Genomic DNA, 144,179 nt, shown 5'->3' with positions numbered 1-144,179 from the left:
TAGCGCAACAGATTATTTTATTTTATGCCGAAAAGGTTACCTTTACTTTGCTTATAAACGTCCAATAGATTAGCATTTAAAAGATAAATTATGAATACCCCAGTTAGTATAATAATTATGGTTTTGCTCGAAAAGGTAGAGATACACTTTAATTCCTTTCCATTCAGAATCTATTTCTGGAGTAGTTTATCTTACCTAACACGTGTTAATAGTTCCAGTAATCAGAATTTACACTGTTTGCAAACTACACCGATAATTCATCACCTCAGCTGCATATTGTTATGGCTTCCGCGTTAATTAAAGTAACCCAGATCTATGAAGTTAAGGAAATAAAGGAAAGCAGTTTAAGAATAAACACACCGCAAATCTCGGAAACCTCCGCTTATTTTCATCTTATCTTATTGTGGATTTTGGATTAAATACTGATTAATTTGTAAGCGGAGGCAATGAGTAATCAGCTCTGTACCATCTTGTATTCCAAGTGACATTCAAATTATAAAGTGTAGCTTGGATTATCTGTGTTCCTGCAAATTACCTCTTTATAAAAGTCAAAGTAAACATGATTTGCACACGAGAGGTATTATTATCTTCTTGTTAAGACGCTGCATGGCTTTTTGGATTACAGCTTGTCTGCCGGTCATGTCTCACAAAATGTAGACATCTAAAAAGAAAAAAAAAAAAACAGGACATTCGTCAATAGGCATGGTGGTTTATAATTATATTAAATTTAGGGACTCAGAGAGCTCTGTATATAAATATAACATTCAAACGACAAGCTAGCGGGTTTTTTTTGGTCCAGTTTCCCTTTTCTATTTCCACAATTTTCTATAATGGCTGTTGCTCGCAATACAATTCTAATTGAAATCCAGCCTTACCTACAATTCAATCTTAATTGTTCCACGGAAAATACCCAATCTAGTGACTTAAATATAAAAGTGCCCCAATGCGTTCCACAGATGTGGCCCATGTAGAATAGGTTAAGGCTGGGTTCACACCAGTGCTAATTGGATGCAGAGATTATGACCGGCTCTCTATGGAGCCAGTTCACACATCTTTGGAACGGCTCCAGTGGGAATTGCACAGGAGTCCTTCAAGCCACAGTTCCAACCCTGCACTGCCCTCTTACTTTTGGATAGGCCCTCACACAGCCTGGCAGCCAGATGCCCCAGGGATAGGCCCAATCTCTGGCCCAGTAGCCCTGGGGGCGTACGACAAACACGTCCACCCAGACAGCCGTCCAGGTGGCACAGAACCCAGATCATCTGACTCCACCCAAATATGTAGATGCTGCCAGCAGGCCTAGGGATTCAAGAAAACCCCTGACCATTGGCTGAGATACTGTCAGAAACCATGAATCAGACTGAGACAGAAGCACAAAAAAAAATCACACTTGTTTATTAATAAAAAGGTAAATAGAAAAAGCGTAGTCAAGCATAGCCAGAGTCCAGTAACCAGATCGGGTAGTCAGCCAGGCCAGAAGTCAGGGATCCAAGTAGAGCAACAGCAAGCAGGATAAGGAGCCAGAAGGGATGTCAGAAAGCCAGTCTTTAAACAAACCGCAGGAGATGGTTCCTAGTGATGTGACCAAGGCGAAGGCAGAGGTGAAGTGAACTGGAAGGCTTTAAGTAGGCAGGTCAGACTAGCATCATTAGGAACAGCTGGTAACTGTGGAGAGAGAAGAGAGCTGGCAATTAGCCGACAGCTCAGCAGCCAGCCCAGAGAAGGAAGGGCTAAGCCAGCCCTGACAGATACCCCATATACCCATAACCTGACCTTGGGTTGCCTTCTCATATCAAGTAGTACAACCAAGTACCCACCCACCTAGTGGTAGAAGAGAAACGTGAAACAAGGCCAAACAGGGAGAAATCAATGGATCTCTGCCAATCAACCTGGCAAGTAAATTTGTGAGGAGCTCCCTGCCTAAGCTGCAGGGTGCTACAATTAAATAAAAATAATATAATAAGGTATGTTACAAAGGAGTAATAAAGGTGAATGGATGAAACAGCAGTTCCATGTGACCATTTATGAGTGAATATCCCTCTTTCCTTCTCCAGGCTAACAGAGCGAAGGACCTACCTTCAATCTTATGGATCAGAAACCATTATTGTGAATTATTTATGAATGGTTATTGCTCTTTGCCTATAATGTGTCCAAAGCATCTTTTTCCACTATGACAGTCTAGCAGGGCCTGCTATATTGGAGCTGGGCATTGATACTGACATGAAAAAAGAGTTGTACAACACTAATATGTCTGTGTTGGTGTGGGCCTGGTGTATTGAATGCTTTGATTACTGAAAAATCCCAAACATTTTATTTGGGGGGGGTGGGGGGGGGATTGCGTTCCATCGGGGAGATTTTTACTTCCCTGGAGAAACCAGCCAATGGACTGCAGATGGAGCTCCTCTCCAGTGACTGCACATATGTGAAAGTGTCTTTCCTGACTCCCAAGGGTAGACCTGCAACTGAGCAGAACCTTGTGACTGCTGAGGTGTTTTCCATACCAGACACAATGGGAAGTTGGCCTTCACTTTGATTAGATGTTGAATATGCTCCGCGTCAGTTGGGATTCTCTCTTCAGTTATAAATTACCCACATACATGTGTTTCCCATCCAAATGCTTCTCTATGGTCTACTCTATAGCCATGTGATTGCACTTTTTCTGCTCCTCTTCAAACCATTGTAGGACTTAATGGGAGATTTAGACATTTCAAGGAAAGCACTGTATGAAAGTAAAAATTTTCCTATTTTATCACTCTGCCAAGGGATATAAACAACAGTGATAACAAACATCAGCAAAAAATGCATAAGAAGAAATATGGCATTTGATAAAAAAAGTTGAGGGAAGGGGGAAAGAGGTCTTGTAAACTCAACGTAGGTCACATGACACATTAAAACAGATTTTAACCTTCCAGAGCCACTTTAGTTCCCTGGACTTCCTCCACACTTTGTGATGTAAATTTATGCTTTTTATGGTTTGTTTACCTTTTTTTTTCATGTTTTATTTTTTTTACCTGTTTACCATTTTCTTAATTGTTTTTGTCACATTGTGTCAGCCTAGGTGAGATAGACATATCCCTGTAGTCCTCTGGCATTACCCCATCACATATCCCAGAAGGCTGCAGGAGCAGGGACACACATCGGCTGGTGGGTAAAACTGGTGTGCATTATCAGAGGATGGCTGCCTGAACTTGGAAGAGACAGCTGGCTTTTGATGACTAAGCCCTTGTACACACGGTCGGAGATTCCGACAACCAAATCCGTCGGATTTTGTCCGAAACTGTTGTATACACACGGTCGGACAAAGTTGTCAGAAAATCCGACGTGATGACGTTATTTCGTTACGACGGGGCTATGTTCACGCTAGTAGCCAATAGCTTTGGTGTAGGAATTTGATCTGAGCATGTGTGGCACTTTGTCCGATCGGAATTCTCTACACATGATCGGAGTATGTCCGATCGGAGCATTTTGTCAGAAAATATTTCCGGCAAGTTGGAAAAGTTTGTCTGACGGATATTCCGACGGAAACAGTCCGATGCAGACCACACACAGTCGGAAAATATCCGACAAAACGTTCCGATCAGACACATTCCGACGGAATCTCCGACCATGTGTACAAGGGCTAAGGAGGACCAGGGCCCAGGTTGTGGAACCTGAGCAGCAGATCACAGTAGGGACAACATGGGATCTACTGGACTGGTAAGTATCTGAATTGAAGTCATTGCTGCATAACAGGAAATGGTGAAGTTTGGGGGATATTTAGAAAAAAAAAAAAAAACAATGGGCAAGTAAAGTTTCCTTTTTAACTTATAATGTAAAGCATAGAAACAAAAAAATCACACACAAAGGGACTAAGCATGCGGTTTTGAAGTGCTAATCCTGCCACACTTTCGCAGTCAGGTAGTGACATCTATTATTTTCTTGAAAGGAGATCACTGCTGTGCTTTTTGTACAAAACTTTTGTATGAACCTCTAATACTAAAGTATTGCTGTAACACCTCATTAGATATTCACAAACTATACAGCAATTAGCAAAATCAATAAGGGGAAAAAAATAAATTGTGGAGAAGAAAAACTGAAAACTCAAAAAAAATCAATGAATATTTAGATGTTTACAGAAGATATTTAGAAGCCAAGGTTGCTATTCATTAGGGTTTCATTCTACTCTAAATATGGATTTCACATTATTTCCTGGAGATGTGCTAACAAGCTTTAGCTTATGTTACACTATGGATACTACAAACACTGCAACATGAGATTCTGGTGTCTGTGTTTAAGGGATGGTATGTGTAATGCTGTGTATACAAGACCGAACTTTCCAGCAGAATAGGTCCGAAGGATTCATTCCATCGAATAGTCCGATCGTGTGTGGGATAGTCCAAACGTTTTTCTTTAAAAAATTCAGACGGACATAGAAATAGAACATATTTCAAATCTGTCGGACGGACTCAATTACTATCAGGAAAACCGTTCGTCTGTATGCTGGTCCGACGGGTCCAACGGACCAAATACGACGCAAGGGCAGCTATTGGGTACTGGCTATTGAACTTCCCTTTTCTAGTCCCATCATACATCATCACATTCAAAATGAACAGACTTTCGAACGGACTTTAGTCCGTTAGTGTGTGGGCAAGTCTGTTCATTTGGAAGTCCGTCGTAACTCCATCGAAAGTCCGTCGGGAAGACCGTCAGACCTTTTCTGCTAGAAAGTCCATTTGTATGTTTAGGGAAACTAGAGAAGTAACAGTGATACAGTGAAAAGTAAGGCACAAATGTGCCCAGAGTAATTCCCAGTTTAGCCATGAGATGTACATTAGCCAAGAGCAGGGGTCTTCAAACTTTCTAAACATCGGGCCAGTTTACTGTCCTTTAGACTTAAGGGTGGCCGGATTGTGATCAGTGGGAGTAGAAAATGTCCCAGGGTCAGGGAGAGTAAGCAATGCCCCATCATTGGTTTTAGTGGGAGTAACAGTTTCCCATTGTTGGTATCAGTGAAAGGAATAGTGCTCTAGTTGGTGTCAGTGGGAATAATAGTGCCCCATTGTTAATATTAGTGTGAAGAATAGAGCCCCTTCATTGGTGTCTGTGGGAGGAATAGTGCCCCAGCATTGGTGTCGGTGGGAGGAATGATGCCCCATCATTGGAGGAGTCAGTGAGAGGAATGGGTTGGTTTTCTGTTAGAAAAATATATTGAGCATTTCAAATGTCAGTAGAGTATATTACACCTAATAGACAATTTGTATAAACATGAGGTATAGTTTCCAATGGAAGGTATAAATGAGAGATCTCCTGACCAGAATTCCTTTAAAATCAATTAGATGATCCCATGTATTCTTCCGCTCACACTCCGAGGAGGGATATTGTTCCACTCTGTATGGCTTACTATACTGCAGATACATATTGATAGTGAACATTGGAAATTACTTTGACCATCTAATAATACTTCAGAATAGAACTAGTATCCCCTAATACTTGATATAATGATATCTTTGGGGATTTGCTGCAGGTTCGGACCTCCCACCCATACATTTTTCTAACAGCAAACCGACCCCTTGGAGAAGACCTTGACCGTATGGGTCGAAACAAGTTGAGAGCTTTATACAACAGACATTCTGATATGTGATGCTGTGTATAATTTTGTGTTTGTATTTTGGAATAGTATTATATCCCCTTACCAAAGCTCATATTTGAACTGCTATGTGTCCATGTTATGTTAATTTTATAATAAAGAATTCATTTTAACTAACTAATTCTTCAAATACACAAACTTTGCTGCTAACCGCCCCCCCCCCCCCCCGGGGGAAATCTCCCATATTGTATGTTTTTTGGGGTGTGCAGCACTAATATCTCTCATACCGTGTGCCCACCCTATGCTAGGAAGGAAGTCATCTGACCACCAAATACTACAAAATAGCCAGGCTGGCTACCACCCAGCACAACTAAATTTACCTGTAGCCCTATTCTAGGATGAGGGTGCTACAATAAGGGTCAGCAGCTACAGTTTGTGTAACTGCTCATATTTTAACTGCTATGTGTCTATGTTGTGTTAATTTTCTAATAAAGAATTCATTTTAACTAACTAATTCTTCAAATTCACTAACTTTGCTGCAAAAAAAAAAACCCCTGGGGGAACTCTCCCATATTGAATGACTTCCTTCCTAATCCTGCTTAGCTGTGGTTTCTCCCTTTTGTCAGTAGGTGGTGCTGTTGCCTTTAACATTAGTGTGATGAGCTACCGTAGGTTCAGGTTATGCCCCGGAAGAAGCTATTGTAACGAAACCGGTCGGGTAAAAGGTTTATCTCCTGTCATCACATTTGGATTGAACCAACGTCCTTGTCTGTGTACCCATGTAATGACATGCTAATGCTACGGTTACTTAAATAAAGAAGATTTTTAAGGATTTTACACTATTGGGGTTTATCTTTATGACACATCCCACTGGATATCTTGCTTCGGGACCAGAGGAGTACCACTCAGAGATGACCGCTGGGAGATTCCTCTTGTTCTTTGATGTGGAACAGCAAGCGTGGATGGAACCTATAACATACACAAGCCTTATTTGACCCCCCATATCCATGGTGTAAACCACCCCTGGCCCAACCTTTTGAAGAGCGAGGGCCACTTAAACGACTTAGTAACCAGTCGTGGGCCACAATGAGCGGAGTGGGCGGATGACAGGTCCGTGTCCACTGTGCATATGCAGAGTGGACACAGACACAGTCCACGCTACTCTATGGGCCCTCTGATCCGATCAGATGGAATGGGACTGATCCACTTCTGTTTTTTTAGCAGATCGGATCTGAGGTAGGTGGGTGTAAAGGGACACAAGTCTGTTTTCATCTGCGCTCCATATAGGTGAATAGAGCGTCCGATTGGGTTGAACCAATTGTGTAAAAGGGGCCTAAGGCAGCTTTTACACTGATGGTTTGTGGTCTACCCATGCCGCAGGTGCAGCACAGTTCACCTGTGGTTTTCCTGTGGGTTAGCTGCACTTTGCCATACAATTCTTTTATATCCTGCGGGTTTGGTGCACTTTCTGGAAGCGCCCCAACCCGCACGTAGAACCAGAAGTCTATGGCTCAGTGCAGGTAACCCGCAGGTGCCCCTGCGGATCAGTTTGAAAGGAGACCAGTAACCACTGCAGAACAGATATGCCCATACATACACTGTGATTTTAGTGAGTTGCATTCAGTTATCGCCAACTGCTGCTGTCCCAGGCAGAGCGCATTTGATATCACTCTGCCTATGACATGACCTGGCACTATACAGGAAGCTTGGCGTATGCGGCTCTGCTCTGCAGGTGCTTGCTTCCTCTACCATCAGCTTCATTCCCAGCATTGTTGTTCTGGGATGGCGGGTCGGCAACCTGCAGTCTGGGCTTGCCAACCTGCCATCCCAGGGCAAGAGGTCGCGGGCCACATTAGAGGGCTCCGCGGGCCACTGGTTGGGCACCCCTGGTGTAAACCATAAATCATGAAAACCAATAATAAAAAATCAGTACAGTGCACAACAGCAATTGATTAAGCAAATGTCCAATATATTAGTAGTGCACAAAATACAAATATCCATATTATATTAAGGTTAATAAGTTACTTGAGTTCATAAACAAAATCCTGGTGCGCTGTGAAGTGAACTGTTCATAGATAGTGGGACATGAGATAGACTTGACCACGTGAGACCACCACCACAGAGACAGGATGCTTACCAGAAAGCCATTGACCGCCCTTATTCAGGGGGGTCATACAAGGCTTGTTGGATCTGAGATCCGGTTGGAGAAGTATCCTGATAACTGGAGCCTGAAGAGATGTCCCAGAGCTGATCAAATACCACGGGAAAAAAAAAACTGTATTTGTGAGAAAAAAATTACATCAATTTTCAGTTAAAGCAACGCAGTGCCATATTGTAAAAAAATGGCCTGGTCATTAAGGGGGTAAATCCTTCCGAGGCTGCTCAAGCAAGTACTGACTCTAGGTGTCACCAGGAGTTATTACTAGCTCTGGCCTGCCAGTCCAAGAGTACCATGGGTAACTGGCATAAATAGTCTTGGCGGGCAGCCCTTAAATTGTTACTTGAACACCAAGCTACAGAAATATGTTGTCAGCAAAGCCTTATTTGTTTAGCTTCCCCTTAGGGGGTAAAAGCAGGGGAGCAAGGTACAAGACTTTTTCAGACCACTCCCATATCCTTTGCATGGGGTGCCGGCATCTGGGCAACCCCTTTTATAGTTGAGGCTTTCTCCTCAACTCACCTCTGATTTGAATTTCACAACTGTTTGCAAATAAGTGAAATGTGCTGTCACTTGTATAATATGACCAAAGCTGTGCCGTGGATACCAGGGCAGTATACACTGCCGTAAGGCCTGAAGAAGGTATGTGGCGGACAGCTTGAGATATGGATTAGGCCAGGTGAGGAAATTCCCATGGTGTGTTCTTATGTTCTTAGAGGGGTGCAGGAACTATGCCCAGTGCAGTAGGTGCCTTGTGGAGACCATTTTCCATAGAATCCTGGTGGGTCTAGGGAGCCAACCTAACTCCAGACAGTAATAGGTTAAAGAAGCTAAGTGATCCTCCACTACACTGCATTTGCACACATGACCGTCATGTAGTTTAGTACATGGCTACTGTTACATTGCAAGTCGGCCCAGCAATAACTGCCTTTATTCATGATAAAATTGAATCAATGAAATTGCCAAAAGAATGTTTTGGGAGTTCAAAGCTTTTTTCAAAAGTAAACTGGTTATATTTTAAAAGAATGAATTGACCCAATACGTTTCGGGGGAAAAAACATCCTTCATCAGGTTAAGCACAGTGTACTGGAGAGTTTGGTGAACTCAAGAATGCTCTTGGGTGGACAGATCTGTAGCAAGGATTCAACACGAACGCGGTCAGGGCAGGACAGGACTTACCATTGGGCTTGACTGGGCTCAAGCCCATGGGCCCCGCCAAATAGGGGGGCCCCACCGAGATACATAGCCGAGTGTACTCTGCTCGGCTCCGCTCCTAGTCACGCCCAGTCCCGCCTTATGATGACATAACACAGGGACTGGGCGCGAACGTGAGCCAAGTCGAGTACACTCGGATACTCTCTGCTCCACTCAGGACTGCGACAGGACCCGAGAGCCACCAAGAGGACCCGAAAGCACATCTCGGTGGCGCCATTTTTAAAATTCAAGACTGCAATGACAAGGCAACAAATTACAAGGCTGCAAATGACACTGGGGCAAGGCTGCAAATGACAAGGGTAAACTGACAAGGCTGCAGATGGATGGGCAAGGCTGCAGATGGACACTGATAAGGGTGCATTGATGGGCATTTAAATGTAAGTTTTTTTCCTTAACCACTTTCAGACCGGACCAATTTGCTGGTCAAAGACCAGACCACTTTTTGCGATTCGGCACTGCGTCGATTTAACTGACAATTGCGTGGTCGTGCGACGTGGCTCCCAAACAAAATTGACGTCCTTTTTTTCCCACAAATAGAGCTTTCTTTTGGTGGTATTTGATCACCCCTGCGGTTTTTATTTTTTGCGCTATAAACAAAAATAGAGCAACAATTTTGAAAAAAACGCATTATTTTTTACTTTTTGTTATAATAAATATCCCCCAAAAATATATAAAAAAACATTTTTTTCCCTCAGTTTAGGCCGATACGCATTCTTCTACATATTTTTGGTTAAAAAAATCGCAATAAGCGATTATTGATTGGTTTGCGCAAAAGTTATAGCGTTTACAAAATAGGGATAGTTTTATAGCATTTTTATTAATAATGTTTTATTATTTTTTTTTTACTAGTAATGGCGGCGATCAGCGATTTTTATTGTGACTGCGACATTGTGGGGGACCCATCGGACATTTTTGACACATTTTTGACACATTTTTGGGACCATTGTCATTTATACAATAATCACTGCTATATAAATGCAGTGATTCCTGTGTAAATGACACTGGCAGTGAAGGGGTTAACCAGTGGGTGGCAGTGTAGGGGTTAAGTGTTCCTAGGGGTGTGTTACTAACTGTGGGGGGGTTGGGCTTTCATTTAGTGAACACTGATCTCTGCTCCAATCACATGGAGCAGAGATCAGCGTCACTAGTTGCTAGGCAGAATGGAGAAATGTTGTTTTTCTTCATTCGGCCGCTCCGTGAGACGATCGCGGGGATGCCCGCGGAGATCAAGTCTGCGGGTCCCACGACCGGACTCACGGAGGTCCCGACCAGCGCGGGAGCGCGCCACCGGTGGCGCGCTCTTGATGGCATGGCGGCAAATTTAAAGGGATGTACATGTACGCCCATTTGCCTGCCCGTGCCATTCTGTCGACGTACATCGTCGTGCGCTGGTCGGCAAGTGGTTAAACTTCCCTCCTAAACGTCGGGTGCATGTTATACACTGGTGCGTGTTATACGCCTATAAATCCAATAATGTATAGAAGGTAGGACCCGAAAGTGACTCAAGCCCAGGGGCCCCCACCAGCCAAAGTCCTGCCCTGAATGCTGTGAGTCAATGATGGTTCTAGTATCAGTGGCAGGATGATCTATTTATGATATGGCTCTGTGTTCAACAACCACCCCAATACATTTGTCTTTAGTGCTGATGTCTTTTGACATGCAAAGGGTTTGTCTTCAGTGTAAACAAGAGAGTTGACACCAAATAAACGCCAGTGAGCCCCTGTGCGTCAACGCATTTTGCTTTGTCGCCGCGTGTGTCCTGACGAAGCGAAACAGTGAAATGCTTTGATACACTGCCATTTATTTGGTGTCAACTTTCTTGTTTACCCTAGATACTCATTACTATCATATGCCCATCGTATTTTTTAAAATTATTTTTTACTTGACCTGTCTGATATGTCTTATTGTTAATAAAATATATTTTTGTACTATATCATTGTCCATCTTGCCTGTAAAGTCTGAATTAGGGCCCTGTGGCCCTTAACCCTTTCTCTCCTCCAATGCTGTGTACAATCACAGAGCAGCCAGATCACCGGTGGCACAGGTGCGTGCCCCCTACCCGGAAGTGCCAGATAACAAACCTAGGATGTGATCTGGCGCAGCAGAGCTGCCTTGCCATATATGTAAGTTATACAGTTGGCAGACGGTTAAAAAGTAAATGCATGTCCTGGATTTGAGCAAATGGTAATAAAATGTTCTAACAAAGATTTTGGTGTTCTCTGTCTAGTTTGGTGACATTCTGAAAAAATTCAGCACTGCTCTATTTTATTTTCACTCTTTGAGCCGGGAATAAACTTGCAAAACACAAGACACTAATAGCAAGACACTAATGAGCCAATCACCTATGAGTTGAGATTAATATTAGGAATATGTTCTCCATGTTTCGCACCTTTGCCTGGTCTAGTTAACACAGGCTAATTGTGTTCCTTTTGCTAACTCGGAATTGATTTTTCATGCACTCTTCTTTTGTCACATGAAAGATAGGTGACCTGGAGTCGATATGAAGAAAACCCTGTTTTGATTGTTCCAATCATCACATCAGCTTCATATCATGTGTCACCCATTGTGTGCCCTCTTTTCTTAAGGTCACAATGTTTTCTGACAAATCAACTGACCTTTAACAAGCGGCTGTTTATTTCCAAAGCTGCTTTGTTCAGTTTGACCATAAAAAAAAAAAAAAAAAGAAACATTCCCAGAGCTTACAAGAACAGCATAGTGAGAATGTGATATTCAAGAGAGAAAGACCATCTGTACATCAAAAAAAAAGTGTCAATTCTAAATATAGGTAGCAGCACCACTTAGCTGATTGGTGGAGATAGGTGATGTAGCATGTAACTATTACATTCATCTCAGTTTGCCATTTTTCTGACTAGCTATATTTAAAGTAAACCTGTAGTCTGGCTATAGACATTCATATTATAACAAGCAATAAAGGAGATTTAAAATAAGCCATCACTGATCTCTGTAGCTGCAGGTACTGTGGAGCAATCCGTCATTTAACGTCTCTCTGCGCAACAGCCAAATGAGAGCTACAATGCAATCGCACATTTCTGGGAGGGCATCTATTGACAACCTCCCAGAACCCTGCCTCCCTGCGCCCCCGGGGCATACATCGGGAGCACAGCTGACCACAGATTGCGATAAAGAGCCAATCACAGCAGCTCTTTACCATGGGATCAGCTGTGTCCAATCACAACTGACAGCGTGTGAGGAGAGGAGAGCCAATAAGCATCAATCCTTACAGGGGACATCTACACCAGGGATGGGCTTCGAGTTCAAGTCAAATGTAAGTTTGACTCGAAAATCGGGTGTTTGCCCATTCGCCGAACAGCAAATTTCTCTCGTTCAGCAGATCCCCAGCTTCTTAGTACTCTCATTCAGCAGATCCCCAGCTTCTTAGTACTCTCGTTCAGCAGATCCCTAGCTTATAGTACACACATTTAGCAGATCCCCAGCTTTTAAGTATCCCCACCTAGCAAATCCCCAGCTTATTAGTACCCCTGTTTAGAAGATCCCCAACTCATTAATACCCCATTCACAGACCCCATCTTATAGTTATAGTTTGACTCGAAAATCGGGTGTTTGCCCGTTCGCCGAACAGCAAATTTCTCTCGTTCAGCAAATCCCCAATTTATTAGTACCCTCTTTCAGTAGATCCCCTGCTCAGTAGTAACCCCCAGCCCTGCTGATCCCCTGCTCAGTAGCAACTCCCAGCGTTGCTAATCCTCTGGTTTGCCTGATTCTCCTGTCTCTCCAGTCTGCACACACCTCCCGCTATGTTGCTCCCATGCTGAGCACCACATATGACATCTGCTAGTTTCTCCTGCTCCCATCCACCAGCTCTGCTGATCCTCTGCTGCTCAGTCCTCACTTTCCAGTCCTGTTCACCTTCCTCTATAGCATTCCCATGTTGCACACCACGTGTGCCATCTGCTAGTTGCTCTACTCCAGTATAGAGCCTGCTCACCTTCCTGCTGCTCCACGCTGTACACCAGAAAAGTCTGCACTAAACAGCCCCAAAACATATACACGAGTCAGAAATTACTACTGATGACATCTTTCCTGGTTCACTTGTTGGTTTCCCAGTGCATCCTGGGATATCTCATATCTGCAATAACTCCAAAAACAAAGCAAAGCTAACTCTGAATAAAAACCTCTGAAAAGCTGCAAGTGCTGTTAGCAAGCATTGTCATAGACTTCTATGTAGGCTTTGGAGATGCTTTGAAGCACCACTAAAGTTATATGGAGTATAATTTTTGAAGCAAAGCAAACACAACAAATAAACATAACTGTAAAGTGACCGTTTTATTTATTGACAGGGGCTTTGATTGCCATTCAGAGTGCTTTAAAAAATTGTGTCCAATGTCACATTTTGCAAAAGGGGTTTTGGAACTTTAAATGAGGTGCATGATATAATGCACCTCCATCCCTAAGTCAGAAATAATGTTTTTTGGGGACTTTAAGTGAAGCACAAGACACGTGGTAGGAGAAATTATAAAAAAACGTTTAATTCGCATATAGACAAAGCATACCTCATAAACATATGATACATGGTTGAACATGAGTATTTATCTATATACAGGACAATGGCATACAAAAAAGATGACTATATATATATATATATATATATATATATATATATACACACACGCACGCATCTGAAATCGCATAGTATCCCATGGAAGTAATTGGTACAGTAGGTGACCGCGATATTGTGTCAATCTCGCCACTTTTATCGGCGAGATTGACACCCTGCGAGCCCCGTCGCAGTAGCCAGCACCGAGCTGGCTCTCATCGGGGAAAGGAAAAATGTTTCTACTCCGTTCCCAATGAGCGACAAGCATTGCTGACATTGAGGCCGGGTTCACACTGGGGCGGGTATCCGACTTGGATTCCCGCCAATACCAGGCACTGTGCTTGGTATGAATCTTGAGGGAGAACGCCACGCCAAATTTTAAATAAAAAACCAGCATGGGTTCTCATACCAGACCCTTCAGTCTGGTATGAATTTTAAGGGGAACCCCTTACCCTGAAACAACGGCATGGGGTCCCCCCAAAATCCATACCAGACCCCTATCCGAGCACGTAGCCCGGCCGGTCAGGAGAGGGGGTGGGGACGAGCAAGCGCCCCCCCTCCTGAACTGTACCAGGCCACATGCCCTCAACATAGAGGGGTGGGTGCTTTGGGGAAGGGGGTGCCCTGCGCCCCCCACCCCACAGCACCTTGTCCCCATGTTGGTAAAGACAAGGGCATTTCCCTGACAACCCTGACTGTTGGTTGTCGGGGTCTGCAGGCGGGGCACTTATCGGAATCTGGAAGCCCCCTTTAATAAGGGGGCCCTTAGATCCCGGCCCCCCACCCTATGTGAATGAGTATGGGGTACATCGTACCCCTACCCATTCACCTGGGGAAAAAAGTGTCAATAAAAAAACACACTATACAGGCTTTTAAAGTAATTTATTAGTCAGCTCTGGGGTCTTCTTCCAACTTTAGGGTTTTCTTCGGACTCCTGGCCCGCTCTCTGACCTCTTCTCTGCGCTCTCGGCCTCTTCTCCCGCTCTCCAGCGTCTTCTCCCACTCTCTGTTTTTTCTGTCGCCTCCTCCGCTATCTTCTTCCAGCTCTTTTGCTAGCAGTCTTCTGTGTGCTTCTTCCCTCTTCTCTTCTTCTGATGTTGACACAACACTCTCTCCCACTGTAATGCCATGTGAGCACTGCACGATCACTTATATAGGCATGGGGCGTGGTCACCAGGTGATGTCACACTGACCCCACCCCCTTATGACATCACAGTCCCAGTATGCCCTGGGTTTTGACCAGATAGTAAAAAAGAAGGTAGGGGCAAGGGGAAACAAGATGTGTATCTCCCTGAAATACTTGCGTATAAATTGTTCTAAATAAGCAGGTCACCAGGTAACCATCCCTGTGGTTTCCTCTCTATCACCAAGACTGCACACCTCACTATAAGGAATGGAATCGAGGCACAATACACCACTACCACTAGTAGCGCTATGTGCTCACAGCTTTTTATCCTCAAATCCCTTGAAGTTGGGAGAGTTATGAGAAAGCCTCAAAGGATTAATTTAAACAAGATACCATTGTCCCAATTTAGACATGAGGAAAGGGAGGAGCGTATAGCTCAGCAATAGGAAAAAAACCTGGGAGAAGATTTCCTAAAATCAATGGGAACAGTGGGGACTATTGCGGTATCTGATGATAATCAATAACAAAAATTTGTTTAAAAAATTTGTAGAATTTTATTATAAATAACCAAACAAAAAGGAAAAAAAAACAAATACAGACAATAATCAAACTAACAAAATAATAATCAATCCATGAAATGGACAATGTCATACAAAAGGTGGTTGAAAGCCCCAAGCAGGAGAGGTTTTTTACATAGATGTAGAGTGGACGTATGGCTCGACCGGTTTTGCGGCAAAAAAGCTGCTTCCTCAGGAGACGTCACCTACAATGTCTAACATACACAAGAAAATAGTAGTTCAAATATTACAAATAAATAATTGACAATTTTGGAAAAGAGTTTTGTATGACAATGTCCATTTCATGGATTGATTATTATTTTGTTAGTTTGATTATTGTCTATTTGTTTTTTTCCTTTTTGTTTGGTTATTTATAATAAAATTCTACTAATTTTTTAAACAAATTTTTGTTGTAATGTAACACAGCGACTTATGCAATTGTACTTACTCCGGTGGCCACAGTACACTCCGGACAAGTTACATAAAATGGGTATCCTGCCCCCCCCCCCCCATGTGACAAATACTTCAGAGACCACGGGGACTTGATTCACTTAATTGCGAACCTCCCCCAAGCTACATCATTACTGGGTGGGAGTGTTGTCCACCATTAATATGGTGTTTCAAGCCTCTGTACCGCTTGACCCTAAACCATGCCTTCTGGGCATTTTAGACCATTTTCAAATAGAGGCCCCTGCAGGAGAGGCGGTGGCTAGATCACTTTTTCAAGCCTGAAGAGTGATACTTAGAAAGTGGAAATCTACTGACCCCCAATTCGCATAAAGAATGGCTACAATGCATGGGAGACACTCTTAGGTTGGAGAAGATTTGACAATCTCTGGAGCCCGTGGTTAGATACTGCAGGCCTGAGTCCGGTGGAACTGGTGCTGGATAGACTTCTTATAGCAAGGTTAAAGCTCTATAGCTAATACATATACCTGTATGTTTGTCAACTAGTGCCAGGGGGTGAAGAACACACTTCTGAATGTTCCTATTTTTATTGAGGTAGTCATGACGCTGTTCTTTTTTTGACCGTTATTATTATTGTGTGGTGTATTGACTTCTACACTGCTTCTTGATAATGTCCACAAAATATATGGCCGTCTTGGTATTTCCTTGTATGCAGTGTTTTTTCTTTGTTTTTTGTTTTATTTCTCAATAAAACTTTTCCTTGAAAAAAAAATTGGCAGCAGTTGGGGGGCAGTATAATTTGGCTCCACTGCATGTTTTTACCACCTCCAATCACAAGTGCTAATGAACCCTTACGGTTTAATCACTGGGTGAGAGACTGAGCAAATGCTAACGACTGCCTGCAGCAGACTAACAACATATTTTTAATGACAAAAGATAGAGCTTTTATTAATATACTGTGGCTGTAAATCATGAAATGTCTGGAATTTATTCATGCAGACTTGTAAAGTTACAAAGGTACAGTACACTTTAAGGATTGGCGCACCCAAACGCAAGCCAGGTTGGAAGCCAGGTTGGGCAGTCTCACATTCAATAAAACCTACAGTAAAGGAAAAAAAGTATTTGATCCCCTGCTGATTTTGTACATTTGCGCACTGACAAAGAAATAATCAAAGACAAAGAAATAATCAGTCTATAATTTTAATGGTAGGTTTATTTTAACAATGAAAGGCAGAATAACAACAAAAATATCCAGAAAAATGGATTTCAAGAAAGTTATAAATGGATTTGCATTTTAATAAGTACAATAAGTATTTGATCCCCTATTTCTGGCTCCCAGGTGTCTTCTATACAGGTGACAAGGCTGGAATGAGCTACAAGACCATCACCAAGCAGCTTGGTGAGAGGGTGACAATTAATCGCAAATGGAATAAACACAAAATGTAACTGTCAATCTGCCTCGGTCTGAGGCTTCCTGCAAGATCTCACCTCGTGGAGTTTCAATGATCTTGAGAATGGTGAGGAATCAGCCCAGAACTACACAGGAGACTTGTCAATGATCTTAAGGCAGCTGGGACCATAGTCACCAAAAAAACTATTGGTAAAACATTCCGCCATGAAGGACTGAAATCCTGCTGCAACCTCAAGGTCCCCCTGCTCAAGAAAGCACATCGTCTGAAGTTTGCTAATGAACATCTGAATGATTCAGAGGAGAACTGGGTGAAAGTGTTATTGTCTGATAAGAACAACATCAAGTTCTTTGGCATCAACTCAACTTGCCGTTTTTGGAGGAGGAGAAATTCTGCCTATAACCCCAAGAACATCATCCCCACCATCAGACGTGGAGGTGGAAACATTATGCTGGTGGGGGGGTTCTGCTAAGGGGACAGGACAACTTCACCGCATCAAAGGGATGCTGAATGAGGCCATGTACCATCAAATCTTGGGAAAGAACCTCCTTCCCTCAGCCAGGGCATTGAAAATGGGTCCTAAATGGGTTACCAAAAATCAGCCCTGAAACCTTAATGACTTGGAGAGGATCTGCAAAGAGGAGTTGGACAGAATCCCTCCTGAGATGTGTGCAAATCTGGTGGCCAACTACAAGAAACGTCTGACCTCTGTGATTGCCAACAAGGGTTTTGCCACCAAGTCATGTTTTGCGAAGGGGTCAAATACTTATTTCCCTCATTAAAATACAAATCAATCAAACTTTTTTGAAATGCGTTTTTCTGGATATTTGTGTTGTTATTCTGTCTCTCACTGTTAAAATAAACCTACCATTAATATTATAGACTAATCATTTCTTTGTCAGTGGGCAATCGTATACAAAAATCAGCAGGGGATCAAATACTTTTTTCCCTCGCTGTACCTAAAATGTGTAGACACAGACGCATCAATTTGTCAACCGATATAAAATTACTCACAGCGACCGTTTATCATGGCTCTCATATTTTACAAGAAGAAGAACGGTGACATATCACTGTATATTTCCCCTTGGATTTATTCATCAAATTCTTTTCTCCTTCCAATATAAACCACTCACAGGTGTGGATTTACGAGAAACAAAACAAACATTTAATCAATTCCAACACGTCGTCTATCATTGGTTTAAATTCCAGCAGACAATATCTAATATCTTTTAATGCGCCTCTGCTCTTTTCTTTTTTTTTTTCCTAGTCAAACATAAATTAAATTTAAAAACGCTGTCATAGCCTTTAAATACATTTAACTGCAGGAAACATATTTATGCCAGAAGCCTCTAAACATGTTCAAGAACATAAGATGGATGACGGCAAAGAAAAGGCAAGATGTTGGTAATTTTATCTGTCTACTTACAATACTCTCTACATTAGCACTGTGTTGCATTGAGTTATTATGACATATTTCCTACAGTAGGATGCATAAAATGTGGTAAAATATTTCTGAGGCTTAAAGAGCACCTGTAGTGTAGAATATTCCTAGATAGGTTGCTAGGTAAATTTATTTCTGTAATCAGTGGAGCAGTTTGTGATTGCTTCGGGCTGTTCTAGATTCAGCTGGTTGCAGGTTTGATTGTTTCTCCCTGCCTTCTGGAGAGTTCCAGAATGTAGTGAACTTGAAAGGCAATAAATATTTATGTTGTCTCAGCCAATCCCTGGGGGAGGGTGCCCAGATCTGAGGCAGCCCTGTTATTAGACATGTGCAATTAGTTTTGTTCTGAATTCGTTTTTTTAACGAATTTGAACAAATTAGTAAATTCGGAAATATCCAAATTAACGAAAACCCATTTAACATATTTTTCCGAATAAATTGTAAATTCGGAAATTCAAAAATTCGTAAATGCATAAATTCATAAATTAGAAAATTCATAAATTCATAAATTAGAAAATTTGAAATTTGAAAATCAAGAAAACCCGAAAATTTGAAAATCTGAACTAATTACTAACTAATAATAACTTAACTATTACTAACTATTAAATTACAGGTATTGGAATTTCCTTTCAAATTTGGCTGTTAGTGAACATAACGAATATGTATCTGAAGTTACGCATTATCCGAAATAATGAATGCCGTATCTAAACTAATAGAACGTAGCAAATTAATAATAACAAATAACAATAATAATAATAAAAACTTTTTATTATTATTTATTAATTTGTTCCGTTCCATTTCTTTAGATGCTGCATTCGTTATTTTGGACAATTCGTAACTTTGGATAAATTTGCATGCGTTACGTTCACTAACAGCCAAATTTGAAAGGAAACTCCAATATCTATAATTTAATAGTTAGTTATTGTTAGTTAGTTAGTTAGTTATTCTTTTGAATTTTCTTTCTTATTTTTGGATTTTCTTTATTATTTTCGAATTTAAGAATTTTCAAATTTATGAATTTATGAATTGCAATCATAACAAATGACCTGAAAAACGAAAAAAGACAAAAAATGAATGAGACGAAAACAAACAAATTTTTCGGCAGTGCACATGTCTATCTATGATCAATTCCTGTTTTATGATAAGCCTACGCCATTAATTCCACAACTAGCTGCCAAGTTTAGAATTATGGACTCTAAATGGGTGAATTATCTTTGAATTGTTCATCTCTTCCAAAATCAATATTTTATTAGTATTGTTGTTGTGTGTGTGTTTTTTAATAGTAACTTTCCAATAGAAGCCAAGCCGATAGAATTTTCATTTTCCCTCTAGGCTAATGGATAAAGCTTAAAAACTCACAAGCTGTTTATGTGACCACATTAATTACCCTTTATGTATCTTTAACTAAATAAGTATATGCAAGGCTCTGCCGTTCTGCTTTAGCCCGAGGAAAGCCCCATTAAGGCCAATAAAAACAATACTTTTCATTATTCTTTCTTCGCATTCGTTCCAGACAAAAAATATTATCCCAGCATGATCTCAAGCCGGCAAGCCGCATCATATTAAAACAATAAAGTAGGACTGGGTATACCTTCTAATAACTTTACAGGGCCACTTAAGATTCGGGAAAAGTTGTCACGCTATGACCAATTAAGCGAGGCAATTTGGGATTCTTTATGAAATGCATAATCACTGTGATTTTATCCTGTACTGGTTTATTCATGGAAATCACGTAATCAGAAAACGAACCTCTGCTTGATGAAAATGAAGGTGCGCTTTGGCTCGTGTGCTTATCAAACGCGCCGTTTCACGTGCCAAGGTGGAGGTCGTTGTATTATGCTGCGTGCACACGATCGGTATTTCCAACAACAAATGTTCGATGAGCGCCTTGTTGTCGCAAAGTCCGACCGTGTGTAGTCTCCTTCTGAAATTTTTTGACAGAATTTCCGAAAACAAAAATTTGAGAGCTGGTTCTCAAATTTTCTGACAACAAAATTTGTTGTCGGAAATTTCGAGCATGCGTAAACAATTCCCGAAGCACAAAATTCCATGCTCTGAATCAAGTATGAGACGGAAGCACTTGGTCTGGTAAAACTAGCGTATGTAATCGAGATAGCACATTCGTCACGCTGCACATTTTTTTATCTTTTAATGCAGCGCATTCTCTTCTTCTTTATAATGCTAGAATTATGAAGTTGTTTTGCTTTATTCACACAGAGTTCTGACAAACTGATTTCTTTATCATTTCTTGGGATCTCATGAATAATCTTTTTTATTTTTTCGCCAGATCTCCAGAATAATGTTTATAATTTTTGTTTATAGTTATCGCCTTTATTTTTTAAATCAAGATCTCCTGTTTTTTTTTCTCTAGTGATCTCCATAATATTTTTTCTCGTTTTGTGTGTCAAGTTACCACAACACCATCATTATCTTGTATTTTTTAACCTCAAGGAGGTTGGTTGGTGTTGGTGTCCCTTGTTAATTTGACATGGTATTTTTGAAATGTACCTGCCTACTCACAAACTGTCCTTTTTTAATGATAACACATATCCAATGATTTAAGAAAAAAAATTGCCATTTATTAAAGGTTCATAACAAAATAAAGAAAGGCACGCTGGATAAACTGGTGAAATTAGCGAAGCCTTTGTACCCCAGGGTACACATCAACTATTTGACATGCATGCAAAATCTGGAGCCTGAGGAGTCCACTTAATAGGCAGCACAATCCGGTCCAGGATGCCGCGAGATCAGGAACAGCAGCAGATGACATATATGTCCCCAGGCTGTGGTCTTACCACAGCCTGCGTCTTTTTCCAGACCAGACAAAGCCCAGGCCATCACTCTCTTGTCTTCCTCCCACATTTCCTACCACGCTTACTTGCAGGCTGTGGCTCTGGTGTTGGAGTTGTGGCAGGAGGTGGAGGAGGAGGATGGTCCAACTCACACAGGTGGGTTTTGCTTGTGAGTTCGCCCCTCAACCCCTTATTTAGGGCCATATATATCACTTCTTCACAAAAGAGGCGTTGGCCCACCTCCATTTTATAAATTTTATTGGCAGCCATACAGGGATAGGCCTCAAGAAGACTGGGGGGGGGGTCCTGAGTGCCGCAGAAGCCTGCCGAATTAACCCAAGTGCTGACTCCATGCTCCTCCCCTTCCTGAACCTTTTTTGTTGAAGGCAGAGGGGATGGACCTCCTGGCTGCCACCTACCCCGCCACCTCCTGGCTGCCACTTTCCCCGCCACCTCCTAGCTGTCACTTTCCACAGCCTCCTCCTGGCTGAGGCTTTCCTGTGTATGAAAAAGGGACATAGTTTTAGTTTATTGTTCATCAATCACACACAATTTAGAGAAATATGTTGAACAATGCTATACCTGACGCAAGCTGGGCTCCTCCACATCTTCTTCCTGGGTGGAAGGCCCAGGCTGGAAGTTGGAAGCCTCAGCTGGGGTGGAAGGAAGAGTGGAAGGAAGGGTTGAGGGTGATGGCCTGATCTCAGTCTGGTCTAACAGAAATCAGTCTGTCATAGTACCAGAGCCTGGGAACATAAATGTAATTTGCTGTTGCTCCTGATCTCTGGGAATCCTGGACCTTCTTGTACTCCCTATTATACGTGCTTCTCTGGCCACAAATTTTGCACTTCAAATAGTTGATGTCTGCCATGGGGATCTGCGGCTTCACAAATTCTAGCAATTTATCCAGTGCTGCCTTCCTCTTTAGTCGATTTGTATAAAAGGGGTGTTTTGTCTGCCACAGACAGGGCAGCTCTCTGTACAAATCAATGAATTGGGGGAGGAGATCATGATCGTTGAATCGGTCCAGTTTATGTGCAAGACACAACACAAGACAAACCCTAATGTCACTCCAAACTCACATATTGTCCCAATATAGGCCTCAATCTATAAGCAGTATAGGCCACTGATGTCCCAAGTTAAAATTGTACCTTCATTAGAATGATCGGCGCTTCCACTACTTCTTCCTCTGCTCACAGATCGTATGTATGACACACACGTGTTCCTCTTTATATACACAGCGCATGCGTTAAACTCCACCCGGCCCTGACCTTCTTTCTAGTATATACCCCGCCCCTTCTTTTTCAGTGCAGTGGGAGAGCACATGGTGGAGAAAGAACAAGTGCATGAAGACAGCAGCAGCAATGAGGAAAGCCCAGAGCCACAAACGTCCCAATCCCGGAGGAGATTTAAGGCCTCAAATATGTCCTTTGTAGAGATGGCGGAGATGGTAGACATCTTGAAGAGGGCCGACTATGATCGGAAGCATAGATCTTACCCAAACCCAAATGGGAGACAGGCCAAGATCATGACTAAAGTTGTGAAAAGTCTGCACAGGAATTTTGGGGAACAGCGATCCAAGGATCAACTGAGGAAACAAAGGTCAGACCTCGAATTGAGGGCGCACGATAAGTACAGAAGGATCAAAAGAGTTCTGCAAAAAAGTAAATAGTTGCTGTGTGTTCCTATTATTATTATTACTTGCATGCTGCTCCATGTGCTTTTCTTTACTGTTGCACAGTTTAAGATGGCGGTTAAAATGGCAAGTTTCAGGTTCGTGGGCACAGTAATCATTCGTAGTAAACAACGTTCATTCGCCCACTAATACGATGTTTTTGGTAGATGCAGGTTAATGTGGTGTTCCGGCCGTGATTTATTTTTTCAAAAGTCAGCAACTACAAATGCTTGTCCAGAATTCAACGGGGCTGCTCGCCGAAGAGGAGGAAGTGCCGCGGAATAGGAAGAGGCAGATTAGGAAGACTGCCTAGCAACAGCGGTTTCAGGTAAGTAAAACATTTTTTTTTTTTAAGAATATTAATGCAATTTTTTATCTTAGGGTGGCCCCCACTTTAACTGCATTTTGTCATGCCTATTTGTATTCAAAGAAGTTTAGTACATTGTTGTCTGGATGGGTTTGTAACGAGAATGAAATGCAAATTTGATTCAGTTTAACCACTTGCCGACCGCCGCACGACGATGTACGTCGACAGAATGGCACGGGCAGGCATAAGGGCTTACATGTACGTCCTTGCCTGCCCGCGGGTCGGGGGCCCGATCGGGCCCCCGCCCGGTGCCTGCGGCGGTCGGTATTCGTTCGGGAGCGATCCCGGACGAGGGGACGGCCATTCATTCATGGCCACCCCCTCGCGATCGCTCCCGACGAATGAAAATGTCCGGTGACATCACTTCCTCTCCTGTAATGTAAACACAGGAGAGGAAGTGATGTATTCTCTCCTCCGTGTCGGTATTTTTCGTTCCGGCACCGAGGAGAGAGCATCGGTGAGTTGCACAAGCACTACACTACACAGTAGAACATGCCAGGCACACTCACACCCCCCCTTTACCCCCCGATCACCCCCCAATTACCCCTGCCCCCCCAGTCACAGTGACACCAATTGCTTTTTTTTTTGCATTGGTGTCATTTGTGACTGTAATAACTGTTAGGGCAGTTAGGGTTAGCCCCCTTAAGTTCTAATGTGCCCCCCTAACCCCCCCAATAAAGGTTTAACCCCGTAATCACCCCCGTCGCCAGTGTCACTAAGGCTGGGTTCACATTGCAGCGGTTTATGAGAACGAATGTGATTCGCACCGCACTGCAGTGCAAATCACATCCGATCTCTGTGCGATTCGAGTTCAGCCATACAGATAGTATGGCTGAATTCGTGTCGCACCCGCCGCACCCGCCGCAAATTCGCACGGGACCCTTTTTTTGGCCCGCAGCAGAATCGGATCGCATGGGTGTTCACACCATGCGATCCGAGTTTGCAGATCGCACTGCGATATGCGAACTGATCTGGGGGTGTCATTAACATTTCACTGACACTCCCAGCAGTTCGCATAGGGCAGTGTGAACTGCCGCCGGGAGGCATGCGATGCGGGAACCCGCCACGGATTCGTGGCGTTCCCGCATCGCTCCAGTGTGAACCCAGCCTAATAAGCGATCATTTTTCTGATCGCTGTATTAGTGTCACAGGTGACGCTAGTTAGGCAGGTAGGTATTTAGGTTCGCCGCAGCTTTTTATAGCGCCAGGGACCCCCATATACTACCGCATAAAGCCCCCTGATTTCCCCCTAGTTAACCCTTTCACCAGTGATCACCATATAACTGTTACAGGTGACGCTGGTTGGTTAGTTATTCTTTTATAGTTTCAGGGCACCCGCCATTTATTACCTAATAAAGGTTTAACCCCCTGATCACCCGGCGGGTGTCATTTGTGACTGTAATAACTGTTAGGGCAGTTAGGGTTAGCCCCCTTTAGTTCTAAGGTACCCCCCTAACCCCCCCAATAAAGGTTTAACCCCGTGATCACCCCCCGTCGCCAGTGTCACTAAGGCTGGGTTCACATTGCAGCGGTTTATGAGAACGGATGTGATTCGCACCGCACTGCAGTGCAAATCACATCCGATCTCTGTGCGATTCGAGTTCAGCCATACAGATAGTATGGCTGAATTCGTGCCGCACCCGCCGCAAACTCGCACAGGACCCTTTTTTTGGTCCGCAGCAGAATCGGATCGCATGGGTGTTCACACCATGCGATCCGAGTTTGCAGATCGCACTGCGATATGCGAACTGATCTGGGGGTGTCATTAACATTTCACTGACACTCCCAGAAGTTCGCATAGGGCAGTGTGAACTGCCGCCGGGAGGCATGTGATGCGGGAACCCGCCGCGCATTCGTGGCGTTCCCACATCGCTCCAGTGTGAACCCAGCCTAATAAGCGATCGTTTTTCTGATCGCTGTATTAGTGTCACAGGTGACGCTAGTTAGGCAGGTAGGTATTTAGGTTCGCCGCAGCTTTTTATAGCGCCAGGGACCCCCATATACTACCGCATAAAGCCCCCTGATTGCCCCCTAGTTAACCCTTTCACCAGTGATCACCATATAACTGTTACAGGTGACGCTGGTTGGTTAGTTATTTTTTTTATAGTTTCAGGGCACCCGCCATTTATTACCTAGTCTCACTAGTGTACCCCTAAATTTAGGGGTGTCTACTTTCCAGGGGTTTGTGCCATCTTGGCATTTTATGGCCTTCAAAACTGTAACGCCCTTAGAAATCCTGAAGGCAGTGCTTGGTTTTCGGGGCCCCGTACGCGGCTAGGCTCCCAAAAAGTCCCACATATGTGGTATCCCCGTACTCAGGAGAAGCAGCAGAATTTATTTTGGGGTGTCATTTCACATATGCCCATGGCATGCGTGAGCAATATATCATTTAGTGACAACTTTGTGAAAAAAAAAAAAAAAAAAAAAGTTTGTAATTTTCCCGCAACTTGTGGCAAAATATAAAATATTCCATGGACTCAACATGCCTCTCAGCAAATAGCTTGGGGTGTCTACTTTCTAAAATGGGGTCATTTGTGGGGGTTTTGTGCCATCTTGGCATTTTATGGCCTTCAAAACTGTAATAGGTAGTGAGGAGTGAAGTCAAATATTTACGCCCTTAGAAAACCTGAAGGCGGTTCTTGGTTTTCGGGGCCCCGTACGCGGCTAGGCTCCCAAAAAGTCCCACATATGTGGTATCCCCGTACTCAGGAGAAGCAGCAGAATTTATTTTGGGGTGTCATTTCACATATGCCCATAGCATGTGTGAGCAATATATCATTTAGTGACAACTTTGTGTAAAAAAAAAAAAAAAAAATTATTTTTTGTCATTATTCAATCGCTTGAGGCAAAAAAATAAAATATTCAATGGGCTCAACATGCCACTTATCAATTTCCTTAGGGTGTCTACTTTCCAAAATGGGGTCATTTGGGGGGGTTTTGTACTGCCCTGCCATTTTAGCACCTCAAGAAATGAGATAGGCAGTCGTAAACTAAAAGCTGCGTAAATTCCAGAAAACGTACCTTAGTTTGTAGATGTGACAACTTTTGCGCAAACCAATAAATATACAATTATTGACTTTTTTTTTACCAAAGACATGTGGATGAATACATTTTGGCCTAAATGTATGACTAAAATTGAGTTTATTGGATTTTTCTAATAACAAAAAGTAGAAAATATCATTTTTTTTCAAAATTTGCGGTCTTTTTACGTTTATATCGCAAAAAATAAAAATCGCAGAGGCAATCAAATACCATCAAAAGAAAGCTCTATTTGTGGGAAGAAAAGGACGCAAATTTTGTTTGGGTACAACATTGCATGACCGCGCAATTACCAGTTAAAGCAGCGCAGTGCCAAATTGTAAAAAGACCTCTGGTCATTTACCAGCAAAATGGTCCGGTCTGAAGGTGGTTAAGGAAAGGACACTCAGTAGCTGTTGTACAGGACGCCGTGGCTGGGTCCTGGAAGGACGCTATATTTCCCCTCTGTTTGGGTTGTGGTCTTTTTAAATGAATAAAATTGATTAACCCACCTGTTAAGGGAGTGACTTTAAAAAACAAGACAGGAAGTGGTAGGTGGGTGTGGAGGAGTGGAGAACACATGGTGGATGGTGTTTGTTTGGGTTGGAGCAGCTGAAGTGGACAGCAGTGTCCTGTTTGGAAGGCTCCTGGCAGGGGAAGCTACTTGCCATCAAGATCAAGCTCTGTTTCTGATAAAGACTGCTGTTCTGGACTTTGCAAGTCGGTGAGACTACAAACCTTTTTCCTTTTGTTTTTGGCTGCTGTAAAGCGATTTAAGTTTAATAAACCCTTTGTTGTGTGCAAAGCCTGTGTCCTGCGATCTACCTGGTCCCCCGAACATTACAAGTGGTGCTCGAATGCGGGCAGGACAAAGTAACAGGCGTTTTTTCTTGCTATTTTTTATTTTTTTTTGCATGGGATTTGAACTGACATTTAAAGGGACAGTACAGAGAATTTATGTCCTGGGTTAAAGCTGCACAGCTGTTGAAAGCTGAAACAATGGAGGAGCTAATTAAACAGCTGTCCTTAGCTAATATACAAGCGCAGACTCGCCATGAGGAAGCTAATCAGCGCTTAGCAACCCAGCTGGAGGTACAAAAAACGCACCACAACGAGTTGGTGGCCCAGTTAGCAGCCCAGCTAGAGACCCAACAGTGCAGCAGCTTTCTCAGGGCCGTGAACAAGTGGCCGTTGCCCCTGGCAACCAGGTGACCATAAGGGCAAGCCATTTTTTGCAGAAGTTGTCCCTGAGTGATGACGTAGAGGCGTTTCTGGCAACATTTGAGAGGACGGCAGAGAGAGAAGGGTGGCCCCAGGACCAGTGGGCCGCCTTAATTGCTCCTTTCCTCACCGGAGATTCTCAAAAGGCCTATTTTGACCTACCACCAGAAGATGCTAAAAATTATCAAAAAACTAAAGGCAGAAATACTGGCTCGGTTGGGGGTGACTACGGCCGTTCGGGCCCAACGAGTGCACCAATGGAAGTATCGTTCAAACCGGCCACCGCGATCTCAAATGCATGACCTGGTGCAACTAGTAAAAAAATGGCTGCAGCCCGAAGTGTTGTCTGGCCCCCAAATTGTGGAGCGGGTCGTGCTGGACCGATACTTAAGGTCACTGCCAGATGACCTTCAACGGTGGGTCAGCCATGGAGACCCCAAAACCGCCAACTGCCTTGTTGAGATGGTGGAACGATATACGGTGGTGGAGGATCTGCTTGGCCCCACCAAGCGTCAAGGGCCCAGTCTGCCACGGCCCTTCCGACCAACTGCCGCCCTTCGAAAGGATGTCCCCAGGAGCCCTCGAACCAACACCCCGGAAGGCCAAGAGTCACACCCGTTACCCCCTCAGCGACCTGTTCCTGATCGGAGAGGAGGGGATGTACAATGTTGGCGATGTCATGCCTGGGGCCATACCCGGGCCCACTGCCCATTGCAGGAAGAACCCATGGAATGCGGGGTTCTTCGGAGGGAGTCTTTTTATGCCCATAAAGCGTGTACAACACATCTTGACCTTGGAGAGGGGAAGTTTGAGTGTGAAGTCCAAGTGAACCACCACCCTGCACAGGCTTTGCTGGACTCTGGAAGCATGGTAACCCTGGTTCACCCTAGAGTAATTGGGAAGATTGGTCCGGTAAGCAAAATTTTGCGGGTTGTGTGCATTCATGGGGACACTAGAGAGTACCCTCTCATCTCGGTGTCCATCTCCACAGCATGTGGCACTAATACTCAAGAGGTGGGGGTGGTAAAAAACTTGGTACATGACGTTATAATAGGACGTGACTGTCCGTTATTTGCAAAACTTTGGAGACAAGGAGAACTATCTGAAAGGTCCAGAGACTGGGAAGAAACTAGTCCCTCTGTTCCTGTTGTTGAGGGTAATAACCCTGAGATGCCACATGTTCGTAATATGGACCCAGTTGATAAAAACGCCAAGACTTTGGTTAATAATGATGAAAATAGTGCTGATACTGTTAAGGATGTCAATATGTGGGGGTCTCAGACCTACCTGAACACTGAGGGGGGGGGAACCTTCCCCGCTCCAGGTAATGCTGGGGGAAGAGGATGAGGAAATGGCCTCTACCCCTGACTTGCCAGATTTGGGTGTTCCCCAGGGGGCATTTGGTACTGCCCAGATGCAGGACCCCACTTTGGCCAGGGCACGGGAACAGGTTGTAGTAATAAATGGGGAGCCCCAAGAGCCAGGTGCTAATGAGCGGTGGCCACATTTTTCAATATGTAATGAATTGCTTTATCGGGTTACTAAAGTGAGAGAAAATGTGGTAGAACAATTATTGGTACCCCAACAGTATAGACGCAAGGTCCTGGACCTGGCCCATGATGATGTGTTAGGGGGACACCTGGGAGTTGAAAAGACGGAGGCACGGATCGCAGACCGGTTTTACTGGCCAGGCTTGAAAGCAGAGGTAAGGAGATACTGTACCTCTTGTCCCACCTGTCAGTTGACCGCTCCAGCGACCCATTTCCGGAGCCCGTTGGTCCCTCTGCCCATAATTGAGGTCCCATTCGAGAGGATAGCCATGGATATAGTGGGTCCCTTGGTAAAGTCGGCTCGAGGTTATTCTTACATACTGGTGATCCCCGACTATGCCACTCGATATCCTGAGGCGCTACCCCTACGGAATACCTCCTCTAAGGCTATTGCACGGGAGTTATTCCAGTTGTTTACACGGACAGGTTTTCCCAAGGAAATTCTCACAGACCCGGGCACCCCGTTTATGTCCAAGGTTATGGCTGATGTATGCAAACTGTTCCGGATTAAACAGCTGCGCACATCGGTCTACCATCCCCAAACAGATGGATTGGTAGAACGTTTTAATAAGACCCTTAAGTCTATGCTCAAGAGAGTGGTACAAAGGGATGGGAAAGACTGGGACTGCCTGTTACCAGCTCTCCTATTTGCTATCCGAGAAGTGCCCCAGGCCTCCACTGGGTTTTCGCCCTTTGAATTGGTATATGGGCGGAGACCTCGTGGATTACTGGACTTTGTTAAAGAAGAATGGGAAAGTGAACCAATTCAGCATAAAAGTGTTCTTGAATATGTCTCTCAAATGCAGGAGAGGATCTGAACGGTGATGCCGCTAGTTAAGGAACACTTACAAAAAGCCCAGGAGGCTCAACGACGGGTCTATAATAGGGCAGCCAAAATTAGGAACTTCCAAGTGGGGGATCGAGTAGCAGTGTTGATTCCCACTGTGGAAAGTAAGTTCTTGGCCAGATGGCAAGGCCCTTTCGAGGTTGTAGAAAAAGTGGGAGAGGTAAATTTATAGAGTCCACCAGCCAGGCAAGAGGAAACCCTTCCAGATATATCATGTAAACTTGCTAAAGCCCTGGACAGACAGGGAACCAGTGACCTCCCTGGCTAGTACAAAACTTGAGCCTCGGGTTGGGGTGGAGAGTGTCCAAGTAGCAAATACCCTGTCTAAAACCCAAAGTCAGCAGGCAAAGGAGTTCTTGCAGAGAAATAAAGAAAAATTTTCAGACTTGCCAGGGCTCACTAGTGTCATAGAGCATGATATTGTCACAGAACCAGGAGTCAAAGTTTTTGTCCGGCCCTACCGCATCCCAGAGGCTCAAAGGAAGGCCGTTTCAGAGGAAGTAAAAAAGATGTTAGAGCTAGGGATTATTGAGGAATCGCAGAGTGAGTGGTCGAGCCCGATTGTGTTGGTACCGAAGCCCAACGGGACTCTGCGATTTTGCAATGATTTCCGGAAACTTAATGAAGTTTCCCGGTTTGATGCCTACCCCATGCCCCGGGTAGATGAGCTTATCGAGAGACTAGGTCCAGCCAGGTATATCACTACGTTAGACCTTACCAAGGGGTATTGGCAAATACCGTTGACTAAGGCCGCTAGAGAGAAAACAGCTTTTTCTACCCCAGAGGGGAGTTTTCAGTACAAAAGGATGCCTTTTGGATTGCAAACTGCTCCAGCCACGTTCCAGAGAGCAATGGATAGGATTTTACGACCTCACCGGAAGTATGCCTCAGTGTACTTGGACGATATAGTCATTTTTAGCAAAGACTGGGAATCACATTTGCCCAAAGTGCAGGCAGTGCTGGACTCTCTTTGGAAGGAGGGGTTTACAATAAACCCTGAAAAATGTGCTTTGGGAATGGAGGAGGTGAAATACCTGGGTTATATCGTGGATAGAGGGGTAGTGAAACCTCAACAAGATAGAGGCTATACAGAATTGGCCCCGCCCCCTCACAAAAAAGCAGGTACGTGCATTCCTGGGCATGGTGGGATACTACAGGAGGTTTGTACCCAACTTTGCCACGTTGGCGGCTCCGTTGACCGATCTAACTAAGGGTCGGAAATCGGTCATGGTGGAGTGGAATGCAGATGCTGAGAAGGCTTTTTTGGAGCTCAAGTCGGCGCTGTGCCAACACCCTGTCCTTGTAGCACCCAATTTTTCAAAAGAATTTATTGTCCAGACTGATGCTTCCGATGTAGGATTGGGAGCGGTGTTGTCACAGGTTATTCATGGCGAGGAACACCCGATAGTCTTCCTCAGCAGGAAGTTAACACCAGCGGAGAAAAACTATGCCATAATTGAACGAGAGTGTCTGGCCATTAAGTGGGCTCTGGAATCCCTCAGATATTACCTTTTGGGAAGGAAGTTTAGGTTGATTTCTGACCATGCCCCTTTAACATGGCTAAGACAGGGAAAAGGGACTAATGCCAGGGTTACCCTGTGGTTCCTGGCACTCCAGGAATTTAAATTTGTAGTGGAGCATAGGCCCGGAAGACTGCATCAAAATGCAGATGCCCTCTCCCGAGTCCATTGTTTGAGCTCCACTGTTGCCTCCACCTCCTTGGCGTTGGGGCACAGGGGGGGGATATGTACAGGACGCCGTGGCTGGGTCCTGGAAGGACGCTATATTTCCCCTCTGTTTGGGTTGTGGTCTTTTTAAATGAATAAAATTGATTAACCCACCTGTTAAGGGAGTGCCTTTAAAAAACAAGACAGGAAGTGGTAGGTGGGTGTGGAGGAGTGGAGAACACATGGTGGATGGTGTTTGTTTGGGTTGCAGCAGCTGAAGTGGACAGCAGTGTCCTGTTTGGAAGGCTCCTGGCAGGGGAAGCTACCTGCCATCAAGATCAAGCTCTGTTTCTGATAAAGGCTGCTGTTCTGGACTTTGCAAGTCGGTGAGACTACAAACCTTTTTCCTTTTGTTTTTGGCTGCTGTAAAGCGATTTAAGTTTAATAAACCCTTTGTTGTGTGCAAAGCCTGTGTCCTGCGATCTACCTGGTCCCCCGAACATTACACTGTTTACACATCTGGACGCAGGAGCACTAATGTGGGACACCAAAACAAAATTTTTAGCGTGTCCCACACAGGTGCTCCAGTGGATACTAGGAGTGTCTCCATGTGTGAAACTTTACCAAAACAGGTACGTTTTCCAGCTTGAAGAAAGGGAAAAAAATCATGTCTTCAACTTGGAACCCAAAATTTCACCCAATTTTCCTGCCAGTAACACATATCCTGTCCTGGGGCAACAACACTACCGTAGTGTATGAGGAGTTCATGGAGTGTGTTTAGGACCACAGAAGATCTCACCCTCTCATAGCCTCCATAACATGGGGGGTATTCTATAGTCCCCAGAAAGAATTTAGAAGAATGCCCAATGATGTGGGTGCAGAACAGGCAGAGAACGCAGGAGGTTATGAGCTCACAAGATTTCTTGAAGGATCTCTAGGTAGTTTTTTGTACTTATCAAACGAATAGAAAGAAACACTTTCAATATTATACTTAACAGACCCAAATCCTGGATATTCATGGCAAGGCGAGTGGACATTATTTTAATGAAACTGTGAGATGTAAGAATATTGAAAATGACTTTACAGATTACATTAACATGAGATTTTAGTGACATATTCTTAACTTCATACTTACACAATCGAAGCCAATCTTATCTGAGAAACTGTGTTCTTATAGTATAGACTACATCGCCCACTTAGTTTTGTAATGGAGTTCTTTCCAACACACCTCTATGCAGAGCCTAGGAGCGACCCAGACCAACCTAAAACTATGGATGTTACCATATACACATTTTTCATACAGGAAAATTACCCAAAAAGCATCTGATGTGATGAGAGTATAAAAATAATCAGGATACCCAGTGTTTAATTATTGCTATTTTGCAGTCTTATTTTAATAATTATTAAAGCGGGGTTCCACCCTAAAGTGGAACTTCTGCTCATCGGGGGAAGGGGGGTGCAGATACCTGTCTAAGACAGGTATTTGCACCCACTTCCGGGCAATAGACTCCCACGGGAGTCTATGCCTCTTCCTGTCCCGGGGCGCTGTCTGCTGGGACAGCGCCTGGGTCTGGGTCTGCACGGGTCCCAGAGACAGCGACTCGCGCATGCGCAGTAGGGAACTGGGAAGTGAAGCCGCAACGCTTCACTTCCTGATTCCCTCACCTAGAATGGCGGAGGCAGCAGCCGAGAGCCGAGCGATCGATCGGCCTCGGCTGCTGACATCGCTGGACCCCGGGACAGGTAAGTGTCCATTTATTAAAAGTCAGCAGCTGTAGTATTTATAGCTGCTGGCCTTTAATCACTTAAGGACCAGGCCTCTTTTTCAGATTCTGTGTTTACATGTCTAAATAATTTAATATATTGTTTTTTTTCTAACACCCTAGAGAATAAAATGTCGGTCATTGCAATACTTTTTTTCACACCGTATTTGCACAGCGGTCTTACAAGCACACTTTTTTGGGGAAAAATTCACTTTTTTGAATAAAAAAAATAAGACAACAATAAAATTAGCCCAATTTATTTTTAGATTGGGAAAGATAACGTTACGCCAACTAAATTGATGGCCAACATGTCATGCTTAAAAATTGTGCCCGCTTGTTGGAATGGCGTCAAACTTTTACCCTCAAAAATCTCCATAAGCGACATTTAAAAAATTTCTACAGGTTGCCTGTTTTGGGTTACAGAGGAGGTCTAGAGCTAGAATTATTGCTCTCGCTCTACCGATCGTGACGATACCTCACATGTGTGGTTTGACTACCGTTTTCATATGCGGGCGCTACTCACGTATGCATTCGCTTCTGTGCGCTAGCTCGTAGGGACGGGGTGTTTTAAAAAAAAATTCTTATTTATTTTACTTGATTTTATTTATTTTTACACTTTAAAAAAAAAAAAAATGGATCACTTTTATTCCTATTACAAGGAATGTAATAGAAAAAAACATGACAGGTCCTCTTAAATATGAGATCGGCGGTCAAAAAGTCCTCAGATCTCATATTTGGACTAAAATGCAATAATAAAAAAAAAAAAATGTCATTTGAAAAAATGACATTGAAAAAAAGTACCTTTAAGAGGTATGGGCGGAAGTGACGTTTTGACTATGGTATAGAGATGAGTGGGGGCCATCTTAACCTCACTCGTCTCCATGCCCAGCAGTGTACAGGACCCGATCGCCTCCGCCGCTACTGACGGCTCCGGTAAGCGGCGGAGGGCGCAGAAGAGCGACGGGAGGGGGGGTGGCACCTCTCCCGCCACCAATAACGGTGATCTCGTAGCGAACCCGCCAAGGAGACCACCGTTATCGCACACAGGACTGCCTCCTTTTAAAGATGGATATCTCGGTTGTGGCAGCAGCTGTTGCAGTTACCGAGATATCCCTCCTCAAAGTACCGACGTATATGTACATGAGGCGGTCCTTAAGTGGTTAAAAACGCCTCCCTAGGAAACAGTTAACCCCTTGATCACTCCCTAGTGTTAACCCCTTCCCTGCCAGTGTCATTTATACAGTAATCAGTGCATTTTTATAGCACTGATAGCTGTATAAGTGTCAGTGGTCCCAAAAAAGTGTTCGATCTGTCTGCTGCAATGTCGCAGTCTTGCAAAAAGAAAAAAGAAAAAAAAATCACAGATCACCATCATTACTAGTAAAATAAATAAAAATAAATAATAAAAATGCGATAAAACTATCCCCTATTTTGTAGACGCTATAACTTTTGCGGAAACCAATCAATATACGTTTATTGCATTTTTTTCTTTTTTTTACCAAAAAAGTAGAAGATTACATATTGGCCTAAACTGATAAAGAAATAGTTGTTTTGTGTTGTTTTTTTGTGGGATATTTACTATAGTAGTGGTCATCAACCCTGTCCTCAGGGCCCACTAACAGGCCAGGTTTTATGTATTACCTTGGGGAGAGGAAGACTAGAATACGGCAATCACCGAGCAGCAAATTATATCACCTGTCATGTATTTCAGTTATCTTGTAAACCTGGCCTGTCTAGAAGCTTTTATTGTTTTTTTCTGGCCAAACACTGCTGCTCCTGGATGCACTGGCAGTGTTTGTCCTTTCTTTCCTGTCTATAAAAACTTGTAGACGCGCCTTCCACTAAACTATGCTAAAAGAGTATGTGTGCTTGGACACATAGGCTAACACAGAGAGGCATTTAGAGGCAGAGGTGAAAAAAAAACACAATGGCGCCCCTAGAAGCAGTTGTAAAAATGTCCAATGTGCATGAGGCCTTCAACTCAGCCTTTCTCAACCAAGTTTCAGTGGAGTATCAATGGAGCAATAGTAAAACACATGTAAGGAAATGTTCTTTTGTACACTGCCTGTGAGGTGGTTTACATTCATACCTGGTAACTACCATAGACAGTGGTGTCACTAGGGGGTGGCTTTTGGGGCCAAAGCCCTGAATCTGGGGGGGAGGGGAGGCTCTCTGGGGACCCTGATGTAAGTGGGGGGTTCTCTGGGGACCCTGATTTTAAGGGGGAGGCTCTCTGGGGATCCTAATTTAAGGGGGGGGGGTGTCTGGGGACCCTGATGTAAGGAGAGGCTCTCTGGGAACCCTGATGTAAGGGGGGGGGCTCTCTGGGGATATGCACACACACACTTATATTACTGTATATACATGTGTATGCCCGCCCAAGCATAAGACTTTCTTTACTACGCTGCTATGGGCTCTAGCCCCAGATCTTTTGTAGACCTAGCAATTCCCCTGACCATAGAGTTCTTCTTACAAACAGATTCTTCCTGTTAATAGGTTGTTTCCTGCAAGGTCCATAAAGACATGGATGATTGAATTTGGGGTAGAGGAACTTGACTGGCCTGCACAGAGTCCTGAGCTCAACCCGATAGAACACCTTTGGGATGAATTCGAGTGGAGACTGTGAGCCAGGCTTTCTCGTTCAACATCAGTGCCTGCCCTCACAAATGCGCTTCTGGAAGAATGGTCAAACATTCCCATAGACACACTCCTAAACCTTGTGGACAGCCTTCCCAGAAGAGTTGAAGCTGTTAAAGCTGCAAAGGGTGGACCAACTCAAAATTGAACCCTATGGACTAAGATTGGGATGCCATTAAAATTCATGTGCGTGTAAAGGCAGGTGTCCTAATACTTTTGACAATATAGTGTACATTTAAACCGCACTCTTTTCCTTTAATTTATTAATATATCTACAATGTTTCTGGAGCACATGAATGTGCCCCAAGCTATAAATATAATATTGTTAGTAGGGGTTCCCTGAGACCTGAAAATTATTTCAAGGGTTTCCCTGGGGGGGGGGGGGGGAGTTTAGGAAAGGCTGTCGTAGCTGGATTGTCTAGGGCCCCTGTTATTGCCTGTCAACTGCCTGACCTCGCACATTACACGCTCAGAAAACCTGTAAGACCGTTCCCTTAGTAGAGCGCCGTTACTGACCTATGATGCTTTGATGGCCTCAGCAATGGCAGTTACCAATTAACTATCCTGATGGCTTATTATAGGGCCCATTCAAAGGCCATAAAACAGTGTACTGTGTTGCACTAATTTTTTGTGTATTGACATTCAATGCTATTAAGCAGCCTATTTATTTTGAATGGGCTGTCAATGCTCCGAGTCCTCGATGTATAAAAATGTAAGTCCTGTATGATTTTTTAAAGTGAAGGGCAATGTACTACACAGAGAATATGGTTCTGTGCAATGTGGTGCTCTATACCACAGGTGGGTTGCTGTGCAAGGCACATCACAGTCCATCACCATGTGACACAAAACACAAAGCAAATCATTACACAGGTTCTAACACAGTGGTGCTCAACTCCTGTCCTCAGGACCCACTAACAGGCCAGATTTTAACCACTTCAGCCCCCCTTCCTGACCAGAGCACTTTTTGCGAATACGGCACTGTGTCACTTTGATTGACAATTGCGTGGTCGTGCGACGTGGCTCTCAAACAAAACTGATGTCCTTTTTTCCCCACAAATAGAGCTTTATTTTGGTGATACTCGATCACTTCTGTGGTTTTTATTTTTTGCGCTATAAACAAAAAAAGAGCGACAATTTTGAAAAAAAAAAAGCAATATTTTTTACTTTTTGCTATGATAAATATCCCTGATGAGGCTTGAGCTGCAATTTGTTATAAATAATAATAATATTATAATAAGAATAAATAAAAATAATTTCTTATAAATAGATATGAAAACGTTGTTGTGCATGGTTGCCCTGTGGTGCACGCGTGTGCGCGCATGCATATGCATGGGTGTGTGAGCGCATATATTGCACATGCGCGTGTATATGTGCGCGCATGTGTTTAATGTACGTTCCTTCACCTTAAGTTGTAAAATAGTAACTAAATCTTTGGCGTGCATCATTAACTCAAGGCGCACGCCCATGTTTTTGTGTATGTATATATGGTATATGTGTATGTGTGTGTGTGTGTGTGTGTGTATATATGTATGTGTGTGTGTGTGTGTGTGTATATATATATATATATATATATATATATATATATATATATATATATATATATACATGTATATATGTGTGCACAGAGCTCTAGATGCATCCACCTCTGTGTAGCCATGCGCCTTGTACATACTTTATAGTTTCTATATGTTCATGTGCATATGTAGATATATGTTTATATGTGTACATTTTTTAACCTATAGACATATTTATATTTTTGCATCAGCAGTAACTTCTTAATACATCATGATTTTTATACAACTAGTTTTTATTCCTCATGCTAGTTCTTTTTACATTGTTCCTTTTTTCTCCCTCCCTTTTCTCCATATCATGTCGGTTTAACTTTAATTTATTTATGATATAGTGTGTATATCATTTATCTATTGCTGTCTCTGTATTTACCCATGAGTCTTGAATGTTTGCAGTATCATTGTTATATTTATTTGATTTCCAATTTTATTTTTACATTCATCATCTTTATTATTTTTATTTTATTTTTTATTATAATATTATTTTTATTATTCATCTTCCATTTCCAATTCATTTATATCTTATTTCCTGTTCTCGCTGACACGCTTTTTTTTTTTTTTTGCAACTAAGATTTGTAATCCTCTGCACCTGCATTTTAAGTGCCTCCTCCCCCTCCTCCCCTGTGCATGGCCTATATATATATCAGTCTTTGTTGTTGTCCGACTTGCTTGATGAAGGAGCGTGGCTGTCAAACGATGTGAGCCTGTAAGCTCACGAAACCGGTCGCACCCACCTCATGATGTCATCTCTCTCCGCCGGCGCTCCAGACTTCGTTCTGCTTTAAACTGCGCTCCACGCCCAGCGTCTGTGCCACTTCCTGGCCGCTAGTGGCTACAGCGCCTCAGCTTGATGGACTATCAGTTGACCACATCCATGCTCAGCTTTTAAAGTGACTAAATGCTCATACATCACATCCAAAATGAGAGTTGCCTGTATTAACTGCTTAAGGACCGCCTCCTGCACATATACGTCGGCAGAATGGCAGGGCTGGGCACAAGCACGTACCTGTACGTTGCTCTTTAACCACTTTCAGACCGGACCATTTTGCTGGTAAATGACCAGAGGTCTTTTTACAATTTGGCACTGCGCTGCTTTAACTGGTAATTGCGCGGTCATGCAATGTTGTACCCAAACAAAATTTGCGTCCTTTTCTTCCCACAAATAGAGCTTTCTTTTGATGGTATTTGATTGCCTCTGCGATTTTTATTTTTTGCGATATAAATGGAAAAAGACCGCAAATTTTGAAAAAAAATTATATTTTCAAATTTTTGTTATTAGAAAAATCCAATAAACTCAATTTTAGTCATACATTTAGGCCAAAATGTATTCAGCCACATGTCTTTGGTAAAAAAAAAAGTCAATAACTGTATATTTATTGGTTTGCGCAAAAGTTGTCACATCTACAAACTAAGGTACATTTTCTGGAATTTACGCAGCTTTTAGTTTACGACTGCCTATCTCATTTCTTGAGGTGCTAAAATGGCAGGGCAGTACAAAACCCCCCCAAATGACCCCATTTTGGAAAGTAGACCCCCTAAGGAAATTGATAAGAGGCATGTTGAAAAAAAAAATGTTTTTTTTTTTTTTTTTTTACACAAAGTTGTCACTAAATGATATATTGCTCACACATGCTATGGGCATATGTGAAATGACACCCCAAAATAAATTCTGCTGCTTCTCCTGAGTACGGGGATACCACATGTGTGGGATTTTTTGGGAGCCTAGCCGCGTACGGGGCCCCGAAAACCAAGCACCGCCTTCAGGTTTTCTAAGGGCGTAAATATTTGACTTCACTCCTCACTACCTATTACAGTTTTGAAGGCCATAAAATGCCAAGATGGCACAAAACCCCCACAAATTACCCCATTTTAGAAAGTAGACACCCCAAGCTATTTGCTGAGAGGCATGTTGAGTCCATGGAATATTTTATATTTTGCCACAAGTTGCGGGAAAATTACAAACTTTTTTTTTTTTTATTTATTTTTTTCACAAAGTTGTCACTTAATGATATATTGCTCACGCATGCCATGGGCATATGTGAAATGACACCCCAAAATAAATTCTGCTGCTTCTCCTGAGTACGGGGATACCACATATGTGGGACTTTTTGGGAGCCTAGCCGCGTACGGGGCCCCGAAAACCAAGCACCGCCTTCAGGCTTTCTAAGGGCGTTACAGTTTTGAAGGCCATAAAATGCCAAGATGGCACAAACGCCCCCCAAATGACCCCATTTTGGAAAGTAGACACTCCTAAATTTAGGGGTACACTAGTGAGACTAGGTAATAAATGGCGGGTGCCCTGAAACTATAAAAAAAATAACTAACCAACCAGCGTCACCTGTAACCGTTATATGGTGATCACTGGTGAAAGGGTTAACTAGGGGGCAATCAGGGGGCTTTATGCGGTAGTATATGGGGGTCCCTGGCGCTATAAAAAGCTGCGGCGAACCTAAATACCTACCTGCCTAACTAGCGTCACCTGTGACACTAATACAGCGATCAGAAAAACGATCGCTTATTAGGCTGGGTTCACACTGGAGCGATGCAGGAACGCCACGAATCTGCGGCGGGTTCCCGCATCGCATGCCTCCCGGCGGCAGTTCACACTGCCCTATGCGAACTGCTGGGAGTGCCAGTGAAATGTTAATGACACCCCCAGATCAGTTCGCATATCGCAGTGCGATCTGCAAACTCGGATCGCATGGTGTGAACACCCATGCGATCCGATTCTGCTGCGGGCCAAAAAAAGGGTCCCGTGCGAATTTGCGGTGGGTGCGATGCGAATTCAGCCATACTATCTGTATGGCTGAACTCGAATCGCACAGATATCGGATGTGATTTGCACTGCAGTGCGGTGCGAATCACATTCGTTCTCATAAACCGCTGCAATGTGAACCCAGCCTTAGTGACACTGGCGACGGGGGGTGATCACGGGGTTAAACCTTTATTGGGGGGGTTAGGGGGGGCACATTAGAACTAAAGGGGGCTAACCCTAACTGCCCTAACAGTTATTACAGTCACAAATGACACCAATGCAAAAAAAAAAAAAATGCAATTGGTGTCACTGTGACTGGGGGGGCAGGGGTAATTGGGGGGGTGATCGGGGGGTAAAGGGGGGTGTGAGTGTGCCTGGCATGTTCTACTGTACGTGTGGTGTGTTGGTGCAACTCACCGATCCTCTCTCCTCGGTGCCGGAACGAAAAATACCGACACGGAGGAGAGATTACATCACTTCCTCTCCTGTGTTTACATTACAGGAGAGGAAGTGATGTCACGGAGCATTTCTATTTGTCGGGAGCGATCGCGAGGGGGTGGCCATGAATGAATGGCCGCCCCCCTCATCCCGGATCGCTCCCGAACGAATACCGACCGCCGCAGGCACCGGGGGGGGCCCGATCGGGCCCCCCACCCGCGGGAAGGCAGGGACTTATATATACGCCCATATGTCTGCCCGTGCCATTCTGCCAACGTATATCGTCGTGCGGCGGTCGGCAAGTGGTTAAGCGCCCAGTCGTGGGTCGGGAGCGCGCCGCCAGTGGCGCGCTCCTGAGCTCCGTGGCAGCGGGACCAGCGGACCCGATTGCCGCTGGTGTCCTGCGATCGGGTCTCAGAGCTGAAGAACATGGAAAGGTCTGTGTAAACAAACCTCTCCCTGTGCTTCCTACTGAGCCTGTCACCGATCGTCTGTTCCCTGTTATAGGAAAAGACGATAAGTGACGTCACATGCCAGGCCACGCCCCCTACAATAGAAAAAAACACATAACGTCAAACATAACCCCTACACTGCCCCCTAGTGGTTAACTCTTTCACTGCCAGTGTCATTTACACAGGAATCAGTGCATTTGAATAGCACTGATTGCTGTATAAATGACAATGGTCCCAAAAATGTGTCAAAAATGTCCAATAGTCCACCATAATGTTGCAGTCACAATAAAAATCGCTGATCGCCGCATTTACTAGTAAAAAAATAAATTAAAAAATGCTATAAAACTATCCTCTATTTTGTAAATGCTATAACTTTTGCGCTAATTGCAATTTTTTTTTTTTTTTACCAAAAATATATAGAAGAATACGTATTGGCCTATTTTTGGGGATATTTATTATAACAAAAAATAATGTGTTTTTTTCAAAATTGGCGCTCTATTTTTGTTTATAGCGCAAAAAATAGAAAACGCAGAGGTGATCAAATACCACCAAAAGAAAGCTCTGTCTGTGGGAAAAAAAGGACGCCAATTTTGTTTGGGAGCCATGCCGCATGTCCGTGCAATTGTCAGTCAAAGCGACACTATGCAGAATCGCAAAAAGAGGTCTGGTCCTTTGGCTGCAAATTGGTCCGGGCTTAAGTGGTTGAATACATTTTTATAATTAAAGTGTATGTTATCTCTACACCCAGAGGTGCCTCTTCCTTTTCTTTGGATCTGGCAACCACCGGGTAGGCCTCTATCACTGACCTAGCAGCCGGCGAGATGCTCGAACAAAGTCTCTGCCAAAGACTTGTCAGTATAACGGAATCATTGTGCAATCCTCTGCCACCGGAAGGTACAACCCTCAACTTGTTGAGAAATTAAAGAACTGTCACACAGTACCAGTTTCTTTCAGCCAGTCCGGCGGTACTGTGTGGTAGGTGACCCGGGATGCGTCCTCCAACTGAGTCTCCAGGCTCTTCCAGAGATACCAGTCTTGTTGCTTGGTCCTCTCCTGAAAAAGCCCTCCAGTCGCTTGGCTTCTCCCCACAGGCATGACAGCACAGGACCACCCCTGGGTCGGTAGGCCCCGAGAATAAAGGAGCCCACCCTTTCAGTTACAAAGCCTCAGGCCAGCCGGCCCCGAGACATAGAGACAGGCAGCACACACCTCAGGCCAGGAGGGCCATGAGGTCGGGATAACAAACCCCAAAAATATGGCGCTTGTACCTTAAGTACCCTTACCCAGAATGCACAGTGGGTGAACCACTCCCACTGGGCTATTTCTGAGCAAAAGAGGTACCCAATGCATTCAACCTGTTGCATTTCCAACACTTACTGGTGGTGACAGCGACACCCACGGCCAAGTGGAAACTAGCACAACTCACCTGAACTGGTACAGAAACCAGAACTTTGACATAATTAGTCTTAGCCAAACTGCAGCTTCAGACCAACTTAAATTTACAAAAACAATAGTGTCTGCTCATTAGGAGCAGGGCGCTACATGTTCATTATTGGTACAAGGACCGCTGGCCGTGTACTGGATTGGGCAATTGTCATCCTTTCTTTATGGTCAACTTTAAATTGGTAAGGTTTTTGCCTGGTGCTTCCCCCCAGCTAATCCGGTTGAATAATGTCATTATTTCAGAATCCCCCCCATCCATATGCCCAATTTGGGAATTTGTTGAGAGTAATTAAATTAGCACTATGAAGATTGTAAATACTGTATTTAGCTTCTGATAAATAAACATTCAAAGGGTTTTCACAATCGCACTCGGGAGAGTTAGATAGTCTATTAAGAAACTTAAAAGAAAATCGGCAGTTGTTGAACACAAGGGGGAGAAAGCTATTCCAAGTAACACTAAACCTCTTAATAAAGATCTTATCATTCAGATACATAAATATTCATATCGCCCCCTTTGAGCACAAAACAACATGTTCAGCAAAGGCTGGCTGGCAGCCGTTCAGCGAGCATTTGAATAACGCTACAGCAAGGGGAACGCGATAATAAATATGAGCAATTTATGACTTTGTATTGTAAACTCTATAACGGTACAGATGGGTTTCGCTTTACACCCATCGTAAAGTCAAAGTGTTACTCGTGTAAAGTTTCAGGGCATACAATTTTTTGTATTTTTTATTATTTCCTTCTGCAATTCACAAAAATAAAACAAAGAACATTGTGTTTATTGGTCTTATTTTCCATTGCTGTGAACCATATCAGGAGAAACCATAGGATTTGTTTTAGAAGTTATAGAACCAAAGGGGGAAGCTGATAGATTCTGCTGTGATATTTGCTCACATGAAGAAAGTTAATGGGAAAAAAAATCAGAGAGGAGACGGGAAGAAAGGATAGAAGAGGGAAAAGAGCAGAGGTGAAGAGAGTAGAAGGCAATAAAGGGGACGAGAGCCGAGTAAGGTGACCAGATTTTCAAAAGGAAACCCAGGGACACCAAACTATGTCCATATTTTTTATTTGGGTTGGGGCAGGGTGGGGGATAACAGCAGCATCTGACGCAATGAAAATGAAGAGAAAACCAAACACCGATCCAGTGGCAGCTGCTGCTGCAAAAAATCTTTGAAAAAAAATCACCAATTGCAGTCACTGCGCCCGTCAAACGCTGCCACTGTGATGGGCACAGTGGCTGCAATTGATGGCAAACGCTGCCGCTGTGCCATCAATTGCAGCCACTATGCCCATTAAATGCTGCCACTGTGCACAAATGGTGGCACAGTGGACACAACTGATGGCACAGTGGCTGCATTTGTTGGGCACAGTGGCTGCATTTGTTGGGCACAGTGGCTGCATTTGTTGGGCACAGTGGCTGCATTTGTTGGGCACAGTGGCTGCATTTGTTGGGCACAGTGGCTGAATTTGATAGGCACATTGAGGCTGCAATTAAATGTTTTTTTTTTTTTAAAGTATTTTTCAGTTTGTTTGCGCCTCCCCCCCAAAAAAATGTTGAGCACCAGCCGCCACTGGACAGGAGACTGTCAGAGATCATGGCCATTACTACCCTTTCGATATCAATAGTCCTACCATTGGCACATGTGGCCCTAGGGTTGCAGGCTGAGAACCGGAGGTGTGCAACCACCCACAGGCTCAAAATCCACTGTGTGGTCTTATGCCGCGTACACACGATCAGACTATCCGGCAGACCAGAGTCAGCCGGACAATCTGCCTGTGTGTGGGCTCTGGCGAACTTTTTCTTTCCAAAAGTCCGGCAGACTTAGAAAGAAGTTTTGACTCAAAATTGTCAATCCGGCCGTCTGTGTGCTAGTCCGCCAGACTTTTGAAATGAACGGACTTGCCCACACACAGAGAAAAGTCCGTTCATTTTGAATGCGGCTCAAGGTAGACGGGACTAGCGAAGGAAATCAATGTCGCCGCCTCCATCGGCGAGATTGACACCTCGCTGGCCCTGTCACCTGGTATGGACTTAAAGGGAAGGCCCTACGCTGAAAAAACAACTCCATATCAGATCTTTATCCGAGCACGCAGCCCGGCCGGTCAGGAAAGGCGGTGGGGATAAGCGAGAACCCCCCCCCCCCTCCTGAGCCATACCAGGCTGCGTGCCCTCAACATGGGGGGTGCTTTGGGGAAGGGGGGCCCTGCGGCCCCCCCACCCCAAAGCACCTTGTCCCCATGTTGATGAGGACAAGGGCCTCTTCCCGACAACCCTGGCCGTTGGTTGTCAGGGTCTGCGGCGGGGGGGTTTATGGGAACTCGGGAGCCCCTTTAATAAGGGGGCCCCCAGATACCGGCCCCCCACCCTATGTGAGTATTGGGGTACCATGTACCCCTCCCCATTCACCTGGTGAAAAAAAGTGTAAAGAAAAAAAACACAACACATGTTTTTAAAATAATTTATTGGACAGCTCTGGTGGTCTTCCGTCTTGGGGGGTCTTCTCGCCGGACTCCGCTATCTTCTGCTCTTTTGCTAGCTCTTTTACTAGCGGATGAGCCCGGCTTTCTTCTTCGTCGTCACCGCCGCCACCATCCGGGGGTCTTCTTCTGACTTCGGGGGTCTTGTCCCCCTCTTCGGTTATTCTTGCTGGGCCTCCGCTATCTTCTTGTAGCTCTTTTACTAGCGGTGGCCCAGTCTTCTGTCACCTTCTTCTCTTCTTCCGACTTCGGGGGTCTTGTCCCCCTCTTCGGTTCTTCTTGCCCTCCGCTGCAAAGTCCGGCGGTTTGTCCCCGGACTAAGTCCGATCGTGTGTACGTGGCATTAGAAGACACAAAGATGTTGGGTGCCAATGTACAGTAATATGTACAGAATGGCAGTATGTTTATTTAAAACTAATGCTTTACCAACGCTCCTGTGTCTACAGTAAATGACTATTATTGATACAATGCTATCCAAATTTCTGTTTTGTGCCAGGATGTATCATTTACTGTTTACAAATGATGGACTAAATGGTTCATTCAATACCTAAGAAAAGAAAACTCTTACAAACACTCAGAGACATGCAGAGAACTTTGAATGTACTTTACTCCTTGACGTTGGAGATGGAAGGGTGATCAATGTTTTTGTACCTTTGCAGAAATTGATCACAACGGGCTCATGTGGTTTTTTGTTTTTTTCTTTACCACTTGTAAATCTTTCACTTAGTTTTGTACTTCCGCTGAGATATAATGTTTTTTTCCTTATCAAATCGCAAATTATTAGTAGCCCCCCCCAGTGTCTCCTAATTATGGGTAAACCTTTTAACACCCCATATGGGTCCTGCCCTGATGGGTCGATCTTGCCTTTGTGGTGCACCTTTTGGTAAAAATCACTCTATATGAAGCTTTATGTCTGTTTTAACAAATAGAAATTCTTTTAAGAATAAATAAAAGTTGAGCTTTGTCTTTTGTCATGGCACTTAGAGCTTAGGCAATTATGAGATTCATTGAGTTGCATTGTGGGTGTTTTAACTCATTAGAGCCTGAATAGAGCCTATTCCTTTAGTCAGACAGAAATGACTAGTGAGATAAGAGGACAACAGAAAGCACATATGTGTAACTATGCATACTGTATTTCATATGAAACAAAGGTTTTAATTTTATCATAGAGATGTTGCCCTGAAGAAGACTTATTGGGCACACTCTTGCAGCTGATTGCTGCTATATTTCATCTTTTCTACCTAGCTGTCCTGCTGCTAAAATACACTGTATTACCAAAAGTATTGGGACTCCTGCATCTACACCCACATGGCATCCCAGTCTTAGTCTGTAGGGTTCAATATTGAGTTGGCCCACCCTTTGCAGCTATAACCCCTTCAACTCCTCTGGGAAGACACTGGTCCAAATCATTTGGTGGTGGTGGGGCGGGGGGGTGGTGACTGGCTTGCATAGAGTCCTTATTGCCTTGCAGAACACCCTTGGGATGAACTAGAGTAAAGACTGTGGGCCAAGCCTTCTTGTCCACATCAGTACCTGACCTCACAAATGGGCTTCTGGAAGAATGATCAAACATTCCCATAGATACACTCCTAAACCTTGTGGACAGCCTTCCCAGAAGAGTTGAAGCTGTTATAGCTGCAAAGGGTGGGCCAACTCAATATTGATCCCTACGGACTAAGACTGGGATGCCATTAAAGTCCATGTGCATGTAAAGGCAGGTGTCCCAATACGTTTGGTAATGTAGTGTACCCCCAAGTTAAAATTATCCTCATCTTCTGAATAGCTGTCTATCTTAGACTGTGGAAACATAGGCCAGTATATTCCCTGGTTTCAGTACCACCTTTTGCAACTTCACTCAAATGTATTGGCCAATGAGAGTAAATCTTTAAATGAGAAGGGCCAGTGTCCCTCAACCCGCTTCCTGTGTGTCCAGGGTATCATTGTAGTACCCCATGAGTGCATCAATATGCCTCTTCAGTTCCCATTTCAGCTACCCATAATGGAACTCACATTAGGAGTAAAAGACTGCTCACTTCTAGGAGAGACTTAGGGTGAAAAAGTAATTATACTTGAAATTTAAAAAACAATTGGGGGTGAGGGGGCACCAGAAAACATTGTTTTCAACCAGTGGATGGGCTTTAAAAGTCTATGCTGTCAGGGAGCCACAGTAGATATTAAATGTAGCGCTACCCCTGAAGGAGCCACTTGAGAATGTAAGGTTCTATGCTCTGCCCTTCAACCCCAAGAACAGTCTAAGCCCCTCTGGCACACCCGGCCAATAAATGTTACAGTGAACACAACAGCATATAGACATGACTAGGGTAGCCAGATAACTTACTTCCCCACCAATACATGTAAATTTTAACTGTTAAACTTAAAATAAATACTCGGACACCTGCTTGGATGAAAATGGCCTCAACGGTAGTGATGGCCGAACGGTTCGCCCGGCGGTCGTTTCGCGGCGAATTTCCGACTTTCGCCGTCCGCGGGTTCGAACGCCTTTTTCCGTCGTTCGCCCCGGCGGACTTACGTGTTTAATGTATACAAGAACTTTAACCTTTCGTGACACGTTTATCATGTGTTACAGGACAACCAATTGAGACATGACAGCTCATGGACACTTGGACATTCCCCCTAACCTATAAATACACCCGATCCGGTGGCCATTTTACATTCTTTCTTCTGTCACTGTAGGGAAAGGATCCTGTGTGGAGTAGGGACAGAGAAAACGCTAGCTATTTGGTACACAAAAGTTCTTTTCAGGACTGGTATAGGTGTTAGGTCAGCAGCCTGAGTTTCTTTTGTCAGTTTAGATAAAGGGACAGAGCGCTGTATGCTGCTATTTTAGGGACAGCTCAGCCAGATTAGTCTTTCTTCATCATCATCATCATCATCATCATTAGCTGTTACTATCAGGTCCACAAAAGAGCTGTTCCAGCTAATCGTTCCAGCCTACTCTTTTTTGCCAATTTGTATAGGGACAGGCAGGAAGCAGTGTGTCAGGCAGTGAGGATAATTTTAAAGACTTGCTGTTACTATTAGTTCCACAAAGGTTCTTTTCAGGACTGGTATCAGTGGTACGGTAATAGGCTTGTACACGTATAATATTCTTTCTTCCAAATATAGAAAGAATATTATACTTGACTGCTGCCCTTCTGCTGCAGTCTGCTAATCATTCACAACTCACTTGTTCCACAAAGCTCTTTATCAGGACTGGTAACTTGGTCTGTCTAGGGTGCTACGGTACATAGGCTTGGGTGCGGTACAGTCTGCTGTTCTGTAAGGACCGCTATCGGTCCACAATACATAGGGTTGCCGTGCACTACTGCTGACCGCTGCCCTATACTGCAGCAGTCCTTCAGCGGTATAGGGACTGACGCACAGTCTGCTAAACACTAATACACAACCTGCTTGGTCCACAAAAGTTCTTATAAGGACTGGTAACTTGGTATAGGGTGCTACGGTACATAGGCCTGAGTGCAGTACAGTCTGCTGTTCTGTAAGGACCGCTATCGGTCCACAATACATAGGGTTGCCGTGCACTACTGCTGACCGCTGCCCTATACTGCAGCAGTCCTTCATTGGTATAGGGACTGACGTACAGTCTGCTAATCACTAACACACAACCTGCTTGGTCCACAAAAGTTCTTATAAGGACTGGTAACTTGGTATAGGGTGCTACGGTACATAGGCCTGAGTGCAGTACAGTCTGCTGTTCTGTAAGGACCGCTATCGGTCCACAATACATAGGGTTGCCGTGCACTACTGCTGACCGCTGCCCTATACTGCAGCAGTCCTTCATTGGTATAGGGACTGACGTACAGTCTGCTAATCACTAACACACAACCTGCTTGGTCCACAAAAGTTCTTATAAGGACTGGTAACTTGGTATAGGGTGCTACGGTACATAGGCCTGAGTGCGTTACAGTCTGCTGTTCTGTAAGGACCGCTATCGGTCCACAATACATAGGGTTGCCGTGCACTACTGCTGACCGCTGCCCTATACTGCAGCAGTCCTTCAGCGGTATAGGGACTGACGCACAGTCTGCTAAACACTAACACACAACCTGCTTGGTCCACAAAAGTTTTTATAAGGACTGGTAACTTGGTATAGGGTGCTACGGTACATAGGCCTGAGTGCAGTACAGTCTGCTGTTCTGTAAGGACCGCTATCGGTCCACAATACATAGGGTTGCCGTGCACTACTGCTGACCGCTGCCCTATACTGCAGCAGTCCTTCATTGGTATAGGGACTGACGTACAGTCTGCTAATCACTAACACACAACCTGCTTGGTCCACAAAAGTTCTTATAAGGACTGGTAACTTGGTATAGGGTGCTACGGTACATAGGCCTGAGTGCGTTACAGTCTGCTGTTCTGTAAGGACCGCTATCGGTCCACAATACATAGGGTTGCCGTGCACTACTGCTGACCGCTGCCCTATACTGCAGCAGTCCTTCATTGGTATAGGGACTGACGTACAGTCTGCTAATCACTAACACACAACCTGCTTGTTCCACAAAAGTTCTTATAAGGACTGGTAACTTGGTATAGGGTGCTACGGTACATAGGCTTGAGTGCGGTACAGTCTGCTGTTCTGTAAGGACCGCTATCGGTCCACAATAGATAGGGTTGACGTGCACCACTGCTGACCGCTGCCCTATACTGCAGCAGTCCTTCAGCGGTATAGGGACTGACGTACAGTCTGCTAAACACTAATACACAACCTGCTTGGTCCACAAAAGTTCTTATAAGGACTGGTAACTTGGTATAGGGTGCTACGGTACATAGGCTTGAGTGCGGTACAGTCTGCTGTTCTGTAAGGACCGCTATCGGTCCACAATAGATAGGGTTGACGTGCACCACTGCTGACCGCTGCCCTATACTGCAGCAGTCCTTCAGCGGTATAGGGACTGACGTACAGTCTGCTAAACACTAATACACAACCTGCTTGGTCCACAAAAGTTCTTATAAGGACTGGTAACTTGGTATAGGGTGCTACGGTACATAGGCTTGAGTGCGGTACAGTCTGCTGTTCTGTAAGGACCGCTATCGGTCCACAATAGATAGGGTTGACGTGCACCACTGCTGACCGCTGCCCTATACTGCAGCAGTCCTTCAGCGGTATAGGGACTGACGTACAGTCTGCTAAACACTAATACACAACCTGCTTGGTCCACAAAAGTTCTTATAAGGACTGGTAACTTGGTATAGGGTGCTACGGTACATAGGCTTGAGTGCGGTACAGTCTGCTGTTCTGTAAGGACCGCTATCGGTCCACAATAGATAGGGTTGACGTGCACCACTGCTGACCGCTCACCTATACTGCAGCAGTCCTTCAGCGGTATAGGGACTGACGTACAGTCTGCTAATCACTAACACACAACCTGCTTGTTCCACAAAAGTTCTTATAAGGACTGGTAACTTGGTATAGGGTGCTACGGTACATAGGCTTGAGTGCGGTACAGTCTGCTGTTCTGTAAGGACCGCTATCGGTCCACAATAGATAGGGTTGACGTGCACCACTGCTGACCGCTGCCCTATACTGCAGCAGTCCTTCAGCGGTATAGGGACTGACGTACAGTCTGCTAAACACTAATACACAACCTGCTTGGTCCACAAAAGTTCTTATAAGGACTGGTAACTTGGTATAGGGTGCTACGGTACATAGGCTTGAGTGCGGTACAGTCTGCTGTTCTGTAAGGACCGCTATCGGTCCACAATAGATAGGGTTGACGTGCACCACTGCTGACCGCTGCCCTATACTGCAGCAGTCCTTCAGCGGTATAGGGACTGACGTACAGTCTGCTAAACACTAATACACAACCTGCTTGGTCCACAAAAGTTCTTATAAGGACTGGTAACTTGGTATAGGGTGCTACGGTACATAGGCTTGAGTGCGGTACAGTCTGCTGTTCTGTAAGGACCGCTATCGGTCCACAATAGATAGGGTTGACGTGCACCACTGCTGACCGCTCACCTATACTGCAGCAGTCCTTCAGCGGTATAGGGACTAAGAGTTTTGTCACAGGGTCATTTAAAAAATGACATGCAGAGGAAGAGGCAGGCCCTTCCGCAGGGGTGGTAGGGGTAGGGCAGGAGCAACAGGCTTGAGCCAAAGTGGGAAGTTGCAGAAGGTGCGTTCAATTACTTTAAAGGATGCACCAGACTTGGTTGAGTGGCTCGCTCAGCCTTACTCTTCTGCACCCTCCTCATCCTCTCGATCTGCACCCTCTTCTTCACTCTCTGCTATGTGCACCCCCAAAGACACTACCACCAACAACACGACCACCACCACCACCACCACATACCTTCCGCTTGAGTCACTGGAATTATTTTCCGATCCATATCAAGAGGACATTTCTGATGCGCAGCCACTCTTGGTATTGGATCAGGAAGAGGAGGTAGCAACAAGCGCTACTCAGCAGTCTGACGCCAGTACCCAGATCAGCCCAAGGAGGAGGTTGGTCCCCGGTGTTGCTGCCTACTCTACTTATAGCGGTGGGGAAGGTGACGTTGATGATGACGTGTCTAGTGATGTCACGTGGGTGCCCACAAGAGAGGAAGAGGAGGGGAGTTCAGAGGGAGATATGGACCAGCAGATAGGGAGGAGAAGCAGCAATGACTTACATTGCACAGCAGGGACAAAGCAGACTGCAAATGTATCAGGAGCGAGTCATCGACCATGTACGGTCACATCTGGCGCTCCCAGGACACCGGCACATGGCTCCGCAGTGTGGGCTTTTTTTAACGTGTCCGCTGCTGACAATAGCGTTGCCATCTGCAATCTTTGCAGTCAACGCGTTAGTCGCGGTAAGCCCAATACTCACCTAGGGACGACCGCCTTAAGAAGGCACATGAGCAGCCATCACCGAGCCCAGTGGGAGCAACGGAACACACAAAGCCACACTGCAGGCTCTCACCGTCCAGCCTCGTCTTCTACTTCTCCTTCTCCTCTCTCCTCACAATTGTCCTCCACTCCACCTTCCATCACGCCAAGCTCACATTTTTCTGCAAAAAGGCAGGCTTCCGTGGGCCTAATGTTTGAGCGTAAAAAAATGATGACGCCGGATAACCCTCTTGCCCAACGGTTGGCGGCTGGCTTGTCAGAACTCATAGCCCGCCAACTACTGCCATATAAACTGGTGGACTCGGAGGCCTTTCGCAAATTTGTGGCCATTGGAACACCACAATGGAAGGTCCCAGGAAGGAAGTATTTCTCAGAGAAGGGCATCCCAGAGCTATATGGCCATGTTCAGCGGCAAGTGAATGTATCTCTGGCACACAGTGTCGGTGCCAAGATACATCTGACCACAGACACGTGGTCTAGCAAACACGGGCAGGGAAGGTATATCAGTTTTACTGCCCACTGGGTGAACCTTCTGACGGCCGTCAAGCATGTAACCCGTGGCACCCGTGTAGATTTGGTTTTACCGCCACGGATTGCATGCAGGCCTGACTCTTCTTCTCCTCCTCCTACTCCATCCTCCTCCCTCTCCTCCTCAGCTGCCTCCTCCTTTTCCGCTGCTAGCGTCTCTTCCACTGCACCGCCCAAGCTCCCCAGAACCTATTCCACATGCCAGGTGAGACGTTGCCATGCCGTGCTGCGTCTGTTGTGCCTGGAAGCAAAGAGCCACACTGGCCCGGCACTCCTTTCAGCTTTGCGTTCACAGGCAGATGAGTGGCTAACACCGCTCAATTTGACAGTTGGTAAAGTGGTGTGTGACAACGGTGCCAATCTGCTTAGCGCATTGAAACAGGGCAAAATCACGCACGTGCCGTGCATGGCACACGTCTTAAACTTGGTCGTGCAGCGATTCCTTGTCAAATACCCTGGGGTCCAGGACATCTTGCGGCAGGCAAGGAAAATCTCGGCCCATTTCAGAAGATCTTACACGGCCATGGCTCGCCTTGCTGACATTCAGCGGCGACACCATCTGCCGGTCAGACGTCTTATTTGCGATTGCCCGACGCGATGGAACTCAACCTTCTATATGCTTGATAGGCTGCTCCAGCAGAAACGTGCAGTTAACGTCTACCTGTATGAACTCTGCGAAAGAAACGGTTCTGGGGAGCTGGGTTTTTTTTCACCGCGCCAGTGGCTGCTCATGCGCGACACATGCAGACTTCTGCGGCCATTTGAGGAGATCACCAAACTGGTCAGTCGCAGCCATGGCGCCATCAGTGACATGGTACCTTATGCCTTCTTTCTGGAGCGTGCATTGCGTCGTGTCATTGATCAGGCTGTGGAGGAGCAGGAGCGGGAAGATGAGGAAGTCGCAATGCTGGATGAATTCCCAGGGGGGGCTACTCTATCTGAGACAAGTCAACAACAGGAGTCTGATGAGGAGTCAGAGGAGGATGGTGCCGGGGCGGATGAGCAGGAGCAAGAAGAGCATGCTTTAAACCTTTCTGGGATCCCTGTTGTGCGAGGATGGGGAGAGGAGAATGAAGAGGACGACATTATCCTGGATGATGAGCAGGAGCCAGGCCACCACACCGCTTCCACTTTAGTGCAAATGGGGGCCTTCATGCTCCAGTGTTTTAATAGGGACCCCCGTATAAAAAGCATGAGGGTCAAGGACCAGTACTGGGTGGCAACGTACTTAGACCCCCGGTACAAACACAAAATGGCGGAAATGTTACCGCCGTCGCAGAGGGCTGTCAGAATGCAGCACTTCCAGGCCTTGCTTCGAGAAATGCTGCATTCTGCTTTTGCGTGCGCTGGCAGAGGAGCAATTCCCACTCCCAGAGAAGGATTTGCGGGTACCAATCCAACAGCGCCTGCAAGAAGAGGCCGGTTTGAAGATGTGTTGGTGACTTCGGATATGAGGTCATTCTTTCAGCCGACCCATCGACAGGTGTCATCCGGATCCAGCATCAGGGAACGCCTAGACCGTCAGGTGTCCGACTACATTGGGTTAACGGCCGATGTGGACGCTCTGAGGAGTGATGAACCCCTAGACTACTGGGTGGGCAGGCTTGACCTCTGGCCAGAGCTTGCCCAATTTGCAATCGAACTGTTGGCTTGCCCCTCATCCAGTGTCCTGTCCGAAAGGACGTTCAGCGCAGCAGGGGGGATTGTGACCGATAAGCGTACTCGCCTAGCTCACCACAGTGTTAACTACCTCACATTTCTAAAAATGAATGAGGCATGGATCTCGGAGGAATTCAACACATGTGATCAGTAGACCATGTATATGTCTATAAACAATTTTTGGAATCAAGCACACAGACCTTCTTAATTCATTTGGCTCACTTCCCTGACCCAAAAAAGCACACCGTACTATATGCCCCTACCCTCCTCTTTGAAGAGGTTGAGCGGTGTCATATTTCTACTGGGGCTGCTTATTATGAGGGGTTCCCACCATCCCTGTGCTGTGCTGACTTCCTCCTGGGTGTTCTTATTATGAGGGGCTCCCACCATCCCTGTGCTGTGCTGACTTCCTCCTGGGGGTTCTTATTATGAGGGGATCACACCATCCCTGTGCTGTGCTGACTTCCTCCTGGGGCTGCTTACGGTGCTGCTGTCAGCGCTGTATGTCACGGAGCTGCTGTCAGCGCTGTATGTCACGGAGCTGCTGTCAGCGCTGTATGTCACGGAGCTGCTGTCAGCGCTGTATGTCACGGAGCTGCTGTCAGCGCTGTATGTCACGGAGCTGCTGTCAGCGCTGTATGTCACGGAGCTGCTGTCAGCGCTGTATGTCACGGAGCTGCTGTCAGCGCTGTATGTCACGGAGCTGCTGTCAGTGCTGTATGTCACGGTGCTGCTGTCAGCGCTGTATGTCACGGAGCTGCTGTCAGCGCTGTATGTCACGGAGCTGCTGTCAGCGCTGTATGTCACGGAGCTGCTGTCAGCGCTGTATGTCACGGAGCTGCTGTCAGCGCTGTATGTCACGGAGCTGCTGTCAGCGCTGTATGTCACGGAGCTGCTGTCAGCGCTGTATGTCACGGAGCTGCTGTCAGCGCTGTATGTCACGGAGCTGCTGTCAGCGCTGTATGTCACGGTGCTGCTGTCAGCGCTGTATGTCACGGAGCTGCTGTCAGCGCTGTATGTCACGGAGCTGCTGTCAGTGCTGTATGTCACGGAGCTGCTGTCAGCGCTGTATGTCACGGAGCTGCTGTCAGCGCTGTATGTCACGGAGCTGCTGTCAGCGCTGTATGTCACGGTGCTGCTGTCAGCGCTGTATGTCACGGAGCTGCTGTCAGCGCTGTATGTCACGGAGCTGCTGTCAGCGCTGTATGTCACGGAGCTGCTGTCAGCGCTGTATGTCACGGAGCTGCTGTCAGCGCTGTATGTCACGGAGCTGCTGTCAGCGCTGTATGTCACGGAGCTGCTGTCAGCGCTGTATGTCACGGTGCTGATGTCAGTGCTCTGTATTACGGTGCTGCTGTCAGTGCTCTGTATCTCCTGCACCCTCTTGTTTGCCTACCCTGGTCCCTGACCTTCCCTCTCCTCCATTGCCTTCATTAGCTCCATAGTCCTGAATTGTCAGAACAATTTCCCAAATAAAAAAAAAATGCTTGTAGTTATCGATCCCAAATTCACCTCATACATGTATTATGCTATTGTCCAGGTGGTGGGACTACGTGCTACCCCCTAATAATTACCCCGTGGCCGCAAATTCGACCTAAAGGTTTGCGAAATTCGCCTCCCATTGAAGTCAATGGAGCCCGCGGCGAACGGTCGTTTTCGCGAACGTTTGTGTCCGTTCGCGTTTCGCGTTCGCGAAACGTCCCGTCGGAAGTTCGTCCATCACTACTCAACGGCCTTTATTTAAATAACAATAAAAATTAAACTTTATTTTAAATATTTAACCATACAAAAACTTGTAACAACTTCCAGTTACCCAAAAGACCCTAAGTGCTTTTTGGCTGGTCCCTGACGACCCCTTATTATTTTGAGCCTGTGATCCCCACTTTGTCAGCATCTGTCCCCAGCCGCCAAACTTGCCTCGAGGACTCACTAACTGACCACAGACCCCCAACATATGTTAGCCATTAATCTGGACTGACACCAGCCCAAACACAATGACTCCATCTCTGGCATGGGTCCCAACCTTTTTCAATTGACCCATGCATTTCTACATATATCTTTTCCTATATATATATAGCAGTCGCCAAGGACCCCACGCCACCCCCAAAACGATAACCCTTCCAAACCCAAACCACCATCCATTATTAGGGAGGGCGGGCGGGAACGTCTCTCCTCGCTTGCTGACCCCAACTGCTGACCTGCCCCACCCTGGCACATGGACAGAGGACCCACACTCCTCCCCCTTGTGACCGTCCACCAATGGGGTAAGTACGCCTGCCTCTTAACCACCCCCACGCTGCTTTTCCTTTGCCCAGTAATTTCCTTGCACCCTGTCATGTATGTCCTGCGCTTCCTTTTCAATATAGCTCCGTACATGTCTTGACTAGGGTAGCCAGATAACTTACTTCCCCACCAATACATGTAAATTTTAACTGTTAAACTTAAAATAAATACTCGGACACCTGCTTGGATGAAAATGGCCTCAACGGCCTTTATTTAAATAACAATAAAAATTAAACTTTATTTTAAATATTTAACCATACAAAAACTTGTAACAACTTCCAGTTACCCAAAAGACCCTAAGTGCTTTTTGGCTGGTCCCTGACGACCCCTTATTATTTTGAGCCTGTGATCCCCACTTTGTCAGCATCTGTCCCCAGCCGCCAAACTTGCCTCGAGGACTCACTAACTGACCACAGACCCCCAACATATGTTAGCCATTAATCTGGACTGACACCAGCCCAAACACAATGACTCCATCTCTGGCATGGGTCCCAACCTTTTTCAATTGACCCATGCATTTCTACATATATCTTTTCCTATATATATATAGCAGTCGCCAAGGACCCCACGCCACCGCGGAACAAGTGTGAAACCTTACACTTGTGACCGCCGCCACGCCAGCAAAGCCCGGTGCACACCCTCCTCTAGCCCTAAGGCCCACAGATCAATGCCCACAGGGTTCAAATGAACCCCGTCGCCCCTCAAATACCTCCAGGTGTCCACTTCTAGCTCCCAATGACGGATGACAACCCCACCATTCCGGGCCACAAACCTACCCACCTCCTTGTTGACCTTAATCCTGGTTTTGTTTAGTTTTTCCCAGGATCGAGCCCCTCTCCACGACATGCGGGCCACAATATCCGACCACACCACCGTCATGTCCGGGAAAGCGGTACGTAGCCTCAAGAAATCCCACTGGATATCTTTAATCACTTGGCGCATAGGTCGGATCCCCAGATCATTGCCCCCAACATGGAGCACCAAAATATCCGGGGACCGATCCAGGGCAGCAAAGCGATGTACCTCGGGGACCACCTTATGCCACATCATACCTGGGATCCCGATCCACCTGACTGTACCTTCCTCCCTAGTCACCCTGAGTTGTCTACCTTCAGGCCTGACATCCGCCCTCCTGGCCCCCCAAAAAACATAAGAATGTCCCATTATCCAAACGAGACATCTTGGGGGATCTGAAAAGAAAAAGAAAAACCATGCAAACCCATCAACAGCAGTGATATACAGAAACAAACAATTAACACAACAGTTGTGGCCTAACATATAACCGGTACCTAGCCGATTCCCACCGACCAATCCTCTGAATGACTTCCGACGGAAGTCCCCATCTGGCCGCCTCAGTAGCCGCCCCTATCCGAAACGAGTGTGAAGCATACTCACCCGAGGGAAGACCCGCTGCCTCCAGACACCTCCGAAAAACCGCAGAAAATTGGAACCTGGACAGGCAGGATCCATCCTGATGCACCAGCAACGCCCCTTCCCCCGGCGGGCGGAGTGCCAAAAACCGCTGCAGAGCCATTACCGGACAAAGCTGCTCCTCCATCCCTGGAAACAACTCCACCCAGGCCCCCCTTCCTTCCTGATCCATCTTGGACTTCCTAATCCAGATCCTCACCTTGCCTCCCGAGCAGAGGACATCACTCCACCGTAGTCCTCCAGCCATCCTCCTGGACGGCGAGACCAGCTCCCCAATCCGAAAGGCCCCAAAGAACGCCAGCACAAACGCAGCCCTAAACAGTACCACCTCGTAATCCGTGGAACACACCTCCCCCAAAACTGACAGAACTGACCCCAGCACCGCAAAAGAAACAGGGCGCCTAGAGTCGCGTGTTTGGGAACCTCTTCTGTACCCCCGCAGAGCCCTGCGGACCAAAAATGCTTTCGTGACATCCACCCTACCTTCCATCTGAAACCAGAAGGCCAACGCAGCCATCTTCCGTCCGATGGCTGCCCCGGACACTCCCTTAGCATGATTAGCACACACAAAGATCAACACCAACATCTCCATCCCATCCGGGCCCCCCATACCTCCTACCTCATTCACAAAGACCAACCATTCCTGCCAAACTTTCCGATAAGCCGTCCACGTTCCTGCGCTGAGAGACTGCCTGATCAATCCTGCGGCGACTCCAATGCAACCGTCCACAGCTCCTGCGGGCACCGCTCCCCCTCCTGACGTGCCTCCGGTGCCAATTTGCGAAACGAGTCCCACTGGAAACGAGACAAAGCATCCGCTAAGCCATTGTCGACCCCAGGGATATGCACAGCATATATAAACGCATTAATGCGTAAACAGCAAAGCACCAAGTGGCGCAACAACCTTATCACCGGGGGGGAAGAGGCCGAGATGTTGTTAATGGCCATCACCACCCCCATGTTGTCGCAATTAAAGCGCACCTTCCTATTCTCAAATACCTCCCCCCACAACTCCACAGCTAAAACAATGGGGAACAACTCCAGCAACACTAAATTTTTGAGAAAACCCGCTTCCCTCCAACTCTCCGGCCACGGGCCCGCACTCCATCTTCCCTGACAGTAAGCGCCATAGCCACCCGAACCGGCCGCGTCCGTGAACAGGACCAAATCAGCATTGCCGACCGGCCCAACTTGCCAAATGGCCCGCCCATTGAATTCCGCCAGAAAGGAATCCCAAATCTGCATGTCATCCTGTAACTCCCTCGTCAACCGCACAAAATGATTCGGCATGCGCACCCCCGCCGTCGCCGCCGCCAAGCGTCTACAGAAAATACGCCCCATAGGGATAATCCTGCAAGCAAAATTCAATTTGCCAAGCAAGGACTGCACTTCCTTCAAGCGAAGCTTACGCTTGCCGCTGGCCAGACACACCTCCCGCCGCAATGCCACCAATTTGTCCTCCGGCAATCTACACTCCATGGCCATCGAATCAATTGTGATGCCCAGGAAAACCAAGGCCGATGTGGGGCCTTCGGTCTTATCCGCCGCCAGGGGGATCCCAAATCTGTGCGCTAAATGTTGGACCGTCCCGAGCAATATGCCGCAACAACGAGAATCCGGGGGGCCTATGCATAAGAAATCATCCAAATAGTGGATAATAGAACTCACCCCCGCAACCTCCCTCACCGCCCATTCAAAAAATGAGCTGAACCGCTCAAAAAACGCACAAGAAATAGAACACCCCATCGGGAGACACCTATCCACGAAGTACTCTCCCAGCCAGCAACAACCCAACAAACACATGCTCTCGGGGTGTACAGGCAACAAACGAAAGGCCGATTCCACATCGGTCTTCGCCATCAGAGATCCCCTACCATATCTCCTAACCCATGCTACCGCCGCATCAAATGATGTATAGGTAACCGCACAGGATTGTGGGTCAATACCATCATTAACAGAGCCGCCCTTAGGGTAGGACAGATGATGAATCATCCTGTACTGACCCGGTTCCTTTTTTGGAACAACTCCCAACGGGGAAACCACCAAACCCGGCAGCGGAGGCTCCACGAACGGGCCCGCCATACGCCCCAACGCCACCTCCTTGGCCAATTTGGCCGACACCACCTCCTGATGGAGACGGGCCGACCTCAAATTATCCGAGAGCGGTGGCACTTCACGCACCATGCTCGGAATCCTAAACCCCTCCCTAAAGCCAGCCTCCAAAAACAGCGCCGCCGCCCTGTCCGGATACCTACTTAGAAAGGGAAGCATCCTTACCAGACTCACCGGCGTCATCCCTTTTTCCAGCGTTGTCCCCTGGCCGACCTTTGCCCTGCTTAAAGCAACGCAGGAAGGGGTGGCTCCCGCTGCAGCCCGCGCACTCGTGCTTGTATCTGCACGCCGATCCGAAACGGCAAGTTCCTTCATTGAACTGCCAGCAGACCCCTTTCTTTTTTGGGGCCGGCGATCCCGCGGAGGAAGCGCCGCCGGCCCCCCCTGGAAAAAACTGCCCCGACCCCCTCGAAGATGTCATCAACTTCATCCAAAGACTAATGTCTTTGTGATCCCATCTAATGGAGGGGCGAACAGCCTTCCGCTGACGAAACTGTTCGTCATATCGAAGCCATGCCAGGCCCCCATAAACCCTATGCGCCTCACTGATCGCTTCCAAATAGCAAAACAGTGCGGAGCAATTTTCGGGGGCCTTTTCCCCGATCACACTTGCAAAAATCGCAAACGCCTGCAGCCAGTTTGCGAATGTGCGCGGGATTAACCTATACCTCCTCTTCTCCTCCTCATCCTTTTTACTCTCATCCGGCTTCACCCGATCTAAATTAAATTTTTCCAAGGGGAGCAGGGAAAAAATCTCCACAAACTCGTCCTTCCATATCTTTTCCCGCACCTCCTTCTTCAAGTGGGCCCCCAATGGGCCCTCAAAACACACATACACCTCACAGCGCGCTGCATCCGCCAAACGTACCTTGTCCAAATCCTTGTCCCCCGTCTCTGAGCTCGGCTTGGTACCCCCGGCGTCCTTCTCCGTCTGCGTCTCCGTCGTCACCGACACCTTCTGAGCCGCCCCCCCCCCGCCAGACTGTCCCCCCACTGCCGCCGGCGGCGAAACCCACGGCGTCACCGGAGTCGGGGGTCTCACCTCCCCCCCGTCCAAGCGCCGTAACAGCTCCCTAAGGGCCTCCAATAACCCCTGCGACCCCTCCCCCACCCCCTGCCCGGCCTGGGCACTGCCCTCCCCCAACCCCCTCCCCCCCACACTCCCCCCCCCAGAGGCCCCCCCGTCCCCACTCCCCCCCCCATCAACCCTCCCCCACCCCACAAGACAAGAAGAGTGTGAACACTCACCAGGCTGTCCCAGGCGATGAGAACCTCCAGCCGCCCCACTGGATACTCCTGCAGCCTCCTGGGGATCCTCAGTCAGCTCTCCCTCCTCACTGCTGCTGCCAGCCCGGTCCACCGCCATCGGATCACGCTGAAGGCCTTCAGTTCCTCCTCCTCCCCTGGGCACTGCAGCGCTGGGCAGATGAGAGAAGTTGAGCAGCTCCGGATTCAAATTTGGCGCCGCGCCGGTGACGTCATCCAGCCGCGCCGCCGTCCCGTCCACCGCGCAGGCATTCCTCTGGCCAGCCCTCCCAGGACCCACACTGAGCCTGGAGGCGGGGCCTCCCGACCGACGTGAGGCAAGAGCGCGATCCTGCTCCCTGCCAACAGCCAAGATGGCGCTTCCACGAGGTAGGCCCCCAGCTGCCTCGAATCCCGCACTGGTGCCCGGTGTTCTGTGACTCCCACGGCGGACTGCCCCCCCGACCGGAACCTCGCCGGAGGCAGCAGCCGAACGGATCTCGCAGGCGGCAGGAGGGGGTGGGGGCCCGCCGGCCCCCCGAACTTCCCCCCCCCTGGGACTTTGCCGTGGACGGGGATTCCTTCCAGGCCCACCGCTGGCTGGCCGGAGTGTCCGTTCGGCGGTGGTGGCTGAAGGGTCCCGGCTGGGGCTCCCATAACGGCGTCGAGTCCGGGGGGTATTGTCAGGGCTCAGGCGCTCCGGGGGTCTAGACCTCCGAGCACGCCGCTGGACAGGCCCGGTCGTGGAAGGACCCTGTCCTACCCCCTGCAGCGTGGCAGCAATCTGGCCCTGAAGCCACTCCTTGCCATGGACCTCCGCTGCTTCCTTAAGCTGTGCCCAAAGTTCTTGCAACCCACTCATCCTAACTGTCTCTATATCTCCTTCTGCTTGCAGGACACAACGTCTCTCCTCGCTTGCTGACCCCAACTGCTGACCTGCCCCACCCTGGCACATGGACAGAGGACCCACACTCCTCCCCCTTGTGACCGTCCACCAATGGGGTAAGTACGCCTGCCTCTTAACCACCCCCACGCTGCTTTTCCTTTGCCCAGTAATTTCCTTGCACCCTGTCATGTATGTCCTGCGCTTCCTTTTCAATATAGCTCCGTACATGTCTTAAGCAATAGTGAATTAAAAAAAAAATATGTAGTAGTTTAATTATAGCCAACTTTGTTATTGAGCAGTATAGCACAAAGACACATGCGAATTATAAGCAACGCAATCTCAAAGAACCTAAATGACTCAAATGTGACCTATGGACTCAGGCATGAAGGGAAACTTGCCTGACTGGCTACCTGGCGATCGAAGAACCCAGCAACACAGAGATCCCAGCGTTAATGGCTCTGTGTCCAGTTGTGGAGCTGCTGGTGGGTGAATCTGTCACGCCATCCTGGCCCTGATGTCCCCCTGTGGATAGCCGACAAACAAATTGACTCTTCTCCTGCTCATGGTCTCTCCCGGTCGCCTCCTGTTATCTCTCTCCTCCTCCTTCTTATTCCAGGTCTCCCCCTGGGCATGCTGAGGCTCTGTAGTCTTCCCCCAGGGGATTGTTATGGGTCTACTTGTCTTCAGGACTATATGTCCCAAGATGCTCTTCTCTTGTCTGATTGGTCCTCCCCCTTATCCAATAGGGAGATGAATAGAGCGAGCAGCTTGCTCGTTCGGTCCCCCTACCGTGTACAGTGTGAGAAAGAGAGGGAGGGGAAGCTGCAGTTCTGTAAAAAAAATGTTTTTTCATTGTAAAATATTGAAATTACATCCAAGCGCACACAATCCCCCCAAAACATATACAGTACGCATGTACAAATGTAAATTCGCATGTTAGGGCGTCTATGCCTGAAAACATTGATTTCGATACATATGTTACATACATGCCAGAATGAGAGCAATAATTCTAGCATAAGACCTCCTTCGTAACGCTACACCAATGGGTTTATTTAAAGCGTTGCCTATGGAAAATATAGGGTACTGACATGTTTAAGGTTTGACATGTTGGGTATCTATTTACTCGGCTTCTATAATTTACCAAAAAAAAATCGTAATTTATTGCTTTTATGTGCCCCCTAAAATGAACTTTTAATGTGTGTGTGTGTGTGTTACCGAAATTTTGTTTCCTAGACCTTTGCGGTAATATCACGTGACAAAAAAATTGGAACTGCTATTTTATTCTTTAGAATGTCTGCTTTCAGAAAAATACAATGTTTGGGGGTTTTATGTAACCTTCATTCCTAAACTAATTTTTTTAAATGTACAAACAAAAAAGCAAAAACGGCTCTGGATTTGAAAGGGTTAAGGGATAAGTTCTTCTCTGGGAACATATTAAATTTGGAAGATTTTTTAGTTAAAAAAAAACTGCCTCTGAACTTTTTTAGTTGGCTTCTAGAGTCAGATCAAATTTGCCAAGCCCTGTGCTTTGAACAGCACTACAGGTAAATGGGGGAAAAAAAAAAACATGGGAGTGGGAGGAGTTTAATCCTGCTTTAAATTAATTCATAGCTTTACCCTAAATGGAAAAAAACACAGGTTCACTTTAATCACTTCAGTCCCGGAAGGATTTGCCCCCTTCCTGATCAGGCCGTTTTTTGCGATTCGGCACTGTCACTTTAACTGACAAACGCGCGGTCGTGCGACATTGTACCTAAACAAAATTGACGTGCCTTTTTCCCCACAAACAGAGATTTCTTTTGATGGTATTTTATTACCTCTACGGTTTTTATTTTTTGTGCTATAAACAAACAAAGAGCAACAATTTTGAAAAAAAACACAATATTTTTTACGATAATAAATATCCCCCAAAAAAGTAAAAAAAAAATTCTTCCTCAGTTTAGGCCAATATATATTCTACATATTTTTGGTAGAAAAAAATCACAATAAGTTTATATCGATTGGTTAGCACAAAAGTTATAGCATCTACAAAATAGGGGATAGATTTATGATATTTTTATTATTTTTTTTTACTAGTAATGGCAGCGATCTGTGATTTTTAGCGGGACTGCGATATTGCGGCGGATAGATCGTACAATTTTGACACTTTTTCGGTGCTATAAAAATTCACTGATTTCTGTATATATGTCACTGGCAGGGAAGGGGTTAACACTAGGGAGCGATCAAGGGTTTAAATGTGTTCCCTGCAAGGTATTTCTAACTGTGCGGGGATGAGACTGACTGGAGGAGGAGACAGATTACTGTTCCTAATTACTAGGAACACACGATCTGTCTCTCCTCCCCTGAACGGAGATCTGTCTGTTTACATTGACAGATCTCCGTTCTGTCTTTATCAGGGGCGATCGCAGGTGCCTGGCGGACACGTGCATCGGCTCTTACGTCACCCGTTGGGCACGCTTGCGCCCCCATATACCCTTATACAGCGGCAGGTCAGCTCCCCTGCGCAAATCACTGCTTTAAACAGCAAGCACTTAAATATATCACTGTTAAAATGGATAAAAAATGTACGATAAAAAAACACAAACCAAAAACCCACCGGTGACTATATTTATTACTTTTGAGTTCCCAATCTGCAGATATCAACAAGAATTATCTCGCAAGCTAATTTTAGTGCTTGAGACGACCTCTTACAAATAATTCCTATAAGTACTCATTTGCATGCGTTTTCCCAGAATCCCCAGCCGCAACAAACGCTCGCTACGTTCTGTGGCTAGGCAAGTTAATTACCTTTCCGAGAGTTATGGATGTGCTTCTGAGGGCTTTCTACAAATGACGCACATCCTTATAAGTCTGTTCCACGTCGTGCTAGAAAGATGTTTGGAAGCAAATAAAACAAGAACTTGGAGCTCTACAACAATCATAGCGCCTTGTAGGTGGACTGATGGCAGCGTGAACAAAACAGCCTCTTTGGAACCCATCCTGCATGAAATAGCGGCTTCCAAAATCCATTTTCCACTTGCTCGTCTTGGGTGGTTGGATAGAACGAGGAGAGAGGCTTCTATGGTTTGGAAGAGGCAAAACGCAGGTGTCAGAGCTAAAGTCCTCCAGAAAAATGAAAGGAAAATTACATTTTGGGAGCCGTTACTGCAGGTGTGTTCCGCTAAATGTCTTTGCTGCTTTATTTTATAGTCCTATTAAACACGAGAGATCTGAGCCAACTGTAGCATGGAGAGCAGAGCAGAACTCATAAAGCTTCGACTGGAACCGGAATTTACATTTGTAGGTCAACAAATAGTGCTAAAAATCGTTAATCAACATGAAGCTAAAGGCCTCCTAAGCTGCTAAATTGAATGCAGAAAGCACTCTAGAAACAAGTTGTTTTTTATTATCAGTTCATTACTGCTGTCCAGACAGGCTCACATAAATTTGGATGCCCCTGAAGAGTTTCCCTTGGCACGAGGCTCCCTGCCAATTCTGCAATTCTTCAATTTATATCACAAAAGCCCTGTATTAAAAAAAAAAAAAGCGAAAGAATAAGCATTTTTAAGTTCTGCATTCTCTCCCATCTGCTCTTAGCCCCTGTACACACTGCCGGAGATTTCGACAACCAAATCCGTCGGATTTTGTCCGTCGGATCTTGTCCGAAACTGTTGCATACACACGGTCGGACTAAGTTGTCGAAAAATCCGATCTTTCAGAACGTGATGACGTAGATTAGTTACGATGGGACTACATTCAGACTAGTAGCCAATAGCTTTGATGTAGGAATTTGATCTGAGCATGCGTGGCACTTGGTTCGATCAAAATTCTCTACACATGATCGGAGTATGTCCGATCAAACCAGTTGGTCGGGAAATATTTCCAACAAGTTGGAAATTTGGGTTCGACGGATATTCCGATGGAAACATTCCGATGCATGCCACACACAGTCGGATTATCAGACAACACGGTCCGATAGGACACATTCCGACGGATTCTCCGATAGTGTGTACAAGGCTTTAGAGAAGTATAATAAAGATCACATGGGGAGCTGTCCTGATGGTTGAAAATGTAAGGTTTCCGAAAGACAAGGGCATATAGCAGTGGTGGTGCATCCATAAGGCCGCACCCTCTCTCCTGCCACCCCCTCTTGTACCAATAGATAGATTCAAGCATTGCATGAATCTATCTATGGCTGCCGCTGCCACCCCTTATTCAGGTGCCCGGACCCGTTTCAGGCGCCTGAATTGCAGCAGAGGGGGGTGTTTTTGAAGCACCTGATTAGAGCCATAGGCTCTAATATTTTGAAAATACTTTATTAGACAGCTTTGGGGGTCTTTTTCCATCTTCAGGGATCTTCTCGCCGGACTCCTCCGCTATCTTCTGCTCTTTTGCTAGCTCTTTTACTATTGGAGAAGCCTGGCTTTCTCCTTCGTCGCCGCCGTCCAGGGATCTTCTTCCGACTTCGGGGGTTTTGTCCCATTCTTCAGTTCTTCTTGCCGGGCCTCCGCTTTCTTCTTCCAGCTCTTTTACTAGCGTTTGCCTCCTCCTCCTCCTCTCACCGGGTGATGCCACATGGCCCCCCTTCCCCAAAGCACCCCCCATGTTGGGGGCACACAGCCTGGTACGGCTCAGGAGGGGGGGGCTCACTCATCTCCACCCCCTTTCCTGACCAGCCGGGCTGCGTGCTCGGATAAGGATCTGCTATGGACTTTGGGGGGACCCCATTCCGTTTTTTCAGCGTAGGGGTTCCCCTTTAAATTCATACCAGTTGACGGGACTAGTGAGGTGTCAATCTCGCCGATGGAGGCGGCAACATTGACTTCCTTTACTAGTTCTGTCTACCTGGAGCCACGTTCAAAATGAATGGACTTTTCTCCATGTATGGGCATGTGTGTAGTAGTTTAAACATTTTTTTTATTGATACAGCATAGTAAAGAAAGGTACTCACATAAAACAATGGTAACTGGGCAAAACAGAAAGGAGCAGCGTTTCCCCTGATGAAGTCACGTGACTGTGATGAACACGCATCGGGAAACGAGATACCTGGAAATGATGTACACAAGCTCGCTGCTCGTTTCTGTTTTGCCCAGTTACCATTGTTTTATGTGAGTACCTTTCTTTACTATGCTGTATCAATAAAAAATTGTTTAAACTACTACACTATCGAGCATCCCTCTTGCCCTGTTTATGAGGTCCACTTACCCCAGCAATGGTTAAAGAGAGACTACATACAGTACTTGCTCCAAGTAAACCTAAAAGGACATCATATGACCAAATACCAGTGAGACCGTCTTTGGGTGACGCCCCTCCTGGGGACACACAAGGGCCCTATAATAAAGTCTATTATTTTTTTTCACAATCAAAGATTTTATTGAAAATAAGATCAGGTTTACAGTCAATGTCTGAATACAAATATCATTGAAATCAATCTGTAAACAACATAACATAACATATAAGTACATCTCCACTGTGTTCAGATTCGGTTAGCGGCTAGGTTGGAGTAAGGACACAATTGAAGACGTAAAGTAGCGTATGATGTTTGGGGACAGTTGAGAACGATATGGAGGGTGTGGGGAGGGGGGGAGGTAGGGGGTAAGGAGAGGGGGGTGTGGGGTGTGATCATCCCATCGCTATCATTCATAACTCCGTTAGTTATAAAGGTTCTATGTCTGCTTAAGCTTTGCTCCCACCGTGATAAGGGTCAACAGATGCTGAAAAGTTTAATCTCTAAGCGTGAGGAATTCAGGGGAGAGTGTGAAGATCAGCCATGGCTGCCATGTTTTGATAAAGTTCGTGCTATTTTCATGTTTGGTAGCCACAATCTCCTCCATCTTGTAGATGTATTGCACTCTGTCTAACCAGTCTGTAATGCTCGGTGTTTTGGTTGTTTTCCAATGTATTGGTATCAGTGTTTTAGCGGCCGTGAGTAAGTGTCTGGACAATGATTTTTTTGTAGCGGCTTAAATTGGTGGGGACCAGATTGATCAAGCACATAGCCGCGTTCAATTCTAGGCGAGTTTCTGTTATGTGTTTTATCCAGGATTTGATTGCATCCCAATAGGCTTGTATTAGCGGGTAGTGATGGCCGAACGGTTCGCCCGGCGGTCGTTTCGCGGCGAATTTCCGACTTTCGCCGTCCGCGGGTTCGAACGCCTTTTTCCGTCGTTCGCCCCGGCGGACTTACGTGTTTAATGTATACAAGAACTTTAACCTTTCGTGACACGTTTATCATGTGTTACAGGACAACCAATTGAGACATGACAGCTCATGGACACTTGGACATTCCCCCTAACCTATAAATACACCCGATCCGGTGGCCATTTTACATTCTTTCTTCTGTCACTGTAGGGAAAGGATCCTGTGTGGAGTAGGGACAGAGAAAACGCTAGCTATTTGGTACACAAAAGTTCTTTTCAGGACTGGTATAGGTGTTAGGTCAGCAGCCTGAGTTTCTTTTGTCAGTTTAGATAAAGGGACAGAGCGCTGTATGCTGCTATTTTAGGGACAGCTCAGCCAGATTAGTCTTTCTTCATCATCATCATCATCATCATCATTAGCTGTTACTATCAGGTCCACAAAAGAGCTGTTCCAGCTAATCGTTCCAGCCTACTCTTTTTTGCCAATTTGTATAGGGACAGGCAGGAAGCAGTGTGTCAGGCAGTGAGGATAATTTTAAAGACTTGCTGTTACTATTAGTTCCACAAAGGTTCTTTTCAGGACTGGTATCAGTGGTACGGTAATAGGCTTGTACACGTATAATATTCTTTCTTCCAAATATAGAAAGAATATTATACTTGACTGCTGCCCTTCTGCTGCAGTCTGCTAATCATTCACAACTCACTTGTTCCACAAAGCTCTTTATCAGGACTGGTAACTTGGTCTGTCTAGGGTGCTACGGTACATAGGCTTGGGTGCGGTACAGTCTGCTGTTCTGTAAGGACCGCTATCGGTCCACAATACATAGGGTTGCCGTGCACTACTGCTGACCGCTGCCCTATACTGCAGCAGTCCTTCATTGGTATAGGGACTGACGTACAGTCTGCTAATCACTAACACACAACCTGCTTGGTCCACAAAAGTTCTTATAAGGACTGGTAACTTGGTATAGGGTGCTACGGTACATAGGCCTGAGTGCGTTACAGTCTGCTGTTCTGTAAGGACCGCTATCGGTCCACAATACATAGGGTTGCCGTGCACTACTGCTGACCGCTGCCCTATACTGCAGCAGTCCTTCAGCGGTATAGGGACTGACGCACAGTCTGCTAAACACTAACACACAACCTGCTTGGTCCACAAAAGTTTTTATAAGGACTGGTAACTTGGTATAGGGTGCTACGGTACATAGGCCTGAGTGCAGTACAGTCTGCTGTTCTGTAAGGACCGCTATCGGTCCACAATACATAGGGTTGCCGTGCACTACTGCTGACCGCTGCCCTATACTGCAGCAGTCCTTCATTGGTATAGGGACTGACGTACAGTCTGCTAATCACTAACACACAACCTGCTTGGTCCACAAAAGTTCTTATAAGGACTGGTAACTTGGTATAGGGTGCTACGGTACATAGGCCTGAGTGCGTTACAGTCTGCTGTTCTGTAAGGACCGCTATCGGTCCACAATACATAGGGTTGCCGTGCACTACTGCTGACCGCTGCCCTATACTGCAGCAGTCCTTCATTGGTATAGGGACTGACGTACAGTCTGCTAATCACTAACACACAACCTGCTTGTTCCACAAAAGTTCTTATAAGGACTGGTAACTTGGTATAGGGTGCTACGGTACATAGGCCTGAGTGCGTTACAGTCTGCTGTTCTGTAAGGACCGCTATCGGTCCACAATACATAGGGTTGCCGTGCACTACTGCTGACCGCTGCCCTATACTGCAGCAGTCCTTCATTGGTATAGGGACTGACGTACAGTCTGCTAATCACTAACACACAACCTGCTTGGTCCACAAAAGTTCTTATAAGGACTGGTAACTTGGTATAGGGTGCTACGGTACATAGGCCTGAGTGCGTTACAGTCTGCTGTTCTGTAAGGACCGCTATCGGTCCACAATACATAGGGTTGCCGTGCACTACTGCTGACCGCTGCCCTATACTGCAGCAGTCCTTCAGCGGTATAGGGACTGACGCACAGTCTGCTAAACACTAACACACAACCTGCTTGGTCCACAAAAGTTTTTATAAGGACTGGTAACTTGGTATAGGGTGCTACGGTACATAGGCCTGAGTGCGTTACAGTCTGCTGTTCTGTAAGGACCGCTATCGGTCCACAATACATAGGGTTGCCGTGCACTACTGCTGACCGCTGCCCTATACTGCAGCAGTCCTTCATTGGTATAGGGACTGACGTACAGTCTGCTAATCACTAACACACAACCTGCTTGGTCCACAAAAGTTCTTATAAGGACTGGTAACTTGGTATAGGGTGCTACGGTACATAGGCCTGAGTGCGTTACAGTCTGCTGTTCTGTAAGGACCGCTATCGGTCCACAATACATAGGGTTGCCGTGCACTACTGCTGACCGCTGCCCTATACTGCAGCAGTCCTTCAGCGGTATAGGGACTGACGCACAGTCTGCTAAACACTAACACACAACCTGCTTGGTCCACAAAAGTTTTTATAAGGACTGGTAACTTGGTATAGGGTGCTACGGTACATAGGCCTGAGTGCAGTACAGTCTGCTGTTCTGTAAGGACCGCTATCGGTCCACAATACATAGGGTTGCCGTGCACTACTGCTGACCGCTGCCCTATACTGCAGCAGTCCTTCATTGGTATAGGGACTGACGTACAGTCTGCTAATCACTAACACACAACCTGCTTGTTCCACAAAAGTTCTTATAAGGACTGGTAACTTGGTATAGGGTGCTACGGTACATAGGCTTGAGTGCGGTACAGTCTGCTGTTCTGTAAGGACCGCTATCGGTCCACAATAGATAGGGTTGACGTGCACCACTGCTGACCGCTGCCCTATACTGCAGCAGTCCTTCAGCGGTATAGGGACTGACGCACAGTCTGCTAAACACTAACACACAACCTGCTTGGTCCACAAAAGTTTTTATAAGGACTGGTAACTTGGTATAGGGTGCTACGGTACATAGGCCTGAGTGCGTTACAGTCTGCTGTTCTGTAAGGACCGCTATCGGTCCACAATACATAGGGTTGCCGTGCACTACTGCTGACCGCTGCCCTATACTGCAGCAGTCCTTCATTGGTATAGGGACTGACGTACAGTCTGCTAATCACTAACACACAACCTGCTTGGTCCACAAAAGTTCTTATAAGGACTGGTAACTTGGTATAGGGTGCTACGGTACATAGGCCTGAGTGCGTTACAGTCTGCTGTTCTGTAAGGACCGCTATCGGTCCACAATACATAGGGTTGCCGTGCACTACTGCTGACCGCTGCCCTATACTGCAGCAGTCCTTCAGCGGTATAGGGACTGACGCACAGTCTGCTAAACACTAACACACAACCTGCTTGGTCCACAAAAGTTCTTATAAGGACTGGTAACTTGGTATAGGGTGCTACGGTACATAGGCTTGAGTGCGGTACAGTCTGCTGTTCTGTAAGGACCGCTATCGGTCCACAATAGATAGGGTTGACGTGCACCACTGCTGACCGCTGCCCTATACTGCAGCAGTCCTTCAGCGGTATAGGGACTGACGTACAGTCTGCTAAACACTAATACACAACCTGCTTGGTCCACAAAAGTTCTTATAAGGACTGGTAACTTGGTATAGGGTGCTACGGTACATAGGCTTGAGTGCGGTACAGTCTGCTGTTCTGTAAGGACCGCTATAGGTCCACAATAGATAGGGTTGACGTGCACCACTGCTGACCGCTCACCTATACTGCAGCAGTCCTTCAGCGGTATAGGGACTAAGAGTTTTGTCACAGGGTCATTTAAAAAATGACATGCAGAGGAAGAGGCAGGCCCTTCCGCAGGGGTGGTAGGGGTAGGGCAGGAGCAACAGGCTTGAGCCAAAGTGGGAAGTTGCAGAAGGTGCGTTCAATTACTTTAAAGGATGCACCAGACTTGGTTGAGTGGCTCGCTCAGCCTTACTCTTCTGCACCCTCCTCATCCTCTCGATCTGCACCCTCTTCTTCACTCTCTGCTATGTGCACCCCCAAAGACACTACCACCAACAACACGACCACCACCACCACCACCACATACCTTCCGCTTGAGTCACTGGAATTATTTTCCGATCCATATCAAGAGGACATTTCTGATGCGCAGCCACTCTTGGTATTGGATCAGGAAGAGGAGGTAGCAACAAGCGCTACTCAGCAGTCTGACGCCAGTACCCAGATCAGCCCAAGGAGGAGGTTGGTCCCCGGTGTTGCTGCCTACTCTACTTATAGCGGTGGGGAAGGTGACGTTGATGATGACGTGTCTAGTGATGTCACGTGGGTGCCCACAAGAGAGGAAGAGGAGGGGAGTTCAGAGGGAGATATGGACCAGCAGATAGGGAGGAGAAGCAGCAATGACTTACATTGCACAGCAGGGACAAAGCAGACTGCAAATGTATCAGGAGCGAGTCATCGACCATGTACGGTCACATCTGGCGCTCCCAGGACACCGGCACATGGCTCCGCAGTGTGGGCTTTTTTTAACGTGTCCGCTGCTGACAATAGCGTTGCCATCTGCAATCTTTGCAGTCAACGCGTTAGTCGCGGTAAGCCCAATACTCACCTAGGGACGACCGCCTTAAGAAGGCACATGAGCAGCCATCACCGAGCCCAGTGGGAGCAACGGAACACACAAAGCCACACTGCAGGCTCTCACCGTCCAGCCTCGTCTTCTACTTCTCCTTCTCCTCTCTCCTCACAATTGTCCTCCACTCCACCTTCCATCACGCCAAGCTCACATTTTTCTGCAAAAAGGCAGGCTTCCGTGGGCCTAATGTTTGAGCGTAAAAAAATGATGACGCCGGATAACCCTCTTGCCCAACGGTTGGCGGCTGGCTTGTCAGAACTCATAGCCCGCCAACTACTGCCATATAAACTGGTGGACTCGGAGGCCTTTCGCAAATTTGTGGCCATTGGAACACCACAATGGAAGGTCCCAGGAAGGAAGTATTTCTCAGAGAAGGGCATCCCAGAGCTATATGGCCATGTTCAGCGGCAAGTGAATGTATCTCTGGCACACAGTGTCGGTGCCAAGATACATCTGACCACAGACACGTGGTCTAGCAAACACGGGCAGGGAAGGTATATCAGTTTTACTGCCCACTGGGTGAACCTTCTGACGGCCGTCAAGCATGTAACCCGTGGCACCCGTGTAGATTTGGTTTTACCGCCACGGATTGCATGCAGGCCTGACTCTTCTTCTCCTCCTCCTACTCCATCCTCCTCCCTCTCCTCCTCAGCTGCCTCCTCCTTTTCCGCTGCTAGCGTCTCTTCCACTGCACCGCCCAAGCTCCCCAGAACCTATTCCACATGCCAGGTGAGACGTTGCCATGCCGTGCTGCGTCTGTTGTGCCTGGAAGCAAAGAGCCACACTGGCCCGGCACTCCTTTCAGCTTTGCGTTCACAGGCAGATGAGTGGCTAACACCGCTCAATTTGACAGTTGGTAAAGTGGTGTGTGACAACGGTGCCAATCTGCTTAGCGCATTGAAACAGGGCAAAATCACGCACGTGCCGTGCATGGCACACGTCTTAAACTTGGTCGTGCAGCGATTCCTTGTCAAATACCCTGGGGTCCAGGACATCTTGCGGCAGGCAAGGAAAATCTCGGCCCATTTCAGAAGATCTTACACGGCCATGGCTCGCCTTGCTGACATTCAGCGGCGACACCATCTGCCGGTCAGACGTCTTATTTGCGATTGCCCGACGCGATGGAACTCAACCTTCTATATGCTTGATAGGCTGCTCCAGCAGAAACGTGCAGTTAACGTCTACCTGTATGAACTCTGCGAAAGAAACGGTTCTGGGGAGCTGGGTTTTTTTTCACCGCGCCAGTGGCTGCTCATGCGCGACACATGCAGACTTCTGCGGCCATTTGAGGAGATCACCAAACTGGTCAGTCGCAGCCATGGCGCCATCAGTGACATGGTACCTTATGCCTTCTTTCTGGAGCGTGCATTGCGTCGTGTCATTGATCAGGCTGTGGAGGAGCAGGAGCGGGAAGATGAGGAAGTCGCAATGCTGGATGAATTCCCAGGGGGGGCTACTCTATCTGAGACAAGTCAACAACAGGAGTCTGATGAGGAGTCAGAGGAGGATGGTGCCGGGGCGGATGAGCAGGAGCAAGAAGAGCATGCTTTAAACCTTTCTGGGATCCCTGTTGTGCGAGGATGGGGAGAGGAGAATGAAGAGGACGACATTATCCTGGATGATGAGCAGGAGCCAGGCCACCACACCGCTTCCACTTTAGTGCAAATGGGGGCCTTCATGCTCCAGTGTTTTAATAGGGACCCCCGTATAAAAAGCATGAGGGTCAAGGACCAGTACTGGGTGGCAACGTACTTAGACCCCCGGTACAAACACAAAATGGCGGAAATGTTACCGCCGTCGCAGAGGGCTGTCAGAATGCAGCACTTCCAGGCCTTGCTTCGAGAAATGCTGCATTCTGCTTTTGCGTGCGCTGGCAGAGGAGCAATTCCCACTCCCAGAGAAGGATTTGCGGGTACCAATCCAACAGCGCCTGCAAGAAGAGGCCGGTTTGAAGATGTGTTGGTGACTTCGGATATGAGGTCATTCTTTCAGCCGACCCATCGACAGGTGTCATCCGGATCCAGCATCAGGGAACGCCTAGACCGTCAGGTGTCCGACTACATTGGGTTAACGGCCGATGTGGACGCTCTGAGGAGTGATGAACCCCTAGACTACTGGGTGGGCAGGCTTGACCTCTGGCCAGAGCTTGCCCAATTTGCAATCGAACTGTTGGCTTGCCCCTCATCCAGTGTCCTGTCCGAAAGGACGTTCAGCGCAGCAGGGGGGATTGTGACCGATAAGCGTACTCGCCTAGCTCACCACAGTGTTAACTACCTCACATTTCTAAAAATGAATGAGGCATGGATCTCGGAGGAATTCAACACATGTGATCAGTAGACCATGTATATGTCTATAAACAATTTTTGGAATCAAGCACACAGACCTTCTTAATTCATTTGGCTCACTTCCCTGACCCAAAAAAGCACACCGTACTATATGCCCCTACCCTCCTCTTTGAAGAGGTTGAGCGGTGTCATATTTCTACTGGGGCTGCTTATTATGAGGGGTTCCCACCATCCCTGTGCTGTGCTGACTTCCTCCTGGGTGTTCTTATTATGAGGGGCTCCCACCATCCCTGTGCTGTGCTGACTTCCTCCTGGGGGTTCTTATTATGAGGGGATCACACCATCCCTGTGCTGTGCTGACTTCCTCCTGGGGCTGCTTACGGTGCTGCTGTCAGCGCTGTATGTCACGGAGCTGCTGTCAGCGCTGTATGTCACGGAGCTGCTGTCAGCGCTGTATGTCACGGAGCTGCTGTCAGCGCTGTATGTCACGGAGCTGCTGTCAGCGCTGTATGTCACGGAGCTGCTGTCAGCGCTGTATGTCACGGAGCTGCTGTCAGCGCTGTATGTCACGGAGCTGCTGTCAGCGCTGTATGTCACGGAGCTGCTGTCAGCGCTGTATGTCACGGAGCTGCTGTCAGCGCTGTATGTCACGGAGCTGCTGTCAGCGCTGTATGTCACGGTGCTGCTGTCAGCGCTGTATGTCACGGAGCTGCTGTCAGCGCTGTATGTCACGGAGCTGCTGTCAGTGCTGTATGTCACGGAGCTGCTGTCAGCGCTGTATGTCACGGAGCTGCTGTCAGCGCTGTATGTCACGGAGCTGCTGTCAGCGCTGTATGTCACGGTGCTGCTGTCAGCGCTGTATGTCACGGAGCTGCTGTCAGCGCTGTATGTCACGGAGCTGCTGTCAGCGCTGTATGTCACGGAGCTGCTGTCAGCGCTGTATGTCACGGAGCTGCTGTCAGCGCTGTATGTCACGGAGCTGCTGTCAGCGCTGTATGTCACGGTGCTGATGTCAGTGCTCTGTATTACGGTGCTGCTGTCAGTGCTCTGTATCTCCTGCACCCTCTTGTTTGCCTACCCTGGTCCCTGACCTTCCCTCTCCTCCATTGCCTTCATTAGCTCCATAGTCCTGAATTGTCAGAACAATTTCCCAAATAAAAAAAAAATGCTTGTAGTTATCGATCCCAAATTCACCTCATACATGTATTATGCTATTGTCCAGGTGGTGGGACTACGTGCTACCCCCTAATAATTACCCCGTGGCCGCAAATTCGACCTAAAGGTTTGCGAAATTCGCCTCCCATTGAAGTCAATGGAGCCCGCGGCGAACGGTCGTTTTCGCGAACGTTTGTGTCCGTTCGCGTTTCGCGTTCGCGAAACGTCCCGTCGGAAGTTCGTCCATCACTATTAGCGGGCACTCCCACCATATGTGCAGAAAGGTACCTTTGTGAGTCTTACATCTCCAGCACAAGTCTGAGGTGGAGGGAGACCATCTCCTGGTTTGTTGTGGCGTAATATAGCATTGAGCTAAAATTTTGTAGGATATTTCCTGGTATTTGGAGCTTAAGGAGCACTTGTGTGCCAGCACGCATGCCTTATTCCATTGCTCCTCAGATATGCTTGTCTGGAGATCACGTTCCCACTTTGTTTTGAATTTGTTTTTGTCAGCTTGTGATGCTTGAATTAGCAATGAGTATGCAAGAGATGTGGTGTTCATTATTGGTGATCTCTGTAAACATATATTCTCAATCCGAGTCAATGGGAGGCGAAATTGCTTTTTGTATTTGTTATTTACCAGGAAATCCTTTAATTGGATGTAGAACCAACTTCCAGGAAACAGCTCCCCCACCTCCTCGGTCAAAGTTTCGAATGGCTTAACTTGTGTACCTGATATACATGTGTGCACTAGGAAGTCTTGTGGTAGGTTGTGGTGCAGGCCTGGGATGAAGTCGGGGTTATTCGCGAGTGGCGTCAGGGGACCTGGGTTTGTTGCGATCTTTTGTGATTTTACCAGTGTTTGCCAGATCTTTATTGTTGTTTCAATTAGTGGGTGATCTATAAGTTTGGGCTGTCTGGCATGAAACGACCATGGGAGGTAGAGGATGCCGCGTCCCGCCAAGTTGTTTTCTATTTGAACCCAATCCTTATTCAGGCCATGGCAATGCCAGTCTATAACTCTTGTGACATGGGTAGCCTGGTGGTACTTTTTGAAGTCGGGCAATCCTATACCCCCATCTCCTTTAGCCAGTGTTAAATGTCGGAATTGGATTCTAGGTTTCTTATCAGCCCACACAAATCGCCTTTGAATTTGGTTTAATGTTTTAAAGAAGAGTTCCGGGATTTTAATTGGTAGGGCGTTAAATACATACAGAAGTTTAGGGAGTATCGTCATCTTTAATATGGCGGCCCTCCCAAACCAGGAAAACATTTTTGCATTCCACTTAAGGAGGTCTCTTTTGATCGTGGCAAGTAGGGGTTTATAGTTTGCATCATATAATTTTTCAATGTCGCTGGATAAATTTATACCCAAATACTTAAGGGCGCCCCGTTCCCATTTATAGGGGTGATTGGTTTGTAAATTTTCAAGGAGGTTCTGTGGTAGGGTGAGGTTTAGGGCTTCCGATTTAGACTGGTTTATTTTAAAGTTGGATATGTATCCAAAGGTTTGAAATACTTTGTGTAGGTTGGGTATCGAGATGTGAGGGTTGGTGAGAAAGAATAGGAGATCATCAGCATAAGCAGCAATTTTATATTCTCTATCCTTTAGTGTAAATCCCTGTATGTCCTTGTTTAGGTTAATAGTTCTAATTAAAGGTTCCAGGGTCAGAATAAAGAGAAGTGGTGACAGGGGGCAGCCTTGGCGTGTACCGTTATGAATGGATATGGGTTCTGAGAGAATATTGTTAATTTTGATTTTGGCCTGGGGGTTCCGATAGAGAGCTGAGATCCATGACAACATGTTTCCTCCAAGGCCAATGTGTGAGCATGTAGCCATCATGTACTCCCAGGAGACCCTATCAAAGGCCTTCTCGGCATCGGTAGAGAGCAGCATGCCCTTGGTGCCGGATTTGCGTGCAAAATGTATCAAGTTCAAGGCCTTAATGGTGTTGTCACAGGCCTCCCTCCCCGGCATGAACCCCACTTGTTCAGGGCCGATCATGTTCGCTAAAAGGGGTTTTAGTCTATTGGCTAGTATTTTGGCTAGGAGTTTTAGGTCTATGTTGAGGAGTGAGATGGGTCGAAAGTTTGCGCAGTCCGTGTGTTCTTTGTTGGGCTTAGGAATCACAGCTATGTGTGCCATGAGGAAGGATTGGGAGTCATGTTGGTTTTTTGCCAAGAAATTAAAGGCTGAACGGAGGGGCTTTATTAGGGCAGTAGTGTAAGCTTTATAATATTGTGATGTGAAGCCGTCGGGTCCGGGGCTCTTCCCTGCTTTCAGGTCTGCAATCGCGTTTGAGATTTCAGTGGCAGTTATGGGGTCCTCAAGTGCGTTTGTATCCTCTACTGTCAGTGATGGGAGTCCACTATTCCGTAGAAAATCATGTATATTATCCCGTTTCGTGTGTGTAAGGTGAGGCGGTTTGTGTTGGGCTGGAAGTTTATACAGTTCAGAATAATAGTTATGGAATATACGTGCTATTTCTTCCGGGTTGTTTCAAAGTGCCTTTCCTATCTTTCAATGCGTGGATATGGTTCGCCAGCGTGGCGTCTTTTAGAGCTTTGGCTAGTTGTTTACCACTCTTGTCTCCGTGTTCGTAAAAAATACTTTTCTTAAAAAACAGGGAGCGTTTAAGTTTCATTTCTAACAGGAGTCTTAGGGCGGTCCTGTGTTGAGTTAATTGACTTTCTACTTTGAGTGATTGGGATTGTTTGTGTTGCAATTCAAGGTTTGCTATTTGCTGGGAGAGCTTATTAATTTCATTTTCCCTTTCCCTCTTTTTCCTGGCACCCCATTTAATAAGTTTGCCTCTAATTACAGATTTGTGTGCTTCCCAATTATTCAGAGGGGTTGTGTCAGTGTCAATGTTGTGAACAAAATAGGTGTTGATGGCGTGTAGGATGTCCTCTTTTATAATTGGATCAGTGAGTAGGTTGGAGTTCAGTCTCCAGTTAAATACAGACTTGCATGGCGCTTTTAGCTGCAGTGTAACCGCCGTAGGTGCATGGTCGGAGAGGGCTATAATGCCTATTTCCGCTGAGAGTAGGTTACCAAGGTCCCTTTGCGAAATGAATATCATATCTATTCTCGAATATTTTTTGTGTGGTGCGGAGAAAAAGGAATAGTCCCTGCCTGTGGGGTGCATGGATCTCCAAGAATCCACTAGTGTTAGTGATTGCAGGAGGGCTTTTATTCTTTTGAATGTTCTATACGGCACTTGCGTGTGTCCTGTGGAGGTGTCTTTCAGGGGTGCAAGAGGGACATTAAAATCTCCTCCAAGGAGGATGCATCCTTCAGCAAACCATTTGAGTTCCCCTACGATTTTGTCGCAGAAAGATATATGGGAGGTATTAGGGAAGTAAACATTAGCGAAGGTTATAGGGGACCCTTCCCATGAGGCTTTGAGGAATAGGAAACGCCCCTCGGGATCGGCCAATTGTTGCTTCAGCACAAAGGGAGCGTCTTTGTGGAAGAGGGTGGATACTCCTTTAGTTTTGGCCAGGGAGTTGGTGGCGTGATATACTGTGGTAAAGGCGTTGTCAGTGAGCCTAGGAATATTACTGCTTTTAAAATGGGTTTCTTGTAGGAAGACAACTGAAGGTCGGGCTTTTTTAAGTTCCCTCAATAGTTTAGACCTCTTTTCGGGTACATTTAGACCGTTCACATTATGGGAGATAATGGTAGGAGCTTTTCCCAGGAAAGCGTATGCCATGGTGAAGGTGTGACTGCTAGCGTGATATGTTTTGAGGGGACACAGTAGTCAGTCAATATAATCCGGACCCACTGTTATCGTGAGGTGTAAACGGGTAGGGGTAGTGTAGAAGTAAGGGGGTGACTATGTAAATAGGGGGTAAGGGTAAGTAGGGGAGGGGGATGGAACAGGTAGGGTGGTTTGGTGGGGCAGATCGATCTGCCCACCTTGTGGAACGGGTCAGACCAGCGTCTGGCTCGTTCCAAAGTACGGTGGTACTTCCCCTGTTGGGGTAGTGGGAGGTGTAATAGCAGGTAGTGGTATGAGTTGCGCTGTGTAGCAGCGCAGTGTGATATTAGAAGTAGTTAACCCTATGGAAAGGTCCGATGGGACCTGAGGACCGAAGAGTTCAGGCTGGGGGGGGTTTCCCCCTTTGAGATTAGGGTGTCTGGGATCAGATGTAAGGCTAAGTTGGTAAAAAGTATTGGCCGCAGGTGGTATCGCTTGGGGTAATGACACTGCACATGGACATTGCCCAAATTAACCGTTAATGTTAAGAAAAAACCTCTATCAAAAGTACATAACCATGAAGAACGTATAAAATCGCCTAAGGTAATGGACCTAAAAAAAAAAAAAAAAAAAAAAAAAAAATTATTATAACAAGCTCAGGCAGGAGCAATTCAGGTCAAAGGTGGTTGAGACATGCACATCTGCCAGCCTAGAATGGTATCATAACATTCTGCAACCCGGTATGTAACAACAAACAGTAAATAGTTTAACCCTTTAACAAACCAACAAACCCATTGAACCAATTGACCAGGAGTGTAGGCCCGAGATATATACTTAATACGGTGCAGCTGCAGTCCCGAGTATACATCTTAAGTCTCCACTATGGCAGGATCAGAGTGGCCCGCATAAAGTTCAGGAAGCTGTAAGAGGAACCCGGTTGTCCGGGTCAGGTATATACCCTACCAGGCTGCACCGGGGAGACAGCAGCTGGCGTGGCATTTGGTACTTACAGTTCAATTGGAAGCAGAAGACCAGGTGCGGTCGTAGGTCACTCTGACTAGTGGTATACTGCGTGTAATTTACACATGAGTGCAGTGTTCACGTTGAAATTGTGCACGTCGTCCGTAGGCAATCGGGTGGCCACAATGTTCAATGGGTGGCAACAGAACACAGGTTGCAGGGACAGAACTTATGAGCAGCCCCATCAGGTCAGTAGTCCCTTGCGTCTCTCCCTCTTGGGCTTCTGGCATTTCTGGAGGGGTACGGGGGCTCGAAACTGTTCCTGTCCGGGTTCCTGCGGTGTCTACCAGGTTGGTAGGGCGACTGCGTATGTGACGGTCCCGGCGAGAATTGCGGATTGTTCACTTCTGGGGGTGGGCGGAACTCGGCATACCACTCTGGGAGCTCTACGGTGTCAATCTGAAGCTCATCACAAAATTTGTTGAGGTCCCCTGGTACTTTGAGTAAGTGTTGTTTCCCCAGGAAGTTTGCTTGAAGCGCGAACGGGAACTTCCATCTATAACTAATTCCTTTGTGCCGTAGTACTTCCAGGAGTGGCTTCAGGGCTCTCGTGTTTTTGAGTGTAATTGGCGACAGATCTTGGAAGAGTTGGATCACAGCGTCTTCATGTACTATCCGCTCTCTGGCCCTGGCCTTTTGAAGAATGTCTTCCTTCAGGCAGTAGTTGGGTAAACAGCAAATGATGTCCCTCGGGGGGTTTCCATCTTGTGCCCTAGGCCTGAGGGCCCTATGCGCCCTGTCAAAATCAATAGGGGATTGGCTGTGAGAGTCGGCTTAATTTGTTCTTGGGGGACAGTCTCAGGTACTCCTCTAATTCTGATGTTATTTCTGCATCCTTGATTGTCTAAATCTTCAATTTGTCGATTCATGTCAATCAGGTGTTGGGAATGTGTGGCTGCGATGTCATCCAGTCTTATCAGGGCTCTGTCTCTTCTCTTCCCTGCCCGGTCGGTTATCGCCAGTTCCGTTAGGCGCAGAATTTCGGTTTTAATGTCCGTTATTGCAGCTGTGAAGGAGCTTTTAATGTCGGCCGCAATGTCAGTCATGGCCGCATAGGTGAGCAGGTGGTCAGTCTTATTGGCCCCAGCAGTAGAGTCTTCAGAGGCAGGTAGAGAGACCTCGTCGTCCTCCATATCTTCTATGATACCGTTGTCCTGCGGGGGCGTCTTTTTGGAATGTTTACCGCTGCCCGAGTATTTAAATTTGCTCAGGTTTGCGGATGATGGTTTGCTCTGCGGGGTCCCCAGAGAGCGCAGGGTATGGGTATGTGTACTTCTCCGTGAGTGCGTTGACATAGTCAAGATGATCCGTTTTCACTTCTCAGGTCCCCAGGTCACCAGGGTTGTTTTACATCAATAGCATATAGGCTATACACCAGGCCGCTGCCCCTATTGCCAGTTCTGAAAATATGTGGCAGGCTAGCAATTGAGGGGAGTGTATCCTATGTACAATCCTTACAGGTGTACTTTTGTATCCCGGACAGCCAGGTCAGTCTATTGCAGGTGGGTTTAGGAGTGTGGTGAGCAGTCAGGGTGTAGCAATATGGCCGCTGGTATTCTGTCAATAGGCCTGCTGGCTCTTGTTGTCCCACTGGTGGCTCTTGTTCCCCAAATGACCCAGGGCTTGTAGGGAGGGATGACAGGGGGAACCGGGTGCTGGGCAACGTTGTCTGTGAGGGTGAGGGGGGTGAGATGGGCTCTGTATTACTCACTGTGTGCCCAGGTTGAAGGCCCAAGTCGTGGCTGGCGTTTCAGCGGGTCCTGGTTGCATCCTGGGGCTCCTCAACAGCGGTCGTCGGGTGCTCAGGGTCTGCTGATGTGGGATGCCTGTAGCTCAGGTGCCCGGCGGTGGAGGTCAGGTCGGAACGGCCGGTTCATAGGCCCCAAGATGGCGCCCGTGGAAGTCTACTGCGGCCTACTTCGTTTACGCCGCCCCGGGTGTAGAGAGGGGCCTGTCGGCTACGATCCACGCCTGTTCAGAGTCCCCTTTAGTTGGCGGGTCGCGGACCTGCGGGGATGGAATACGGAGGCTCCGGTATTCGTTGGTGGCGTGTGGCGCGATGCGGCCTGCCCGTAGGCCTCCAAAGTCTATTATTATGCTGTAACCTTACAGCAGTAAGGTAAGGGGACACCCATCCACTTTATTAACGGAGAAGGGGAGAAAGAAAAAATCACCCATCACCAGTATTGCACTACCTAGCAGCACCAGCACTTTATTTGTGACAATTCTGGTCACCTGAAGTTTGCACATCTTTTGCGGTTTTTGCACGGACATTATCAGTATTGCAATTATTGTGAAGTTTGCACATCTTATGCAGTGTCTGCACGGACATTTATTGGCACCTACACTTTATATGCGTTATTTTGGATCACTACAATTTTTCACTTTATATTTCCTGCAGTGTTTACATGGACATTTATGTTGAGTTTTTTTATGAACTTTTATGGATTATTTTTCATGATTTAATTTAATCAGATACTTTTATATTTGATATTAATGTATTTGAATATTCTCGCACTAGAAGGAGTTTTTATATAGACAGACTGTGATCTCTATTTCCTACAACACTTCATCCACGGCATATAATTGATATGTATTCCTTTTGCTTTGTATTTAATATAGCCTCATTTACCTCTACACCCCTCCCAGCCCCCCCCCCCCAACCTTACCACCTCCCCTCCCCCCCACTCCTCCTTTTTCATATAGCGCAGCACTATTCCATTCAACTATTTTTTTTCCTTTTTGGGTCTGAATAACCCCTTTCAGTGCATGCAGCAATATCCCTTTTTCCCCTATCTAATTGGTTGGCGTAGAGATACCTCATTTTACTTTAAGGGAATGTCTTGGTTCCCCAAGACTTGGAAGGTACTTTAAGGGTTCCTTAGGGGGGACCCACACAGCTGAGATCACCTGCTCTGGAGTGTGCTTGAGTGTGAGACGAAGAAGTATCACAGGAAGCCAATGAGTTCATGTGCTGACAAGAAGCATGCTGCTTGGAGGAGAGAGCATGGTGAAAGAGATGACCTCATAACCAAGGCCGGGAAAAGAGGTGGGCAGGAGGGGCGGCTGCCCTGGGCACGGTGGGGATTTTGGGGGTTGTGCTAGAGTGGTTGATTTGGAGGGTGGGATTTGTTCTAGTAGGGATTTGTGAGTAATTGTGCTAGGAAAGGGTAGATGGGGTAGGAGAAGATCTGAGCTGGCAGAGGGATTCGGAGGGGTTATTTGTGATAGTAGGGATTTGTTCTAGGTGATTTGGGGGGGGGGATGCTGGGAGACGTGGATTCAGAGGGGGCAGAGGATTTATGCTCACAGGGGAGATTTTAGGGGTAATTGTGCTAGGAGGGGGTAGTTGGGGAAGGAGAAGATTTGAGCTGGGAGAGGGATTTTTACTGGAAGAGGGGGAATTATTTTGGGGACATAATTTTGCAAAGGAAAATTACAAAGGAAATTATGCTTAGAGGATTAATGAGAAGATCAAGGCTCACATTTTTTGGGGAGAAGGGAGAGGATTTTGCTTGTTTACTTTGGGGGGTTCACCCTGGGCACTAGATGGCCTTGTCCCGGCACTGCCCATCACTGTGCTGCTTCACCTTTCCAGTAACAGGCTGGGGAGAAGGACCAGGACAACCTTGGAAGTGGTGGAAATGATGCTGCCCATCATACTTTGGACACTGAATTGCATAATAAAAGTACTGATGAAAAAAATCCTGCATTAAAGTTGATTATTGTAGCAAAAGCTGGTTTTGCTATTTTTACCCTTTACTGGGCTGATCATTTTTTATTTTGTTTATTTTTTTGGCGTGAGTTTGGCTTTAAATGTTTCATAGTATAAATTTTGTACGATACGGCGTGCTTTCAGGCTAAGTAATCAGCTTTATTCTGTAATATAGAGACTGTCTCATACAGTGTACACTATATTAAGTTTTTGTTTATGTTTTATCATATTTCCCTCGACTCGAATCACCGCATTCCAAAAATAAATCAATAGCTTCAAGGTTGAGATTTTCTATCCAGATCAATAGTTCGCAGTTAAGATAACACATAAATCACCTGACATTGACCACTCCAGCTGAGAGGTAACAAGAAGAGCAAAACCATAGGGACGCCATACAATCCACGTTAACCAGTATCACTTCATGGGAAATACAGTGGCTATTTATGTTTTTTTAATTACAATTTTCTCCCTTAGCGTATTGTTTACCAACAATGCAAAAGTGTCAGAACTATCATATTGTAAGGTATACACAGATATCTGAAGGTTAAATGAAAGATTAATTACATACTAGACATGTGCGATTCGTTTCGCACGAATCTCAAATTCGTAGTTCCCGTTCACACTGCCGCGACTTGTCAGGCAACTTAGTCACCTGACAAGTCGCCCTCCATTCTGTACTATGGAACCGTTCTAATACGAGCGACTCAAGTCGCTCCGACTGAACTTTTGTTTACGAATTCCGGATTTCGGACGACGACTCAGTGCCCGCTCACACTACTGCGACTTGTCAGGCGACTTAGTCACCTGACAAGTCGCGCTCCGTTCTGTACTATGGAACCGTTCTAATAGGAGCGACTCAAGTCGCTCCGACTGAACTTTTGTTTACGAATTCGGGATTTCGGACGACGACTCAGTGCCCGTTCACACTACCGCGACTTGTCAGATAGAGTGATCTGACACCAGCACCGTGACATAACACATGTATGAGGTGCCCCAGGAGGATGTAAGTTTTTACGAAACATGTCGGGCTGTTTGTGCTGATACCACCACGCTTAGAATATTCCCTAGCACGGGTGTATATTTGTTCTTAATTTTAACCGTTTTTTTATGCATACTTTTTATTTGTTAGAATCGGACCTATTCGGTCATACCTTTGGTCTGCTGTGTATTTATATTTTTTTATTAATAAAATTGTCGACTGCTTAACGGTACGTTCACGATCGGAGTCCTTCTTTGTTTTCCCCTTCCCCACGCTCGTGGCCGGGAGGCCCGAGTGTTTTGTGTTTCACCACAGGTTTGCGCACTGAAAAACCTTGACATCCGACGATGTCTTCAGGCAACTTACATTGACTTCTATCACAGAAGTCTTCTGCAAGTCATAATAAGCATAATGAGCAATGTTTTTGCCTTTAAACTCATCGTAAAGAACGAACAAACGACGATTCGTATTTTGTACGAAACAGAACGGAATTTCGGACACGAAATACGAAGTACGAATTAATTTTATTACGAATCGAAACAGAACAGAACGGAACTAATTTATTGACGGCGCCCATGTCTATTACATACTAGGTACCCATTCATTATTATCTGTGTCCTTAAACTTGGACCTGATTAGCTTTGCCCTCTTCATATTGTGAACTTCTCTCCCAGCGTCTAAAACATCGTGTCAGCCACCAGGGAGATTGTGCTATTCATAATGCCTAGTACACACCATCAGAAAATAGGGCAAAAAATACCGCTTTCGAAACGATCATACTGATAGAGAGGCCCGGAGTCAGCTCCAAAGACATAGCAGAGGGCCGGGCATGACAGGAGTTAACGGGAGTAGGAACCAAGGAGGAGGAGCGCGTGGGAGGACAGAAATGGGGCAGAGCCTTGGAAGGTGAAGTGACGTGGAACGAGGAGGGAGGCGGCTTCAGTCAGAGAGAGCAGAGCAGCTTCCCACCCTCTCGCCCTACATGTTCTGGTAATATTTCCTGTTGGGGTTGGGGGGACTGGAGCATCCCTGAGAAAAAAGTGGTGCACTTGGCGGGGTGCAAGGTCCTTTTAGGTCATGTGGGCACTTAAAAGGTATGGTGTAGGGATCCGTCTGAGGTCGGCTCCCAGTTGGTATGGTGGTTCGCGACTGGAGGCCTTAGAAGGGACTAGCAGGTATGGTTCTGGCTTATGCCATTGGGACCTTGGGCTCCATTATTGTCAATAAAGCTGATGTTATGTCTAAAAAGGTTATTGATATGTTAATTATTGGATATTTATATATTTGGTTAATAAAGCGGCTGCTAGCCAATTTACCCCAGTTATGCATGGCGTGGTCATTAGAGGTAAAGGGGGTGGGTCATTGGCATAGCAGGTAACAAGCCATGGTTAATACCATAGTCAGGTTAGTACACAGCTTTTGAGAGCTGATCACAACAGTTCATGCCAAATTATCCGAAGGGACAAATGCAAACATTTTTCCTCGTAGGATACCAGGTTGTACGAGTTTGGTTTAATCAATACAGTATTTGTTTGAAAAAAAATCGATCGCATTCTTTGAAACAAAAGAATACATTACAATACAAAACACATTATATCTCTTGTGAAGTTGTGTTCTGTTGTCCAAGAATTTTCTTAACATTAGTAATCTCTTCATTTTCGATGAGACTACCAAGCAAAAAAAAAAAAAGAACGATCTTTCGTGCAATATTCTCATTGTGTATACAAGTCTTAAGACTCATACTCGTGTTCATGCGCATAACGTGCGCACAATGGCATGCATGTGGATGCATGGTTATGTCCACCACAGACACTGGCACCTAGTGGCCTATTTAAACCTGGGCTCTGCATGGGATGATTGCAGGATGGTCTTTCAGCTTGAACTTATGTTATCCTTTTGCCTGTCAGTTCTGTACCTTGTTTCCCACACGTTACTAGACTTTTCCCCTTCTTTGACCTTGATCGTTATCATGATTTGGTGCTTTCCTGCCCATCTGTTACCAAACTTGGCTTATGACCTACCTTTTGTTCTCAATCTCTACTGATGTGGGTGAAGTTGGGGTGTCCTCATCGCTGTGCTTCTGCTTACCTGACACCAGCACTCCCAGGTTCAAGTCCGCAGTTTGAGAATCCTAGCACTTGCACCCTTACATTGCCCTAGCAGACCCTGTCTCAGCTTTCAGGGGTGCTCAGATGGCAATTGTGCAAGAAGCCACACTTATTATTTTAAGCTCCTCATACAAGTATGTGACACTCAGGCAGTAAGAGATGTTCTAAAAAAAAAGAATGTGCTTGGTTTCTTACTGGCTTCTTAGAGCTTATGCTGAATTTTAACATCAAATTTCTTTTTGTTTGATGAAGCTTTGCCCCCCAAAATGCGCTACATGCTTTTTGTCTTTGTGCCGTAATCGGTTAGAAAATTAAAAACACTGGACTCTTGGTTTGGCACCTTCTTTGGTTTAAATATACTGTATTTGGATTTTCCAGTATGGAGGACCCTGATATTTCCAGGGACTCCCAGTCTAGTGTCAGACATGAAGTCTGACCATTGTGAATTCTCTTTCAGGAAACAAAGTAAGATAGGTCTCTGCCCATAATATGTTGTCTAATGGCTCTAACCCCTCCCCCCCTCCACCAAATGCCCCCATAGCAAGCTGCTTGCTATGGGGGAACTTATGCCTGCTTGTTCCCAAGTCCTGCTCTGTGTGTCCATAAAACACAAACAGCACAGCTTGGTAACACCCCAGGACATTTCCCACGGATTGTGAATGACAGTATTAGCCAATGGCTCCTGATGCTGTCTGTGAGCCAGTGAGGATAGAGATGGCTGAGAGAGCCTATGCGCTCATGCACTTTGCCGTATTGAGATTGGGCTCAGGTGAGTATAAAGAGAGAGGGAAGGGGGCAGCACCCTGAAGGTTTTTCATCTTAATGTAGAGAATACATTAAAGTAAAAAAACCTTCAGGCTATAGAACAGTGATGGCGAACCTTGGCACCCCAGATGTTTTGGAACTACATTTCCCATGATGCTCATGCACTCTATAGTGTATAGTGTAGTGAAGCATCATGGGAAATGTAGTTCCAAAACATCTGGGGTGCCAAGGTTCGCCATCACTGCTATAGAACCACTTTATAGAGGAAGCAACTGCCTTTACAACCAGATATAGGCTAGACATGTCCACACTGAAATATTTTGTTTTGGAATTTCGTTTTCGTCCAAAAAATACATTTATTTAGTTACTCCTGAAATTTGTTTTTATTTATTTTGTTTCATTAAAAAATGCAATCATCCGTAAATCCGAAATGATTAAGGTCAAATCTGTCAAATGTTCTAAGAAGATTCGACTGAACAGCTAAATTGTACGACGCCGCAATCGTACATTTCCGGTCGAATGTTCCGCCTACAAGCTATAGTAGAATTCTAATGTTGTATGACACTAGTAATAATTATATATGTTAATTATTATTACTAGTCAACCAACATTAGAATTCTTCTATAGCCTATGGGAGGAACATTTGACCATGAATGTCCGCTCGCTGCGCATTCTTCGTCGAATCTTCATGTTGAATCTTTTCTCTCTATGTCAAATAATCTTGGACTAATAGAGTTAGGTTAGGCACATTCAACCTTTTTTGCTATTGTCTCTATAATGTCGAATCTTTTCTCTCTATTGGACTAATAGAGTTAGGTTAGGCACATTCGACCACAGGTTTGATGGACACAGATTGCTATTGTCAGAGTGGTAGCAGCCTTGTAAAGACAAAGCGATTATTTTGTGCACATGGACACAAGATCAATTTCTCTGTTACAGTGTCATACATGGCACAGACCATGCAATTTTAAATTCCACGTATATCTTAATAATACTCCCTGCCCCACAATTCAGTCAGATCAATGACATGCCAAAGACGGCAGTAAAGGTCCTTGGCATACAGTCGGTGTCTTGATGGAATTATAGTAGAGCCTCTTTTCTCTATGCCCCTTCACCAGAAGCCCTGCACCAAAATAATGCAGTGCTGAGGTCCCATCTTAGCATATTGTTTGCATTGATGTTATCACTCACGTGTGCCTAGTGAAGAACAGACCCTAGATACCACCTTGGCACGAACCCTAAATTTCCACCGCTGATTGCTTGGAAACATTAGCAGGAATTTAAGGGAAGAAAACTGTTTCTGAATTGCATGAGTCTACCCCGCAGCACAGTGATCGTGCTTTCTACCTAACAGAGCGGCTTTAGACATGAACAAAACATGAAAAGAACTATAGGCAGATTTAAAAGATGGTAATCACCGAAGGAAAACCGATGAAAAAGTGAATGGCGGTGCCTCCTCTGCAGGTGTGAATTGCTCCGGTGTCACATCTCAGTGAGCAGGAAGGCTGTGTGCCCGAGTGTGACTGACGCCTAATTAGAAACCCATTCTACTGTGGCAAACACCGGGTCATCTTTTATATACCCTTCTCCTGAAAAACAACAAAAGCCAAGATTAAAAGTGGATTTGTCAGGAAAAAAGAACTGAACAATCAGATTATATTACGGCGAGGGTGGCTAGAGGAAAACTCATCTTTCCATTTTATATTTTTAAAGACCAAAACTACTTAGAAGCACCAGATGTCAGATAGATATGAAAGCATCGTTTTTATGTTTCGTGAAACATTTTCCCTTAAAGTGGTTATAAACCTCAGACATGAAATATGAACAAAGGATATCCCTCTATAGTGTGTACGTGTCTCAATAAAAAGCACTAAGTGTCATTTCTGTCTGCTGCTTCATTCCTCTGCTATCAGTATGAATCAGTTGTGGCAAGTTTTTCTGACATCAAGAGAAAAAGGTGACAGGGGAGGGACCTCTATTTGATTGACAGCCTCAGCTCTGTTGCTGTGTGAGGGGGGGTCTCCCTTCCCTCCAATCAGCTGTCCTCCCCCGTTTTTCTGACATCAAAGACGAGGTTTATAAATTCTGGACTTTGACCAGATGTAGAGAAGACTGCAAATAAACCAGTACAACTTAGATAGGATTTGTTTAATCTCTGAGTATCACCCAAGGCCAGTCACTTCACTGGGTGTATGGAGGGTGTACAACCACTTTAAATATAAATGGTCATATAACCTGACCATGTAGGTTCATGCCAATGAAGGAGGACAAGTAGGATAGTTCCAATTAGAAAATTTGGACAGGGGGCATGCAAGCATTTCCTAAATGTTATATCTATCTCTAAGCTAAAGCCTAAATTAGTATCATTATAATCATTATGATACAGGATTTCTATGGCACAAACAGTTTGCACAAAGCTTTACAATATAAAGGGAGCCAAAAAGTTACAATACAATTCAATTAAATACAAGAAGGTTAAAAGGGCCCTGCTTATAGGAGTCTAATAAGGTGGGGCAAGTCGTAAAAGTTGTCCCCCGCAACTCTATGGTGGATGAGCTGATGGAAGAGTTAAAAATTCAGTTGTTAGTTCAAGGTGAGATCAGCTTCCCTGAAGTAATCAGGGAATCGCCTAATGGTGGCCAGAGTAGGAGATAGCTGGACAGAATGAGGTAGAGAGTTACAGAGGATGAGGGAGGCTCTGGAGAAGTCCTGAAGATGAGCATGGGAGGAGGAGACGAGAGCTAGAGAGAAGGATGTCCCAGGAGAAGCGGAGAGGACGGGTTTGGTGATATTCGAAGACAAAATTGGTGATGTAACTTGCTGCAGAGTTGTGAATGGCTTTGCATGTTGTTGAAATTTGGCCAAGCTACAAATGAATAGCCCATTAAATGATAAAATAACAAAATCATCTTTTGCTGCAATATTTAACTTCAATACAAAGATTCGCCTGAAGTACATTTGCTCTGCCACTAGATGCCCGCATTCTGATGGCCAGTATCACTCAACCCACTTCCTCCAAGCCCAGGTCCTCCTAGATCTGCCCAAGCTCTTGACTGGACAGTGAAAGTAGAAGAAAGCACAGTGATTATCTCATCTCTCTACCTCTCTCAAATGGCAGCAATGTCTAGCATCTCACACCTCAAGACAGAGGTTAGGGACACTGGGTCTTGTGCTGAAAGAATCTCCACTCTCTGTGACATTAGCAACCCAAAATGGAAGTGGTATACATTTTTTTTTACCTGCTACCCTAATAAGGATTATAGTACTAATTACTAGGGCAGTGATTAGAGCTTCCTGACTGGGGATATTGCTGAGCACTCTGCAAGCTTGAAGTGAATCAGGAAGCGATCCTTAGGATCAGTTCAGTTTATCAGTTTACATGAGTGTGAACTGGGTTAGCAGGTAAAGTGAATAGTTGAAGAAACCCTTGGAAGACATTATTTGGGACGAAATGCATTAAGGTGGAGCCCAGCAGTGACGTCATCATGCTGGCTCGGATGAGCGGCAGTATTGTGTGTGTGCTGTCCATTGTCTTTCCTCATTATGAGTATAAGTTTGCTTTTAATAAGCGCTGGATTAGTAAATACTACACTATGTGGTTCCTCTGTTCCTCTCTACATCTGAGATCTTGTTTTGTGGCCTGATATGAGCATTGCTGTGTATTGGAGAGGGAGCTATTCATCCTACTCGGGACCTACTTAAGGATGTTTGGTATGGGCTGTGGCCATTACCATTACAAGGGAGAGAGAGCTGGTCATCCTGCCTGGGATCAGATAAAGCTTTACAGGACACTCCTTGTAAAGAGGTCTTATTTTCTGATAAGGAGAGCCAATGCCTGAACCGTCTGGTGTGTAGAGAGGATGAAATATCCAGGCTGGAGATCTGCAGTTGGTCACGGTGACCATACAAGCCCAATCTGACTCCTCCTGTCGTAAGACAGAGAGGGTCAATAGTATCTGGTGAGTAGGGACCCAGATCCCAATTTTTTGCCTGTCTTTTGGAAGTCATGCACAATAAAATGTGTGAATAGTAAGGGTGTATGCCAGCCATTCTCAACCAGGGTTTTATGGAACCCTGGGGTTCCTCTAGATGTTGCTAGGGGTTCCTTGAGGTGTGACTGATGAACTACTTTTTTGATGGTGCCTACAGAGTTCGAGGTTCAGCATCACTTAGCAAAACCAGCAGCATGACACCAAATATCTTTTTTAGCTGTCTTTAAGGGTGGCATTCTGAGCACCACTTTAAGAGGGACATTCTTCCCATTGGCCACCAGTATAAGGGGCATTGTTCCTGTTGACCCCTGATAAATTGGTTTTAGTAACGGTTCCTCGAGACCTGAAAATTTATTTCTGGGGTTCCTCCAGGGTTAAAAGGTTGAGAAAGGCTGGTGTATGCAATCAAGATTCCTGTTAGCCCTTGTACACACGGTCGGACATTCTGACAACAAAATCCTTTGGATTTTGTCTGAAACTGATGTTGCATACACACGGTCAGACAAAGTTGTCAGAAAATCCGATCGTACGTAACGTGATGGCGTTATTTCGTTATGATGGGACTACGTTCAGGCTAGTAGCCAATAACTTTGGTCTAAGAATTTGATCTGAGCATGCGTGGCACTTTGTCCGATCGGAATTCTCTACACACAATCGGACAAAGTCCGATCGGATCATGTTGTCGGAAAGTTCTATAGCCCAGCTCTAAAACTTTGTCCGTCGGATATTCCGACGGATACAGTCCGATGGAGCCCACACATTGTCGGATTATCTGACAACATGGTCCGATCGGACATTTTCCATCGGAATGCCCGACCATGTGTACAAGGGCTTACACCTGTCAGCATCATCTACACGGGAACAAAGACAGCTTGATCGACCAACCCCCATCAAATATTGTTTCATTGATATTTTATTATAATAGATCCCATCAGTGTTGGTTATGGCTACAATATCCTTACACAGAGCTTGTTGGATACATGGACTAGAACACTTTATGTTGTATCACTTTACCATTCACAAGGTTTATTATTTATATTTATTTAAATTTTTTCATGTAATTTTCACATTGACACTTTTTCAATATTATTGTGGTTTTTCAAATTATCACGGCATTCTAGGACTGCATTTCAAAAAAGCAAGAGCTGTTTCGTTTTTGGAATATTTATCCTGTGTGTTTATCATAGATAATAATGATCTGGATTTTGCTGGCTAGAGTTCCCTTTTTTTTTTTTGCTTTATCACAATGATTCCCGTCAGGTATAACTCCAGGTCCCTCGAAAAACAACCATCTCTATATCTCCAGCACCAGAGGGTTGTCTACAAAATGACTTAGGAAAGTTTGATGATTAATACAATTTATACAGCCACACTTGAATGGATAAAAATACAGTCATCTGTTCCCCTATCATTTTATTTTTCATTAGATTGCTGGCAAAGTCATCCTTGTGGGGAAACCTAAGAGCGAAGAAACATCAAACATTTTGCAGGGCTACTGAGGTAGTACAGGGACAATTGTTTGCAGAAATTGCTATATAATTACATTATGGAGATATATTATGCTAACATACAAACAGAGAGAAAAAGACTAATAGCATAAGACAACATATAATATACAGTGTCAGTATATTACAGAGAGTTTTGTACTGATTCTGCAAGTGGTGATAAAATATGTTTTAGTGAAATGTTAACTGAAAGATATGTTATGTCAATAAAATGAAAATCTGGGTAAAATTAAAAATGTCAAATATGATGCAGTCTGTCCATAGCATTAAAGCAATATTAAACCCAAAAGCAAAAATGTACTAGATTACAGATTAACAATTCTTAAATGTGATGCAGAATTCGTTTTCTTTTTTAGACTGTCTTTCTTCTATCTTCATCTGGTGATCCAGCCACTAAATCTGTTATTTTTTTAAAAAGAACAAGCTCTCCAGTCAAATTTTATCAATTATAGAGATGAGACAAACCATTTAAAGCTAAATTTCAGAAATCCAGCTGCCTTGTAAATTAAACCCACAACAGTCAAATCAGCTTGTATATGCAGTGAAGCATGCATGCTATACTCCCTGTGGAACCTAAGGGGTTAATCCGCCACAAGGCTGTTTGATCATGTTTTCTCTGATCCACCCCTGCTTCCACTGTCCCCAATCCATCTCCTAATTAGACACAGCCTTTGGAGTCACCCTGAGAGTTTTTTTTTTTTTTTGGGAGGTTGCATGTGATCAGCACAGGGCCAATCATCACTGTCCAGAGGGTCAGGGGTCCTGCAGCCTCATAGGACAGTCGGAGTAGAATGAAAATGCCTCCTTCAAGCTTTACCAGACACTGATATAAGTCACAAGACTGCTTATATTGCTGATGAGAAAGGGTATTTAGCAGTTATATTTACTCATACAGGCCTGATTGGTGGAGTGCTGCAGAGATGGTTGTTCTTCTGGAAGGTTCTCTTCTCTCCACAGAGAAATGCTGGAGCTCTGTCAGAGTATTCATCGGGTTCTTGGTCACCTCCCTGACTAAGGCCCTTCTCCCCCGATCGCTCAGTTTGGCCAGGCGGCCCGCTCTAGGAAGAGTACTGGTGGTGCCAAACCTTTTCCACTTATGGATGATGGCAGCCACTGTGTTCATTGGGACCTTCAATGCTGCCAAAAATTTTCTGTACCCTTCTGCAGATCTGTGCCTCGATACAACCCTGTCCTGGCTTGGTTTGTGCCCTGACATGCCCTGTTAACTGTGGGACCTTACATAGACAGGTGTGTGCTAGGGATGAGCTTCGAGTTCGAGTCGAACATTGCCTGTTCGCCTGTTCAGCGAACAGTGAACAATTTGGGCTGTTCGCAGCAAATTCGAAAAGCCGGAACACCCTATACTAGTCTATGGGAGAAATCGAAAGTGCTCATTTTAAAGGGTAATATGCAGGTTACTGTGCTAAAAAGTGTTTGGGGACCCGGGTCCTGCGCCAGGGGACATGGATCAATGCAAAAAAAAGTTTTAAAAACGGCCGTTTTTTCAGGAGCAGTGATTTTAATAATGATTAAAGTGAAACAATAAAAGTGTAATATTCCTTTAAATTTCGTAGGGGGGGGGGGGGGGTGGCTATAGTATGCCTGTGAAGGGGCGCATGTTTCTGGTGCTTAGAACTGTCCCTGCACAAAGTGTCATTTGTGCAGGAAAAAAAGTCTTTTGAAATCACTTGCAGCTAAATTGTCGACTCCCCGTAATACAGAGAACACTCAATGAGTGTTCTCTGTATTAGCCGACAATTCATTCATTCATTGATTCAAAAAAAAAAGCGTGGGAGTTCCCCTAAATTCAATTACCAGGCCCTTCAGGTCTGACATAGATATTAAGGGGAACCCCGTGTCAAATTAAAAAAAAATTGACGTGGGGGTCCCCCTAAATATCCATACCAGACCCTTCAGGTCTGATATGGATATTAAGGGGAACCCCGCATCAAATTTTTAAAAAAATTGACGTGGGGGTCCCCCTAAAAATCCATACCAGAACCTTTATCCGAGCACGCAACCTGGCAGGCCGCAGGAAAAGAGGGGGGACGAGAGAGCGGCCCCCCCTCCCTCCTGAACCATACCAGGCCACATACCCTCAACATTGGGAGGATGCTTTGGGGGTCTGTGACCCCTCAAAGCACCTTGTCCCCATGTTGATGAGGACAAGGGCCTCACCCTCACAACCCTGGCCGGTGGTTGTGAGGGTCTGCGGGCGGGGGGCTTATCAGAATCTGGAAGCCCCCTTTAACAAGGGGACCCCCAGATCCCAGCCCCCCCTGTTTGAAATGGTAAGGGGGTACAAAAGTACCCCTACCATTTCACAAAGAAAGTGTAAAAATGGTTAAATAAGACAAACACACTTTTGAAAAATTCCTTTATTAACCACTTGGGATCCGCGCTATTGCCAAATGACGGCATTAGCGCGGATCTACTTTTTCGGGACTACGTCTATTGACGTCGTCCCGTGTACGAGCGGCCTGCGCGCCCCCTGATCGGCGAGTCCATGAGACTCGCCTGATCACCGATCCGTGCAAGGGGTCGATCCCGACCCCTTATCACGTGATCAGCTGTCAGCCAATGACAGCTGATCATGTGATGGAACGGAGCCGGTAATCGGCTATTATTCCTCCTCGCGCTGACAGCGTGAGTAGAAAAAAAAAAAGCCGATCACCGACGGCCGTGATCGGGACATCAGTCCCGATCACGGCCAGCAATACAAGCGACCACCTGCCCCCTGCCAGTGCCCACCTGCCCACCGCAGTGCCATCCTGAATAAAAGTAAGTGCCCCCCATCAGTGCCACCCAGCAGTGCCCATAGTGCCCACAGTGCCACCCACAGTGCCACCCACAGTGCCATCCAGCAGTGCCACCAACAGTGCCACCCACAGTGCCCACAATCTGCCTCAAAGGTGCTGCACCCCAGTGCCGCCCATCAGTGCCCAGCAGTGCCGCCCATCAGTGCCCAGCAGTGCCGCCCATCAGTGCCCAGCAGTGGCACCTATCAGAGCCACCTATCAGTGCCACCTATCAGTGCCCATCAGTTCCATCTATCAGTGCCCATCAGTTTCCATCTATCAGTGCCCACCCGTGCCACTTATCCGTGCCATCTTATCTGTGCCCATCTTTGCCCATCAGTGCCGCCTTATCTGTGCCCATCGGTGCCGCCTTATCTGTGCCTATTAGTGCCGCCTTAACTATGCCTATCAGTGCCCACCAGTGCAGCCCATCAGTGCCCACCAGTGCAGCCCATCAGTGCCCACCAATGCAGCCCATCAGTGCCCACCAATGCAGCCTATCAGTGCCGCCTAATCAGCGCACTTCAACAAACTATTAAAACATGATTTTTTTTTTTTTTGCATCTTTTTTTGTTTGTTTAGCAAAAAATAAAACTCCGAGCTGTAACTAAATACCACCAAAAGAAAGCTCTATTTGTGGGAAAAAAATGATAAAAATTTCATTTGGGTACAGTGTTGTATGACCGCGCAATTGTCATTCAAAGTGCATCAGCGCTGAAAGCTGAAAATTGGTCTGGGACTGAGGCAAGTGGTTAAAAATAAAAAAAATAAAAAAAGATTCCAGCGGTGCTAATCCACTCTTGCTATCCAGCGACGAATCTCCGGGGTCCAGCGATGGATGATCATATTCAGCGACAGGGGATCTCTCAGTCCAGCGCTGTCCATACATCCTTCTTCTGTCTCCACTGCGGAGACTGCAGAGATCCCAGCGCTGACGTTTCTTATATTAGGAGGGCGGGGCCACCCGTCACCTGACCCCGCCCCTCTGACGCTGGAGAGGGAAACCAGGGGTTCCCCAGTGACCTGTGGGTGACCCCGCCCCCTCTGATGTAACGCAGGTTTCCGTTACATCAGAGGGGGCGGGGTCACCCACACGTCACTGGGGAACCCCTGGCTCCCTTCACCCGCATCAGAGGGGGCGGGGTCAGGTGACGAGTGGCCCCGCCCTCCTAATATAAGAAACGTCAGCGCTGGGATCTCCGCAATGGAGACAGAAGAAGGATGTATGGACAGCGCTGGACTGAGAGATCCCCCGTCGCTGGATATGATCATCCATCGCTGGACCCCGGAGATCCGTCGCTGGATAGCAAGAATGGATTAGCACCGCTGGAATCTTTTTTTTATTTTTTTTATTTTTAATAAAGGAATTTTTCAAAAGTGTGTTTGTCTTATTTAACCATTTTGACACTTTCTTTGTGAAATGGTAGGGGTACTTTTGTACCCCCTTACCATTTCAAACAGGGGGGGGCAGGATCTGGGGGTCCCCTTGTTAAGCCCCCCGCCCGCAGACCCTCACAACCACTGGCCAGGGTTGTGAGGATGAGGCCCTTGTCCTCATCAACATGGGTACAAGGTGCTTTGAGGGGTCACAGACCCCCAAAGCATCTTCCTAATGTTGAGGGTATGTGGCCTGGTACGGTTCAGGAGGGAGGGGGGGCGCTCTCTCGTCCCCCCTCTTTTCCTGCGGCCTGCCAGGTTGCATGCTCGGATAAAGGGTCTGGTATGGATTTTTAGGGGGACCCCCACGTAAAAAAAATTTTTAATTTGATGCGGGGTTCCCCTTAATATCCATATCAGACCTGAAGGGTCTGGTATGGATATTTAGGGGGACCCCCACGTCAATTTTTTTTTTTTTTTTTTTTTTTTTTTTTTTTTTGACACGGGGTTCCCCTTAATATCCATGTCAGACCTGAAGGGCCTGGTAATTGAATTTAGGGGAGCCCCCACGCTTTTTTTTTTTATTTTTTTATTATGAATGAATGAATTGTCGGCTAATACAGAGAACACTCATTGAGTGTTCTCTGTATTACGGGGAGCCGACAATTTAGCCCCAAGTGATTTTAAAAGACTTTTTTTCCTGCACAAATGACACTTTGTGCAGGGACAGTTCTAAGCACCAGAAACATGCGCCCCTTCACAGGCATACAATAGATACCCCCCAGCTACGAAATTTAAAGGAATATTACACTTTTATTGTTTCACTTTAATCATTATTAAAATCACTGCTCCTGAAAAAACGGCAGTTTTTAAAACTTTTTTTTGCATTGATCCATGTCCCCTGGGGCAGGACCCGGGTCCCCAAACACTTTTTAGGATAGTAACTTGCATATTAGCCTTTAAAATTAGCACTTTAGATTGTGAACGTTCGAGTCCCATAGACTTTAATAGGGTTCTAAAGTTCACACGAAGTTTAGGTCTGTTCGCAGGTTCTGGTGCGAACCGAACAGGGGGGTGTTCGGCTCCATCCCTAGTGTGTGCCTTTCCAAAGCATGCCTTTCTCAATCAACTGAATTTACCACAGGTGGACTCCAGTAATGTTGTAGAAACATCTCAAGGATGACCATCTGTTTCTCTAACAGTTTATAGTGTTACCTAATCCTCTTAGAAAACATCCAGGGAATATGAATGAATAAGGCTGCTTTCACACTGGGGCGGGAGCGGCGTCGGCGGTAAAGTGCCGCTATTTTTAGCGGCGTTTTAGCGGCGGTGTGCGGGCGCTAGCGGGGTGGTTTTAACCCCCGCTAGCGGCCGAAAAGGGGTTAAACCCGCCCGCGGTATTGCCGCGGTGTCCCATTGATTTCAATGGTTAGGAGCGGTGAATACACCGCTCCTTCACCGCTGCAAAAATGCGGCTAGCAGGACTTTTTTCACCGTCCTGCCAGCGCATCACTCCAGTGTGAAAGCCCTCCGGCTTTCACACTGGAGTTAAAGGGGCCGGTTTTTTTCAGGCGTTACACAGGCGCTATTTTTAGCGCTGTAACGCCTGAATACCGCCCCAGTGTGAAAGCAGCCTAAGAGTCACCAAATAATCTACAGCATATAGATGGGGTGCAGGATCAGTGTGATAAAAGAACTTGTATTCAAATAATGCAAAGACAATTCACAAATAACCCAGTAGGAGGGCAACCATAGTTGCACAGGTTGCTAAGCCTTCTTTGAAAAATGGCCGATTGACTGTGCAGGCACCATCAAACGAGATCAATCAGACATTTGTCAAAGAAGCCTTAGCAACCTCCGCAACTGTGGTTGAGAATGTCTGCCTGTAGTTTCATGGTGCCTGCACACTTCTGGGGCCATTGCCACTTGGAGCTGCATGGTACCAATGATCTTTTTAGCTGTCTTTAAGGGTAGCATTCTGACCACCAATGTAAGGAAGCATTGTTGCCAATGACTACAAATTAATTGGTTTTAGCAGGAGTTCCCGGAGGTCTGTCAATTATTTCCTTTTGGGGTAAAAAGTTTGTGAAAGTTTGACCTAGAGTCTGAAAGTATTTTTTCCATCTTATGAATCCAAAATGAAAAGCCAACATGTTTCTGGGACTAGATTGTACCCTCTTCATCCGTCATTATAATGCTTTTTAAAGTGGAAGAAAAGGGCTCCATTGGAATTACAAATTCTAAAAGTAGATTTGTTAATTTCAGTCAATAAAACAGGTCCAGCATGTCTTGCTTACCCCAAACTCAGTTGGTCAGACACTATAGTTTGCTACTGTGTTCTTCATGAAAATATAAGAAGAGGGGATTGAAAAGGAGAGGATACCACATCCCAAAATTCTATAAGAGACAAAAGGAGAGGGGGGGGGGGCAAAGCGGGTTGGGGAATACCAACCCTGGGATTTTTAACGGTATCAGATCAGCAAAATATGCAATCAACTAATAATTGCTAAAAATTTATTTATTTAACCAACATCCATCAATGGTGTACAAAAACTACATTATACAGTCATACAACCAATAGTGAGGCCGGATCAGGTGTAGAACATTTCCAGAATTACCCCACTTTGATACATAAAAGCATAAATGCTGCGCTGCGATTATTCAACATGTTTCGCTCATAGCTCGAGCTTCATCAGGAATTGGCGCAGCAGCAGATCATAACTGATAAAGTAAGAAGAACAACATATATTAAATACATACACAATATATCCAAAGTTATAATGTACATTTTCAAAACAAATATTATTTGCAAAATAAGTACATAGGGAGAGATTATAAAAGTCATATACATAAATAAATATGAAATGTATCCGGTCACAGGTTCCATATTCCAAAAAATAATAATCAGATTATCCGAAATAACAACAAAGATTTGTAAATATATAATTTGATTTTATCTTACCAATTGTGTCAGAGTCCCACAGGTCTATGAATGTGTTTGCCGTTAGTGGAGAGTAAATAAGAAGTTGAAAAGAAAGTGCAATCAATGCACCTGCTGACCAATAAATGCACAGACTGGATAATGACGCATCAACCAGAAGTCTAGTCTGTAGAGAAAAACACTATATTTTGTATATTGAAGCATGGTAAATTAGTCCTAGCAATATTTATTTAAAGTGAGGGAACTCTCATAAGTATAAAGAAATCTCAACATCATATTACCTGGGTAATTGAATCAATCCTAGTGCAAACTGGTTTCAAATGGCCAGTATGGAAAAATGCCAACAGTGTTGCCAGATGAATTACTTAGGTAAACGCTGTAATAAACAGGTAAGGTAAATTCTATCAGCTAAGAGAAATGGACTCAACCAATTAAGTTAAATGAATCAGTAGAATGGTGGTAGTAAGAAATCCATCTTAAGTAATCAAAGATAGATATAGTGTGTAAGAAGAGCCTGCATACCTGTCAATATGTGTACAGAGACACCAGTTGCGGGATAGCCTATTCAGCAGTTCATCCTCCGTCAATTGCCATAATCGCAGCGTAGCATTTATGTTTTTATGTATCAAAGTGGGGTAACTCTGGAAATGTTCTACACCTGATCCGGCCTCACTATTGGTTGTATGACTGTATAATGTAGTTTTTGTAAACCATTGATGGATGTTGGTTAAATAAATATATTTTTTAGCAATTATTAGTTGATTACATATTTTTCTGATCTGATACCATTAAAAATCCCAGGGTTGGTATTCCCCAACCTGCTTTGCCCCCACCCCCCCTTTTTGTCTCTTACTGTGTTCTTCACTTATAGCAGCCCCCTCTCCCATAACGCAAGCAGGTCTACTGGTACTCAGTTGCCCCCAGAACTTATACACAATGCTATAGCGCCTGGCTACCACACCAGGGCAAGAGCAAACTGAGCAAAGCAAACAGGTACTTGCGGTTGGCTGACAAGCAGAGTGATTCAATGAGAGTCCAAGTAAAAGGCAGACAGAGTTCAGAGAATAGTCATTATCAGGTCCAAGGTCATGCACAGGTAAAGTGAATCTAGCAGAGCAGACAAGGCAGACAGGGAGTTTGATGAGATATTACACGTTGTCACACTCTATCACAAGCATGAGACTGAAGGTTTGGCTGGCTTAAATTAGGTCTGGTCTGCATCCAGAGACTGGCCACATTAGTCCTCATGCACGTGGAGAGACAGACAATGAGAATTCCATAGCCAAAACAAGGATGCTGGAATTAGGAACAGGAGAGCTAGAAGCTCCTCACACAGCAGTTTATGGTGTAGAGGGGCTTCTAATGCTCAGGAGTATATTTAGGCACAATTGAAATATGACATGTCCACTTTAAAATAGACCTGCACTCTCCAATGAACAAGAACCTTTTACTGCCAATCTAGATCAGCAATCATCCCTTTATAGCTGCCCGAGAGCAGGTCTTACTATTCCAATGGCAATGTATATTCACAGTAATTGTTAATAGAAGAGGCGTGTTCGAACATGTTTTAGCATTTCATCTATTTTTATAGATAACATGGAACCAGTTCGACTATATTGTCTTTGCTAAGCCATGCAGACATAATTCCATAACTCGCCATCTCTTATCCTGTTAAAGCACAAAACAGAAATAATGCAACAGATATCTACTCAAGCGACTTCAAACAGCCTTCACAGGAGCGATGTGCCAAGTAATTCTATATGAGCGGCATATACACTAATTAGTTTTATGTAAGGAAAATAAACACGCCTGACAGATGTGGTTTTGTCATTTTATGAACCTGGCGCGCACGCATTATCAGTCTGGTAACAACCATGTTATTTTTATATGCTTTAATGACTGTTAAGTGACAAGAATTTGACGGCAGGAGATAGCAAGACTAGTCATGGTCAATCAAGGGACAGGAAACAGAAAACTCATTAAAAAGAGAGCCCATAATAAGGTCCCTTAACCATTTACAGGATACTAAAAATGAAAACACAGCTGCTGAAAGGAATCAATCAGTCACAGATACAGTGAAGGCGACCATTTTGTCTCTTGGCCATTTACTTTGAAATGAAGCCAACACACGTAGTTCCCAAGCATCCTGCTTTCTGCAAGACAATCTACAAAGTTAGTAAAGTGTCCTGTTGACACAGTTTTTCCATTGGAATGCCCCACAAGCCACAAAGGAGAACACACAACACGACACAAAAATAATAGAAATGTTCAGTACCTAAAGTGGAGGCGTGACAACACAAAAAGGGCAGGAGCATTTACTGGGCTTGTTGGAGCCATGCTCTTGTTTTAGCCATTTGACTACTATGATTTATTCTACATGTCATTGAGCTAAAAACAACTGAATAAATAAAGCAGTCTGAGGAGCAGTAATGCAACAGGATCTCAGACCCGAGGCTGAGAAAGATATAAACCCCCTGAAACATATACCCAATGTCCAACAGGAAGTGGGCAAAGCTAAGAATAGGGGGCTTGGTTTTCTCCTTGACAGGTCCACATCATTGTTATGTACTAGTCTTCTTCAAACCCAACTTCTTACCAAGGTTAGGGGTTTCTTAAATTGGTCACCTTACTTGGGGTATGCATGCTCCTGCTGATTGGTTTGTAGGGCAGTGAACGTGGTGCAGCGACAGTAAACACTCAGAGTCCAGTTGCAGAAACAGAATCTGTATTGAAGTTAAAGTTTAGTTCTGTAATTTACAACAAGCCCGACAGGATGGTACCTGAGGGACACTCACAGGATACACAGCAATGTGTAGCAGAGCAGGTCTCAGGCATGTTGACAGCATCTGTCTGCAGGGGTAGAATGCGGCCTGGTCAGTCTTTGCCCAAATGGGGAGGTTTCCAGAAGGATGGCGTGTCTGTATTCTTTCCTTACTTGTCTGGAACCTTTCCCTGCCGCTAATCACTGTCTCAATCAGACAGGTGATCAGTCCCTACACTACCCACACGTGAAATACATCAAGCCTGGGAGCCAGGGTCTTAAATAGACTCTGCCTGACCCAAGATGGCTATCGGAGTCACATGCGATGGCAGCATCCAACTGGATAGCTTCCCAAATGACCCAGGAAACCATAGAAGAACCATGTTCCTCTTGAATTCCTTTCCCTCTGCAATGCCCCTACAGTTGAGCGCCAAATGCAGTGGAGAATGTAGACTGCACCTGCCTACAGGTTTGTAAATACTATGTTTTTGCTTTTATTGATAAATAATAAAAACAAAAGTGCTATTCTACATTGACGTTGTCTGTGCCATTTCCACGTGTCATTGGCTACCTAAAATATGGTACATTCATGGTGTATGCTTCATGTTCTTAAAAGCCAAAGGGTAAAAGTATACCTGTAGTGGTCAGACATTTACTATAGTTCCCTATATGCAGTCCCAAGGAAGGTACTCCTCAATTGAATGGCAGTAAACAGAGGATCTTAGCCATAAGGTTTAGCACTTTATAACAGTCCCACACAGTGTACTTGATTGGCTTCTCCTCCTTCACCATCAGTACTGAGGAGCCCTTGTGGGGGGCTGTGAAAAAACTTTTGCTGTACAGTTTCCTAAAGCCCCGTATACACGATTGGACTTTCCGATGGGAAATGTTCGGTGACAGGCTGTTGTCGGTAAATCCGACCGGGTGTATGCTTCATCGGACAATTTTTGTCGGACTCTCCACCAACAAATGTTGGCTAGCAGGTTTTCAAATTTTCCACAGACAAATGTGTGTTGTCGGATTTTCCGAGCATGTGTACACAAGTCCATTGAACAAAAGTCCAAATTACAAACACGCATGCTCAGAAGAAGGAAAGGAGGCAAACCTTTCATTCATCTGCCCATCCTCCATTCATAGAGTGCTTTTCATGTCACTTTACAAAATATGTAAACCCAGTCACTGTGCTCCTGCATTGTCACCATGTCACATGAGCTTTCAATGGATCAGTAAAATTAGATACATTCATGGCACAAACAATGCCAGTAGCCTCAAAAGTGTTAAGAGCTACACACAGTTCATAACAGCCTTTCTCAACCTTTGCAACATAGAGGAACCCTTGAAATAGTCCTGCAGTCTCGGGGAACCCTTGCTAAAAATTAGAAATCTACAACTCACAATACATTAGTGTGATGGTCAGTGGGAAGAATGGTCCTTATGTCAGGTCACCTTGAGGCGAGGTGACAGATGCACACCGTAGGGATCAGGAGTGCATCGCAAGGTTGTGGACCCTAAGGCTGACTGCTGAGGATGGCAGACAGGTCCCACCGGGGTTAGAGCGTAAGATTCCCTGGGGCGCGGAGTCTAAGAGCCAGCAGGTGTTCACCAGCGCCTCTAGTGGTGAGGATGGACTTGGCTGCAACTGGCTCCAGGTCGCGACCCCTAGGGTCCCCCAGCTCACACCCACAGTAGGCAACAGGACGATAGGGATGGTGAGGGACAAAGCCAAGGTCGGGGCCACAAGCAGACAGGAATAGTCAAGGACACGCCAAAAGGTCAGGATCACAGGCAAACAGGGATAGTCAAAGACATGCCAAAGTCGGTAACGGAACAACAGAAGAGCACACGGCAGTTAACAGGAAGCTAAACACACAAAGGAATACACAATGGTTGATCAGCAGGGTTGGCTTGCAGTGCACAGGTTAATATAGAGCTCCCTGATAGGAGCTAGGGTGGAGCCATGCCAGAAGATGGATTACAAAAGCAGACAGGTGAGGGTCGGCTGGTCTCTATATGAACACATGGGAACAGGTAAGCAGACAAACTATTGCATAACCATGACACCTTAAACCTGTGGTCATTGGGAAGAATTACCTCCTTACAAATAACTAGTGTTGGTGGGAACTTATCTGAGAGGCAGAAATGGTCCAATGCTGAAGGATCCCCTAGCAACCTTTTGGAGGAACCCTAGTTGAGAATAACTGGTTCGTAAGTTGATATAATGGCAGCTTACCTGGCCCCAGAGTACCGCCTCAGTAGATTGAAGGTTATCTGTATTAGAGTAAAATGGACACCAGAGGGTGCCTCTGTCTAGCAAGATAGTGTTTATTATTAAAAATAAAAAAAAGTCTCTGCTCCACAAGGCAGGCTACTGCAGAGCTGCTGATCAAATTTAACCCTCTCAAAATTTAAGCACTCGTCAAAAAATACAGCCCTGAAGAAGGGGGAGGTAATTCCCCCGAAACACATTGGCTCTACTTTTTTACTTTTATCTCCAATAAATAATTATAAAATTCATCAAGTGAGATCTCTCTCTTTTGGGACATCGGGCCTTCCTCTCCAATCACCCAGGGTGTTCACTGCGGTAACGCCTCCATTGTAGTTATCTGAAAGGTAGCAGCCCTAAACAACAACGGAGTCTATCACTTACCACCTACAATTGGGATACAATCCATTGGAAGCAAATCCCTCTACACCTGCCACACAGTAACTTGCCGATAGGCAGCCGCGAGCAGCACCATTCCAGCTCTATCTTGCACTCAGACTTGAAGTTCATATAAAGACAGCTTGCCTGGCCACAGAGTAGCTCCTCAGCAGATTGAAGGTGATCTGTAATCGAGTAATATGGACAACAGAGGGCACTTCTAAGTGTAACAAGATAGTTTTTATTATAAAAAAAAAAACTGTAGAAATGCACTCACATTTATTAAGCTAAAAGAAGACATATCTTAAAACCAAGGGAAGTCATCTTGGGGACCCAGGATGAACTGCAGCAATCCAGGGAAACGTAGAGAGAAGCTGTCTGCAGCATATAGAGTTACAACAACTCCAGAGCCAGTTGGACAGCATAAGAATATTCCCAGATGATGTCAGATGTCAGGGGCATGGATGGGAAGTGACTACACGTTTCAAGGTTGTAACGCCTCTTTCTCAAGCCTTGTCAACACACATTATACAGGCATGACCCACTGTTAACATCTTCAGGAATTATGACCTGAGAAATGCCATGTAGCCTTTGCTAAAGCGCATGTAGGCATGAAGAAGTGGGTACAAAGACACCAAAGGAAATCAGCAGCACTGAGATACAGCAAAAATTTGCAAACTAATATTTTATTTGAAAAAAAAAAAGAAGAAAGAAAACAAAAAGCAGAAATTTTAATGATCCAAAGGGATGTAACAAATTAAATTTCATCTGGTTAGGGTTTATATCTACATTAACATATACAGATATGCTGTAAAATATAGGCTCAGCATTTTCCATGGATGCTCAAAAAACAAAACAGATTTGTTAATCATCTGCTTTGTATCTGCTGTTAAATTTTTAAAATAGATGAACATCAGACACAGCACACTGAGGGCAGCAGTAGCCAAAACAAGCTTAGAGCCGTGTCAGATCCACCTCTGTATCCAATTAGATCCTGTTATTACCCTGCTGTGCGTAATAATAAATTGCTTTAAGAATTCAACATGTTGCTATTCTGGGACATATAGCATTGTACATGTGTGCCGCAGGCATCGGGTGCTGTTCTCCGTGTCCCTGACTTTCCCAGGATCTTCGCTTCGGTGATGAATCAAAGAAAAATGGACAGAAATTGTTCCTAATTGGTTGTTTCCATTCCTGTTTGGAGTGATCTGAGTTCTCCACAAAACTTAATAAATCCTGTGTAACTTGGATGTAGAATTTGTGAGTGCCACTGCTGCCGGTGTTTAGGCGCGGGAGGAAGAAACCCTCCAGACATTCAATGCAAGATAAATAGTGGGTTCAATTTACTGGTTTATGGTAGGTCTGTTATTAAAGTTCTCACATCCTGTGAATGAAAGGGCAAAAACAAATTACATAATGCTTAAAGTATAACTTAAAGTTTCTGTATGACAGTCTAAACAAGTACCGAATCCAGTTACTATGAGATGTACAAGCCTCATAAAGTAACCAAAAAAAACTTCCTTCACCTTCTCTAACTGAGCTGCTTCATTTGTGTAGCACCCTTGTGGGCAGGCTGAACATTAGGTGCTGTCTGGGTTGGGAGGGTAATCAGGACCGTTTTAAGGCAGGGCAAAAGGGGCAGCTGCCCTGGGCCCTGTCATTGTTGTGGGGCCCAAAGCAGCTGCCTCATACTTGCCAACTATCCTGGTTTAAATGCCCTCGTCCCTTGACGTTTTAGTACTGTGCTGTGTCCTGATATCTCAGTGTGAAGTGCTGCTACTAATGCTGCCCAGCTCTGCCCTATTGTTGTGTACAGATGACTCACCTGCAGACCCTGTGTTTACATGTAAATTACCAGCATTCATATGTAAATAGTGGCGGCTGGCAGCATTGATATGCATATCATGCCCCCCCCCCCCCCCCCCGAGATCATATCCACAGTAATCTCTAGCAACCAATCAACAATCTGGAATCATGTGCTGTAACCTCTAGCAACTAATCAGTGAGCCGTAATGTGTGCTGTAACCTCTATCAACCAGTCAGTGAGCGATAATGATACACTGTAACCTCTGGCAACCAATCACAATAGCCGCCCAATCGGATTCAGTAAACTGGATTTAAGGCTAGCTGCTATTTATTGTATGTCTCAGAGCAGGTGGAGCGCAAAACTGCATGGGGTGGGGGGAGGGCAAGAAAAGTTTGCCCAGGGTCCAATCAATATTAAAGATGGCCCTGAGGGTAATTGTTAAAGCCATGATCGGTTTCTTGGTCTTTTTGGCGGACCCCTGTCTGAGTGTGTGTGTAAAATGAGCCTGTAGTAAAATGCCCACTATAGCCCAGAAGGACCAATGCAGATTAGGCCTTCCATGTGAGCCAGCACTTGGAACCCAACAAGTTAATGGGAAAACATGGATGATGTGACAAACACCACACTACTTCTGCCTGCCCACAACTTCCTAGAGTATGATTCTGGGTAAATTTAGTTCCTGGCTCATTCTGCAATCAAGGGAGCAGTAATTGTTTGGTCTGGTCTTTTCAGGGTTTCACAGGCTGGGAGTTTGATTGTTTCCCCCTGCTTCTAATATACATTTTAGAGCTTAGAGTGGAAGATTTCAAATTGCCAGCCTGAAACTTGATTTGGGTCTTAGCAATTCCTGGAGAAGTGTTCCCATATGGTGGCTGGGAAGCTGATAAATAGGGATGAGCCGAACACCCCCCGGTTCGGTTCGCACCAGAACTTTCGAACGGACCCCAAATTCGTACGAATTTTAGAACCCCATTGAAGTCTATGGGACTCGAACGTTCGAAATTAAAAGTGCTAATTTTAACGGCTAATATGCAAGATACTGTCCTAAAAAGGGTTTGGGGACCTGGCTCCTGCCCCAGGGGACATGGGTCAATGCCTAAAATGTTTTTAAAAATGTCCGTTTTGGCGGGAGCACTGATTTTAATGAAGTGAAAAAAAAAGTGAAATATTCCTTTAAATATGGTGCCTGGGGGGTGTCTGTAGTATGCCTGTGAAGTGCCACATGTTTCCCGTGTTTAGAACAGTCCCTGCACAAAATGACATTAAACGGAAATAACATCATTTAAAACTGCTTGCGGTTTTAATGTTATATCTGGTTCCTGCAATATGGTTGAAAATCATTGAGAAAAATGGCATGGGTAGCCCTCCCTGCCCATTACCAGCCCCTTTGGGTCTTGTACAAATATTAAGGGGAACCCCGTACCCATATTAAAAAAAGGAAATGCGTGTGGCCCCCAGGCCCTATATACTCAGAACAGCAGTATACAGGCAGTGCAAACAAGACAGGGACTGTGTTGGTTTGTTGTGTTAAGTTGAATCTGTTTGTAATTTTCAACTGGTACATTTTTAAAGTGTAGCCCCAGTCAAAAAAACTATTTTTAAGCTTTTTGGAAAACATAGGGAAGGGTTATCACCCCTGTATTAATTTGTTTTGTCGTCCATCTTTTTTCATCTCACTTGCTGTTGTCTCCTTCCGTTTGCAAGTAGATGTTTGTAAGTTGGATGTTTGAAAGTAGGGGCCTGCCCTATATGCTCTGCAGAAATGGCGGAACAAGGTGTTGGTTTTGCCACAACATTGTAAGCCCTGAAAGTGACTCTTGGTGGGCGCTGGAGTGCCCTGCTGTGAACGATTATATCACCACACTGCAACCTCTCCCATATACTCTAGTTTTATTGCAGGAATTAGCCCTGCTGCAAAGCATTGCATCAAAAATTGTAATTAAACGCCCCTGTTAAACAGGGGCAGAAAAATTGGGCCTTAGGCACTGGTGCTGGTGCCACCACACTGCAACCTCTCCCATATACTCTAGTTTTATTGCAGGAATTAGCCCTGCTGCAAAGCATTGCATCAAAAATTGTACTTAAACGCCCCTGTTAAACAGGGGCAGAAAAATTGGGCTGATGGCATCACCCAGAACCAGAAATGTTCTTCCAACATATCAGTGGAGGAGTAAAGCCACGTATACACGGGCGGACTGTATGGCCTACTTAGTCCGCCGAAACACATTTCAGCGGACAGTCCGCTCGTGTGTGGGCTTCAGCGGACTTTTTCAGCGTGCAGTCTGGCGTACTAAGTATTTCGGAATTTCCGTAATACTGTCCGTCATACTTTGGTTTCAGCGGACAATCCGCTCGTCAGTAGGCTAGTTCGACGGACTAAGAATGGCGCATGCTCAGAAAGGATTTACACGGCGGAAGGTTGCATTGCTGTGTATTGGACTTCCTATTTCTAGTTCCATCGTACGTGCTGTACACATCATCGCGCAAGCTTTCGACGGACTGTTTGTGCATCCGTGTGTGGTCAAGTGTGTCTCATCCTCTGCTCCCTCTGCGATGGCAAGATAAGGTCGGCAACCTTACCCTTGTACCGTGGATCAAGGAGAGTGGCCAGCCAGTAATGGTCCCTCTCCTTGATCCGAAGAATACGAGGATCCTTCCGCAGGCTTTGCAGGATCAGGGAGGCCATGCAGCGTAGGTTAGCTGAGGCATTCGGTCCGGAGTCCTCTGGGTCACTAAGGGCAACATGATCCGCAGCTACCTCCTCCCAGCCATGTACAAGTCCACGTGTTTCTTGGGACTGTAAATCATCCCTACAAGACTGCTGCTGCTGATGCTGAGTGCCAGCCTCCACCTCCATGCTGACACAATCATCCTCCTCCTCCTCTTCCTCCTCCTCATCCTCTTCCTGTGTGATGGGTGGCACAGCAGGAACACTGTCTGGATAAAGGGGGCCTTGAGAGGCAAGGAAGTCCTCCTCTTCCTGCCTCTGTTCTGCCTCAAGTGCCCTGTCCATTATTCCACGCAGCGTATGCTCCAAGAGGTGGACAAGAGGTACAGTGTCACTGATGCATGCACTGTCACTGCTCACCATCCTTGTGGCCTCCTCAAACAGTGACAGGACAGTGCATGCATCCCTGATCATGCCCCACTGGTTAGAAAAAACCGAGCTCCCCTGACCCTGTCCTGGTGCCGTAGTCACACAGGTACTCATTGATGGCCCTCTGCTGCGTGTGCAGCCGCTGCAGCATGGCCAACGTTGAGTTCCACCTGGTGGGCATGTCACATATAAGGTGGTTCTTGGGCAGGTTCAACTCCTTTTGGAGCTCAGCCAGCCGAGCACAGGCATTAAATGATTGGCGGAAATGCACACAGACTTTCCTGGCCTGCTTCAGGACATCCTATAAGCCAGGGTACCTGCCCAAGAACCGCTGCACCACCAGGTTAAGGACGTGAGCTACACAGGGCACATGGGTCAGTTGTCCCTATCAGAGGGCGGAGAGGAGGTTGGTGCCATTGTCACAAACCACCATTCCTGGCTTAAGCTGGCGTGGCGTCAACCACCTCTCAGCCTGCCCCTGCAGAGCTGACAAAACATCCGCCCCAGTGTGGCTCCTGTCCCCCAAACAAACCAGCGCAAGCACGGCATGGCATCGTTTTGCCTGCGTACTTGCGTAGCCCCTGGAACCCCTACGGAGCACTGCTGGTTCTGAGGACAGAGCACTGGAAGAGGCCATGGAGGAAGAAGAAGAGGCGGGGGTGGAGGAGAGAGGTGTGTCACAACCAATAGTAGCATTTTGGAGGCGTGGTGGCGGAACAACCTCCAACACTACTGCACCTTGTCCTGCATCCTTCCCAGCTGCCAGAAGAGTGACCCAATGGGCCATGAAAGACAGGTAACGTCCCTGTCCATGCCTGCTGCACCATGAGTCAGCGGTAATATGCACCTTACCGATGACCACCCTGTCCAGCGAGGCAAGGACATTGCCTTCCACATGCCGATAGAGAGCCGGAATCGCCTTCCGTGAGAAAAAGTGGTGTTTGGGGACCTGCCACTGAGGAACCGCACATTGTACAAACTCACGGAAGGGGGCCGAATCTACCAACTGAAAAGGCAGCAGTTGAAGTGCTAGCAATTTAGCCAAGCTAGCATTCAACCGCTGGGTATGTGGATGACTGGGAGTGAACTTCTTTCGCTGGTCCAGCAGCTGGGGCAGGGACATTTGCCTGCTATAATCGGACGTGGGTGTACTGCTAGCAGAGTGCCCGGAAGCACTTGGCTGTGACACACCTAATTCTACACCTTCATTCCTCTCAGAGCAGGTTTCAGAGAGGACTGAAGGTCTAGTGGGGTTGGAGATGCCAGCTGATGAGGAGCAAGGAGAGGTCCGCTTTGTTCTTTGGTGTGGGTCTTTGAGGTACGCTTGCCAACGAGCTGCATGGCAGGTCAACATATGTCTGGTCAAGCATGTGGTGCCCAAGCGGCTGATGTTTTGGCCACGCGAGATATGCTTGAGACATATGTTGCAAATAGCAGCGGTGCGATCTGATGCACTCGTCTCAAAAAAGGCCCACACCAAAGAACTTTTAGAATAACGCGCAGAGGCAGCGCCCTGCACAGGCGGAGCTCTGCGGTGTGATTCAGTCGGTGTGCTGCCCCTAAGCTGGCCCCCGGAGGGCATCCTGCCTCGTTGGACATGTGCCTCCTCCTCCTTTCTCCTACCAGGCACCCACGTGGAGTCAGTTCCCTCATCATCCCCTCCCTCTTCATCGCTGTAGCAAACCTGGCAATATGCTGCAGCTTGTGGAACATGACTGCCAGATTGCTGTCCTTCTTGAGCATCCCCTCTCTCTGCATTCACGCTACTGCCTTCCTCTAGCTGAGTGTCATCAGAGCCTACAAAACACTGGACATCCTCCTGGAGCATGTACCCAACACTGTGCTCAAAGAGTTCAGGAGACTCCTCAGGAGGACGTGGTGGGTCTAGGGAAGGAGTAAGGCCGCGTACACACGGGCGGACTGTCTGACGGACTTGGTCCGCTGAAACGTGTTTCAGCGGACAATCCGCTCGTGTGTGGGCTTCAGCGGACTTTTTCAGCGGACAGTCTGGCGGACTAAGTCTTTCGGAATTTCCGTAATATTGTCCGTCCAAACTTGGTTTCAGCGGACAGTCCGCTCGTGAGTAGGCAAGTTGGACGGACTAAGTATGGCGCATGCTCAGAAAGGATTTACCCGGCCGAAGGTTGCATTGCAGTGTATTGGACGTCGTATTTCTAGTCCCGTCGTACGTGCTGTACATGTCATCGCGCAAGCTTTCAGCGGACTGTCTGTTCACCGTGTGTGGTCAAGTCCGTTCATTCAAAAGTAGCACGGACTGTCTGTCGGATTGTCGGACGGACTTAGTTGGGCGGACAATCCTCTCGTGTGTACGCGGCCTCACTGATGATGACATTGAGAGGAAGGAAGACGATGCGTTGGCAGCTGCTTTGCTAGTACCCTGAGACTGGGTGAGAGAGGATGAGGAGGATGAAGAGGGCTTGGTCATCCACTTTACCAAGTCGTTGCCATGTTGCGGTTCAACATGTCCAGCTGCCGAAAAGAAGGACAAGCATGTCCCATGGCCACGTGCTGATGACAATGCATCGCGTCCACGACCAGCACTGTTGTCTCTAGACACAGAGCCTGCTTGCCCTCTTTTATCGGCTCGCGCCTATCTGCCTCTCCTTGCTGGCCTTCCAGACATGGTAATGGCCTGAAGGGAGTTGGGTAAAACAGCAGTTGGGTAGTGTATATTGTGCTGGAGGCACACAACACCCACTAACTCCTGCAGATGCCTTTATTATAGAACACCAGAGATAAAGGGGTATACTGTAATGGAGGCACACAACACCCACTAAGCCCTGCAGATGCCTCTATTAGAGAACAGCAATAAAGGGTAGATACAGGTGTATATTGTGCTGGAGGCACAAAACACCCACTAACTCCTGCAGATGCCTTTAATTATAGAACACCAGAGATAAAGGGGTATATACAGATGTATACTGTGCTGTGCTGGAGGCACACACAACTTCCAATAACTCCTGCAGATGGCAAGTGGGCTCAAATAGAGAAGAGCTATGTAGGTGGATATAGCGGTGTGTACTGGGTACAGAGCACGCAGACAGCACGCACAAGCTCCTAACACTACTGACTGCAAGCTCTATTATAAAAGATAGATCACTAGCTATATAGGTGATTTGAATATATCGGTGTATACTGCGGTCAGGGCACGCAGACAACAACCACTACAAAAGAGCAAGATCGAAAATCGGCCGATAACGATCGATGTATACTGTGTTGAAGGTACACAGAACACCCACTAACTGCTTCAGACGCCAACACACTACACAAGGCCGCCACGCTGGCGGCCTTATATAGTGTGGGGCATGTACTACACAGCCTGAGCTATGATTGGCCACAGGCATCCTGCCTGTGGCCAATCATGGCTCTCCTCGCTGCTGGCGCTGTGATTGGCCAAGCATGCGGGGTCACAGTGCATGCTTGGCCAATCATGAACCAGCAATGCATTGCGATGACGCAGTGCATTGTGGGCCGTGAGCGCCTCACGAATTTGGCGCGAACGGCCCATAACGTTCGGAATTCGCCGAACGGGCGAACAGCCGATGTTCGAGTCGAACGTATGTTCGACTCGAACACGAAGCTCATCCCTACTGATAAATAATCTGGAACCCTGGAGAAATTGTCTTTCCCTAGAAAGTAGAGTTTCCAGCCTCAGGGGAGTATTGCCACTGAGGCAGCCTGCAGACTGTGTTGCTGTTCTGTGAGGTCTCAACGGTGGAACTGACTGCAGGACTTCACTGGGAAGATCCCATGATGGAGCACCCTTAGAATAAGTAAGTATAAGCATCTTCTTTTCACAGTCTAGTTAGAACAGGGTTTGGGGGGTGGGAGCAGGTTTAAGCATAGTTGGGCAATAGCCTGGAATTCCATTTTGACCACTTCAATACCGCGCACTTTCGTCCCCCTTCCTGCCCAGGCCAATTTTCAGCTTTCAGCGCTGTCCCGCTTTAAATAGTAACTGTGCGGTCATGCAACGCTGTACCCAAACAAAATTTGTATAATTTTTTGGAGACGGATAGACCACATTTTTGGTGGTATTTAATCACCATTGTTTTTTTTTTTTTTTGCTAATCAAAAAAAGACCGACAATTTTGAACAAAAAAAGTTTTTCTTACTTTCTGTTATAAAATTTTGTAAATAAGTATTTTTTTCTCCTTCATTGATGTACGCTGATGAGGCTGCACTGATGCGCACTGATAGGCTGCACTGATGGGCACTGACGAGGCTGCTATGATGAGGTGGCACTAATATGCAGGACTGATGGGTACTGATAGGTGGCACCGATATGCAGAACTGATGGGCACTGATAGGGGACTCTGATGGGCACTGATAGGCAGAACTTATGGACACTGATAGGTGGTACTGTTAGGTGGCACTGATAGGCACTGTTTGGCACTGATGGGCACAAGTGGCACTGATAGGTGACACTGATGGGTGGCACTGATAGTTGGCACTGATGAGGAGGCACTGATGGGTACTGACAAGCATCACTGATGGGCACTGAAAGGTATCATTGATGAGCACTGACATGCAGCACTGATAATCAGGACACTGATGATCATTGCCCTGATTGTCAGTGCAGATGCCCACGCTGAGAAATGCCGCTTATCATCTCCTCATACGCTGTCAGTGTGAGGAGAAGAATACCGATAACTACCATTTTCTGTTTACCATGTGATCAGCTTTGTCCAATCATAGCTGATCATAATGTAAAGAGCCTACGCCATAGGCTCTTTACTGTGACCGGTGATGCTTTGTGTCCTAGGGACATGGCGGACTACCAATCACCACGCAGCGCACCCCTGCGTCATCCCACCCATCCGTCATTTTAGGAATCAGTTGAATATTAACCACTTAACAACCGCCCTATAGCCGAATGACGGGTACAGGGCGGTTGTTTAACTCTGGGAGGCCGTCATATGATGTCCTCCCAGAATTCCGCTCTCGCGCGCCCCCTGGGGTGCGCACTCGAGAGCATCCATGACCGCCGGGTCCTGTGTACAAGGGATGTTTACATTCCTTGTAATAGGAATAAAAGTGATCAAAAAATTTATTTTTGGGGAAAAAAATGTCAAACTAAAATAAATAAAGTAAAATGAACAATAATTTTTTTTTAAGCGCCCCTATCCCCATGTGCTCGCATGCAGAAGCGAACGCATACGTAAGTCCCGCCCACATATGAAAACGGTGTTCAAACCACACATGTGAGGTATCGCTGCGAACGTTAGAGCGATAGCAATAATTCTAGCCCTAGACCTCCTCTGTAACTCAAAACATATAACCAGTAAAAAAAATTTGGCGCCATTCCACGAGCGTGTGCAATTTTGAAGAGTGACATGTTAGGTATCTATTTACTCAGCCTAACTTCATCTTTCACATTATGTAAAAATTGGGCTAACTTTACTGTGTTTTTTTTTTTAAGCACAAAACAGTTTTTTTTCCAAAAAAAAGCATTCGAAAAATTGCTGCGCAAATACCGTGCGAGATAAAAAGTTGCAACGACCACCATTGTATTCTCCAGGGTGTTTGCTAAAAAAAACATATATAATGTTTTGGGATTCTATGTAATTTTTTAGCAAATAAATGATGATTTTTACATGTAGGAGAGAAATGTCAGAATTGTCCTGGGTGCTCCAGAACGCCTGATGGCGCTCCCTGCATGTTGGGCCTCTGTATGTGGCCACACTGTGTAAAAGTCTCACACATGTGGTATCGCCATACTCGGGAGTAATAGCAGAATGTGTTTTGGGGTGTAATTTGTGGTATGCATATGCTGTGTGAGAAATAAACTGATAATATGACAATTTTGTGAAAAAAAAAAAAAAGTAAAAAAAAATCTTGATTTTGCAAAGAATTGTGGGAAAAAATGACAACTTAAAAAAACTCATCATGCCTCTTACTAAATACCTTGGAATGTCTTCTTTTCAAAAAGGGGTCATTTGGGGGGTATTTGTACTTTTCTGGCATGTTAGGGTCTCAAGAATTGAAATAGGCCGTCAGTACTTCAGGTGTGATCAATTTTCAGATATTGGCACCACAGCTTGTGGACTCTATAACTTTCACAAAGACCAAATAATATCCACCAATTTGTACTTATTTTTACCAAAGATATGTAGTAGTATAAATTTTGGCCAAAATTTATGAAGAAAAAATTACTAATCTGCTAAATTTTATAACAGAAACAAAGAAAAATTCATTTTTTTACAGAATTTTCTGTATTTTTTCTTTTATAGCACAAAAAATAAAAAACCCAGCGGTGATTAAATACCACCAAAAGAAAGCTCCATTTGTGTGAAAAAAAGGACAAAAATTTCATATAGGTCCAGTGTTGCATGACTGAGTAATTGTCATTCAAAATGTGAGAGCACCGAAAGCTGAAAATTGGTCTGGTTATTAAGGGTGTTTAAGTGCCCAGTGGTCAAGTGGTTAATATCCCTGCCCCCCGTATTTATGCAAATATAAACAAAAACACGCTTGTTTGGTGCGTACTCCTATAACAATTTCACCACATATGATGGGTACCGCCACTGTTAACTTTATATTGATGAGCTTATAAAAGCTTTTAAAGTGTTGCCTATGGAAAAATGTGGGTACCTTAGTTTTCATGGGTGCTCACAATTTTTAGGCTAGACGTATTTGGTATTTATTTATTCAAAGTGACTGCATATTTAATATTTTACCAGAATCTGGACATTATATTGTGTTTGTGTGCACTTATATTATTATTATTATTATTATTATTATAATACAGGATTTATAAATATATATAAATATTATATTGTTTGGGGGTTTCAAGTAATCTTTAGGCCTAAAATGTGTATCAAATGTGCAAAAAAAATTGAAAAAAAATTGGTTTAATAGTTTCTAAGCCAAAACGTTGCTATTTTCACTTTTTTTTTCATTCTATTTTTCATCTCAGTGCCGATGAGCCCCATCAGGCTCTTTCAGCCACTTCCTGTCTATATGCATTGGCTCCAACATTGGCTGCACCCCATAGTGACAATGGTGGACCATGCCTGCCTAATGTGTGCCAGCATGGCTGCTTGATGCCACCATTATGGATGCATTTGTAATAATTCAGGAACACAATAGGTTTGTTTTTTTTACTGTGTTGTGTCCAGGTAAATTAAATGCACTATTTAAAATTCTCTTTTTTTAACCAAGTACGACCCCCACTGTCTGAAGAATACACATTATATTTTCTTTTTTTTTTTTTTGTACATTCCCCACACAGGAAATGTGATTTTATATTAATATCTAACATACAGCAAAGGTGTGAAACATTTATGAAAATGTAAGCAGATAGTCAGGACTCCTCCGCACAACCCTTCCTATCTCTGCCGTCACAATAATGTAAACATATCTTGTATCTGTAATAATTGCCTGGCTGCTATTTACCCCATCGCTAACAGCAGCAATAATTAAACGCAAATTGATTAGCACAAGTGCCAACATGTCTTAGTGGGATTTCTACAGATAGGTCACATTTTTATCTATTTTTAATTTTGAAAATGTAATTACTTTGGAACCAGCGTGCGAAGATCTTTAAATCAATGGAGTTCTCAAAATGAATTATACAGCAAAACCTCTTTCCGTTGGGAAAGCTGTGAACTTCACCGTCAGAGAGACGTTTTCATTGAAAGGGTTGGCTTCATTATTAGAGACGGAGCCGATACATAGAAACTGGGTACTAAAGGGGACCTGCTAACTCCATACAACAGCCCTTACAGTGTGTGTGTAATTCCTACGAAATGGACTGCTTTTATTGGTTTGATAAGATCCTTATGTATACCTAATGCCAGGATTGCCTGGATAGGCACCATCATCACTAAAGTCAATGATAACTGAAACGATGTCCTATAAATGTAGGACTTTAAAGGTGCCTGGCAATGCCAAACATATCCAATACTGTTAAAATCGAATTATTTATTATAAAATCATTCAAACATACAGTCAGGGATTTTTTGCTGCCAGAATGTGACGGAACGCCGTTCCGCCACCCCTGGCAGCCCTCTGCTCTGCCGCCTGCCACATAACACAGAAGCTGGTAGAGGACATTTTCTATACCATTCACTTCCTCCAAATCGTCCCGCAAGGTATCAGTTTAAGGTATCATAGCATTTTCTCATAAAAGCACTCAATACCGATATTGGTATGGGTGCAACCCTAATATTAAGCATGTTTTTAAAAGGTACACCCCTATTCTAAATTCCCCTTTGTTTTTTAGGTGTACAATAGGCCCTTTTTTCATGGGTGCTGGCTGTCCCTGTCCCAAAAGTTTATCAACCCCCTCAGTTTCTCAGTTTGCTCATCTCACTCTGATCTTGTCTCACAAAAGTGAGTACACTGCTCACATTTTTGTAAATATTTTATTATATCTTTTAATATGACAGCACTGAAGAAATTACACTTTGCTACAATGTAAAGTAGTGAGTGTACAGCTTGTATAACAGTGTGAATTTGATGTCCCCTCAAAATAACTCAACACATAGCCATTAATGTCCAAACCGCTGGCAACAAAAGTGAGTACACCCCTAAGTGAAAATGTCCAAATTAAGCCCAAAATGTCAATATTTTGTGTGGCCACCATTATTTTCCAGCACTGCCTTAACCCTCTTGGGCATTGGAGTTGGCCAGAGCTTCACAGGTTACCACTGGAGTCCTCTTCCACTCCTCCATTGCGACATCCCGAAGATGGTGCATTTTAGACCTTGCGCTCCTCCACCTTCCACTTGAGGATGCCCCACAGATGTTCAATAGGGTTTAGGTCTGGAGACATGATTGACCAGTCCATCACCTTTAGCTTCAGCTTCTTTAGCAAGGCAGCGGTTGTCTTGGAGGTGTGTTTAGGGTCGTTATCATGTTGGAATACTGCCCTGCGGTCCAGTCTCTGAAGGGAGGGGATCATGCTCAGCTTCAGTATGTCACAGTACATGTTGCCATTCATGGTTCCCTCAATGAACTGTAGCTCCCCAATGCTGGCAGCACTCATGCAGCCCCAGACCATGACACTCCCACCACCATGCATGACTGTAGACAAGACACACTTGTCTTTGTACTCCTCACCTGGTTGCCGCCACACACACTTGACACCTTCTGGACCAAATAAGTTTATCTTGGTCTCATCAGACCACAGGACATGGTTCCAGTAATCTATGTCCTTAGTCTGGTTGTCTTCAGCAAACTGTTTGCGGGTTTTCTTGTGCATCATCTTAAGACGAGGCTTCCTTCTGGGATGACAGCCATGCAGACCAATTTGATGCAGTGTGCAGCGTATGGTTTAAGCACGGACAGGCTAACCCTTCAACCTCTGCAGCATTGCTGGCAGCACTCATACGTCTATTTCCCAAAGACAACCTCTGCATATGACGCTAAGCACGTGCACACGTGCTGCAGCTCAGTTTCAGGGTCTTGGCAATCTTCTTATAGCCTAGACCATCTTTATGTAGAGCAATAATTCTTTTTTTCAGATCCTCAGAGAGGTGCCATGCTGAACTTCCAGTGACCAATATGAAGGAGTGAGAGCGATTTACACCAAATTTAACACACCTACTCCCCATTCACACCCGAGACCTTGTAACACTAACGAGTCACATGACACTGGGGAGGGAAAATGACTAATTGGGCCCAATTTGGACATTTTCATTTAGGGGTGTACTCACTTTTGTTGCCAGTGGTTTAGACATTAATGCCTGTATGTTGGGTTATTTTGAGGGGCAGCAAATTTCTACTGTTATACAAGCTGTACACTCACTACTTTACATTGTAGCAAAGTGTCAATTCTTCAGTGTTGTCAGATGAAAAGATATAATAAAATATTTACAAAAATGTGAGGGGTGTACTCACTTTTGTGAGATACTGTATATGTTGTACATTTCACATTCCTGACTGCTGCACTCTAAACACTATGCTGTGTATTACATATCCTCCCAACGTCCTTACTCTTTCAACAGTTGCTGGTTGCAATATATATGTATATGTATATGTATATGTATATGTACTGTGTGTGTGTGTGTGTGTGTGTATATATATATATATATATATATATATATATATATATATATATATATATATATATATATATATATATATATATATATATATATATATATAACATTTTTTATTTTTTTTATTTTTTTAAAGACTAAAATCTAAAGCAAGGAAATACAGCAGAAAGGAAAGAGGGAAGAAAAGAAGAAAAAGAAATTTCACTTTTTTAATGAAAAAGTCCATTCTGTAAGATTCGGCCTGTGTCATTCTGTCACTATAATGAAAAACCTTTTTCATCTAGCTTGAAGAATACCCTGAATATCACAAGAGGTCAGAGATGAAGCAAATGAAGATGATATCAATGAGAAACCCTAGAGATATGTCTCATGATATCCACTGGCACTGCAATATTGAACATCGATGTCTATAAGAAAAGTGAAAATTCAATTAAGCTGGACATTCTTTGTATATTACATGAAAGGTCTACAGAGACAAAACTGACAATACAAAATAAATAATTAAAATAAACTGAGCATTCACTTTCTGCATGTTGTTTTGTATAATTCATATTTCTATAACACAGTAAAGCCTTGCCTCAAATGATACAAACATGCTGTTACAGGATTTAACCACCTCAATACAGTGCAGTTACACCCCCTTCCTGAACAGACCAATTTTCAGCTTTCAGCGCTCTCACACTTTGAATGACAATTACTCAGTCATCCAACACTGTATCCATATGAAACTTGCGTCCTTTTTTTCACACAAATAGAGCTTTCTTTTAGTGTCATTTAATCACTAGTGGGTTTTTTATTTTTTGTGCTATAAATAAAATAAAACTTAAATTTTGTGAAAAAAATGCCTTTTTCTTCGTTTCTGTCATAAATTTTTGCTAATTAGTAATTTTTCTTCATAAATTTTGGCCAACATTTATACTGCTACATATCTTTGGTAAAAATAACCCACATTAGTATATATTATTTGGTCTTTGTGAAAGTTATAGAGTCTACAATCTATGGTGCCATTCACTGAAAATTGATCACTTCTGATCAGGCCTTCAGTACATCAGGGGTACCTAATTTCTTGAGACTCTAACTAGTCAGGAAAGTACAAATACCCCCCAAATTACCCCTTTTTACAAAGTAGACATCCCAAGGTATTAAGTAAGTAGCATGGTGAGTTTTTTTAAGTTGTCATTTTTTCCCACAATTCTTTGCAAAATGAAGATTTTTTTTTTTTTTTTTACTAAATTGTCATATTATCAGGTTATTTCTCACACACAGCATATGCATACAACAAATTACACCCCAAAATACATTCTGCTACTCTTCCCGAGTACGGTGATACCACATGTGTGAGACTTTTACACAGCCTGGCCACATACAGAGCACCAACATTGATGTAGTACCTTCAGACGTTCTACGAGCAAAAATGACGCATCTCATTTCTCAACCACCTATTACATTTTTGAAGTCCCTGGAGTACCAGGACAATGGAATTTCCCAGAAAATGACCCCATTTTGAAAAGCAAACACCCCAACGTATAATCTGTGAGGCATAATGAGTCTTTTGAATGGTTAATTTTTTTCCAGAAGTTTTTGGAATATGTGGAAAAAAATTAAAACGCATTTTTTTTTACACAAATTGTCAATTTATAAGATATTTCTAACACATAGCATGTATATAGCAAAAATTACACCCCAAAATACATTCTGCTACTCTTCCCGAGTATGGCGATACCACGTGTGTGAGACTTTTACACAGCCTGGCCACATACAGAGCACTAACATTGATGTAGTACCTTCAGACGTTCTATGAGCAAAAATTACGCATCTCATTTCTCAACCACCTATTACACTTTTGAATGCCCTGGAGAACTAGCACAATGGAATTTCCCATAAAATTACCCCATTTTGGAAAGCAAACACCCCAACGTATAATCTGTGAGGCATAATGAGTCTTTTGAACGGTTCATTTTTTTCCAGAAGTTTTTGGAATATGTGGAAAAAAATTAAAACGCATTTTTTTTTTTACACAAAATAGAGAGGCCGAACATTGAAGTAGTACGTTCAGGCGTTCTAGGAGCATAAATCACACATCTCATTTCATTCCTACCCATCACACTTTTGAAGGTCCTGGAGCACCAGGACAGTGACAAATAACCCCATTTTGGAAAGTAAACACCCCAACGTATATTCTATGAGACATGGGCTGCAAATAGGTACTCGGGTACTCTGATGGGCTGGATATAGGTACTCGGGTACTCTGATGGCCTGGTGACAGGTACTCGGGTACTCTGATGGCCTGGTGACAGGTACTCGGGTACTCTGATGGCCTGGTGACAGGTACTCGGGTACTCTGATGGCCTGGTGACAGGTACTCGGGTACTCTGATGGCCTGGAGACAGGTACTCGGGTACTCTGATGGCCTGGTGACAAGTACTCAGGTACTCTGATGGCCTGGTGACAAGTACTCAGGTACTCTGATGGCCTGGTGACAGGTACTCTGATGGTTTGGTGACTGGTATTTGGGTACTCTGAAGGGCGGTGACAGGTACTCATATGGACTGTGACAGGTACTCGGGTACTCAGATGAACTGTGACAGGTACTCAGGTACTCAGATGGACTGTGACAGGTACTCGGGTACTCAGATGGACTGGAACAGGTACTCGGGTACTCTGATGGCCTGGTGACAGGTACTCGGGTACTCTGATGGCCTGGTGACAGGTACTCGAGTACTCTGATGGCCTGGTGACAGGTACTCGGGTACTCTGATGGCCTGGTGACAGGTACTCGTGTACTCTGATGGCCTGGTGACAGGTACTCGGGTACTCTGATGGCCTGGTGACAGGTACTCAGGTACTCTGATGGCCTGGTGACAGGTACTCTGATGGTTTGGTGACTGGTATTTGGGTACTCTGAAGGGCGGTGACAGGTACTTATATGGACTGTGACAGGTACTTGGGTACTCAGATGAACTGTGACAGGTACTCGGTTACTCAGATGGACTGTGACAGGTACTCAGATGGGCTGTGACAGGTACTCGGTACTCTAATGGACTGTGACAGGTACTCGGTACTCTAATGGGCTGTGACAGGTACTCGGGTACCCTGATGGACTGTGACAGGTACTCGGGTACCCTGATGGACTGTGACAGGTACTCGGTTACTCAGATGGACTGTGACAGGTACTCAGATGGGCTGTGACAGGTACTTGGTACTCTAATGGACTGTGACAGGTACTCGGTACTCTAATGGACTGTGACAGGTACTCGGGTACCCTGATGGACTGTGACAGGTACTCGGGTACCCTGATGGGCCATGACAGGTACTCGGGTACCCTGATGGGCCGTGACAGGTACTCGGGTACCCTGATGGGCCGTGACAGGTACTCGGGTACCCTGATGTGCCGTGACAGGTACTCGGGTACCCTGATGTGCCGTGACAGGTACTCGGGTACCCTGATGTGCCGTGACAGGCACTCGGGTACTCTGATGTGCCGTGACAGGTACTCTGATGTGCCGTGACAGGTACTCGGGTACTCTGATGGGCCGGGACAGGTACTCGGGTACTCTGATGGGCTGGGACAGGTACTCGGGTACTCAGATGAACTGTGACAGGTACTCGGGTACTCTGATGGGCTGGGACAGGTACTCGGGTACTCTGATGGGCTGGGACAGGTACTCGGGTACTCTGATGGGCTGGGACAGGTACTCGGGTACTCTGATGGGCTGGGACAGGTACTCGGGTACTCTGATGGGCTGGGACAGGTACTCGGGTACTCTGATGGGCTGTGACAGGTACTCAAATACTCTGATGGACTGTGACAGGTACTCTGATGGACTGTGATTGACAGGTACTATCAGGTACTATGAGGGGTGGTGTCAGGTCCTCTTTATTGGGGGGGGGGCAATCAGTATGTTTGGTGTACACTGTATGCGGTAACGAGATGTTACCGCAATCTCCTCCTCACACACCGATCGTGTGTGAGGAGGAGATTGCGGTAACATCTCGTTACCGCATACAGTGTACACCAAACATACTGATCCCGTTACCGCGGTTTGTTTACATTTTAGTGATCGGCTGTGAAAGGATCACAGCCGATCACGTGGGTAAACAGCCGGCCAATGGCTGTTTACCAGCGTCGGTGACGAGCAGTGTTCCCGGGGAACACGCCGCCACCGACGTGCACGCGCAGCGCGCTCGCGATCGCGCGCATGCGCCATGCACGTTCGGGGTGTGACCATCTGTGATCGGCCGTGACTTCATCACGGCCGATCACGTGGTAAACAGCCATAACGAATGGCTGTTCACCCCCTTCGGTGGCGAGCGGTGTCTCCGTGACACGCCGCCACCGAAGAAACAGGGATGCGCGCACACGATCGCGCGCATCCCTGTTTAAACGGGAGGCCGTCATATGACGGCCTCCCGCCACAATAGGTGCGCCGCCTGGCCGGCATTTGACGGCCGGCGGTCAGCTACTAGTTAAAGAGGAGCTGCACCTAAAAAAAAAATATTAAAAGCCAGCAGCTACTAATATTGCAGCTGCTGACTTTTAATAAAATCACACTTAGCTGTCCCAGGTTCCAGCGATGTCGGCGGCAGATGACGAGCGATCGCTCGTCTCGCTGCTGCCACCGCCGCCATCCTCTGTCAGGGAATCGGGAAGTGAAGCATGACGGCTTCACTGTCCGGTTCCCTACTGCGCATGTGCGAGTCGCGCTGCACGTCTCTTATGGTCCCCCGCTGTGTCTCTGGGAACTGTGTGTTTCCCAGAACACAAAGGGGGGGGGGCGGAGCGTCTGCGGGGGTCTGCGGCGGTCTGGCCGGAAGTGGGTGCAGTTACCTGGATTATCCAGGTAACTGCACCCCCCCCCCCTGAAAGGTGCTGATTGTGGCACCGGAGGGGGGGAGGGATAAGATTAGCGGAACTTCCCCTTTAGGGTGAAGAACCGCTTTAACTTTCTAAATATTTGAAGGGGCTGCTACAATAACACAATTGGATAAAAATGGTTTCTTGTGAAGAAGGGTCACCAGCAGCTGCACAGACCCTGCCTTGGAGGTTAAGGATTGCTTCAACACCCGTCTTATCTCAGGAGCATTGTTAGGCTGGCGGCAATGCTCAGAGTAGGAATTATATAAGGTAAATGTCCCTGGTTTTTGGGAACAGGCCTCATTTTTAGGGTTCTGTGCCCACTACAGTCTGTGATAGCTCTGTGTGGACCATGGTCACTGCTCATCTCCTGCTGTGTGGCCAGGCCTGCGGCCTAGGGGTTGGGAACCCCTGGTTTAGGGGACAAATTCTCTAATGATATCGTATACCATTGTATAGTTTCACTTTTGCTCTCATTCCCAACTTTACAACGTTGTGTCTGATGCATAGAAAGTTACATTTATATGTTGTCCTCTCATTTAAAATGGAACATTCAACTGATTAGTCTGTGAGGTTAGCCTGCAGGCTGGAATATGTCTATGTTGTGTGGGTTGTGTAAAAAAAAATTTTTTTAAAATTATTTTTTCTTTTCACCATATCAGTTTGTGTACTTATCGTATCCACTGGGAAAGGGTTGATGTTTTTGTTTTTTTAACCATTTAAGGACAACATCACGCCGATGTACGTCAGCAGAATGGCATGGCTGGGCACAAGCACGTACCTGTGATACCTGTAGTATAGAAAAAATATTAATAAAAATGCTATAAAACTATCCCCTCTTTTGTAAACGCTATAACTTTTGCGTAAACCAATCAATAATCGATATGTTGTGATTTTTTTTTAACAAAAATATGTAGAAGAATACATATCGGCCTAAACTGAGGAAAAAAAATGTTTTTTTTATATATTTTTAGGGGATATTTATTATAGCTCTATTTTTGTTTATAGCGCAAAAAATAAAAACCGCAGAGGTGATCAATTACCACTAAAAGAAAGCTCTATTTGTGGGAAAAAAAGGACGCCAATTTTGTTTGGGAGCCATGTCGCACGACCGCGCAATTGTCAGTTAAAGCGACGCAGTGCTGAATCGCAAAAAGGGGCCTGGTCCTTTGGCTGCAAATTGGTCCGGGGCTTAAGTGGTTAAAGGTTAACTTTTTTTATTGTTTTTTATAAACATAACACATAATAGTTACACAGGTGTATAATCATAGCGAACATCGCTTCAGTCAAAGTGCAATACATTGATCAGGTATACAGGTAAACATTATGAAACAACATACAGAAAATGTCATCATTCATCTACTCTAGTCAGGGCTTAGTCCCTGGTAGTTTCTAAACCGTACTATCCCTATTATTTGATGTAACCTAGGGGCCAGGTGGTATGGAACTATCTGAGTTAACCCAGGAGTTCCATATTTTGGAGAACTTTTTTGGGCATCCTCTAGCTTTGTATGTTAACTTATATAGTGGTATTGCTTGGTTGATAATGGTAAGCCAGAACTTTATAGTCGGTGTGGATTGAGATTTCCAGTGCATGGTTATTGTTTTTTTAGCATAAAACATCACTATGTGTATAAAGGATTGTACATTTTTGGATAAATCTTCATCATTAATGTATCCTAGCAGGCATCTAAGAGGATTACAAATGTTTGGTATCTTAGCTACAGAGTGGATGAAGGCTGTAAGATCTAGCCAGATTTTCCTTATCGGAGCACATTCCCACATTAGATGGAAGAATGTGCCATTGGCCATTCCATATTGAGTGCATAATCTCTTTCATCTTTATAACAAATACGGTGCAAAATATGATCTATACAGTAGTTTGGTCTGGATCACCTTGTCCCTTGAGGAGATGACTTGCAGGGGAAGAATCTTTCCCCAGATCTCCTCCGTCAGCTCAGGTATGTCTGAGCGCCATCTGTGTTCAATGGTGGTAAGCCTAGTAGTGGTGGAGTAGAGTCTTACAGTAAGACAAACTATGCTTGATGCTAGGGGCTCTATCGCCAGCGCAAACAGGAGTGGAGACAACAGACATCCCTGTCTGGTGCCTCTCTTTATCAAGAAGGCATCCGATATGGGTGCATTAACCCTTGGTCTAGTGATAGGCTTAGAGTATAGGAGTTGTACCCACTTTATAAGGGTAGTGCCAAATCCGAATTTAGCCAGGACTTCAAAAAGATATGGCCATTCGACTGAGTCAAAGGCCTTGTGAGCATCTAAAGTCAGTACAGCTCGAGAGCCAGTTGTGTCATGAACCACTTGTATATTGGTAAAGAGTCTATGCAAATTAATAGAGGTTTATCTAAGGAAGTCACTATGCGTCAGAGGGGGGCGGGGTCACTGGATGGCCCCACCCTCCATTATATAAGAAGTGTCAGAGGAACAGAAGCGTCACACGGTGGAAGACTCCCACTGAGGCGTATCGTGCGGCCGGAGTGGAGAAGAAGCCGGAGCAAGATGCAGGACGAGAAGAGAGGAGGAAGAAGATGAAGAAGAAGAAGATGGAGGAAGAAGAAGAACACCGAAGGAAGACCAGAATAAAAAAGATGGAAGAAGAAGCGGAAAGAAGAAATTAATAAAGGACTTGTCAAAAACCGTCTCTTTTAACCCTTTTGACACTTTTTTGTGAAATGGTATAGGTACATTTGTACCCCATTTCCAATTCACACGGGGGGGGCGGTATCTGGGGGTCCCCTTGTTAAAGGGGGCTTCCAGATTCCGATAAGCCCCCCACCCGCAGACGCCCACAGCCACCGGGCAAGGGTTGTGGGGATGAGGCCCTTCTCCCCATCAGCATGGGGACAAGGTGCTTTGGGGGGGCCGCTACCTCAAAGCACCCTCCCAATGTTGAGGGCATGTAGCCTGGTATGGTTCAGGAGGAGGGGTGCTCTCTCATCCCCCCTCTTTTCCTGTGGCCTGACAAGTTGCGTGCTTGGATAAGGCTCTGGTATGGATTTTTGGGAGGACCCCACGCCATTTTTTTAACAATTTTGGTGAGGGGTTCCCCTTAATATCCATACCAGACCTGAAGGGCCTGGTATGGAATTTAGGGGGACCCTCACACATTTTTTTTTACATTTCAGGTTCGGGTTTTATGTGTATTGTTGGACCGACAATTTAATATAGCCACAAGTAGTTTTAAATGACTTTTTTTCCTTTAGAAATGTAATTTTGCTGTCAGACTGTTTTAAACACGGGGAACATGTGCCCATTTACAGGCATACTAAGTATAAACTTAGGTCGTGTATAATCCCAATAACGAATAAATCGAAAATTTAATTACCTCAATTCGTGAAATTGTATCGGTAACTAATATCTCAAAACTTAGATCTAGTGATAAAAAATATATGTGTAGGATACCGTCTGTAACTAGAACCTAATAGGTGTAAATGAATACCCCATAAGTATTAGCTCACAGATAATAATAAACAAAATAATGCATATAAAAGAATAATTTAAGTGTTGTTGACAAATTACTAATAGTCATATAAATTGTCCCATTAGTTGAATCAGTCCATGAAAAGAACACCACCACGTGTCGGACGGTGTGACACGCTATTCATTGCCTCTTAACGAACGAACTGGAGAAAGGGTACTGGAGTGGAGGATTCGCGTCCGGCCGGCGCTACCTACTGTGACATGCCCCATTGTGCTTGACTTTCTGTAAGTGCATTTCTTGTTTTTAATATTTTAATAAAACGTTTTTACACTATTTGGAGCTTTTTCCTCCTCTTTATGGCCGACCGGTTATTGTCAAATATTGGAACCTGACTGTTTAACCATTTGACCTATGGTGGAACCTATGGATGTCTGAGGAATATTTACAGCCTGGTCTGACGTTTAGAGCATATAATCTTAGAACATCTGGTAAGGAGCCATCTTTATCTATGGTGGTGGTGCACGCTCACAGTTGTCGAACTACTGGAAATTCCGAATAAGTTATAATCATATTTCCGACACGTGGTGGTGTTCTTTTCATGGACTGATTCAACTAATGGGACAATTTATATGACTATTAGTAATTTGTCAACAACACTTAAATTATTCTTTTATATGCATTATTTTGTTTATTATTATCTGTGAGCTAATACTTATGGGGTATTCATTTACACCTATTAGGTTCTAGTTACAGACGGTATCCTACACATATATTTTTTATCACTAGATCTAAGTTTTGAGATATTAGTTACCGATACAATTTCACGAATTGAGGTAATTAAATTTTCGATTTATTCGTTATTGGGATTATACACGACCTAAGTTTATACTTAGGACAGCGCGGTTCTTTTTTGTAATTCATGTGAGTAGGTATATTTTTGGGTATACAGCAGGACTGCAGCAGTATTAATGTGTGCACTAAGACACATTTTTTCGTTTGTTTTTCTTGTTTTCTTTTGATTGATAGTTGGTAGCGCGATTTTTTCACTAATTTATCTTTCTACCATCCATGTGCGCTTACTGGGCTGGATAGATAGTAGCCCGGTCATGGTACATTATTTTCCAGAATGGCTGGAGGATGTTCATAACTTAAGCCAGCATGGTGGTGGATGGGATAGTCAGCCATAAAGGATAACGGTAGTGCGGTCTCCTTTGGATCATTAGCAAGTGTCCCAACCTTCAAGTGTGGGCATGCCGGATCCCATGTGTTGACCACCAGTCTCTTCTGTCAATAACAACAGGCAGTGGAGTCAGGAAAGGAAAAGTTCTGTTGGCATGCGTTCAATGGGGCATTGTGCTGGTCAGCGAGAAGAGGATCTCCGTTACTGGTTCCTCTGTTCCAAGGAGCCCAGCGTGTCTGTCCAGTGAGCTAGTTCTTTAGGATCAATGAAGAAGTGAGCCTTGCCCTGGTGAATGACCCACAGACGTACCAGCTATAGCATGCTATATGGCATTCGAAGATCACGTAATCACCGTTTAACTGCTAAGAAAGAGGCACATTGCTTTTGAGTGGCTACTGAAAAGTCAGGAAAGATGGTGATGCCTTTGCTATTAAAGAGCAGTGGTCCTTTTTCTCTGGCTGCCCTGATAATAGCCTCACTGTCTATGAAGTGCAGCAGCTTAATAAGCATGGCGCATGGCGGTGCCCCAGGGAGTAGGGGGTGTAATGGGACCCTATCCGCTCTCTCAATGGCAAACATAGTTGAAAATATATTGGCGCCAAATGTGGATGTCAGCCATTGTTCCATGAACATTTCTGGAGCCTTGCGCTCTGAACCTTCTGGGAAGCCTAGGACGCGGACGTTATTGTGTCTGAGGCAGTCCTCCATGTCTGTGAGCTTATCAGATGTGTACTTTTGGGCCTAGCGCAGCTCCCTGACAGAGCCCTGCAATGGGCATGTTTCATCCTCTAAATCACCTATGTGTTGTTCAACATTCTGTTCTCTGTGCCTCAAATTCTGTACATCATGCTTTAAAAAGGATAAGTCAGTTTTAATTGAGTCCATTTGAGTGGGAAGGGAAGCATGGCTGTGCTATATAGCCTCCATGATTTGTGAGAGAGAGGGCTCTGCAGGGCCTGTGGTTGTGATAGCAGCATGAGGGGAGGCTGGGTCAGTGTCCTCTGGAGGGGAGAACAGGAGGGGGTCTTCAGGGCTGTAGGCGGGTGCATGTTGTCACTCACCCTTCCCACGATGTTACTAGGCAGTGGATGGATGGCTGAGCTTCAGTGAATGGTGCCGGCTGGCTCGGCGGCGCTGGCAGCATGAATCCCGGGGCCTCCTCCATGGCTGGGCTGTATGAGACCATCGCCTGGCTTGCACTGGGGTCTCGGGGGTCTGCTGAGGCTGGAGATGGCTTCTGATGGCAGTCAGGCTAGGAGGATTGCTGCAGGATCTAAGCGGCATGGATGAAGCTCAGGGCCCTCATGTCCTCACATTCCGGTCTTTGTCCACGCCCCCCCCCAGGGTTAATGTTTTTACTTCCTCTAGTTCCTCCCAGTCAATGGATTCCATGAGTACAGTGCCTTGAAAAAGTATTTATACCCCTTGAAATTATCCACAGACCATAACTGTATTTTATTGGGATTTTATGTGATAGACCAACATAAAGTGCCACATAATTGTGAAGTAGAAGGAAAATGGGAAAAGGTTTTCACATTTTGTAACAAATAAATATATGAAAAGTGTGGCATGCATTTGTATTCAGCCCCCTTTACTCCGATAACCCTAACTAAAATCTAGTGGAACCAATTGCCTTCAGAAGTCACCTAATTAGTAAAAAGTCCACCTGTGTGTAATTTAATCTCAGTAGAAATACATTTTCTGTTTATCCCTGACCTGTCTGGTGTGTTTCTTGGCCTTCGTGATGCTGTTTGTTCACCAAGGCTCTTTAACAAACCTCAGAGGGATTAAGTTGCTGAGAACTTTAAAGCAGGGTTAGGTTATAAAAAAAATATTCCAAGCTTTAAACATCTCACATAGCATTGTTCCATCCATCAGCCGAAAATGGAAAGAGTACGGCACAATTTCAAACCTACCAAGACATGGCCACCCACCTAAACTGACAGGCCGGCATGGAGAGCATTAATCAGAGAAGCAGCCAAGAGGCCCATGGTAACTCTGGAGGAGCTACAGAGATCCACAGCTCAGGTGGAAGAATTAGTCATGCACTCCACAAATTTGGCCGTTATGTAAGAGAGGGAAGGAGAAAGTCATTGTTGAAAGAAAGCCATAAGAAGTCCTGTTTGCAGTTTGCAAGAAGCTATGTAGCGGACACAGAAAACATGTGGAAGAAGGTGCACTGGTCAGATGAGACCAAAGTTAAACTTTTTGGCCTAAAAGCAAAACGCTATGTGTGGCAGAAAACTAACACTGCACATCAACCTGAACACACTGTGAAAGATGGTGGTGGCAGCATCATTTTGTGGGGATACTTTTCTTCAGCAGGGACAGGGAAGCTGGTCAGAGTTGATGGGAAGATTGAGGGAGCCAAATACAGGGCAATCTTAGAAGAAAACCTGTTAGAGTCTGCAAAATATCTAGACTGGGGCGGAGGTTCACCTTCCAGCAGGACAATGACCCTAAACATACAGCCAGAGCTACAATGGAATGGTTTAGATCAGTGATGGCGAACCTTGGCACCCCAGATGTTTTGGAACTACATTTCCCATGATGCTCAACTACACTGCATAGTGCATGAGCATCATGGGAAATATAGTTCCAAAACATCTGGGGTGCCAAGGTTTGCCATCACTGGTTTAGATCAAAGCATATTCATGTGTTAGAATGGCCCAGTTAAAGACAAGACCCAAATCCAATTAAGAATCTGTGGCAAGACTTGGGAATTGCTTTTCACCGACACTCTCCATCCAGTCTGACAGAGCTTGAGCTATTTTGCAAGGAAGAATGGACAAGAATTTCACTCTCTAGATGTGCAAAGCTTGTAAAGACATATCTAAAAAGACTTGCAGATGCAATTGCAGTGAAAGGTGGTTCTACAAAGTATTGACTCAGGGGGGCTAAATACCAATGCACGCCAGACTTTTCACATATTTATTTGTAAAAAAATTTGAAAACCATTTATCATTTTCCTTCCACTTCACAATTATGTGCCACTTTGTGTTGGTCTATCACATAAAATCCCAATAAAATACTGTAAATTTATGTTTTTGGTTGCAACATGATAAAATGTGGAGTATTTCAAAGGGTATGAATACTTTTTCGAGGCACTGCATATTGGATTTGATGTTCCAAAAATCAAGAATGCATTAAGACAAGTATGTGCTCGTAACCCAGTGTGGGGTGATCCTCTAACTTAGCAGTACTGATACACTACTTGTTGGAAAGACTTCTGTGATATTGGATCTGATATCTTCAGGGATCCCAAGTGTATCATCAGAATATTTGCACAGAAGAGAAAAATAGAAACAGTTATCTTTTATGACTTTGGGGTATTGTGTGATGGGGCGCTATTAATGGGTGATAAACCAATATTGTTACTATTAAAATAAATTATAATAATTTATAATTTGTCATTGAACAAACATATTAAAGTGCATAGTAATTGATAGTGATACAATCAATCAAACGTAACAATTAATCAAAAATCAATAGTCCTTCAATGATGGTAATAGTGATGCAATCAGTGAAACAAATAATCATCAATTCAAAGTACATGGGGGTTATTTACGAAAGGAAAATCCACATTGGACTGCAAGTGCACTTGGAAGTGCAGTCGCTCTCAATTTAAGGGGTAGATCTGAAATGAGTGGAAGCTCTGCTGATTTTATCATCCAATCATGTGCCAGCTAAAATGCTGTTTTTTACTTTCCGTGCATGTCCCTCTCGGATCTTCAGTGACTTTACTTCCAAGTGCACTTTCAAATGCACTTGCAGTGCAAAGTGGATTTTCCTTTAGCAAATAACCCCCCATATGTCCTTTAGTGATGGGGCTCCAATTCATGCACTGTCACAAAAAGCAAAACTTTATAAATATCACCCAAAGTGTGAGTAAAATGCCTACTCACCAAATAGACATGACCTCTTTAACTTAAAAGAAGGTCAAAACAGGCTGGTATTGTGGATCAACAGACTTGCTTGGGAACCAAGGGAGATGTGTCTGGAAACCTTTTCATTTATAAGCTCCTCTCCACCACGGTAGCCCATTTAAAAAAATAAATATGAAAGGGACCATAGCGTAATACAGTTTATTTAAAACTATTATATTATTATTATTATATACAAATTCCAAAGTGGCTACTTCCAAAGTGGCTACTTACATTTGGAAGTGCCTTTTCCCGGCACTGGGAATATCAGCATAAATCACCAGACAGAAGTCTGCAGCCTCCGCTCGGTGTTCGTCGTGTGTTTCCCCGCCATGGTGATAAGAAACCGGAAGTGCATAACCAGAAGTGACGTGACCAGAATGCACCTCGACGTACGTTTCGTCTTACAACGTCTTCAGGAAGCTTCCTGAAGATGCCGAACACCGAGCGACGGCCTGGCGGCTGCCGCCTTCCGAGCATGTTCAGGACGGCTACCCTCACTGTATTATATGGCCTTGCCAAGATAGACAGTGCAGGAGAGAGAGCCTTTTTACGCAATGCAGAGGATTAACCCCTTAAGATCCACAGTGAGTATAACAAGCATGGTATTCTGCATATACAGACAGATTTTAAGGTTGTGGGTTTAGTAACACTTTAATTATATGAAATTTATTTTAATGGTAAAAATATTGGTTTAGCACCCAATAATAGCGCCCCTATCACTTAAAGTGAGCCCTTTGCACTTTGAGGGGAGTAGCTTAATTTATTATTTATTTATTTATTTGCCATTATTATCTGTAGCACGAGTTCAGTTCACATATTTACCATCTTTTAGGTCTTGCATACATGGGCACTAAAAGTTACTTAAAATTCTAAGAGGAGACTGCTCTCCCTAGGACTATGCTCAGTGCTGCCAAACACTAAATGTGCATACAAACCTATAACTCATAAATATGTTAATACAATAGAAATGCCTAATTTTACTATTTAAGTGTAATTATATATTAAACTCTTTTTAATAAGCGTTTTTGTGATATTCTACACCAATACTAGACCATGAGAGATTCTTCTATCTTTTACCCTGCCGAGGGAGTTTTATACAGAAGTCTTTAGAGGTGTAAGAACGCCGTTATTCTTACAGAGATCAAAAAATGTGTTCAGGACACCATTGGGGGACAAGAGATCATACGGAGATTCATATCAAAGTAAGTTCTGACCTTCTTTGAAAAAAAGGGTCATACCGATCTGGTGAGTGTTGTGTGAGCCTGTAGGCAGAGGAAATACTTTCCTTCTTTTTGGTGGCACGTATTGCTTCACTAATGGATAGTTTTAAAGACACAGAGCACATTATTTATGGACTTTCATTTTACTGGTTTTCTATTGTATTAACATATTTATGAGTTATATATTTGTATGCATATTTAGTGTTTTGCACCATTGAGCATAGTCTTAGCTTTCTTTAACTTTAAGAGGTTCAGCTCTTTTGTTATATATTCATTTAACTTTTTATTTTCATTTAATTTCTTTATCAAGTTTTTTGGAATTGCGCAGGCGTTATTATAGACTTGACTAAAAGTTACTTCACTTGGCTTTGAATGGTTTAAAAAGAACTCTGTCTCTCAACCATGAAAGCGTCTTAGCATGTGAAGACATACATATATCCTAGTACATGTGCTAGATAAATGTTTCCTCATGTGTAGGTGAGTTGAGTGTTTTTCACATGGATGTAATCATTTCGTTATATGGTACAAATACAAATGATTAGTATACTTTATGCTATGCTGCTATTTGCCCATTTCAAACTTCCTAAGGTCAGAATAGAATAGCCAAACTACCCAACTGTCCAGCTAATTTGTCAGCAAGCCTACATTATACCCATAAAGCAGCACCAGTGGGCCCAGAAGCATTTCTTGTGTTTTTCCAAGTTAAAAAAAAACCTTATCCTACTTATTTCTTCGATGAGGTCCTCCAGGTCCGGGTCCATGTAAGGAGGATAAACAAGATGCCTGAAGTTCACCTCCCTCCTGTACCCTTCAGAACTCCTTGCCCTAAATGGCTTACGTTCAGTGGCCAAGATGTAGGTGGTGACCTCCAGTGAAAACCAGTCAGATTTGAACTAGTAAAAGTCATTGCTGATAACCTGCCAATCAGAGAAAAGACACCATTAGGTAAATTGGTCAATACAAAAAATAATTCAATGCGAATATATCAAAGAAGCCCATGGAATTTAGAATTCGTTTTCATTTTACAAGCATTAAAGGGACAGTGAATACATTCTGATACACTAAATAAATGAGGTCTAGTTATGGGTATAGAGAAATTGCCATATCTCTAGACCCATAGGTTCTGGCTATTCCCGTGACAATATTATTATCATATAGACCTGCAACTGCCAAACTGTAATTTGCAATTCAGACAAGCCCTTTTCTGTCCTAGAATATTGTCTGATGGGAAATATTGGATGTGATCTTGTAGTCAGCAAATGTTCGATGGACATACACACGGTCGGACTTTCCGTCGGACTTTCCGCCAACAAATGTTTGATAGCAGGTTCTCAAATTTTCCACCAACAAAACTTTGTTGGTGGAAAGTCCGATGGTGTGTACAGAAGTCTGTCGCACAAACGTTCAAGCATGCTCGGAATCAAGCAGAAGAGCCGTACTGGCTATTGATCTTCCTTTTTCTCTGCTCGTCGTACATCTTGTACATCACCACGTTCCCACGTTTGAAATTGTTGGCCAACATTTGTGTGACCGTGTGTATGCAAGACAAGTTTGAGCCAACAACCTTCGAACAAAAATCCACGGTTTTGTTGGTAGAAAGTCAAATCGTGTGTATGCGGCATAAGTGTCATATTCTGGCACGTGTATGTGAAGCAGATTTAGAGGGGTCACTTTACTGATAACTGATATTTCAATTATAGGTGGCTACTAGTGAAATATGTTTTTCATTAGCTTCTTATATCTGTTGATCTGAAAAGTGGGAAGACATTAGGTACCCATTCATATACAATAGGTGTCTCTCCTTAAGCTTATCCTAGGAAACATTATACTCAGGTTTATAATAGGATATAATAGAATTGGTTACCTATGGAGGAGACCACTACTGTTGAAGGAATTTACAGCCGTAAGATGTTTCCACCATTATGAATCTATAAATGAGAATGAATTTAGATTTAGAAGGTAATATGTTTCAAAGGAATTCACTTTAAATAGAAACATAACCCATGGGCAGAGGCAGGAAGAACCTGGATCCATTTCATTAACAGTTCTAGCTGGGACTGGTGCAGATTTTACCAGAAATTGTTCCCACATACAAGAATCCACAGGGAAAACCCAACTGTAGGATCCATATTGCCACATATTAAAGGATAGGCACCTCCAACATTCCTGACATGCTTACATCTCCATGCATGCCTACATTGTGACTCGTTGTTAGGTAACTTTGGACTTTTTTGGACAGGATGAAATCACTGTCCTCTTTTGGAAAAACTGAGATTGCAAAATGCGTTCTGGGCAGGTATTACTTTAATCCCAATCCTACTGTGATAATATACAGTATCACGTTGTTTTCTGTTTTCCACTTTCATTTTCCTTTTCATGCTTTCTGCACTTGTTCTTTTTTATTTTCTCCTTTTTCTCACTACCAAGGACCATCTTGACACCAGGCAATACACAACACGACATTTTACTCACCTTTTTGGGGTATATTATATATATTATATTATCAATATAATTTACACATTTTCAATACAAAATTAAACTTTTTATTCACAATATCACATACTGAGCATTTTATTTAATATTTTTAGAACCTGAGCCCTCACACATCACCAGTGTGGACACATTCTTCCTTTCAATGAGGACCAGGTTATGCGTCTGATTTTCACGTAGTGGGCTCTTACCTCAGATCCCAAGACATAACTGAGACCCCTGACATAATTGTCAGCATGCAGTTTCCGGTCTCATGTGGTCTATGCTCCACCATTATGTGAGTATTTATTTGGGATGAGTGGTCACCCCTTCTCCCTCATTTTTATATATACCTTTTCCAAATTACCATACATTGAAATTCATTTATCTTTTTTAGACTTTGGTGCACCTGTCCCTGAAGTTTTTTTTTTCACATGAAATGTGTCGGTCTTACGCCATGCACCTACTTTTTTATAGAGGAATTTTTCATATACAGAGACCAATAGACTATGTGCATTTCTAAGTGCTTTGTACTGATTGGTGATCTTTTGCTTCATTTCATATTCTGGGTTGCTCTATTGCTACCAATGTATTCTAAGGTTTGTTAATCATGATATTGTTCAACTCATTTATCTGGGCATATACTATGTTACTGTATCAACATCTTTACAATAAATGCTTTTGCAAAAAATTGACTGATCCTTTGGCTGTGCATAGTCACCTCATGCAAAGTCCCAAAACACTTTTATATATACACAGGGATGGAGATGTGCATATCTGCATGTCTCATTCAAAGTCCCAAAACTTTCTCCAATCATATACAGTATCTAAGCTTGGCAAGGCTGTGGTGTAACCTGACACGTATTGTCTTCCTTATGTATTTATGGAGGACTGGGTGACATTACTGTAAAGTCAAAAGTAGCTATGACAGTTCTGGACATAGTACTGGAGAAATGAGTCATTGCACTATGTGTGTGAGAGCAATTTTCTGGCATTCCAGGACGCTGCCAGCACTGAGTATGTGCTGTAAATGTAAAACCAGAAAGAAGAGCATAAATATTACTGTATATGCAACCTGATTGCATTACAGTAATAAATACAGATGCCTCAGATGGACTTTAGAAGTAATTATTGTATAAAGTTTGCTTTCACTTCCATTTCAAACTTAGTGTAGCGGGTGCCCTGCATCTCCTGCGGCCATGGCAAGCTGACCAAAGCTTGCATCTCCCGCGGCCATGTAAAGCTGACCGAGGCTTTCACTGAAGGGAGAGAGTGCCTGTCAGCCCCTTATGGGGAATTTTCCCCATCCCACTCCTCTTCTCATTGTGCAAAGAGACACACACACAGAGCTGCTCACTCTGCATCTTCCCCTGCTTCCTTAGTGGCAGGGAGGAGAGAGCCTATAGCCAGCCACTTGGATTGCAGCAAGGAATTCTGGGACATAGTGTAGTCCCCATATCAAACTGCCCCATAGCCTTATAAAATGGGAGCAGGACTACAAGGTCCAGCACTCTCTGCACTAAAAGGAGTTTACAACACTATCTTGTCTGCCTGAGGTGAGGCAGTTACCACGAGGCAGGAGAAGAGACTGGAGTGGGAGAAGTGTTGCCTCCCAGGTCAGTCCACTGCATTGTTCCACATATCCACAGCCAATCGGGAGGCATCCTGTCTGAGTTAGGGGGATTCCAGGTGCATATGCAGGCGCACTTGCACGGACGGTGTGAAGCGTTCCAGTGTGAGGTGACCAGTCTGGTCATCAGAAGAACCTGCCTGTTCCAGGACGTTCGTTTGGGCCCTGACCACAGGATTGGTGAGCGGGCACTTGCCAAAACATGCCTAACCGAAGCTCCCGATCTCTGCTTGTGATCAGGTATTTTTGGAGTTTCAATTGACTGTCGTGACAGCCAATCACAGTGATCATGTGCTCTTAAGCTCCGCCTCATAAATCTCTTAAAGGGCCAAGAGGTGACGCTGTTCCCAGCTCTATCCAGTTTCTTTTCAGTGTTTTCTTACATTCCTCAGTATGAATGCAAAAGAAAAGGTAAGACAAGATGGGGGCAGAAGACCATGGCAAGTGGATTTCAGAAGAATGCAGCGGGTGATAATTCAGTCAACCAGTAGCTGAAGCAAATTTCGGTGGTTGGTACATATTGGCTGGTTTATCAATGAGGGATTTGTTTTGTAGGCAGAGCTACTAATCTAAATTTCATTTGAGTAAATGAGCACTTATCTTTCCAATGCCTTTTTGTCCAAGCACGTAGTGCAATATGAAGCTTGAGAGAGCAATTTTGATGTCAGAGCTTGTTATGTCATATCCAGTGGTCTTATTCTCAGGTCTAAGAAGTCTAGGAAAGACACTCACCGTGCTTAGGGTGGGGTTACAGCCTCAGATGGGGGTGCAGGGCTTCCATGCCCTGAAGGTTTAGAAGAGACGTCAATGATGCTGAAGTTGCTATCAGTCCCATTCTGAGCCAAGGTGAACCTGATGGTTTTGGGGGTGACTGATGCTGGAGCCCATCATCATCTCCAGGGACACTCACCTCAGCTTAGATGAGACAAGAAGAGCTGAAAGTCCCTGAAGGTCCTGAAATGACACTCAGCATGCTTAGGTTTGTGTCTGGGTTTCATGCCTCAGATGGAGGTGCAGGGCTGCAATGCCCTGAAGGTTTTGAAGGGACCTCCTTCAGGCTAGAGGTCCTGATGCTAGTCCCATCCTTAGCCAAAGTGGGACGGGCAAGGCTATGACTCCCTGAGGATTTCTGAGATGACTGGTGGTAATAGTTATCTTCTGTAGGTATGAAACAGCCAAAGCAATTCCCCATTGTAGGAAATTGCAGAAACACAAGAGCCTCTTGTCTTGCAGGTTGCATGTAATTACTTTAACCTCTTCCCTCAGTAATGCTCTCTTCTGCTTTATAATTAATCTGGAATCCTTTCAATCCCTTCCACTTAATGAGGTTGTCACATAAATCATGTTAATGGAAAAAGTTGGTTGTTGCCCGTAGCAAACACTGAGCCTCCAGAGGTTTGAAAACGCATAAGGAATCTGATTAGTTGCTATAGTCAACAGGGCTGTTTATCTTTATCAGACATTTCATATATTAGACCCTATGTTCCCTTCCTAGCGTAAAGGACAAGTGCACAAACGTGTTGCCAATAGCAACCAGTCAGAGGTTCCATTTTTAATTTAGGGCTTGTTCACACTTGCGGCAGCCCTTACCGATCCTCTGAAAAGTGACTCGACGTGCATCGCTTTTTTTATAGAGATGGGTGGGAGGAAGCTGGGAGACCTGTTTTAACCCTAAAAAACGTTCACCACTGGACCACAACCACATTTAATACATGTTAAGGGGTTATTCCTGCGCCTAATCAGGAAAGGGAACAACAATCTAATTATTGTACCGCTGCATACACTGGAAATGGGGTACTTGAACCCCTTTTACAGGATGAAAAAATATATGGAAAGTAGTGTTGCGCAGTACTGGATAGGTAGATATTAACCTGAAAATGTAATAGTTTATGTCCGCATCACAGTAATTAAATGAATAGGTGTGCTGTCACCCAGACTAGAAAGGGTGATATATAGGGGGCCAGAATTGGCAAAATGACATAAAAAATGATGCTAAAGTGTGAATAAATCTGTGTGAGTGTCCTTTACGTCACAATGTGAATATCATAATACATAAATAATCAATTAAATAAAATAGTGATTCTTAATGCGATTAACAGAAAATCGCATAAGCAGTGCCAGTGCTGAACAGTGAATAAAACTATAGAAATGTCTACTCCACCATAAAATAAAAACCAATATATATACAAAAAGTCACTAAAAAACAGAATTATGTAAAAAGAACTTAATAGTGACTAAGAAATCGCATACAGTGCCAGTGCCAAGAATTGTTGTAGATAAATGCGTATAGATGTATATGTATAAACGAGCCTTGAGCTCGATTGCGTCACTTCCGGTAGCGTCCCGACGCGTGTTCGTCACAGTCACGTGACTTCATCAGGGGATCCCCTGATGAAGTCACGTGACTGTGACGAACACGCGTCGGGACGCTACCGGAAGTGACGCAATCGAGCTCGAGGCTCGTTTATACCTTGCAAAAAAAAAAAAAAGCTCTATATGTTTGTGAGTATTTTATTCAGTGTATTTAAATAAAATTCAAACTTTGTTCAAACTTACTACACTATGGGGCTCCCCTCTTCCTTATCTGCTTAACCCTCACATAAATCCACCGCTGAGGCAACCTAACAACCCTCCCCCCCCCATGCTGAGTATCGCTGAGCGTCCATTTGAGGAGATCAACACGGCGCAATAGGCAGGAGACGTCAGGTCTTTGGGGCCACAAGAATAGGACCTCGAGGGATAAGGATTACCAGGAACCCTGAGGATACATATGTCAAACGCTGTTACCTTACAGCTGTAAGGTAAGGGGACATCCATACCCTGAGCACACAGGACCACGTGGGATATAGTCACCATCACCAACACAATCACCGATTGCATCGTTATCTTATAGTGCACAAAAAAATAGAATACCAGCACCATATGCGTTTCTGTTGCATGCGATTTTGGATATAATCGCCACCAGTTGTTGCACATCTCGAATGGACACTAACCTGATATATGTGATTGTGCAACCCCTTTAACTATATTTATTGGTTGATATAGTTTTAAATCACTGTGCACATTTACTGCGATTTTATTTTATTCATTTTTTTTAAGAGATCTTATCTCTTTGTGGTTTTTTACACGTTCTTATTCTTTGTTTTATGTCGCACGTTTATATATGTTCACTGCACCCACACGATTTAGCATATGGTATAAAGACATCTATACGCATTTATCTACAACAATTCTTGGCACTGGCACTGTATGCGATTTCTTAGTCACTATTAAGTTCTTTTTACATAATTTTGGTTTTTAGTGACTTTTTGTATATATATTGGTTTTTATTTTATGGTGGAGTAGACATTTCTATAGTTTTATTCACTGTTCAGCACTGGCACTGCTTATGCGATTTTCTGTTAATAGCATTAAGAATCACTATTTTATTTCATTGATTATTTATGTATTATGATATTCACATTGTGACGTAAAGGATACTCACACAGATTTATTCACACTTTAGCATCATTTTTTATGTCATTTTGCCAATTCTGGCCCCCTATATATCACCCTTTCTAGTCTGGGTGACAGCACACCTATTCATTTAATTACTGTGATGCGGACATAAACTATTACATTTTCAGGTTAATATCTACCTATCCAGTACTGCGCAACACTACTTTCCATATATTTTTTCACATTTAATAGATGTTCAGGGGGAGTTGCACTGTGGTCCTATTCACTTGAATAGGTCACATTTGGACATTTTGATGTTGATAATAAATGCTGAATGTGAGCGACCAATGCAACATGGGGTATCATTTTTGTGTACCACCCCCAACACAAGTGTGAGCTAGGAATTAGTGTGGAAAAATGACCGTGTTTAATTGTTAATAGGGTAGTGGGGGGAGAATACCGGCTCTGGGACTGCTGACTTCTCCTTCTGAAGAGGCTAGTTGCCTGGCT

This window comes from Lithobates pipiens, unplaced genomic scaffold (assembly GCF_037356315.1).
Source record: "Lithobates pipiens isolate NorthernLeopardFrog02 unplaced genomic scaffold, aLitPip1_a1.2 Scaffold_10, whole genome shotgun sequence".
NCBI classification, from domain to species: Eukaryota; Metazoa; Chordata; class Amphibia; order Anura; family Ranidae; genus Lithobates; species Lithobates pipiens.
Note: the sequence above shows the minus strand (reverse complement) of the source record.